The 126987-nt window shown below is 54.5% G+C and overlaps 5 protein-coding genes across 11 annotated transcripts; all 5 read right to left on the minus strand.

Moving 5' to 3' along the window:
• Positions 1 to 4096: 4096 nt before the first annotated feature.
• Positions 4097 to 19785, minus strand: ST6GALNAC6 (ST6 N-acetylgalactosaminide alpha-2,6-sialyltransferase 6). Of its 7 annotated transcripts, none has more exons than XM_030293057.1 (7): positions 19734 to 19785; positions 14455 to 14511; positions 12721 to 12811; positions 10712 to 10891; positions 7887 to 8293; positions 4985 to 5092; positions 4097 to 4415 (listed from the first exon to the last, which is right to left on the minus strand). In XM_030293057.1, the coding sequence occupies exons 2-7, from the start codon at positions 14478 to 14480 to the stop codon at positions 4226 to 4228; spliced, it is 1002 nt and encodes a 333-aa protein (XP_030148917.1). In that variant the 5' UTR covers positions 14481 to 14511; positions 19734 to 19785; the 3' UTR covers positions 4097 to 4225. The 7 variants fall into 7 exon arrangements, with proteins under 7 accessions (XP_030148917.1, XP_030148916.1, XP_032451393.1 ...); XM_030293056.1 differs by lacking the exon at positions 19734 to 19785 and adding an exon at positions 15671 to 15743; XM_032595502.1 differs by lacking the exon at positions 19734 to 19785 and adding an exon at positions 15671 to 15704 and having other exon boundaries at positions 14344 to 14511.
• A 2416-nt stretch (positions 19786 to 22201) lies between these two features.
• Positions 22202 to 31629, minus strand: ST6GALNAC4 (ST6 N-acetylgalactosaminide alpha-2,6-sialyltransferase 4). Its single transcript, XM_030293063.1, has 6 exons — positions 31496 to 31629; positions 30978 to 31064; positions 29301 to 29486; positions 25619 to 26031; positions 23746 to 23853; positions 22202 to 22887 (listed from the first exon to the last, which is right to left on the minus strand). Exons 2-6 carry the CDS (start codon positions 30987 to 30989, stop codon positions 22698 to 22700), a joined length of 909 nt encoding a protein of 302 aa, XP_030148923.1. The 5' UTR covers positions 30990 to 31064; positions 31496 to 31629; the 3' UTR covers positions 22202 to 22697.
• A 3450-nt stretch (positions 31630 to 35079) lies between these two features.
• PIP5KL1 (phosphatidylinositol-4-phosphate 5-kinase like 1) lies at positions 35080 to 39636 on the minus strand. The gene is made up of 4 exons (XM_032595671.1): positions 39481 to 39636; positions 38369 to 38481; positions 37910 to 38063; positions 35080 to 35872 (listed from the first exon to the last, which is right to left on the minus strand). The coding sequence occupies exons 1-4, from the start codon at positions 39519 to 39521 to the stop codon at positions 35605 to 35607; spliced, it is 576 nt and encodes a 191-aa protein (XP_032451562.1). The 5' UTR covers positions 39522 to 39636; the 3' UTR covers positions 35080 to 35604.
• A 6267-nt stretch (positions 39637 to 45903) lies between these two features.
• Positions 45904 to 49510, minus strand: DPM2 (dolichyl-phosphate mannosyltransferase subunit 2, regulatory). Its single transcript, XM_030292858.1, has 5 exons — positions 49496 to 49510; positions 48683 to 48958; positions 48303 to 48392; positions 47410 to 47512; positions 45904 to 46594 (listed from the first exon to the last, which is right to left on the minus strand). Exons 1-5 carry the CDS (start codon positions 49508 to 49510, stop codon positions 46536 to 46538), a joined length of 543 nt encoding a protein of 180 aa, XP_030148718.1. The 3' UTR covers positions 45904 to 46535.
• Positions 49511 to 50632: 1122 nt separating this feature from the next.
• FAM102A (family with sequence similarity 102 member A) lies at positions 50633 to 86181 on the minus strand. The gene is made up of 11 exons (XM_030293156.1): positions 85643 to 86181; positions 62634 to 62754; positions 62342 to 62371; positions 60260 to 60376; positions 58254 to 58300; positions 57972 to 58126; positions 55830 to 55934; positions 55551 to 55746; positions 54977 to 55098; positions 54801 to 54870; positions 50633 to 53402 (listed from the first exon to the last, which is right to left on the minus strand). Exons 1-11 carry the CDS (start codon positions 85786 to 85788, stop codon positions 53357 to 53359), a joined length of 1155 nt encoding a protein of 384 aa, XP_030149016.1. The 5' UTR covers positions 85789 to 86181; the 3' UTR covers positions 50633 to 53356.
• Positions 86182 to 126987: the final 40806 nt, after the last annotated feature.

Consider the following 126987-nt stretch of genomic DNA (forward strand, 5'->3'; position numbering starts at 1 on the left):
GATGTTTTACGACAACGTAAATGTACCTAACACTACCCAAACGGATAAGTGGTAAATCTTCTGTGGTTTTTGCCACAATGAAAAAAATTCCATAATCTTAAAAATTGGGGAAAGAAATCCAATTTTAAGTACCTGTTTTCTTCTGCATTCAAGTCTAAGCCATATTTAAGTCTATGTGAAAACACAAGTTTGCCTTTTGTGGAAGTTCAACGAGCTCTCCAACCTACCGAATTTCCGTATTTGAGTACCTGTTTTAATTATTCATTCGTGTGTGATCTGTGGATTTTTCACCAATGCTGGGATATTAAAGTGTTGGGATTTCTTCCCCCAGCTAGAACTTAAAGAAAGAAAAATGGAGGCAGAAAGGAAGAGAGGGAGGAAGGAGGAAAGGGGGCGGGGGGGGGGGCAGGCAAAAATTGCATAAGGGAAAAATCTGGAAGATTGTTAACAGGATATGGGACCAGGAGATGCTATCTTGTACATTTGTATGGCTTATGTTACTTTGTAGCATGAAGAAAAAAACAAAAACAAAAAACATATGAAATGAAACCAGTTTTTATTTGTTTAAAAATATTTTTTTTAATGTTTATTTACTTTTGAGAGAGAGACAGAGAGAGAGAGAGTGCAAGCGGGGTAGGGGCAGAGAGAGAGGGAGACACAGAATCCGAAACTGGCTCCAGGCTCTGAGCTGTCAGCACAGAGCCCCGACACGGGGCTTGAACCTACGGACCCTGAGATCATGACCGGAGCTGAAGTCAGACGCTTAACTGACTGAGCCTCCCAGGCATCCCCATGAAAACCAGTTTTTAAAATATTTAAAAAATATTTTGGTTAAAGAAAGAATTCCAAGGCTGAAAGACAAGCCTGCTGGGGTGGGGCGGGGCGGGGCAGGGGGTGGAGTAGAGGAGGACTCTGGGGCGGCTTCCCTCAGAGGCTCACGGATGGAACCACGCATAGCCCAGCTGCCCCAGGTGGGCCTGGCTGTCCCCACTGGCCGAACACGGCAGGAAACGGCTGGAGTGGCTACTTCAGGAAGCACATGTCAGGTCTACAGCTGGTAAGAGATGGCCCCACGCCCAAGGAGGGGTGAGAGTTTGGGGCCTCAGTGGGGTAACTGGGAAAGAAGAAGAATGGAGGTCGGAGGGCCCTGAACCCCAAAGGAAGAGGTAGGTTTGGTCCTGGCACAGTGGGGAGCCGGTGAAGCTTCCAGAGCAAAGAGGACCGTAATGAGGTGGCTTTAGGAAGTTGGTTCTGGCAACGAGTGTGGACCAGTCTCTGCTGGGTCCCATCTCGGGGGGTGAGTTTGTGGAGTTGAGAGCCCCACGCCTCCTGCCCTCCGCATCCTCCGAGTCCTACCTTCTGATGCGAAGCTGAATGGTCCCAGGGTCCACCCCCAACAACTCACCCCCTCCTGATGCTTTCCTACTGCACCTCCCTTCATGCCCACCAGTGGGCAGACAAAAGGGCCTCAGTGTTCTGGGAGAAAGTCTACCTAGAAACCTCTGCCCGGACCCAGATCCCCAGCAGCCTTTGCGTGGGCTTGGAAGTGGGTGGTATTCCCATCTCCCCATTCTCATGCGGGGCCTTAGGCTCCCCACATAAGGACTTTGCAAGGGGTCACCATCCCTCTGACAGGCCAATCACCACCATTACTGTACCTGGTCGGTCCCAGCCTCCTGCCCATCCTGCTGCTGCCACACGACTGTGGCTTTGCCCCCCTCTCACGGGCACTCGTGGCCTTTTCCCAGCCAGCCCCGGGCAGTCTCATCTCCCACCGCTCCTTCCTTCTGTGGACTCACTGTCTACTGAGGCAGGCTGTGGGTCGCCCCCACCAGGCTGTCGTCCGGCCGTTCTTCCCACCTGACATCCCCTCCCTCGCCAATGGCACCTAACACAGCACGCGGCTACCCGTTGCGGGAGCGTGTCCGTGAGCGAGCTCTCGCCTCCCAGCTCTGGGGCCCACCATCCCAGCTGGCCCTGTGCCCGGGGAGCACTCTCTCCCGTCCCAGCAGGCCGCCCGCCCTTGTCTTACACAGTCACCCTTTGTTAGGCCTCCGCTCCCAAGGGCATCTTATCTGCCTAAACAGGTTGTAATCTGCCAGAGTCACCGACCCCCGTCCTCCTGCCAACCTGGAGTCAACAAACCCTTTTGCCGAGAAGGCGGCGGCTGCCTCGTGCGGTCCAGGACTCACCAGGCCCCTCCCAGGGCTGCAGCCCTGCGGCCTTCTTCCCACTGGGCCCCGCGGGAAATTTCCACTCCCTGCCCTCAGTGTCCCCAGGCCCTAGAGTCAACCTCTGAGCCCCGTCTGTCCTCTCCCCTTCAATGTGCTCTCTCTCTCCAGTGCCCCCCAGCTGCTCTCTGTGACAGATGTCATTCTCCAACCCCCCCAACTCCTCCCTGCTAGAAGCACCTCCCCCAAACTTCCGCAGGTCTCTTCCTCCTCCTTCAGGCCTCAAAGGGAAGGGAAGGGAAGGGAAGGGAAGCACGTCACCTCTTCAGAGTGCCCTGTGTCATTGTCTCGTAGTCCTTACCACCCTCCGCGTCCTGTCTGGGACAGAACTGCCACACGGCCCCTCCCCTCCCTAGAACCTCAAGAGCAGTGTCTGGACCTGTCGCACCCATGAGGGAGCCAGGGCTCTGAGAGGGGAAGTGATGTGCCTGAGGTCACACAGGAAGGGAGAGGAGGAACTGGAAAAGCCAGGTGGGCTTGGCTCCAGGAACGCCACACACCTCCGGGGCTGCCAGGTCTCCACCCAAGCTGCAAAACGCATGACTCACTGGCCGGTTGAAGGAGCTGGCCATCCTGTGTATGAACTTCCAGGCTGGCTGGAGGGTGTGGGCACTGTCCTGAGGAAGCCCACAGCCAGGCCAGAGGGAGTCAAGCTGGATCTGGGAGACACAGGAAACGGAACCAGAGCTTAGGTGCATTTATTCTGTACAAATCGTTACAAAACCGAGTCTGGGGTAGTTGCCGGTCCCCAGCCCCCACCCCAATGTGCAAAGGCTTGCTGCTGGCCTCTTCCTTCTCCCCCTGACCCCTCCCACTCCACAGCCTCCTCCAGGAAGCCCTCCAGTCTTCCCTTCCAGGCTCTGGAAGAGCAGGGGCGAACCCACCCCACTGAGGTCCAGCAATAAAGTGCCTGATGTAGAGTGAGGGGACAGAACCCAGGCAACACAGCTCCTGGCCCCCTAGAGCCCTCCCAGGCCCAGCGGAGGGAAGGCCCTCGGACAACTACAGCAGCTGCAAAGGGGCTATGAGAAACCCCAGTTTGGCTGGGATTCCCCCCTTCTCAGCCCCAAAGTCTCCTCCAATAGGTAGAAATCCTCACTGCTGGATGGCAGAAAAGGGAGCCTGGCTCTTTAAGAGCCAAACTAATGGCAGCTGAGTGGAGGGACTAAGAAAACAGCTGAAGGTTTATCCCTTTCCTGTTAGATTCCCCCCAAACTCTGTGGGAGTTTGCGCAAAAATACCCTTAAGTTTCCAGAAGGAGGTGAGGAAGGGAACCCCAGTCCCCCAGGGAGCTGAGCCCCCCAGCCAAAAGTGGTGGCTGGAGGGGTCCAGTCTCAGGGAGGACAGACCCAAGGAGGTCAATGGGGAAAGTGGGAGGGGGTCTCAGACTCCACGTTAGAACCTGACACGGGCAGAAGGGCGACCAGAGAGGGGGCAAGGGTTTTGTCCAAAGCCACTCAGGGCAGAGCCAAGACCCGGATGCTGGCTCCCACCTCTAGGATCCCCCACAACCCCCCAAATGGTCTGGCCTGCCCTCCAGACAGCCCCACTCCCATGCAGCTTCTCTTTCTGGCTCTGGGAAGTGAGGGAGCAACACAAAGTTCCCAGCTCCTCAGGACAGGACCTCACCGTCCCAGCCACAGGGAGTGACTGGAGGTCCATCCTGGGGCTCTGGACCAAGGACTCATGGGAAAGCACATGTCCTTAGCCTCAGATAACTTCAGAAATACCCTGATTGACTATGCTCAGACCCTGACTGGACGAGAAATACCCCCAACACCCCTGATTAACCACATAGAAGCTCAAATCCCTGATTGGTCAAGAGATACCCCCGGGCCTTGGCTGGCCAGAGGATACTACCCCCGACAAGGCCCTGATTGGCCAGAAGACGCTCCGACCAGCCTTGATTGGCCAGGAGACGGCCCTTGGTTGAGTGGCTGGCAGGAGAGAGGCCTCTCCTGTGTCCCTTAGGAGGGGTCCACAGGCAGGGCGGCCTAGGTCCACGAGGGGTGGGAGAAAGTGATTCCATACAGCTGGGCCCAGGATGAGAAGACCCTCTTCTCCGTGATGAAGCGGTGGTGGTTGCCCTTGCGGCTGTGCTCATTCTGGATGTAGGTGACACACTCATCCGGTCCCTTGGGCTCATAGTAGTGGTAGGGCATGCGTTGCAGACGAGGCCGCTGGCTGGGGCAGAGCAGAGAGGGGCTGTAAGGGCAGGGCAGGCACCGGCACAGCCCTCGCCCTTTCCAGCCCCTGACTTGCTATAGGATTTCGGCGGGGGGGGGGGGGGGGGGTTAAATATGATCCAAACGTTTCCTTTCCTGAAGAGGGAGGCAGTGTAGGGTAGTGGTAAGAAGTATGGGCTCCGGAGCCTGGCCCCACTGCTTCCTGTTTGTGGGGCCTTAGGCCACTCACAAAACATCTTCCTCAGTTTTTCTCATCTATGAAACAGAAAGAGTAATGCAACTATCCATGTGGGTCACCGTGAGGAGTACATGAGATAATGAATGAAGCCACGCTTGGTACATGGGCTTTTCATGTGGTCATCTCAATAATAGTGACTATTAATATACAAAATCTGGACTATGGTTGAGCTGGGGAGAGGCCCCTGAGGCAGCTAGCCCCAAGGAGCTTAGATCTCTGCAGAGCAGTCTGAATATCCTAAGACAGAGGCTTCAAAGGCACCCCCAGCCAATGTTTCTGGGTTCCAAGCTGCAGCTAGTGACTGGGCGTTGTTTGGGGTGGGGGCTCACCTGCAGTAGTCAGGGGGGACCATGCCATAGACGTGCACGTGGTCACACAACTCCACTGCAATCACCATGGTGAACCATCCGGTGCTCAACCACGAATGGGACTTTTCCCTGCGGGCAGAGAGGGGGCATGATGAGGGGTCAGGCAGGCAGGGAGGAACGGTCAACCCACCTGGGGTTTCCCAGAACTCCTCCCGCCATCAGGGCCCTCCCCCAACTTCAGTGACCACCCCACCCCCCGCCCCGCAGCCCAGTCCTACTGTGGGAACACGTGCATGCTGGCAGAGGACTTGTCTGGGCAGAGATGAGGGGTGTGGAGAGAGCGCCTTTGAAGGAACAGGGCACGCTGGGAATAGACTCCCGGGGAGACTGGTCACAGTAGGGCAGGTTGCAAGTGACCATGAGCTCACTAGACTCATGGCCTTGCTTGATGGAACTTGCTAGGAACAGCTGTGCCCATGCTAGGAGCAAACGCCTAAAGGGAGACTAATCAGAGAAGGTCATGCTGAGAGTGACCACGGGTTCACAGCAAGGCATGGGAGGTAGCCAAGGACCTGGAGCCTTCGCTGTCCACTACGGCAGCCAGTAGCCACATGTGGGCACACGATGTGTGGTTGAAATGTGCTGTCGGTATAAAATATGCCTGGGATTTTTTTAGTATGAGAGAAAGAACACAGAAAATGTCACTGGTAGTTTTTGATACTGATCATATGTTGAACCGAAAATAGTTTGGATATATTTGATTGAAGGTGGTTCTTTGGAAAGTTTGGAAAGAAAATAAACCTCTCACAAGACTGACCAAGAAAAAGCAAAGATACAAGCTACCAGTATCAAGAATAAAACAGAGGACATCATCGCAGATCCTGTAGACATGAGGACAATAAGAAAACCACAAACAAGCACATACGTAAATTTCACAACTTCAATGAAATGGACCAATTCCTTGAAAATCAGAAACTACTGAAACACAGCCAAGATGAAACAGATTAACCTAAGTGTCTGTGACTATTAAGAAATTGAATTCATTGTTCAAAACCTTCTGAAAAAGAACTCTCCAGACCCAGAGGGTTTGGCAAATTCTACGAAATATTTAAAGAAGAAATAACACCGGGGTGCCTGGGTGGCTCAGTCGGTTGAGTGTCCGACTTTGGCTCAGGTCATGATCTCGCAGTCTGAGGGTTCGAGCCCTGCATCAGGCTCTGTGCTGACAGCTCAGAGCCTGGAGCTGCTTCAGATTCTGTGTCTCCCTCTCTCTCTGCCCTTCCCCTGCTTGTGTTGTCTGTCTGTCTATCTCTCTCTCTCTCTCTCTCTCAAAAATAAACATTAAAAAAATTTTTTTAATAAAATAAAATAAAGAAGAAATAACACCAATTCTATACATTTTCAGAGGCCAGCATTACTCATACTACCAAAACCATACAAAAACAGTACAAAAACCAAACTACAGATCAAGATCTCTCATGAATACAGACACAAAAATCTGAACAAGATATTAGCAAGTCATATTCAGCAGTATATAAAAAAGAATAATACACCACAGCCAAGTGGAGTTTATTCCAGAAATGCAAGTCTGATTCAATATTCAAAAATCAATTGGTATAATCCACCATAGTAATAGTCTTAAGAAAAACCACATGATCATATTAATTGATGCATAAAAACACTTGATAAAACTCAATATCCAATAATGATAAAAACTCTTAGCAAATTAGTTAGAAAAGAGAAATTTTTCAACCTGATAAAGAGCAGCTAAAAACTCTATAGCTAACATCATATTCAATGATGGACTGAATGCTTTCCCACCAAGACCAGGACCAAGGCAAGATGTCTACTCTCACCACTTCCAATACAATTTGACCTTGTATTGTCAGTCCTAGCCAGTGCAATAAGGCAAGAAAAAGAAATAAGATGCATACATATTGGAAATTGTCCTTACAACAGGATCACGTATATGGAAAATCCCAAAGAACCTAGAAAAATTTCCCAGAACCAATAAGGAAATTTAGCAGGATTACAGGATATAAGGTCAACCCACAAAAACCAATTGTATTTCTATCCACTAGCAATGAACAGTTGGGAACCCCCCAAAATTTTAAATACAATTTACAATAGCACCCTCAAATTTTAAATATTTAGGGATAAATCAGGGGCCGCCTGGGTGGCTCAGTCGGCTGAACTTCTGACTTCGGCTCAGGTCATGATCTCACGGTCCGTGAGTTCGAGCCCCGCGTCGGGCTCTGTGCTGACGGCTCAGAGCCTGGAGCCTGCTTTGGATTCTGTGTCTCCCTCTCTCTCTGCCCCTCCCCTGCTCACGCTCTGTCTTTCCCTCTCTCTCAAAAATAAATAAACGTAAAAAAAATAAAAATAAATATTTAGAGATAAGTCAAACAAAATAACCACAGGGTCTATATGTTGGATGTATTGGGTTAATTGGGCTACTACAAAAATATAAATTACACATACAGCTTGCGTTATATTTCTACTGGATAGCATCGGCCTAGCTTCTCTGGGGAGATTAGCCAGAGAAGGACATGCTGGGAAAGATGTATCCTTAGGATAGAGTATGCTGGGAGCAACCGTGTGCCTAAAGCAAGACATGCTGGGTACAGTCAATACCTTCCAGAGGCAGACTACGGGGAGCAGAGCATGTTAGCAGCCCTGTTCCCTCAGAGCAATGCAGGCTGGGAAGCCTTCCTGGGGAGACGAGACCACGCAGAGCACGTTGGAAGTGACCCATGCTAAGGGCTGGACACAATGAAAATCCCCTAGGAAAACCTGAGCAGAGAGCAGCAGGAAGTGACCACACCCTCAGAGTAGAGCATGCCGGGAACAACAGGCCCTCTGGGCAGAGAATGCTGATGGGGAGCACAGGGCCGGCCGGAGGGGGCAGGCAGGAGGCTGGTACCTGTCCTTGCCCGTCTCACCCCGGAAGAGGTCGTCAAATTGGCGCATGCGGCCGGGAGAGACGGCATAGGCCTCCATGTTGGGGAACACCAGGCCTGCCCGCTGGATGACACGCACAAGGCTGCCCTGGGGCTTCTGCATCTTGTTTGGGGGGCCCCAAAAGATGAACGCAGTTTCGGGGGTCCGGTTGACGAATTCCTGAGGCCTCCGCAGCACACGGAATACGCTGGAATGGGCTACCACACGGAATGTGGTCTTGTTGCCTACGTCGGCTGAGTAGCCTGTGGTGGGCGCGTCGTTCATGCGGATTGTGCACTCGGCTCGCTCGATCTCAGGGCCCAGCTTGGTTCCCAGCAGGTGGCTAGAGCTGGTGACAATCACACACTGGTGGCACCGGGAGGGCAGCGTCTGGGGGGGAGGCAGCAAGGAAAGTCAACACTATCACGACCATTCGGTGCCAGGCCCTAGGCTCTGTACATCCAGGCCTCCAGGAGGCAGGAATTATTTCGCCCATTTTAAAAACAGGGAAGCTGAAGGCTGTTCGCTCGACATTCAACAAACACTTCCAGCAAGCTGGCTAATGGCTAAATACCAGGGACAGAGCTATGAGGAAAAGAGCCCCGTCCTGCCTTCAAGAGGCACAGTTAGGCAGAGAACAAGGAAAAGATAAAATGATGCCAGGTGGTGAGCAAAACGTACCACGAAGACAATACAACAGAGGCAAGGGATCAGGAGGGACAGGAGCGGGGGCTCCTCTAGAAAGATCATCCAGTGGGGGCCTGTCGGAGCCGAGACCAGGAGGATGAAGAGGAACCACATAGGAAAATAACTGAGGTGGGGGAACAGCAAGACCAGAGGTGCCGAAGTGGGAATGGCCACCGTGTGTTGAGAAGCCAAAGGCGGCCACTTGTCCGGAGCCGAGTGAAGGAACAGGAGGACAGGACAGTTATGCAGGGATGTCCCCAAAGTCACCCAGCAGAGGAGTGCATCGCTGGGGTATGAACCCAGGTCGATATGGCCACAGAGCCCCGGGCTTGGTCCAGTTCTCCTAAGAGGGCAACCTCCCCAGGGAAACCTCCCATGACATCTCCACACCATCCACACGTAAGACACCACCTGTCGAAAAGGAAAGAGTGTGGAAGCCCGTCTGGGCCTCTGTTTCCCCCACCGGTGAATGAGTTGGAACCACGTGTTCTCCGGGGCCTGTTTTCTGCCCATGGAATTCCTGTTCGCCCTCTAAGTGTGAGCTCAGGCGCCACCTCCTCCAGGCAGTCTGCTCTGAGCCCTCGCTCCAAGATCTAACAACAGCTCCCATGGACCTCAACGGATGGCTTTTCCAGCTTTCCCGAGCTCTACTGGCTTCCCCTGTCAGGCTGGTGTCACCCACACTCAGGCTGTTCCACTTTCTCCCTGGTCCCATTATTTGTGTTTCTCTTTCAAGGATTCTTAGGGTCTCAGTTAGGTGTTAATCTGTCTCTGAACACCTGCCAATGGGCCCTTTCCCAGCAAGGGTGCATTCAGAGCCCCTGGTTCAGGCTCTACACACACGACGTGTGCAAAGACCCTGAGGGATTTAGGGGGGGTCGTTGTTGTTTTTAATTTTTTTTTAATGTTTATTTTTGAGAGGGGGGGATGGGGAGGGGCAGAGAGACATGGGGACAGAAAATCCAAACCCAGCTCCGTATTGACAGCAGAGAGCCCGATGTGGGGCTCGAACTCAGGAACTGTGACAGAGCCCAAGTTAGCCACTTAACCAACTGAGCTGCCTAGGTACCCCTGGGGGGGTGGGGTTTGAGGGAGGGGAAGGAGGCAGGCAGGGATTGGGAGACCACCTTCTCCTGGGAGGCGGAGTTCATATTCCAGGCCAATGATTATCTACTTGGCCTCCCAGAAAACATCTAGGGCTCAGAGGATTATGGGGTGAACCCCAGAAATACAACCTGTGTTTCTCGGCTACCCAAGGCAAACAGAAGCCCCAGGAATGATTTCTGGCTGCTCTCTACAGCTACAACTCCCCAGAGGTTGGGGCAAAAAATACCCTGGCTCCTCCCCTCCCTTGCTGTGTGGACTTGGACAAGTGACTTTGCCTCCCTGAGTCTTGGTTTCCCCATCTCTTCAAGGCGAATAACAATGCTGACCTTACAGGGTTGGTATGCTCATTACTGCTAATCACAGTGCCCGGCACACAGCGGGGAACTGACAAAGGGCAGCCATTATTAGGACTGTTTTTGTGTTGTCAAATACTTGAGCCTTCTGCTCTCAAACCCTGTGTGGACTACCCAGCAGAGACGGAGATCCGTGAAAACCAGAGACATCTCTCCTTAGGAATTCTGACTCAGGAGGCAGTAGGATATCAGCACTAAAAATGGAACCCTGAAGACAACTGAGGCCCAGAGAGAGACAGGGCACTTGTGCAACATCACACAGCGAACAAGGGGCCGAATGGGGCACCTGGGTGTCTCAGTCGGTTACACGTCTGACTTCAGCTCAGGTCACGATCTCGCGGTTCGTGAGCTCGAGCCCCGCATCGGGCTCTGTGCTGATTGCTCAGAGCCTGGAGCCTGCTTCCGATTCTGTGTCTCCCTCTCTCTCTGCCCCTCCCCCCACTGAAATAAATAAACATTTAGAAAAAAATAAAAAACAAACAAACAAGGGGCTGAAGGCACTGGAAGCTATGGCCTTGACTCCTGGGGTCCCCCCTTTCCTTTAGAAGGAATGGAGGCAGCAGAGGGAGGAGGAGGAGGAGGAGGGAACAGTGACGGCGGGCAATGGGAAAGACCAGCCGCCAGCCCGGTCTCAGGGAGCGCCCCGAGGTGGTCATGCTACCTTGTTGCCAAGAATTGGGACGTAGCCATCTCCAATGCTCCATTTCTTGAGGTTGACAGGCCTGCGGGTGCGGCCTCGCAGGGAGCCATAATGGAAGACCTCATTGGCACTGTTGGAGCTGTAGAGGATGAGGATGGTGATGAGGGCAAAGAGGATCACGAACACTGCTGACCGCTGCTCCTGGAGAGGGGAGAGGCTGGTGAGCGCCCAGCCGCCCGGCAGGCCCCCGCCTCATCCTTGCCACCCACCACGCCTGGCTCACTCCCGCTCTTCGTTCCAGACCAGCTCAGATACCACCTCGTCTGGCCCCCGAGTACCCCCTATCACAGCGCCGGTCACACTGTTCAAACTGCAGTCCCCCCAGTGAGGCCATGAGCTCCACGGGCTGGGACCGAGATGGCCTCGATGGCCACCGTATCCCAGCTCCCAGAGCACAGAAGCACGGAAGGTTCTCAAAGAAGGCTTGCTGGATCGGACTGGATGTGGGTGTCAGAAGGACCCCTCCAGCTACAGCTGGAAGGATGCCTGGAGACAGGTGGGACATTCAAAGGAGGGGAGCCAGGTCTTCCCCAAACAGTAATCCAATGTCATGTTTATCATTCATTAAAGCTGGAGGGGACGGATCTGGTCAGGAAGTGGGATGCATGGGACAAAGTGGGATGCATTGTCACTGCCAGGGCTGGAAAGCGATATCCAAAGTGTCCCTTGGGATTCATCTGTCCAGGGTCGGCACAGCTAGGCAAGGCCTGGAAATCCTGGCTCCTTGCGCTAACCGCCCCTCTGTGCTGGTTATTCATGTATCGCTTCTCAGCTCCAAGTTCACCCTTTTTGCCTGTCTGTGCAAATGGACCTGGGCCCTTAGATGCACGTCCTTGGCAGCTAAACGCAGATGAAGCTTTGTCAGGAAAGGACGCTGGAGAGGCAGTGCAGGAGAAAAGGAGTTGGCTTCCTGCGTCTGGTGGCTTTGACGCCTGGTCCCGGTGCCTTTGCTCCCCCAGAGCACATGATTTCCACAGCACATGTGGCCAGCAGCTTCCTCCTGTACGTGCCTTCAGGCACTTTGGGAGCAGAGTGTCTCTGGCCCCTTCTATGATCACAGCCTCTCTAGAGCTTAGCGGGTGTAATACACTCAACCACACACAACACCCAGAGACAATGAGCTTCCCCGGAGCAGTTTTGTATGAGCTCCAAGTGCCTCCTGGGAGTCGTCTTCTGTGAGCAGCCTTCCCCGTAGCCCAGGGAGTGGTTTCGTGACGACTTCCACCAGCAGACCGCCACAGTGAGTTCTCTGCCACCTGGTGGGCCAGAGCTGTGCCCTCTCCAGCAAGGCCTGGGTCTCGGCCCTGCCGGTGGTGGCTGTTCCTTGTACTGGCTATTCCTGTATTTCTCAGAATGCCCATCCCTCGTGACTCCAATGCCCGGCTGTAGCTAATGATTCTTTATGTTAAACTTTCCCTGTTCAAATTACTGTGTGCTTTCTCTCTCTCAGTTGGACCCACACTGGTACGTCCACACCACACCACCCCCAACCCTCAGGCTCTTTCTTCCAAAGCTTCGCTGCAGTGGATCCCAGGAAAGGCGTGTGCAGGGCCAGGCGCATAGTAGGTGCTCAGGAAAGCAGGAACGAATCGATCACTCTGACAGCCTCAGAGCGAGGCAAACAACATTTTGTCATCTTTGACTCTGACCACTGCTCAGAGCAGTACCCTCCGTCCAGCACATCCCAGTGCTGTGTCCATCACATGGGCCAATCCTTTACCACAGATGGACCAGTCAAACCTAGGAAGACACAGGTGGATATGGGCCCAGAGAGAGGTAGGAGCTTGCCCAAAGCCACAGAGATCAGTGGCCACGGCAGAGCTCCAGCCAGGGCCTCCGGGGCATCAGGCACTTCCTGGCCGGGAAGAGGCACTGGTGGTTGTCTGGGTCTGGGGCACAGATCCAAAGGAGCCCATTTCACTGGGTAAATAAAAGGCCGAGATCGGGACGAGAAATGAAGGGGGACTTACTTTGCTGCTACTCATCTCTCTCCGGCGTCTGCTGAGGGGCAGGGGCCGGCGTCCTGCAGGTGGCCCAGGGGGCAGGGATGTGGGGTCACACCTGCAAGCCACAGAAAGGGTTATGGCCACAGCTGGTCAAAGGCTACACCCTCCCCACCCCGCCAGCTCTCCTACCCACCCATGACTTCAAGGCTCAGGGTCATATGCATTTTGCAGAGAGAGACACTGAGGCCTGGAACGGGCAGGAACCTGCCTTCAGGTCACACAGCCCGGTGGTGCAGAGCCTGACCTCTCTCCTTGCTCTCTCTTTCTCTCTCCCACTCTGCTTCCTGAGCAGGGACCTTCCCACTCATTAGCTCTCCTAGGCAGCTGGAGGGCCTAAAGCTGGCTCCCAAGCTGGGGGGCTTGCCCCCCACGCAGCAAGCGCCCCACTGTATATTCCTACTCTGACTTAGGTCCCTGTGGGCTTGGAATAAAGCACTATTCCTTATAGGTCCCCAAACTCCTCTGCACAGGCAGCCCTCCAGAAGTTGCATCAACTGTCCCTCTGTCTAGAATACCCTGCCCTCTTGGACCCTGCTCATGCCCTCTCAGCGTCCAAGCCTAGGGTAGACCAGGAACTTCCTCCGTGTCCCCTCACGCTAGGCTGAGAGCTCTCCGAGCGTGTAGCCGGCACACATCCTCACTCACATTCTCCTCTGTGCCTCCAAAGGTGTGGAGGTGGGTGCAGGAGGTTCGCTGAATGACTTAGTTAATTAACAACAAGCCCTTAGGAGTTAAGGGCACAGACTGGACAATCCGCTATAACCACAGCCGCACCCTCAGAGGGTAGGTGGGGAGCCTCAAGTAACAGCCCTTCCTTCCTGCCCCAGTCGGCCCTTAGCAGCTGCAGCTGCGAGGGGACCTCCTCACAGGCCCTAGCTCGTTTCCGACCTCAATTTCCCCACCTGTCAAAAGGGAGTAAGTACTTGCATCCAGCCACCTCCAGCAGATTCAAGGCCAAAAGGCACTAAGGGAGGGAGAGTGTGCAGGAGAGAAACGGAGGCCCAGGGCTCCCCAGCTCGGTCCTCCCCTCCAGGGGCCTCCCGGCCCCGCCACTATCCCCACCCCTTGACCTGGCGGCTGTTTACTCCTACACAGCCACCAGGAATAGCCACGGCACGACAGGCCAAAGGAGGCTCCCCCCACATGCCGCTCCTGATTGGTTGGACCATGACTCCGCCCACTGCCCAACCCCACCCCCTTCTCCGCGGAAGCCCCCCTCCTCCCAAGCCGGGTTTCAGATTTCAGATTTCCCCCAGGCCGGAGGGCCAGTCAGGGCGCACTGGGGACTCTCACTGGGTACAGTGCCTGCCACACAGATCAGGAAACTGAGGCTCATTAGAAGAGAAAAGCAGCTTGTCCTAGGCCTTACAGCCCTTTGGAGAGCAAGACGGGTGTCCAGAATCCCAGGGTCGCGCTTATGAGCACCGACCCTCTGGCTGACAGTCCAGGCCATCTCGGTCCAGCCTCCCCTCTTGCTACCCTTTCCTTCGGATGCCCCAAGCTCCAGACACAGGTTCAGTGTCCAGTTCCCAGCGCTCCAGTTCCCAGGCCGACCCAATACTTTCCCACCTTTGCCCGAGCAGTGACCTCAGCCAGGACCACCGACCCCCTGGTCAGCCCCGTCACACTCCTGCTCTGGGAAGGTCCTGGTCATACAGCATCTCAGGTGCCAGTGCGAATCCCGGTTCCACCACTTACTGGCTGAGGGGCCTCGGGCAAGCCATGTGACCTCTCTGAGCCTCAGTTTCCTCATCTCTGAAATGGGAATAATAAGAGTAGGTGACTTACGGGGTTGTTGAAAGGATTCAAGCAGCCGCGGCAAGGGAAGCAAGGAGCTTGCAAGTGCTGGGTCAGTGCCTGACAGTAGCTGTGAGTCTTGTGGGTATTCATTGTTGAAGGCCTGCCTCACCTTCGGCTTAAATGCTGCCCCTTGTTGGACACCTGGCTTAGCCACTTCCCTCTAATATCGAGGAAGGCGTGCAGGGAGCCACACTATGCATCACGCACTCACCCTATCCTCCTGGCCACGCTGCAAAGGAAGGGCTCTTACTTCCCATTTCACAGATAAGGAGAGTGAGGTTCAGAGAGGCCAAGCTCCTTGCACAGCTGCCCAGAGTCTGCTGGGGAGCCTTGTTTACAGCTTGTTTGCAGGGAGCAGCCCAGGGCTGAGCCTGCCAGGATCTCCTTCCAGGATCTCCTCGCGCTGGAAGGGGCCAGAGGCCACCAAGTGTGTGCCCAGCACCTGGCCCAGCACCAGGGAGCAGGCCTGCTGGGGAGCAACTTGCTAAGGCTGGGGAGGCGGCAGCCCAGAGCACCGGGCCAGGAGCGTGGCCTCAGCCCCGAGGCTGGTCGTTCAGGAAGAGGGCTCAGTCGTGGGCTAAGGGTGGGGGCCACACCCTGCCCTCTGTTCGGGGGCTTTGCCTCTCTCGGCCGGGGGGCTGGGGGAGGTGGGGTCCTCCTGCAGGGTCGAGAAGCCCCCACAAGCCGCTCGGGAGGAGGGCTCCGGGGAGGAGGGGGAGGGGGCTCCTAACGTCTAGATGGGGGAGGGCGCTGAGCCCGTGGGTCCACCAGTGGGGGACGACTCACTCTCTGCGCCCCCTCTTGCGCTAAGCCCCCCGATTTCCGCACTCTGGGGGGTCCGGAGCCCTAGCGCCAGCTGGGACGAGGAGGGAGGCAGGACGGCGGCAGGTCCCCGAGCTCTAATGGGGTAGTCAGTGGCGGGGGCCCCGCGAACCCCGCGGCAGCCCTAGGGCGCGAGGACCGGTACCTCCAGGCGCCACCGCCGAGAGCGAGCGGGTCTGGAGGGGCCCCGAGGCCCCGCATCTTCCCCATCCCTGGCGACTCCCTGCCCCCGCCCCGGGGCGCAGGCAGAGCCCCCCCTCCCGCTGCCCGCCTCTGCGCGGCGCCCGCTCACCTCCCCCGGGGAGCGCCCGGCCCCCCGCGGCCCCCGAGCCCCCTCACATGGCGCCGGGAGCCGAGAGCCGGGGTCCGCGCTGCTCCGGCCGCCCAGGCCCCGCCGCAGCCCACGCCCGCCGGGTCCTAGCGCCGCCGCCGCCGCCGCTCTGGCCCAGGCCGGGGAGGCGGGCGGAGCCTGGAGGGGCCGCGGGTGGCTCCGCCCCCCGGGCGGTGCCGGCGGGGAAGGGCGAGGGGCGGGCGACCCCGGGACCCGGCCGCGCTGGCGCGTCGCTCGCCCCTCTGGGCAGCCGGTAGGGGCAATGAAAACCGCAACAGCCTTCTGGAAACCTTCAGTGTGGGTCGGGCCCGTTTACTGCCGCCACGACCCGGATGGGGAAACTGAGTCCCGGAGCACGCTGAGCTTGGAACCAGTTGAGTTCCTCTCTGGGCCCCCTTCCCCAGGACCTCCAGAGCCCTGCATCCAGGAGTCACCGTGGGTGAACTCACCGGTCCTCCTGTGGATTCAAGTCCAGCTGTGTGCCACCCCACCAGATGTTGGGCCGTGGCACATTACTTACCTTTCCTCTGCCTCTGGAAAACAGGAAGAACGACCTCATAGGGTGTTTTAAGGATTCAAAATGTTATGTTACTTATAGGTACTGGGGTATACATGACATCATTTCATGTGATAACGAAACATAACAATGTAAGTAGCCATTCTAGGAGCCTGGTTAAATAAAGGCACAGCCCCGCTAAAATTGGATGATGCAGGGTCCATATGCTGACAGGAAGGCATGTCCAGGATATTTACAGGCTATTTAAGTGAAGAAAGCAACTTAAAGAAGTTAATCATTCTAGAAAAGGAAATTGTAAAACTTTGCTTTCCCCTCCTGCATGTGTGTAGTCTGGAGAAATTCTCTCACGTGTACACAACAAAATCCCGAGTGGCAGTCCTTGAAATAACACCAAACTGGAAACAGCCTATATATCCATCAACAGGAGACTGGATTTGTTTCCTTTGCAATACGCGGCGGTGAAATATTATATAGCAGGGAAAACGAACAAGCTACAATGACATGGATGGGTTTTAGAGACACGAGCGGTGAAAAAGACAAGTCCCAGAAGACAAAACTACACACTATATTAAGCATACAGCTGGCAGCAGGCTACTTCTCCCAGCCAGGGAGGGGGTAAGCTTTTGCCTATCCGAATGATTAAAGTTTTACAAGCAAGAACACAGTTGTCTCTGTGGGGTAGGCAGGGATGCAGGAAAGGGGAGGGAGGAAACAGAGGCGGGCATTTCTAGTGCCACTCTGGTCTTTAAGTGGGACGTGGGTTTTGAGAGGTTCACTATATTGTTATGTTTTATAATTTACAAGAATGATCTATGCCACCATTTGTATGTATCACAGTAATTTTTTTTTAATGTGTATTTATTTTTGAGACAGAGAGAGACAGAGCATGAACGGGGGAGGGTCAGAGAGAGAGGGAGACACAGAATCCAAAACAGGCTCCAGGCTCCGAGCTGTCAGCACAGAGCCCGACGAGACGCGGGGCTCGAACTCACGGACCGTGAGATCATGACCTGAGCTGAAGTCGGACGCTTAACTGACGGAGCCACCCAGGTGCCCCATGTAGCACAGTAATTAAAAGGTGAAAGAAAGAGGGACGCCTGGGTGGCTCCGTCGGTTCAGTGTTCGACTCGTGATTTTGGTTCAGGTCATGATCTCATAATTCGTGAGACTGAGCCCCAAGTCGGACTCTGTGCTGAGCCTGCTTGGGATTTTGTCTCTCTCTCCCTCTGCCTCTTCCCTGCTCGTGCATGCAAGCGCACCCTCTCTCTCTCTCTCTCTCAAAAATAATAAACTTTTTTTAAAAAGCACTAAAAAAAGTGAAAAAAGGACAGAGATAATCAAATTAAAATAAGGAGATACTTTTTTGCCTATCAGTGATTAAAGTGTTAAGAGTGGTTATTTCTGCAATGATGAGATTATGGGCTGCTTTTTTTTTTTTTTTTTTTTGGCTTAACTGTATTTTCCAGAAATTTTAAGATTAACAGCCACAATGTTTTTATATTTAAAAACTGAGTTTTTAACTTATAAAAAAATGAACTGCATCTATAGCATGATTCCTTAAAAAAAAAAGACAACTATCAGGGCGGGGGGGGTTGCCTGAGTGACTCAGTCGGTTAAGCATCTGACTTTGGCTCAGGTCATGATCTTGTGGTTTGTGGGTTCAAGCCCCGTGTCGGGCTCTGTGCTGACAGCTCGGAGCCTGGAGCCTGCTTTGGATTCTGTGTCTCCCTCTCTCTCTGCCCCTCCCCTGCTCGCAATCTGTCTCTCTCAAAAATAGACATTAAAAAAATTTTTTTTAAAGTATATAACTATCTATGCCTATATATTTGTAAACGTACACAAAAAGTCTGGAAGAATCCACACTGGACCACTGGCAGTAGTTTCCCCCTGGAGAATGGATGTGGGGCAGGAAGGGTGGGTGCTACCTTTATTTTCTGCTTCACAAAGTTCCAGGCTGTTTACATTGGACTCATTTGTTAATACCACTTTGTTTTAAATTAAAACCAAAGGGGGGGGGGCGTGCCCAAGGTCCTTCCTCCAGGTTGTGTAGACACTGCCCACCAGGCAGTGGGGCTCAGTGGGGAGGGCCAAAGGTGGATTCGAGGCTTCTTGCCCCTCTGGTGTCCACCTCCATCCGCTTCCTGAGCCGCACCCCACTTCATCCCCAGACCTCTCACCCTGCCAGCAGGAGGACACAAAACCACAGGGCAGGGAGCAGGGCAGCCGGGTGGGAAGCTTGGTTATGGGGGTTCAGAGAACAGGAGCCCCTTGCCCAAAGTCACCCCTCAGGTTAGAGCCTCTACCAGGAGTGGGGGTGTCCTGTCCCCAGCTCTTCTTCCTGCCCCAGGCCAATGACAGGGACTAGGGAGATCAGAGTGTTGCAGAACCAGTTCCTGGACCAAACCCGGACCTGGAGCTCCCCCCTCAGGCCTGCCGGGCCAAGGCTTATTCCAGGAAGCTCTGCTGTAGGGCTGACTTCCCTTTTCCTGGGCCCCCCCAAAAGAACCACTTCAGTAATAACAAGGATAAGAAAAACAGCTCCAGTGTGTCGCATGCCAGGTGCTTTCTCCTGTGCTAAGCACTTTGCAGATACACCTCACTGAATCCTTAAAATAACCTATGCGATGGGTACTACTACCCTCCAGAGGGAGAAAGTGCCACTTGGGGTGCGCACAGGTGCCCAGGCTGGGATTCCCCCAGGCCTATCTGCTGAATAACCACAAGTCATTCTGCCCCAAAGCCCAAGGCCTGCCCCACACCCACAGCAGGGCTTTCATGGACAGGTGGCCGTGGCCAATTCTGGTGCTGTTCTCCAACTCTGCCCGGAGCTGGTCCTCCCCACAGAGCTGCCCATCCATGGTGTGGGGGAGATGGCCTCTGCTTCAGGCCTTCTTGTCCCAGGGTGGGGGTCCTGAGTGTGACCACCTTCCCTTCTTATCCCTTAGCAATCTTTGCACTGTTGGGATTTTTCCCTTCCGCGGGGCCCTAGAAGGAGCCCTCAGAGACTCCCTCACCTGCCACCCTAGCTCCCAATTTACACAGACCCAAACCAAGGCCCCGAGAGGGGTCAAGACTTGCCCAGGTCTCTCCCTCCTGGGTCCTGGGCACAGCCAGTGTGGGAGTCAAGCCTCGGAACTCCAGGCTCTTTTCCTCTGGACAGAAAAGAAGAGGCCAGTGAGCGTCTCTGGCAGGTGTGGGCCTGCACACAGGACCTGCTCCCAAGCGCATGTTCCCAAGGACCTGGGCAGTGGGTCTGGAACCAGGAAGTAGCTGGCCCCAAGTTCCTTCTGAGAAGAGGCCCCTTAAGACACCGCCAGGCTGTGAGGCTCACCTGGTTTCCCCTCTGACCTCAGGAGGAAGTAGATGAGTCCTCAGCAGGCCTGCTGAGGGGACAAAGGAGCAGGGGTGTGGACAGGAAAACAGATCCCCGAAGGAGGGGCTGCACACACGGTGCCCCACCCGGCCACACTCCTCAGAGCTGGGAGGGAGGTCCCGCCCCCAACTCACCTCCTGGAAGCTGCTGGAACTGCAGTGGCAGAGAAGAGGCTTCCTCGGAGAGCCTTCAGCAGGCCCAGAACCAGTCACCAGAGCAGCCAGGGGTCATTGTCTTTGGCCCGGAGGAAGAAACTGGTGGACCGTGCCTGCCAGGTCACCATCCCAGAAAGACACATTATTTAGGCCAACCCAGCAATAAACATCCCACCCAGGGGCAGGACCAGGACAGAGGCTCCTCTGTGCACTGGGCCCAGGGGCTGAGCCAGCATCTCCTGGGGGACGGAGGAGGAGGAGGCAACCTCTTGGAAGGGGTGTGAGTTCAAATCTCCCCAGAAACAGCAGACTCTGTCCTTGGAGACCCAGGACAAGACTGTGAGCAGGGAGGCAGCTGGTCAGGGCCAAGGAGGGCAGGGCCGATGCTGAGCAAGGGAGATCCCATTGAAAATGATAGTCCCACACATCAAGTGCCATCCCTGGGGCCACCTCGGTGAATTCATACAATCCCATGAGGTAGGGACTACTTTTTTTTTTTTTAAAGTAGACTCCATGCCTACATGGGGCTTGAACTTACAACCCCAAAGTCAAGAGTCGCATGCTCTACCAAGCCAGCTGGGCGCCCCAGTGAGGACTACTTTAATATCTTTCACAGATGAGGAAACTGAGGCCAGGAGGAAGGCACTAATCTGCCAGGATCCCACGGCAGGAGCCTGAGGGAGGCCAGGTCTCACTCCAGAGCCCTCCCTCCGAGCCTGGAAGTTCCCCCACCAACCGTCTGCCTGCCAGGTTACATCCCACCCTTACCTCTGCCCAATACCTGCTCAGAGACACTGGCCACTGCCAGGCCAGCAGCTGGCGTTCGGCTGCCAGCCTGCTCCTACTTCCCCAGCTCAGGGCTCTCCCCGCTCCTCCCACGCTTGCAGAGCCTTCTGGGCCTGCCTGGCACCGGGGCGGGGGAGGCCGGGCGCATAAAGCAGTGCCGTGGGCCAGGGACCAGGTCCCCAGGCTCTCCTGAGAAGGCTGGGGGCAGCAGGGGGGAGTGTGCTCCCTGGCACCCAGGCTCCGTGGCACAACTGGCCACATAGTTTGCGGGGTGCAGCGCAAAATGAAAGTGTGCAGCCCCTTATGACAAAGCACTGTTAAGAATTTCAGGTTGACAAATAAGATCCTAAACAACTGCGCAAGTCACATGCCCGTGAGGTGGGCCCCAAGCCCTGGAGCTGGGGGAGCTAGGACCCCAGGGCTCCTCCTTCGCAGCTGACAGCCTGAGGTCCTGGGGTCCTGGTTTTTCATTAGTTTCCTGGTCTCCAGATTAAGGAAGGAGGCAAGGAGAGAGGGAGCGGGGGAAGGGAAGGGAGGGGAGGGGAGGGGAGGGGAGGGGAGGGGAGGGGGGAGGGAGGGGAGGGAAGGGAAAAGGAAGGAAGGAGGGTAGGTCCGGGGAATATGGAAGGGAATTTACGGTCCGGTCCGTGCTTCACCCTGTAGGTCCGTTCACGTTCCGGCCCCCTTTCTTTCCTGTACCTGTCGCTTCCATCCGCCTTCTTCCTTTCGTCCTTCCTTCCAGGAAAGGAAAAGGCCCCCTGACCTTCCTTCCGCCCCCGGTCTTTCCTTCGCCCTTCTTTCCGTCCCCCGATTTGCCTTTCCCGGGGAAGGGAAGGAAAGGGAAGGGAAGGGAAGGGAAGGGAAGGGAAGGGAAGGGAAGGGAAGGGAAGGGAAGGGAAGGGAAGGGAAGGGAAGGAAAAAGGGAGGGAAGGGAAGGAAAGGAAAAAGGGAGGGAAGGGAAGGAAAGGAAAAAGGGAGGGAGGGGTAGTTAAGTACTTTCACGGGCTCTCCCCAACCCTCTGGTGCAGGGCCCAGGCACTCAGACCCCTTGCTCTCCTGGCTCAGCCAAGTGGCTTCTCCTTATCTGTAAAATGTGCTAACTCTGTCCTGCTCCCCAAGGTGGCCACAGACCCTTGTTCACCGGCCCTTGCTGTTTACTGGTGAGTCTGTTTTTCCCACCCTACAGGTGAGGAAACTGAAGCTCTGCCTGCCTTTCTTGCAGTGTGACCAACTTCAGAGTTAACAGGGGATTTAACTGGCAAGATCCTTGGAATTTAACCCACGGAGCAGGGAGGTGACACGGGGTGGGGCACTTTCCTTCCCACCCTGAGTCATTTCCTCCCAAGCTCTGGCCTCTCCTCCCGCTGGTACAGGACAAGGGGTACCCTGGAAGCTGCTGAAGTGGGGCATTCCCCGTGCCAAGTGCAGCCAGGGAGCCAGACTTCCCGGCCTGGTGAGGAAGAGGCTTCCTGACTTGGCGGGGAAGCAGGTAGGCTCCTGGGGAAGAAACACGTGGGCAGGTTAAATGCCAGAAGTCCAGACGGCTGAGGGCCCGGGGAGGGGCCCAAGGACCCAGCCTGCCCTCGAGTCAACAGGTTATGGGATTGTGGCAGGGAGAGGAGCCCCAATCCCCACCCCCAGACACATGACCACACTTCAGACAGGCTTCCAGAAAACACGTTTACCCGTACACTCCAGAGGCGGCCCTGGCAGTCACAGTTCAAAGGCCCCTTCGCTCAACGAACCCCAAGCTCCAGCCTGGGAAATGTGGCACCAAAGGCAGGTGGAGGGGGGACAGTGAAGAAGGACCAGGGCTGTTGAAAGATCGAAGATCACAATGCTGGTGAGTTGAGGGGCCATCAGCCCCGGGGGCAAAGGCCACTGGACAGACCCAGAGGGGGGGTGAACCCCAAAATGAAGATTGGATTACTCAGAAAGTGGGGTGCAGGGAAGGGCTGCAAAGGTCACCACAGTCCTCCTCTTCTCCCCCTCAAGTCGGGAGGCCTAAGATGGCTCCAAGTGTCCCCAGGGTAGGGCCAGAAGGGACCTTAGGTCCACTAGGCATGTGGCAGGAGACAGGATCCATAAATTAAATGTTTCCGGTGGAGTGTGGAACAGAGGCCCGGTGAGGGCCTTGTGGCTGGCTAGGCGATGGGGCTACTGGGTCCTCCACGATGGGTGGGCAAACACAATGGGCCTCTTCTTGGCCCAGCGGGAGAACACGGCCTTCTCAGTGATGAAGCGGTGGGCGCTGCGGGGCGCCCGCTCGTGGGCCAGGTACATCTGACATTCGTCCAGCCGGCCCTTCTCAAAGTAGTGGTAAGGCACCGAGGGGTGGCTCTCCTCCCTGCGGGTGGGGAAGAGGGACAGGCGTGGGACACCTAAGCTCGCCTGCCTCCCGCCACACCCTGCCACCTACCACGACCAGCCCCTCACCAGGGACTCCCCGCCGGAGCACCCCCATGCCTGGTCCCGGGGAAGGTCAGGACAGACAGGGGAGGCACAGGGCAGCCCACGGATCCCATGGGCCAGGGTTTGACCCTGGCTCTGGCTCTTGCAAGCTGGCCGCTTCTAGGCTGGAGACGTACTCTGTGAGCATAAATAACCCGTCTGTAAAACGCAGACGGTCACCTGAGACCACGGGTCAAAAAGATGTAAGATTGCAAAGTGCCTTGCGGGTTCTGGGCTTCCGGTGAGCGTCCCGTCAGTCCCCGCGGCTGCACCCCCACCCGCTCATCAGCACCGTGCACACTGGCCGTCTGGCCCGGGGCCATGGCAGAGGGCGCACATGGGCTGTCATCTGGCCCACGTGCTCACCAAGCAAGCTCCAAGAGAACAGAAAACAAAGACCCGGGGCTCGTCCTGTCCCTTGTGCACATGTTCCTTACAATAATACTGAACTATTGTGATATCAACGGCAACAGCTTCGACGCAGCTGGTGCCTGACGATGCCCTTCTGAGCACCTCGGTAGATTTATTCTCTCTCTAAACGTCTCTACAACCTTCTGGGGAAGGTGTGATCGCTCTCTCTTTTACATATGAGGAAAGGGAGGCCCTGGGCCCCAGGGGTGTCTAAGCCTCAGCCGCCCACGGGGAAGCCCACACACCCCGTGCCCCAAGCTCCCCCAGGGTGAGGCCAGGACAGGGGGCCCACGGTCCTCCCCGCCCCGGCCTTTCCTCCCGCCCAGGACCCAGCTGGCCTGACCTGCAGTAGCTGTCGCTGACCATTCCGTAGACCACGATCTCCTCGCACAGCTCCAGGGCGAGGATCATGGTGAACCAGCCGGTGCTGAGGAAGGAGCCGGACTGTCTCCTGGCGGGAAGGGGCACAGTCAGCGCAGCCGCGTCCCTCCCCAACGCGGGTCTGAGCAAGGAAGGGGCTGTGCGACGGGCCCAGCCTCAGCTGTCTCCAGGCACAGCGCTGGTCACCCTCCCAGCCAAGGGCCCTCCCCTTGACCCCCTACAGAGGGGGCCCTGGGGAAGGCTGGGGAGGGGACAGAGCCAGCCCGAGATCCGCAGCAGGAAAGGGGTGCAGCTGGACGCCAACCCAGGCTCGTTCAGCCCCTCACCACCCACACGGGGCTTGAGCAAACCCCCAGACGATCGTGTAAGGCTACCAAGCACAGCGGGTGAGAGTGGGGAAGACCCCTGTCTGAATTCAAGTTGGTCTTCAATTCAAACCCTACATCTGCCCTAGGGTATCAGCTTTGCTCACAAACCTCTCTGAGCCTCGCTGACCCATCTGTGGAATGGGGAGAATTATATAGGTAGTTATGGGGAGGGAACACCGTCAGCTCAGCACCTCCCCTGGTCCCCACACCCAACTGGGAGAGAGGGACTGTGTGGGCAGCCCAGGGCTCAACTCTCTCAATGCACCAGCACTGGTTACCCTCCCAGACAAGGGCTACTCACATCCACCTTGACAGAAGGGTTATGGGGTGGCTCACTCTTTCAAACTGGGTGGCCAGGAACCTGCCACGGCCAGTGCTAACATTCTCAAGGGAGGGCCAGGAATGCTGAGACAAAAAGGGGACAAAGAATGTCAGGCAGGGAAGGGCACCTTCAGACGGGGTGGTCATGGAGGGCTTCTCTGATGAGGTGACATCCCATCCAGACCCGAATAGCAAGAAGGAGTCAGTCACAGGGAGGCAGAGAGGAGAACATTCTAGACGGAGGGAAAACATGTATGAGCCCTGCAGGTGAGAGCCAGTGTAGAGATGTGAGGAGGCCCAGAGGACGGGCAGGTTGAGAGAAGGGAGATGACGAGATCACGGAGGTGGGCCTCGTAGGAGGCTTACAGGCCAGGGGAGGGGAGGGACGAGAGCCTGGACTTTATTCTCCACGTGAAGGGAAGCCTCCGTCAGGCTGCAGGCGGTTGGCGCTCAGACTGCAAGGGGGCAAGAGTGGCGGCAGCAAGGGGCTGCTACAAGCGCAGTGGAGGCTGGGGCGTGATGGCGGCTTGGGTCCAGGTGGCACCTGTGGGCACAGGAGAGTCAAGAGGCCACCATGTGCCGCAGGTGATGGAATGAAAGGAGGCGGGTACAAAGCCCAGGTTTCTGGCTGGGAAACTGGAGGCTGGCAGCCGGATTTCCAGAGCTGTGGTGGGGGGTGGGAGGAGCCAGCATGTGGAGGAGGAGGCTGGGAGGAGTCTGAGTGTGAGATGAAAGGAGATCCTCAACCCAGAGGGCTTAAGGCCGTGCCTGGTGCAGGAAGAGGGCCGTTTCTACCGTCAATGTTACTTCTGTCATCTGGCAGGGACTTCAGAGGCCAATTCAGATCTCAGGGAGTATCCCCTCCCGAGGCCAGAGCTCCCGACACCGCTCCCCGCGGCAGTGCTCCCCTAGCCTGCGCTCGTAAGGCCGGCCACTGTAGGGGCTTTTTGATCTATGTGCTAACTCGACGAACGACAGTCTCTCTGATTCTGTCCCCCATCAGAGGCAGGAGCACGTCTGCCTCCCTCACTGCTGAACCCCAGCGCCCGGTGGAGCAGACCCGTGATGGACAAGAAGCGGCTTGAGAAGGCAGGTCCCCAGCCAGCAGGGAGACCCCCCCCCCCCGCAGGCCGGCCCCAGGCTCACCGGTTCTTGCCCGTCTCGTCCTGGAAGACCTGGTCGCAGTAGGCCATCATGCGCTCCGTGAAGGTGTAGACCTGCAGGCCCGGGTACATCTTCGTGAGCTGTAGCAGTGTGCGGTAGGTACGGCCGCCCAGCGCCCGGTCCATGTGCCTGCCCTGGCCCCACACCACGTAGAGCGTGTCACGGGCGTGCTGGAAGTAGTGGGAGTAGTTGCGCAGCAGCAGGGGCACACTCGTGTGCGAGACCACGCGCAGGGTGCTGCGCCGGCCCACGTCCGCCTCAAAGCCCACGGTGGGTGCCTGGTTCATGCGCAGCACGCACTCGGCACTGTCGATCTCCGCGCCCAGGCCCGAGCCCAGCATCTGGCCGGAGCTGGACACCACGGCACAGCTACGGCATGGTTCTCGGACCAGCGGCTGCAGGGAGAGGCAGAGAGGAAGAGAAAGGCATGAGCACACAGCTCCCACATCCCCGTCCCTCCACCCAGTAACAGCCACCGCCTTCACGTGGCCCCTGTATCAGCTGCAAGCGTGGCGTCAACCCATTTTGCAGGTAAGGAAATTGAGGCTGGGCTGGGGGAGTGACTTTCCTACGGTCACATGGATAGCAAGTGGCAGGGCTGAGACTCTGTGTTCAGAGCCCCATGCTTCCTCATCGGCCACCTTCATGTCCCTTTTCCCTATTGCTGAGGCCCTAATACGCCCTCCATCGTGGGTTTTGTTTTTTTTTTTTAATTTTTTTAACGTTTATTTATTTTGGAGACAGAGAAAGACAGAGCATGAACGGGGGAGGGGCAGAGAGAGAGGGAGACACAGAATCAGAAGCAGGCTCCAGGCTCTGAGCCATCGGCCCAGAGCCTGACGCAGGGCTCGAACTCACGGACCGCGAGATCGTGACCTGAGCTGAAGTCGGACGCCCAACCGACTGAGCCACCCAGGCGCCCCATCGTGGGTTCTTTATTACGGTTACGTGAGCAAACACTTATAAAGCACTTGAAGCGGTACTTAGCACACACTGGTACCAGGGGTCATATATGTGCTTGTTAAGTAAACATGAACCTCGGCTCTTCACAATGACTCTTAGGCCACTCCCTCCTCTGCCTGAGCCCCACTCATGTTGTGCCCGGTTTGTAAGTAAAAGAAGGGTCTTTAGTCTTTAGGGTTTCACAACATTGAGAACGTCTGGCTCGGAGCCTGAATCCTGGTTCTGCCACTTCCTCTGTCTCTCTGAGCCTCAGTTTCCTCATCTGTCAAATGGGGATGAAAATAGCATTTACTTGACCAGGTTGTGAGAGGACTCAATTAAAAATGCCTGGAGGGGTGCCTGGGTGGCTCAGTCGGTTGAGCCTCTGACTCTTGATTTCGGCTCAGGCCCTGATTCCAGGGTTGTGGGATCGGGCCCCCGAGTGGGGCTTTGCACTGAGCGTGGGATCTGCTTGAGATTCTGCCTCTCTCTCCCTGCCCCTCTCCCCCACTCACGTGCATGCTCTATCTCTCTCTCTCTCTCTCATAAAAACATAATAATTAGGGGCGCCTGGGTGGCTCAGTCAGTTGAGTGTCTGACTTCGGCTCAGGTCATGATCTCAGGGTTCGTGAGTTTGAGCCCCATTGGGCTCTGTGCTGACAGCTCGGAGCTCGGAGCCTGCTTCGGGTTCTGTGTCTCCCTCTCTCTCTGCCCCTCCCCCACTCATGCTCGGTCTCTCTCAAAAATAAATAAACATTAAAACAATTTTTTTAAATAGTAATTAAAATAAAATAAAACTGCCTGGGGAATGATTAGCCCAGACCCAGAGGACAGTGAGGGCCCAACCATCTCATTATCCCCCGAGAAGCTGAAGCTGAGCCAACATGTCTACAAATGTTCACTGGCGGTCAGGGGTCAGGGGTCCCAGAAAAAGACTTGCTCCCCACCCCATGTCTCCATGCCCTCCCGAGAGGACACGGGTTTACGATGGTCCTGTATTCCTCTCTGAGATATTTTATATCAGACCTAATGTTGATTTAGGGACTCACAGGCCCATTTTCCATGCCTCCAAAAGACAGCACGATTCCTTTATTCTGCCCACAGTTTGAGCCTATCCTGCCCACTGTGGTCTATTCAGATCTGAGGTCACTGCTAGCTCCAGGAGATATTCAGCTTGTCCCACGCAAGGGCTTTAAACTATTTAACTGCGATCAGATTTTTTTCCGGATATCCAAAACCTGGATTTCTGGCTTCTCTTAAGAAACCCAGAGGATCTGGCCACCTCGAGCCCATATCTGAATGAGCTCGAGTGTCTGAAATAAACGCTGGCCACCACCACGGAAGATGGGACAGCATCTACCCGGCCCACCCCACCTCTTGTCCCATGTGGCCAAACCCCCAGTGGTTTTACATCTTGATCAAATATTTACATGGCACCTGTTGGGAACACTGGCCACGGATCACCCAGTTAGATCAGCAGAGCAACTCTACAGAGGTAGAAACCAGAAGATTCTTGATTCATCGGTAGAAGTTACCGATGAGGAGGCAACCAAGACTCAGAGAAATGAAGGCCCAAAATACGTCTCCTCCGAGCCGGGGTCCCCGAACATGCCTCCCTCTGACCTTTGTGCTCAGAGAGCCATCAGACTCAGAGCCGGGAGCTTTCTGTGCTGGGTGTCAGTATGGGATGCCTTTGAGAAAGCTACCATGGGGGGCCACTGAAATCAGGGTGAGGGGTATAACGTACTCCAATCTGCACCTGGCAGGGCAAGCATGGGGAGGGGGGCGTCACGGGGCATCACCCCTGAGCTCCAGCGTCCACGAGAGGACGAAAGGTCTGGGGCTGACATGACTTTTCTCTATCATCTCCATCCCCAGCAGCGATCATCAGCACAAGACAGGGCGCATCCAAGGCACCAAATACACACTTGCCGAATGAATGGCTTATGTGCAAACATAGTTACATCTAAAGACAGGAGCACCTGGGTGGCTCAGGCGCTTAAGCGTCACGATCTCACAGTTCGTGGGTTCAAGCCCCGCGTCAGGCTCCGTGCTGACAGCTCGGAGCCTGGAGCTGCTTCGGGTTCTGTGTCTCCCTCCCTCTCTGCCCCTCTCCTGCTCATACTCTGTCTCCGCCTCTCTCTCAAAAACAAACATTAAAAAAAAAAATACATACACAGAATGATACACAGATCACCATGATGTGAAGGTGTCTGTCTCCCCCACCAGACTGGGAGCTCCAGGGGTGAGCACCCTGGCCGACTCACCAGACAATATTTACTCAATTAAAAAACAAAAACAAAAACATTTCTAGAGCGCCTGGGTGGCTTAGTTGGTTGAGCATCCGACTCTCGATTTTGGCTCAGGTCATGATCCCAGGATGATGGAATTGAGCCCCCACACTGGGGTCCACACTAAGTGTGGAACCTGCTTAAGATTCTTTCTCCCTCTTCTTCTGTCCCTCCCCCCTGCTTGTGCTCACTCTCTCTCTCTCTCTGGAAAAAAAAAAAAAATTACAAAATAAAAAAAAAAATAAATCCACTTCCTCTTAGAACTTGGGACTCACAGAGGTGTAGTGACTGCTCAATGTCACACAGCTGGTGAGCAGAGGGGCCAAGCCTGGGGTCCAGGCTGGCCTGGCACGCGCCTGGTTCTCACTTATGCCCAGAGAGTAGGGGGCACCCTGGCCGGCCTGTCTCGACACGTTGTCCGGCCAGCTCACCTTCCCATCTGGCACGCTGCTATATCCGCTGAAGTGCAGGGGCCCTGGCACAGTGGGCCTGGAGTTGGTGGACGGGTGGGGGTCCAGGCAGGGGGCCAGGCAGAAGGACAGGCAGGCCCAGCAGCACAGCAGGATGTAGGCAGCTGAGAAGCCCGAGGAGCACAGGATGACAAGCAGGAGCCGACCCTGGGGGAGACAAACAGTCATGGGGTGTGTGCGGGGGGTGTCCCTGGGGCTCCTAGAAGCTTATGCTGGGGTGCCATGCTCCAGCCTCATGGGTCCAAACCCCAGCTCGGTAGCTTCCAGAACATCAGCAGAGCCCAGAGTTAACCAGGGCTTCCTCTGGGCTGCTCAGGCCCTGGAGACAAGCCCTTTTATTCCTCCCATGTTCTAGATAAGGGATCCGGGATGAAAACCCGAGGCCATACAGCATGGAAACAGGATGGGCCCTTCAATCCAGGCTGCAGAGCCCACACTCTTAACCAGAAGCCTAGGTGCACTCTGTAGCCCTGGGTGCAACTCTCCACCCCTCTGGACCTGCTTCCTCTTCTAAAAACTCAGGGCCCGTAGCACCTGTGAGCTCACCGTGAGGCCAGCGGTAACAGCGCTGTGTAGACTATAATGTGCACAAGGAGACGCAAGAGTGGCCCCTCAGGAGGGCAAACCCTCCTCCTTCAGACCTTGGACTGAGGCCGCCAGGGTGCCCATCCCCTGTCCCCTCCCCCAGCTGACTTGGTGCCAGATATGGCAGAGAGGGAAGTGTCACTCAAGAAATGGTTTCAGTAATTGACAGCTGCTGGTTCAGAGGCTCCCACCTCCAGAAAACATGCGCCAAAGGCCACGTGAAGCAGGACGCCCTCCGGGGGCCCGCTGGCCCTCTTAGGGAGTGCCCCCACCAAGCCTTTCAACGAGGAGCCCCCTGATAGGGGGCACGACCTGCGGCTGCCGTCATGTGCTGGGCCACCCTGGTCACCATCTGTGTCTCTCTGGGCTCTGATATTCTCCCAGCCCGCCCAAGGCAGAGGTCCCTCAGCTGGCCCGCAGAACCCACCCAGCAGCTGGCTGGTACTCTGAAAATCGGAGGTGGGAAAAGCAGCTCCCCGCCCCCGCCCCCCTCCCAGGGCATATCCTGCCGGAGGCCCACCCTTCTCTGCCCACAAGCCACATCAGCTTCTAAAAATAAATCTGTCTGTGGCCGGCTGTGCGGGGGAGGGGGTTCAGCCCCTGAGGCCTCAGGCTCTGCCCGGCATCTGGTCCCCTGCCCACAAGGGGCCCAGAGACCCGGATTCAGGCAGTGGTGGTGGACTCCCCACAACATCCAGGGTCCTCTCCCACAACCAGCAGCTCCTAAATAAAGTTGAGGGCAGCTAAACTGAACTTTCGCACCATATCCCCCTCCCAGGTGGGTGCCTCACCTGGGTGACCTAGGGGATACCCACAAGCGGTAGTACTGTTATCTCCTCATTACAGGGGAGGCGCACAGGGCACTGAGACCAGAGAGGGAACACCACTTGTCTGAAGGCACACAGCCTGCCAGATCAGGCAGGGCTTTGAGGCCAGTCTCCCCTTCTCAGCTCAGGAGCAGTGGGTCAAAAGTGAGTCAGTGCTGGGGTGGGAGAGGCTATGAGGCTGCTGGGCCGGAAGTTCCCCAAGAGCCTTCCTCCTTCCACCACTTACCGGAGCCTTCATGCTGTTGCCGCTGCTCAGCAGCCTGGGGGCTGCTGTCTCCAGGGCTCAGGCTGGGAAGGGGTGGCAGCCAGGCACCTGCCAAGATCCAGAAACTCAGAGCTAGGTCCCAGGCCCCTGAGGAACCTGCCCAGGGAAACTGAGGCAGGGAAGGGTATGGGGCCAGGGTCAAGGCAAATGGCTTTCGGGAGTCAAACGCCTTAAAGTCCCCAAACACCAGACAGCGCTGTCCGCATCCTAAAAGAGCTGGTGACCTCCGGGAAACCTCACACCAACCCAATCCCCATTGTGCAGATGGAGAAAGAGAGGCAGGGAGGGGGAGCCCTCGGCTCAAGGTCACCCATCGAGTCTGGGTCAGTTAGAACCAGCAGCCTGGAGCCCCGACTGCCTCCCCATCCTTCCTACCTCCCTACGGGCGGGAGAAACGGAGAGGCCTGAGGCGGGATAGGACGAGAGATTTCCACCCCTCTCCCAGATTCCACCGCCCCTTCCCCCGGCCGGGAGCTAACCAGACGGGTAGGCTGGGGCGCTCCGGCTGTTCTCGATCCACTGCTCGGAGCTCCATGGCCCGCAAACCGGGCGGGCCGGGCTGGAAGCCTGAGCCCCGGGGCGGAGGCGGCACCGCGGCCGCGGCTTCTGGAGACTGGAAACCGAACGTGCGCCGCCGGCAGCGGGGGCGGGGTCTGCGAGGACGGGGAGGAGACGGGCGCGCTGGGGGCGGAGCCCGGGAGGAGGGAGGCGGGACCTACGAGCACCGCCTGCGCGGCTGGGGAGGGAAGTGCGTGGCTGGCGGCGGGGCCTCCGGGATGGGGGCGGGGCCTGCAGGCCGTGGGCGGAGTCGGAGCTCCCGCATCTCCCCTTTTCTGCCCAACCACGTTTCTCCCAAGCTCCTGCCGGGGATCCGAGAGAAAAGGCTTAGCGGGGGTGGGAACCAGGGCGCCTCCGTGGCTGCCTAGCCTTCCGGACTTGGGTTTCTCCATTTCTGAAATTTGGGGGGGGGTGGGTAGGAAAATTAAGCAGGGGCTTGGGGTCAAGCAGCCCTGGGTTTCAAGCGGGTAGGGTTGCCAGATTTAGCAAGTAAAATACAGGACACTCAGTTATATTGGAATTTCAGATAAACAGTGTATAATTGTATTAAAAATCTGACGTTCCGGTGTAACGGGGCGTCTTATATTTTCTCTGTCGACCCTAGCTGGACTGTCTCTGGTGGTGTGACCTACGCCTGAGCCTCAGTTTTTCTCCTCTATGAAGTGGGGATAATAACACCACCTACCTGTCAGTGGTACAGTGCAGAGCAGCTGTGACACTGTTAGGATTCGAACCCCAGGCAGTCTCACTGCCACGTAGTGGCCACCTATTTTCACCTCCCAAACACCCCCTCCCAAAGTGTCCTCCAGACCCCAACCAACTCGGTGTTGCACCCCCACAGAGGCTGCAATGTGTCCCATTTGAAGGCCCAAATGGGGTCCCTTGGGGATTTCAAACTCTAGCACGGTCAGGAGCCACAAAGGGTCGAAAGAGCAGATATGGGGCAATAGGGAATAGTGGGCCTGTGGTGGAGTAGAGGGCACATTTTCCATCTGAAGCATTTTATATATATATATATATATAATGCTTTATGGGCCAGCATAAAGGTCTTACCTATGGAGGTCTTACCACCTCCACCACACCCACCTCCCTCTATGGGGCCTTCCCCTGGGATCCAGGCTAGGTTCCTGCTCAGACCCCATTTCAAACTCCATTCACCTTTTTCTCAAAGGCTCTGACGTGGGCACGATGCCAAGGTATCCACGTTCTGATCCACACCCAGATCAGCAACTTCCCAAGGCTACCTGCTCAGGTGCAAAACCAAGTCGGCCATGACTCTCCCCATCCTACTGCGGGGAGGGCACGCTGAGGCAAGCCCTGTCCCTGGGCCTCCTTTGAGCATGGGCCTACTTTGTCCCTGCACCCTAGCCTGGGCATAGCTCAAGGGTGGTGGCCCAAGTTCAAACTCTCTCTGTGGTCTCCCATTCACACAAGGCCAGGCACACAAAGCCTGAGTCCTTCTGCCCCTGACCCCCAGTCTTCATCCTTCACGTTTCTCTTCCTCATAGACTCAACCCTAAGGGGACAGTTGTGAGAAATTCCCTACAGATCCATTCATTACCCACGATGGCCGGTGACCTGATGTGAGGATTCTTTCTCTAAAGAGGCAACACCCTCCTGGCCACATGGAAACAAGGATGTGCCCAAATGTCCTGGGCTCCCAGAGCAGATGAGAATCATAAATCCACAGTAGAACTGACACCGGGAAGTCCTGCAGGCTCAGATAAAGCTCTTCAATTTGGTTTTTGCAAAAGTCCACTCTTTATCCTGACCTACCAGGCCCTGTACAGTCTGAACTCCTGCTTTCTTCTTAATCGCCATCTGCTCACCCTGGTCACCCTTCCGACCCCCAATCGCACTGAGCTCATTCCTACCTCAGGACCTTTGCACTTGCTGTATCCGCTACCTGGACTGCTCTATTCACATAGCCAGCTCCTTCCGGCCATTCAGCTCAACTGTCACCTCTTCAGAAAGGCCCTGGCCAACTACTCTATGTGACACTGCATGCCCATCCCTCTAAGTTTCACCTTGACTGGTCTTTTTCGTAGTAATCATCCAGCACGATGTGCTAGATCATGTCTGTTGAATGAGCAATTTAGGACAACCAGGAGTCCCGGGCCCTGTGAGATCTCGGATAAGTCATGTCCCTCTCCAGCCCCAGGCTCTGGCTCAGCCCATTGTGAGAGACCCCAGCTGGGTGAGGGGCTGAGTCATGCTTATCTATGAGTGCAGGACTCTCAGGCTCCAGTCCTGTCAGACCCAGACCCTGGGGAAATGTAGGGCCAAACCTTCTGTGCTGCCCCACAGCCACAGTTTCCTCAACCCACCCACCTCCTGAGTGATGACCTTAAGGCCTCCATGTCTCAACTTCCTGCTGAGCCCAAACAAGAAATTCTCTGTGGCTTGTGCCAGTTCAGAGAGGTTGAATATCACCCAAGGTCACCCAGACAACTAGGGGTGAGGACAATCGTACACGCATTCCAGAAGCCCACACTCCAGGGCGGTGGCATTCAACTTCCCTTCCCTCTCCCTTCCCTCCCCACCATTTTTCTTCATTTCCTCTAAAGGCTAGTGGAATGGCAATGTTTGGTATCGGCTGAAGGGCTTTCCCAAGGTCAAGTCCCAGTCCTGGGGGGTCAGCTCCTGGCCCACAAAATCCCACCACCAACACACTGTCCCTCCCACAGTGAGATGTTTCTCTCTCTCAAGTGTCAGGCGCTCTCTCTCACCCCAGACCTTTGCCATGACCTTGGCCTGACTCCCAGGGCTGCATCGGACTCTTCTGGTCTCAGTTAAAACGTTAGAGTCAAGTTGTTAGGTGGAGGCCCCTTCCCTCAGCACCATGGCCCCATGCTCCCTCATGAGGCTCTGTCACACTGGGCCGCTTTTGTCACAATCTCTCCCTAGACTGTGAGTTCTGTGAGGGAGAGAATTGTGGAATCTGTGGAATCTGTGGATCTTGCTCCCCAGGTCCCCACCACCCAGTAGAGGGCCTGCCACATAGTAGGTGCTCAATAAATATTTAATGAGTTAACGAAGTCCACTTTCATCCTTTCCATTTTACAGATTTGACCACTGAAGCACAGAGAGGTTTAGCACCTTGCCCTGGTCACACAGCCAGGCCCCAGAGCAGCTCTAGAGGAGAGGCCCACTTGGGTATGGTTGGATTGGGCCAGGGTCAGAGGCCAGGCTGGAGGTTCCTGGAGGAAGGAGAAGGGATGATCAGGGGCTGTGCACGCACTGTGCTTCTTTGCTGCTGGTATTGTCTGTGCGGCCAGGCCCTTGGTCTGACCACCAACCCCTGTCCCCCTTTCGCAGATGAGAAGAGCGACTTCCAGAGGAAGGAAGAACTTACTCAAGATCAATGGTGGGTCCTAACATAGTGTCTTCCAGAGATGCAGCCGCCCCCAAAACCTCCCCTTCTCCTGCCTGCATCCCTAGAGAAGCAGGAGCCACAGGAACCACCCCAAAAGGCCAGTGGACAGGAGGTAAGGAGACCTGGGATCTTGGGCTGGCCTTTCCACTTACCCATGGGTAAGCCCATTAAAGTCTCTGGGCCTCAGTTTCCCCATCTGGACGACAAAGGGGCTTGGCTGGAGCCTTCAGCCTACACCATTCCCCAGAGCATGAAGACAGGGCTAAGGGAGCTGCTGGGTAAGAATACAGGCTCCTGAGTCCAAAAGGCATAGTCGAGTCCTGGTTCCAGCATTTATTGCTGAATGATCTTGCTCAGTACCTTCACCCCCTGAGCCTCCAATTCATGGTCTGTAAAAAGAGAATAATAGCATTTTTTTTTTTTTTTTGAAGATTAATGGAGCTAATGTTGGGGAGTCCCTGGCACAACGCCGAACCGGTCATCACCACCAAATGAGGCTGTGTTGTCATGGTATTAGTTAGGGGATGCTGCCCTCTGGAGGCCAAAGGGAGGAACAGCAGGTGAAGGGAGGCCGACCCGCCGCCGGGGCCAGACTGGAACCCTGGTTCCCGGCGTGTGCCCATTGTCCAGATGCGAGAGAGCGACGGGCGCGGGTCACTCGGTATGAGCCTCCACCCACTGGCAGAGGCGACGGGCGTAGCGAGCGGGGCTGACGGTGGAGAAGGTCCGACCTGGGTAGCGCAGCGTCTTCCATAAATGCTCCAGCCGCTTGCGGAGCCCGTAGACCGTAGAGAGATCCACGAGACCCAGGAAATAGCGTTGCTCCGGCCCGTCCAGGATGTGTAAGGCGTTGGGGGAGTCGGGCAGCAGCCGGCGGTTCTGGGATCCCGGCTCCTCCGGGCTCTGTACCCCTCGCACAGACCTGGCGGCCGACAGGTGGGTGAGGCTACTGTCTCCTCCAGGGGGGCCCCAAGCCAAAGGGTTCCCGCAAGCCTAGCCCCGGCGCGCCCGCGGTGATTCTGCGCTGACCCTGCGCTTCCTCCGCTCATTCCCACAACTCCTGTGTGCCAGGCCTATGACGTCAGACGAACTGGGAGGCCGAGTAAAGTGTGGATGATGGTCTAGAGTCGCACTGTCCAATACGTAGCCACTAGCCATATGTGGCCGTTGAGCATTAAACTGCGGCCAGTCCCAACTGGGATACGCTCTAAGAGTAAAATACAGACTGAATTTCCAAGACAGTATGAGAAAAAGGATGTAAAATACCTCATAAATGTTTATATTGATTAGATGATGAAACGATAAAATTTGGGGTGTATTGAGTAACAAATATATTCTTACAATTAGTTTTACCTGTTTCTTTTTACTTCTCTAAAAGAGGCTGCTAGACAATTTAAAACCACATGTGTGATTCGCGTTACATTTCTGTTGTCTAGAGCATTTGGGTCACGCAGACCCTGGCTCTGCATTTTATCCGCCGGGTCACTTTGGGCAAGTCTGGTGTTGGGGTATTTCCCAAACTTCTGTTTGGGGTCGTCCGTCTCTGGAGGTTTCGGGGTGGCAGAGCTGAAAGAAACCTTGTGAACAAAGTCCAATTCCGGTTTATAGATGATGTGTGTGTTGGGGGATGGGATGCCTTCCAAATGTATTCCAAATCCGAAGATGCCTTTGGCTGGGTCCCAGTCCCAGCCCAAAGCAGGTTCAATTCCCTATTTCGTCCTCTTGGAGGTGGAGGGAAGTTGGGGAAGTGTCGCGGAGGGAAATAAGCCAATGAAAGACAGGCCCTGCCCAGGCATCGACCAATCAGAACCCAGTGGTGTGGGAGACTGGGCAAACCGCTAGTGTCCTTTGCATTGCGGTGCGGTGCGGTGCTGGGAGGGGGCGGGGCGGGGTCTTTTTCTGAATGGGGGGCTGGGAACTGGTAGATGTGGGGCTGGAACAGTGGCAACTTACCAGCTAGCAAATTTCAATATGACAACAACCACTATATGCACACTAGGGTTTACCGGTTGAATGACAGCTGTAATCTAAGCCCCAGATGGGGGCAGAGGGCAAGGCAGAAGCTGACCTAGTTTGGATGGGCAGACTTGGCTGGGGGCCCGTCTGTGCCCCATGGCAGGAATTTCACCCTCTGGTCAGGATGTGGTCAGCCCAGCCACAGGACTGTGGGGAGCCGTTAATCTGGGCTCTGCCCAAGCCTCACCCATCCCAAGGTCTTCCTCCAAAGGGTGGGTTCGGAGGCCAGATGAGAGGACATCATCTTTCACTTTTCTTTTCCACCCACCAGATGGTTGGGCTTCTTTCCTTAATGTGCCTTCCTTAACCCCTACTTAATCCTGTTCAGTCACAAAGGTGGGCCTTGGAGGACTGAAATCAAAGCAACCAACCAAGGACTAACATGAATCATCAGAAGTCATTCTACAACCTCGCTTCCCGTCTCTGAACCTCACTTATCACATCTCTAAAATGGGAAGGAGCCCACCTTAATGAGGCTCGTGGCCAGCATGCAAAGAACAGTTGCTACTACAAGGCAGGGGGACACCATGATGATGGTGCCCATGGTGATGACCCCAGGGTCCTAGAAGTAGAATTACTGGGTTAAAGGGCAAGGGCTCCTTCTAAAGTAAAAATTAAATAGGTCTGAAAACTGTTCTGAAATCTTCCATGGCTCCACACCCCTTCAGGAAAGTGGGCAGATTCTTTAAATCAGCACCGAAGTCCTTGTCCAGCTGGATCTCCCCTGTTCTGTCCTCTGCTGCTGTCCGCATGTGTCCCCCCACCCTGCCAGCCAGGCTTCTCCAGCCCTTCACCCTACACGTGGACACACGCACACACGGACACACAAACGCTGCACTTTCCAGTCTCTGAGCCTTTGTCTGTACTGTCTTCCCACCTCACCACCCATCGCTCTCAGGATCCCGTCACCTCATTCTTGCCCTTGCCCTGTAGGGGGGCCCACCTGGCTGTGCGAAAGATGAGGCTGCTGCCCGGGCCCCTCTCATCCTCGTGGAGGTGCTGGAAGGCCATCAGAAGGCTGTAATCCAGCACGTTGAGCTCCCGGAGGAAGGCGGTGTCCAGTTCCATCTGGTGGAGGAGCCAGCTCCGCTGGGGCCCTGCCAGAGCATCAGTGCCCCGCTTGAGTGCTCATCGTGTGCCAGGCAAGGTGCTGAGGGCTCCACACATATCTGCCCCAAGAGGGCAGGTGTCATTACTGCCCCACGTCACAGATGAGGAAACTCATCTGTAATTTGCCCTGGTCACCTAGTTAGTAAGTCGTGGAGCTAGGATTTGAACTCTGCTCTGCCTGACTCTAGACCCCGGGCTCTTAATGACTCAGGCAGAGGGCAGTGCCAGGGACACCCTTCTGACTTCACCCGGAATGGAGAAAGAGCAGCCACTGACTGTCCCCATGGCTCACCCAGGTCGATGGTCTTGCCTTGAAAGTTGAGGTCCTTCAGCACGAGGACAAGAGGGCTACCCTCAGGGGCTGGCTCCACCCATCGGCTCACCTCACAGCCCTTTATATCATACCTGTGAGGGGGTATGACAGAAAGGGGATGACAGAATTCAGGTTGGCACAGACTGACACACACAGGGAACCAAGAAACAAGAGCTTCCACTGGGTGGATGTTCAAATCCTCAGCACAACCCATTCCATTATTGTCCCCATGTCACAGATGAAGAAAAAGGCCCAGAGTTTTCTTTGACTTGCCCACACAGTAAGTAAAGAATAGAGCGGGGGTGGGGGTGGGGCACCTGGGTGGCTCAGTCGGTTAAACATCTGACTTCAGCTCAGGTCATGATCTCGAGGCTTGGGGGTTCAAGCTCTGCATCACATTGGAGCCTGAAGCCTGCTTCAGGTTCTGTGTCTCCCTCTCTCTCTGCCCCTCCCCGCTGTCACTCTTTCTCTCTCAAAAATAAATAAAATATTTTTAAAAATTAATAAATAAATAAACTAAGGGAAAAAAAGAAGGCAGAGCAGGAATTTGAACTCAGGCCTTTGGAAGCCCAGTTCAGGCTTTACCCCTGCTTGTGCCTGCCTCTTAGCACCCTGTCATCCCTGGAGGTGTTCCAGACACAGGCATCCAACCCTAGACAGCAGCACCAGGAGGGCTTGAAGGAAGTCCGTGGCCCCAGGGGAGCACTAATGGAGACCCTGCAGGCAGAGTCGGGGTTAGGAGGCACAGAGGCCATGTGAAGTAAGAGGCTGGGTTCGAATCCCTGTTCCTCGCAGAGTAGCTGGCCCTCCTTGTCCTCAGCTTCTCATCTATAAAATGGGCATGATAACCACACCTGCCCCTCAGAACCGTTCTGGGAATAAAGAAGGCAATGAATGCGAAGACTCGAGTGCCCAGTGCATCCTGAGTGCTCAAGAGACGCTGGTCGTGCCTAGCACTGTCTCTGATCCATTAGGAGACCTTGGGGATGCCCCTTCTCCTCCCTGGGCTCCAGTTTCGCATCTATCTAGGGGGGGATGGGTGCTGCAGGTGCACGTCCCGCGTGGGGCCAGGGCCCTGTGAGGCGACTCACCTCTCAGAGATGCGGCCGGCGGGATAGAAGACGCTCTGCATGATGATGAAGAATTTCTGGGGACGGGGGTAGGGAGTGAGGGAGGACAGGATCTCACCCTCCAGCCGCCCCCTCTGACCCGGCCCCCTCGCCTCGGCCTCACCCACCTTCTTTCCCCGAGCCACCCGCAGACTGTGCACTCCTGGAAGGGGAGAGGGCGCCAGGTGAGGGGCCCCAAACTCGACACCCCTGGGCCCATCCCGCCCTAGGCCCGGCGCCAGGCCTCGCCTCCTTCTCGAGGTCCACCGCCTCCCGAGCCCGCCCCTCCAGGCCGCGCCCCCAGACCTCTCCCGCGGCTTGGGTAGAGGTCCCGACTGGGCCCGGCTCTAGGCAGCCCCAGAGATGCGCGGTCCTCAGGCGTGACTCCACCCACATACCCTCCCCACAAGGGACTGTCAATCGACACCGCCCCCTTTAGGCCCCGCCCATCCAAACACCACCTTTCCCCTACAGGAACATCTAGGACACGCCCCCCACGGAACTATCCGCGGCCGGCGGATCGGTTCCCTCCGCCCCGCTCGGGCTCAGATCCCCTACACCCCCCCCTCCCCCCGGGAACCGCCCCACTCCCTACCCTCCTCCTCTGCTCTCTCTTCCCTCCCCCAGCCCCGCAGTCCCGGGTTCCTGGCCGGTCGTACCCAGCAACCGCGCAAGCAGCGAGTGCGGGTGCCGCTGCAGGTGCTGCACGTAGCGGGGCAGGTGGGCGAGCAGCGCCCGCACCTCCCGGCGGCGCTGGGTCTTCAGGAAGAAGCGTTGATCGTGGCTGGGGTGGAGGGAGAGGTCACTGGTCAGGCAGGGCTGGAGCGGCCCCCATCAGGCCCTCTGCCCGAATGTGTATCTGTCTCCCCAGGCCCAGGTTGAAGGTCTCCCCACCTCCACCCTTGTCACCTCCCGTCCTCCCTCTCCTCCTCCGTCTGATCCCTACCTGCCCCTGGCCCTCCCCGACCTTGCCATCCTGTTTCTCTTCTCCACCTCCCCCCCACCCCTTCACCCAAGAACAACACTCCCACCCCTTCCCCACCCCTGCTGCCAGCTCACGACAGGAAGAAGCTGGCCTTGCTCTTGGAGGTGCTGAGGAACTGCAGGTAGGGGCCACCTGGGCCTAATGCCGCCTGATAGTCTCCCTCAGCCAGGCCTAGGGAGTGGCGTAGCCAGGCGAAGGCCGGGCCGGCCAGGGTGCCCAGCTCGAAGCCCTGCAGGGGAGGAAAAGCAGGCCCAAGAGTGTCCACGGGGGCCAGGTGTGTGCAGTTGGCCCTAGCGTGGGAGGGTCAGGGTAATCACATCCTTCCCACAAGGCCCTGAGGCAAGTCAGCACTCCCACTGCACGAAGGGGGAGACCGAGGACAGAGAAGGAACACCAGTACACGCCCCTCCCATGCAGCAGTCTTGGGCTTCCTACCTCATGAACCTGGGTCAGGACCTCGGAGAAATCCTCCTCGGTGGGTGGTCCCTACAGGGAGGGGTGGAGGGGTTCAGGGCAAGTCTCAGCCCCAGGATCTCCAAGAGCCCTGCCTCTGGCCTCACCCCCTTTCCACAGTCTGATTGCTCCAGCCAACCAGCACCAGAACTCAGAGCCTGGTCCATTCACCCAGATGCACGTGTTGGCCAAGTGAAGCCGGAGGCCATCCCAGTGAAAGGGGATGGCCTTAAAGCCAAGGGACCTGCCTGACTCAGTGTGAGAGAGGCAGGATCAGGGAAGGCTTCCTGGGGGAGGTGACCTCTAAGCTGAAATCTGAAAGGTGGTGGAGAGGACGTGCCTGGTGCTCACAGCAGGGGGAACAGCACTGGTGGCCACCGGGAAGAGCAAGAGGGCCCAAGTGGTTGCAGTAGGTAAAGGAAGGATGGGGTATGAATGCAGCTGGACAGCTGGCTCTTGGCCTTGAGCCAGCAAGGTCCTGAGGCCATGCTGAGTACTGGGGAGCCATGTTCGATTGGCAGCAGGTGATGAGAGTTAGAGGACCTCTTGTCGGGCTCCGACACTCTTCCTGGACCTCTAGGTCCATGTGCCAGGACTTGGCCTACGGGCTGTGGTCACACTGTGCACATGTGTGCACACACACAAACAACACGCGTGCTTGCTCGGGCTCCGTCCAGCTGCTGAGCTTGCAGTTGGGCGACCCTTTCTGCTGAGCCAGCCTGGCCCCAGCCTGAGCTCCGGGGAGGATGGGCCAGGCTGGCAGGGTGGGGGTGGGGTCCTTTCTCAGCCATGCACCCTAGCAGAGCTAGGAGGGCCTCAGAGACCCGGGAATACAGTCCCCCCTACCCATTATACAGATGGGGACTCTGAGGCCCAAAGAAGAAGAGGCCCAACTAGATCCCACGCCAACGACCTGGGTTAAGGGGGCCTTCACCTCCCCAACACACACTGGGCTGTGTGGCTTCCTGGCCTCAGCCCCCACCCCAGCATGTCCCTCCCTGCACCCCAAGCCCCCGATTTCCTCCTCTTACAGCCCTCTCATCCCCAGTCCTGCAGTATTAACAAGACAGGGCATCGGCGCAGTCTTGCCCTTGGTACTGTTGAGGTGCATGGCACAGATCAGCCACTCACTGTGGGTGGGTGGTCCATGGAGACCTGAGTGGCAGCCCACAGCCCTGCCTGCATCATACATGTCAGCTGGTGCAGCTCATGCCCCGGGCCGATCTCAAACAGGCCAAGGCGAGCCTGCTTGTCTCGTAGACGCCAGAGGAGGCCACGGCGGCCAGAGGTCGAGGTGGCTGGTCTGCATCCAGCCTCTGGGGAGGGGGCCAGGACCTGGTGGCAGGAAACACAAGAAGCAGTGAGCCCACAGAAGCATTCCAGAGGGGAAAGACCTGGGTTTGCGTCCCACCTCTGGTACTCGTGAGCCCTCCTGTTATCACTCTCTGCCTCTGTTTCCTCGGTTGCAAAATAGGGAGAATGCTGGTACCCACCTCACTGGGTGTTGTGATGGGCCGCCCAGTGCCTGGCATGCAGTCAGCACCCAGAATAGAACGATGGTTATTATTATCAGTAGGTAGAGAATGTTTTCCGCAGACAAACCTGTCTCTCACCAGCTGTGTGATCTTAGGTAAGTCACCTAACCTTTCTGCATCTCGTTTTCTCCTCTGTAAAATGAGAACTATAATAACTCCCTCGCGGCAGTTTGAGCTCCATGCCCAGGAACCCTTGATAGTAGGAGCTGTGAAGCCAGGGACGGGGGCATCTATTCGACTGGAGTTCCTCCAGGCCGAGCGGAGGGTCAGCATGAAGCTGAGCTCGCAGCAGCTGACCCATTAGTAGTGGGCACCCACCATGTGCCCAGCACTGGCTGAGAGTCTGACTTCCTGACAGCCCTATGAAGGAGGAGCTTTTACAATCACCTCCATTTTCGCGATGAGAAAACTGAGGAAGTTCTCTGGGGATAACCGCCAGACTTCCCCTGCATACCTGCGGCCCCCTGTGGGGCGTGTCCTGGTCCCCGCCCAGGGCAGGACCCCTCCGGGACTTGGATTGGGGGTCTGTGTCCGCGCTACCCTGGGAGGGGAGGCCTGGACCCTGACTCCCAACCCTTTCCTCTCCTGTCCTCTTTTGGGTCCGCACCTACCTCGCGGGGCCCCGGGCTCGGCGCGGCCATCACCCCCGCAGCAGCTTCCCGGGCTCTGGCCGTGTCCCCGCCGCCGCGCTGCAGGAGCGGGTCCCCGCCCCTGCTTCTGGACCGGCCAATAGCGCGGCGCCGGTCACCGCTGCACCCAATCCGCACGGGAGGCGCCGGGGATCGCCTGCGGGTCCCGCCCCCGGGGCTGCAGCATCCTTCAGACCTCGGTCCAGGCCGGGGCGGGGCCGCCGCGCATTGCTTCAGGTCGCCAGGAGGGAAGATCCCCCCCCCCCCCACTTCAGTCCGTCTCCTGAAGTGGGGGATTCGGGTCTCGGGGCCGCATGGGAAGGCGGGAAACCTAAATCCACTCCGGCCCACCCACTCTGGCGTGAAATCCCCACCGACTGCCTGCCTCTCGGGTGAGAAAACTAAGGTCCGGAGAGAGAAGTGAGTATCTCCAGGTCACACAGGAAGTCCGGGGCACGCATTCATTCAGGGCATATTTTGAACACTCCCTTTGGGCCAGGGCTAGTGCAGGCCCTGGGGATTCAGTGGTGAGAGGGAGGAACACAGCTGCCAGCGTGATCTTTTAAAAGCATAAATCGGATGATGTCACTCTCATGCTTAAAACCTCCAGTGGCTTCCCCCTGCGCTGGAACAAAATCCACACCCCTCGCCCCGGCCATGGCCCCAGGCCCATCTCAAACCACTCTCCCTACACCCACCACACAGCCACACGCCCCCCCACCCCCACCCCGCTGGTCCTTAGGAATAAAATTCTTCCACACCTGGGGCTTTTGCAGGTGCTATTCCCATTGCTTGAAATCCTTTCCCCTAGGCTCTCATTTGCCCTATTCTTTCTTGTGACCTTGACTGACTCGAAGTGTCCCCAACTCTCATGCTTTTCACATCACCTAGTTTTAATTTTCTTCATCACACTCAACACTGTAGGAAATTGACTTGTGCATTTATTTCTTATATCTCTCCCCCCCCCCCACCCCCACCCCCAGAATGGGACCACCAGGAGGGCAGGAACCAGGCTGGGTCCATTTCTTGGCTTGGTACCTGGCACAAACCAGTGTTTCACAAGTATATGTTGAACCAATGTGAGTAGGATGTGCAAAGGGCCTCTGAGTGCAAAGGGCCAGTGAGTCCCAGCCAGGGTAGCTGGAATGAGAAGGAATCGAACAAGCGACCATGCAGGCTCTCTTAGGCCATCTTAGGGAGGGGAGTGGAGAACCCAGACAAGCATTCTAAATGTGTATGAGAAAGATGCTCAGATGTTCTAGAAAGGCCATGGTTGTCATGCATAGTCACATTGGAGGGAGCCAGAGTGGGTGGGTGGGCTGGGGGGGGTGGGGGGAGCGGGTGAGGAATCTTTTGGTGACTTAGGGGAGAGGATGGTGGCTTTGCATCAGGAAGGTGACTGGGGTGGGGGAGGGAGAGAAGGGCAGAATTGCCAAGATTTGAGGTCATGTGGATGGGGGCTTGGAGAAGGAAGGGCAGTGATGTCTGCCAGGCTTCTGGCTGGGGTTAGGGTCACAGGATGATGCCAGTCACGGAAGGGGGCGAGGCACGAGGGGAGGTCCAGATTGCTGAGGGGGCGTCTGAGAGCTCAGATCATGACAGGCTTCATCTGAGGTGCCACTACGACATCCGGTGGCAGTTAGCTGGTGCATATGCAATACACCGGGGCTTGGGAGGCGAGCCTGGATGAGGACGAGGCCACCCAGGATATGTGGGGAGAAGGCTCGCGACCAAGTCCCAAAGGGCCCAATGTTGTCTCATGGCAGAAGTGGAGCATGAGGCAGGAGTATGAGAATGGGTCATCACAGACACTGAGAGCATCTGAGGGTGCGTCCAGGGGGATGTCACAGACTAACATGGGGTCACTGGTGGTTGGAGTGGACCTAGCCCTCCAGGAAGGATGCCGAGCACAGTGAAGGGGAGGAAATCCAGGCAGCAGATGTGGACCCCCTTTTCGGAATTTGGCTACGAAGGGGAGAGACCTGGAGGAAATTACTCGGTTGATGGACAGTCCTTTATATGGAGGCCTGGGGATGCTCATGAAACCGAGGGAGGACCCCAGTGAGAGGCAGTGGCTGTTCCAATGAGAGGGGGACCATCAGAGACACGATACTCCTGTCAGAGCAGGGGGAGAGGACAGAACCCGAAGCCCAGGTCGTAGCTCTGCCTGGACTGGAGGACAGGGGGAAGATGGGCCAGGGGAGGGAAGGGGAGGTGTGCCCACAGTCGGCCTCTGTTCTCAGATGAGGGAGCCGCCTCTGCTGACTAGAGTGAACATCCAAGGTGTGACAGAGCCTTAAACTAGGAACTGTGGACGGGAGCCTTGGCTGCGCGGGGGGCGGGGTTGATTACCAGGAGACAGGGCTGGGCCTGCGCCAGATCAGTCAACCTGACCACAGCCAGCCCTGCTCTGGTTCCTCCAGCTCTCACTGCCCAGAGCCATGCTAGGTTGGGCTGCTGGGTATAAGAGATGGACAATGGACTCGGCCTTTTAGGGGACTGGCCTGAGGGTCCCTAAAATACTAGTGCGCGCTAGCTGGGCTGGCACAGGGGAGGCTCAGTACAGGCTGATGTGGTTGGCATCTGGCACATTGCCATGCCTCCACCGAGCTCCCATCTGTGGGCTGCACCTGTCTGGATCCACATGTTTCAGTCCCCACTTGATCCTGTGTCCAGCACAGGGACAGTCTGGGAGGCGCCTGAGGCACCCTCATTGCACAAACCAGGGTCTCCCGACCCGAGACCAGCCCCTCTCCAGTTCCTGAGCAGCCCGGCTTCCCTGGTCAGGGATAGCACAGAGACAGACACATCATCAGTGTTTATTGTTCAGCTCTCCCCAGTAGGCTAGCGCTAGGGCTGGGGGACTGGGCCTCTGTGAGGAGCAGTTGGTCTGGGGGCCCCCTGTGGCCACCCTAATGTGCCCCGAGGCCTGGTGGTAACCCTAGGGCCTGTCAGTCCTCCCCTTAGGCTTTCCAGGTCCAGAAGTCCTTATGGGGCCTGGGGCTGTGTCAGACCTGGGAAAGCTGCCTCTGATGAGGAGCAGGACGTGTGGGGAAAGGTCACATGATGCCTCAGAACCTGCCAAGTCCAACATCAGCAGGTGACAAGAGAGACAGTGAATCAAGAGGGTGGGACCCTGAGGAAAAGGTGACGGGGAGCCCGAAGGTGAGGTGGGGACAACCAGCATCTTTCAGGCCCTGAGCCAGAAAGGGGTGAGAGGGAGGCTTCCAAGCAATCCTCCCTCCTGGCTTCCGGAAGGTTGAGCAGGGGAGGAGCAGGCCTGTGTGGTCAGTCCTAAACAGCTCCATCCCACCGGGATGTGTTCAGGGCAGCCAGGCTTGAGGGGGGGGCCGCGGTGCCTGGATGCGTCCTATGTGCCCCCACCTTTGGAGGGGAGGCAGAGGAAGGGCCGGCAGCCTCAGCCCCACTGGGCCTTCACTGAGCCTTTTTGGTCACTTTCTGGTTCTTCAGCATCACGTAGGTGATGAACACTCCTGGAATACACAGACCAGAAAGGCCGCGTGAGATCTGGGCTCGGGGCTGCTGGGAGGCCAGAGCAGGGCCCAGCATGGTGGAAGTGACCCGCACGCGGGGCCAAGCACCCGCCAGGCCAGAATCACCTCCCTGGTCCTTCAGCAAGCCACACGTCTACCCACATGTGTTCAACAAACACCACCAGAGCACCTACCCCGGGCAATTTGCCACGTTTAGTGTTTTTGATTCTGCAGGGAACAAACCCACCCAATGATCCGTCTACTCACCCAATCAACCACCTGTCCGCCCACCCACCTGCCTAACCCACATCCACCTCCCACCCCACCATCCAGTCATCCAGGTGACTCATGCAAACTGCTTTCTTGAGCACCAGCTCAGGGCCACAGCCTGTTCCAGGAGCTGAGGACATAATAATGATGTTGAAGACACACACTAAACCCCGGGGGACACAGAGAGGGGCAGGAATCATGAGCCAGTGGGTGACGAGGGGGTAAGAGGCGATCGAGGTGTGCACGGAGTGATGATGGTGGTGGTGGAGGGAGCGGGGGTGGGAAAGGGAGACACCCCACTGGGGCCATCCCATTTGAGACCAATGAGCCTGAGGCATAGGGAAGGCCAGAGGGGCTACTGACTAGACAGTCTTGAAGGATGAACAGGAAAATCCCAGGGGATAACTGGGGGAGGGGGGCGCAGCAAGGAGCCTCAAGCAGGTGGACAGCAACTGGCAAAATGGGGAAGCATGTTCAGGGATGGGAGAGGGTTGTGGGAGCTCCCAGCAGACGCCCTGCTCAGCGTTGAGGGAGTGATAACTTACCCACAAACAGGAGCAGAAGGAGGCCAGCGGCCAGTGGGATGGCGACAGCGTAGGCCCGGGGCAGGAAGTACTTGTGGACGACATGTTGGCTGTCAATGAACGGCTGGTATCGAGGGCAGAGCTCTGGTGAGCATTCCTTGTCTTGCCCAGGCCTTCAAGCCCAAATACCACCACCCCCTCCATCTCCGGGGCTGACCCCAGTCGGTGCACTGGTATAGAACCTGCTTTGCTTTAAGATGATGGTATTTGGGGAGTTCGGGTTTGTTTCCTTCATTCACTTACTGAACAGTTGTTCCGTCGGCACTTGCCTGGTGCCTGCCCTAAGTTGGTGCCGGCAATGAACAGAAGAGGAGGGACTTGCCCTAAGCCACTCACAGCCCAACACCGGGCAAAGGCACGTGAGGAGTTCTCAAGTGGGCTCCAGGTTTTCTTTACTAACATTTCCCTCCAAAGTTCTGCAAGATTTTGCCTTCCAACCACACTGCGCTTCTTAAGCAGTAACCAGCCAATTTTCCAACAAGAAAAAGAAACAAAAACAAAAACCTAAAGGCCCTCACTAAATCCGCTGGCATTCATCATGCCCAGGGGCGAGCAAGATAACCGGAGGGACTAGAACTCCAATCAAAGGCAAAAGCAAATCAGTAACAGGGCCGTACAGTGTAGTGGTTAAGGGCCTTAAGGGTAGCGGTTCTCGCCGAGCCTTAGCTCCCTCAACTATACACTGGGACACCTCTAGCATCGTCCTCATAGCGCTGTTCTGGAGATTTCACGAGACGAAGCAGGTAAAGCGCCTAGCACCGTGCCCGGCACACAGCAGCTTAAATGGGTGCTAGGGGTCGGCTTCAAGATCCGGGGGTGGAAGGTAAGACGAAGGGCGGGGGCAGCACACATACCAAGAGAATCACCCAGGCGGTGTAGTAGGTGAAGATGATCAGGCTAATGGCGACGAGGCCGAGTCCCACCACCTGGTCTGTCCCTGTGGCCTGGAGGAAAGGAGGGCTCAGCTGACGAAGTAACTCCCCCTTCAGGTGCACTACTGGCGGGGTGGCGTCGCAGCCTGCTTACGCTAAGCTTCCCATTCACTCAACAGCCGCAGACAGGTCTGACGAGTATCACTTTGCGGGCTGGGCGAATGCCGGGCCGCGGGATTTTCACTCCTTCACTGGGCCGGCGGGAGAGCGAGCCATCCCGGCTCCGAGTGCCCAAGCCCCCGCTCCGCGCCAGACCCCACTCCCAGCCGCCTCCCGCCCCCCGCACTCGGTCCGGTGCTCACCATCTCCCCGGCGATCCCTCCCCGGAGCCAAAGCCACAGCGCGATTCGGGTCCGGGCCTTTCTGGCCTTGGGCCGCGGGGCACGCTGGGAGTCGTAGTCTTTAAGTGGGCCCGGGACTACGTATCCCAAGACAGGAGGGTGCCGCCCCTCCCCCCCCTTCGCATGTCGGGAAATGTAGTTTCCGAGGGCATTATGGGACACGCTGTTCCCAGACGCTTTCCAGTGAATGGAAACGAGTGGGAGGATCCAGACTGGCTGGCACTCATGCCATCCGTCCTGTCGAACACGCCCCAGAAGAAAAACTCCATCTCTAAATATCCCAGGACCCCAAACCCAGAGCGGGCATGGCGTGGGAGGTCAGAAGTCCCATTTTGCAGATGGGGAAAATGAGGCTCAGAAGACTTGCAGATCACAACTCGAATCAGTGGTGAGGCCGAGACCGGCACCCATTTCCTAGTCCCGAGGCCCTAATTGTCGACAGGGGTGCAGAGGGTGTTCATTGCCCCCACCTGGGGTGGGAGGAGGAGGGAGGGTGGGTAAGCCCGCGTCCCCAGGGATGAGGAGGATTCTCACTGGCTGTGAGGGGAGTGCCCCCTTCCGGTCGCCTGGCTTCCCAGGAGACCCTTTCTGGTGTCTTCTCTTCACTGCGGGGATGAGGTCAGGGTGATCCTCCGTTTCCTCACCATTTGCCTGTTGGGCTCTGCGTGTCCCTGCAGCCCGGGCAGCAGCACAGACAGGTCTTGGACTGAGCCCCCACGCAGGTCCTTCCCCAGTCTGGAACACTGTCTTGCCACAGCTCGAGGGGCTGGCTACCTGCTCCTCACCCATCAGGTCTCAGTGGGATGCCACACGTCCTAGGGAAGCCCCTTGACAGCCGGGCAGGGTTCCCTCCCCTGTGCTCCACAGCCCCCCTGTGTGTCTCCGAGCTAACGCTTGTCACTGAGTTTTCGTTCGCTCATGTACTTGTTGAACTGGCCTGTGGGCTCCCTGGGGATGGGGTCTGTGGTCACTGCTGTATCCCTAGTGCCCAGAACGAGGGGCGGGAGGATGGGCAGACAGACTTGCAGAGATGTGTCTGAACCTGGCGTGATTTGCTCCTGCTGGCGGCGTGACTCCTTGGGTCACCTGAGCCGGTCCCTGTGGGGGCTGCACTCTTCGAAGATGATAGGAGCAACTCTTCTTGGCCTACAGCCCAGGGACTTCCCTCTCCATCTCAGGACAGACCTTGGCCTCAGCCAGGGGCCGACTCTTCCCTCCCCAGGTGTGCCGTGCAGAACAGAAGAAGAGACTCAAAATCAGCCTCCAGGGTTTAAAGGGGCCATGAGTGGGTGTCAGCCCAGAGAAGGGGTGCAGACGAGGTCATGATGCAGCGGGGAGGAGGCCTGGTGGTCTGGTCCCTTCTGGCCTGTCCACGGCCGCGGAGGCTTCCTGCCACTTCTGAGCTAATTAAAGGCCAGGGTGCCTTGCCCTTCTCAGAGCTTGGCCAAGCTGCTGGCTCCTGTGTAACTTGAGTGTGGGGGACAGGAAGTGAGGGGCCTGGGCCTGGAGACAGTTGTGGCCTGGGGCTCGAGAGGAGTTGGGAACAAACTCAGTACCTCCGTGTCAGGCTGTACACCCATTTTCATCCGCCAGCCCATTTACAGCTGAGGAAACTGAGGCACAGACAGTTATCTGTCCCTCAGGCTGACTGCTGGGGAAGTCCAGTGGTTAGAACTTGTGCCCTGAGATCAGAGCTGCCACTTAGTAGGTGTGAGACTGGCAAGAAACTGCCTTCCTGGGCCTCAGTTTCCTCCCCAGGAATCTGGAGTAATAAAGGTGGTAATAATTTTGATGGCAGCCAGGACAGGGAGAACCCAGGCCACCTACACCTTCCCCCATTCCCGGATGTCCACCTGCACATCTGGCTTTCTTCTGATGCTGACCACGTGGTGAAACAAACAAAACCCAACATGCCATAACAAACAAAAATTGCGACATTTAATTTTTTTCCCCCAACCAAGACACTGACACTAGGCTGATTTCCCCTTACAATGTGATTTTCTACAACAGAAGCCGGGAGACAGAGATACAAACACAGCCTTCTGAATAAGGGGCGGTGGTGGCGGCAACATTCTGTTAGAAAGGAGGGGATTAAAAAAAAAAAAAAAAAAAAAGACCAAAAGAAAAAAAAAGATACCCCCTCCCACCCCCCCATTTCCCAGCTCAACCCTCTGAGAGAGAGGAGAACACAGAAGATCTCCATCCCAGCAGACCACACCATGTGGTCAGTTTGGGGTGACCACAAAAAAAGTAACCTAAAAATATTGTAGACTTTTATTTTCTTTAAATCTCCTAGTAAAAACGTTAAACTGTCTTTCAAGAAGATTCCAAACTGGCATTGCATAGACTGATTCCTTTCCAAAAATATCTTTAATATAGTCTTTCTCTATATATAGCATTTTACGTCCAGGAGCTGTGGGTGCCTGGTGGGAATTCACCGAGCTTGACAAGACCAGAGATTGAAGAAAGGGCTCCAGGCCTCTGGCTCCAGCTAGTGTTAATTTGGATGTGGCCGAATTCTCAGTCCAATTACCCTGGCCCAGAGACTGGCATGGAAGAATGTGGCAGGCTCTGTCTGCTTCTGGGGTGTCTGTCAATCCCAGACCTTGACTTGGGTGGGGCTGGGGTTTGGGGGAGTCCCAACAGCACCAGAACTGGCTGTTTTATGCCTGAAGCCCGGAACTTTGAGCCAGACCCCAAATACACCCTGAATGCGCTTCCCCATTGGGCAGAGGTCACGCAGACACAGAAGGGAAGGAGAGGGCTCTCCCGTTTTCTGGGGGTCACTTCACCTGGAGACTGCACAGCCAGCTTCCTTGTAAAGCGCCAGGTGCCTGCAGGCAGGAAGGGACCCGCAGGGCTAACCAGAGCCCTCTCCAGCCACAGCAAGTACTCTGTCCTGTCTTAGCAAGAGCCTCCTCACATTCAGTTTCTAAGAGTTAGGGGATTAAAAACAATGACAACGAATCCTAGAAATGCTCTCCTCCCAAGGCCAGGAGGTTCCAAGACAAAGGCTCCAATTCTTGCCAGCTGGAGCATAAGAGCAAGGAGCCCTCCCAGCCTGGGGAGGACACCCCACCGGCACCTGCACCCCACCAGGGAGAGAACCAGTATCCTGCCCCCCCTCCCCCCATCTAGATCCCTAGTCCTGCTGGGACCCAGCCAGCAGGTAGGGCAGAGAACAGAACCACCTCCCCTCACCGGGGGGAGGAGAAAATACCAAACTGTGAACTCAAAAAAAAAAAAAAAAAAAAAAAAAAAGGAAAGAGAAAGAAAGAAAAAGAAAAGAGGAAATGAAATGTTAAAAAGAAAAAAGGTATAGGAGTACGTAAACACCAGCCTGCTGGGTTCACACAAAATAAGTGAAATTTCAGGGTGGCAGGGAAGTCTGTCCAGGGACTGGCTGGCAGTCAGAACCCATTTTCAAGCAAGTAAGGAAGACGGGAGGGGTGGGGTGCAGACAGCAGAGGCTTTAGCGAGGGGTGGGGGCAGGGCCAGACTGCTCCCCACCTCGCCTTCGCCCAGAGAGGGATGCTTCCAGAGGAGGGCTGAGGCTTTTCTGGCCAGGAAGCCAGCTCCGGGCCAGTCCGGTCACAGCCCACCTGCCTCTCAGCATCGGCCCCAGCCTGGGCTAGCTGACCCTGCGGGGAGGGAGAGGGGGCTTTGCTTGCCAAGCCCAGCCCAGCCAGACTCTCAACCTCTAAGGGTTTGGGAGGCACCTTCCCTGGCTTCCTACAGGAAACCAGCTGCTCAGGATCCAGCCCCGAGCAGAGGTGAGCCACCATCGATGCTCAGACCTTTCTCGACATGGGCTCAGGCCTGAGCTGGAGCTAAACAGGGGGAGAGGCGGTGCCACGTTCCAGCCGGACCGCTAGAGGCAGGCGCTGGCTGCACAGCAGGCAGTGCCAGGGAATCCTTGCGAAGGGCTCAAGGGAAAGGCAGGCAAGGGCCAGGGGGGCTGTGCTGGAGACGAGCATGTGCAAAGTGCAGGCTGCCGGGGCAGCAGGAGAACATTCGTTGGGGGAGGGGGTTTCAATGTGGAGCGTGGGTGGTCTTGGTTCCCAGGAGAAGGCCGCCAGCGGGTCCCCCAGGACACAGGGAAGGGACAGCTGAAGCACTAAGCAGTCAGGGAGCCATGGTGGCGGGATTCTGGGGGTGGACCGGCCCTCCCAAGGGCAAGGGGGTGGTGGAGCAAGGCCCTGCCAGGGCACGGCTGAGCCAATGCTCCTGGGGTGGGCAGGGACAAGGGGCAAGAGGCCCTTCAGCCACAGGCATCCCTGCGCGGAGATGCCGCTGCATGTCCCCACTGAGGGGCCCAATTGGTCTCCAGCGGGGCAGTCCCGGCCATCTTGGTCTTGTCCACCTGCTTCGTGGGCCTGCATGGCCTGCCCCCCTAGTGGTTCAGAGGAGAATATTCACAGTGGTGCCCGGGGCCTGGCAGGCCAGGAGGGTCCCGGCATGGATGGGAGGACAGTGGAATGATGCTTTGGGGCAGGAGCGGGGCTGGAGTGCACGGAGGAGGCACAGATGAGATGTGGCGCGGAAGGTGATCCGAAGCGGAAGGTCCCTCGTGGAATGCTGCGGGCCTGGATGCCCGCGAAGGCAGGGCCCTTCCCCAGGCTGGACGCCCGCTCCTCAATGGCTTTCAATTACGACAGGCTCATAGACCCCAGAGGAGACCCTGCAGGGGAGGGGAGGGGAGGGGAGAAACAGGTCAGCTTATCCTCCTAGACGCTCTTCCGGGGCAGGCCCTTGTAAGCACCCCACGAGTTGGCACTGTAACTAACTGGCCCTGTTTCACAGAGGGGTAAACCGAAGCTCAGGGAAGTTGAGTCACCTGCCTAGGGCAACACAGATGGTAAGTATCGGAGTCTGTGGGATCTCAGAGCTGCTACGGGCCGCGCCTGAGCCCTTCCTGAGCACGTGGCTTACACTCAGGGGTGTGCTGCACCCATCCTCATAGCAGCCCTGGCAGGGAAAGACTTCACTCCACCCCACTTGACAGATGAAGGCACTGAGGAGCAGAGGGATCATGAGGCTTACCAAGAAGACAGCAGAAGGTCAGGGAGCCTGGTTGGCTCTTTTTTTCCCCCCCACGGAAGCCAGGCCCACCCAGCCACAGGGTCGTGGACATTCAGGGCTTGGGGTGCAGCTCTGCTGAGACCTTGCTCCTGATTAAATTGTTTTCTCCCATCCCCCGTATCCTCACTGTCATAGGGGGTTAGGGGGTGGTGTTTACAAACCTCCAAGGAGGCATCCTGTTTTCCTCTCGCCCACCTTACCCGGGACAGCCCAGGAAGCCACCAGGAAAGGCAGCTGCAATTTCAAGCCTCAGCCAGCAGGTGTCAGCATAGCAGCACCAGAGGGAAGGTGCCGGGTGCCTGGGCAGCTCAGCCAGGCACCTAGATGTTAGATGTGCACTTTCCCATCCGGCCCACAGGAACAGGGCGGAAAGGCCTCAGGACGACCCTGCACATGGGAAGCTCCTCTGCTCATTCATTCAGTGAGCCAGTAAACATGCTACAAATAAATAAATGATCACAAGAAGGCCCTCTATAAACTGCAGACCTGAAGCCCAAGTTTGGTCCTACCACCCCCTCATATGTAAACATTAGGCAGGCACAGATCTGTGCTGCTCACTGTTGCATCCCCACGACCTAGCTCAGTGTTTGGTGCATAGCTGGTGCTCAATAAATATTTGTCCAATAAATAAAATGAGTCAGCAACATCATTTTTAGGGGTTCTCAGATCCAGAAGGAAGGGAAAAGCAGAGGGCAAAATAGAGACGGATAAAGCCCCTGCTGTGTGCCAAGCCCTGTGCTAGGCACTGTCCAAGGCTATCCTTGCAACCCTCAGTCAGAACCAACCCCTGCATGTCCCAGGTTTCTAGGTGGAGACGGTATGGTCCACACCATTTGACGGATAAGGAAACTGAGGTTCAGAGAAGTGACTGGTCCAAGGTCACAACGTGGTGATAAGAACTGGCATTCAAAGCCAGGTCAGTGTCTGCAGAGACCTTGCTCTCACCCCTGTTCCCCATGGCCACCCTAGTGACCCATCCCCAAACTGTCACCCTTACCTGTTGGCCAGCTGGATGCCACTCAGCGTGGTAGAGCCATCACGGCTCACAAACAGCCGGAGGTTGCTGTCTGTGGGGACACAGGGGAGGATGGAGGCTGAGTGGGGCAGGGGCAGCCAGGGGACCCCCGGAACAGCTGGCATCGTCCCCCGGTCCTCCCCGTGCGGGCAGCTCACCCTCAGTGTTGCTGCCGTCCGTAAAGTCTTGGCTTTGCATGATCTTCTCCACGATGTCATCTGCGTCGATCCGAGTGTCATCCACCCAGGTCGGGTGACTCTCCACGGAGTCCTTCTTCCGCCTGGGGTGGAGCAAAGCAGGGCAGAGTCACAGCAGTCCGGCCAGTGACAGGCACAAGGAGGACACCGGAGCACCTGCAGCACTGAGGCTGCTCTGAGTGCACGTGAGGATGTATTCCCAACTGTGTTCCCTCAGCCCTCACCTCGGCCCGCAGGGCAGGTGCCATGACCTGGTTTTATGGATGCCGACCCGGAGGCTCTGAGAGGTTACCTAACCTCGTAGCCTCCGAGAGGCTGCACGGCGTGTAGACCAGGGACCTAGGTACACCAAGGCACACACAACGGCACATGCATGCCAGGCCCAGGCCATGCCTTTCATGTACGTCCACTGGCTGAATCATCACCATCCAACCCTCTGGGGTGGGGGACCCTGCTGTCCCCGTGTCACAGGCAAAGAAGCAGAGGTTCAGGGTGCCCCTGAGACGGGTCTGTTCTCCAGGAGTGCTGTGCTCACCGAAATGAACGGTCAGACAGATGCGGGGGCCAAGGCGGCCGCGGCGGCTTCTCGGGGGGCCGGTGCTCCCGCTCCCCGCCCTCGGGGCCCTCCACAGTCATGCTGAGGCCGCCCGAGGCGCTGCTGCTCGTCGACGTGTTGCGGCGGTGCGTCAAGTCCGAGAGGCTGGAGGAGCGCGAGTGTTCTGTGCTGTAGCCTGGTGGGCATTTGGGGAGGCTCGTTACAGGGGCCGGCCAAGGAGGTGGAGGGCCAGGGGCACGGAGCCAGGCGGGCACTCACCAGAGATCCTGGACTGCTGGCTGGCGTAGCTGGAGTTGCGGGAGTGACCGGAGTGGAACACCTCCTCGGGGCTGGACAGGTTCTGCTCGGCCTCCTCTGGCACCCCTGGAAGGCGGGGAGACAGGCTTACCAGCGGTGCCGGCCCCTGCCCTTCACACGCGTCCTCTCACTGGGTCAGGGTTGGGGGTGGGGGGCACACTGAGTGTTTCCCATTTAACAGACTGAAAAGCTGAGTTCTACCGCCGCCACAGTTCACCGCTGGAGCCCAGGTCTGTCCATTCCACAAACATCCGTGGGGACCTCCTCTGCACAGGGTTCTCTACCGGGGGCCGTAGACGGGAGATGGTGTCACAAGGCCAGTGGGAAGAGAATGTTGAATAATGACCCACAATTAACCACAACTGAGGTGCGTGTTACAGAACAGGGAGCAGTGTGTACGGGGCTCTGACCCAGTCTGGGATCAGGGAAGGCTCCTCTGAGGAGAGGGCCTTAATGGGAGGCCTTCAGGAGGCATGGGAGGGAACGAGCCACATAAAGCATCAGGGAAAGAACCTTCCACACAGAGGAACAGCAGAAGCAAAGGCCCTGAGGCTTTAATGAGCCTAGGTCAGTAGAGCCAGAGTGGAAGGAATAAGGGGAATGGGGAGTGGCTGACAGTCCTGTCACAAGTCACCCATAAGCCCAACTTCGGAAACAAACTTGCCGGCACTCGCCAGCAGGAGGCACAAGGGGCCCAGGCGGGATCCACTCAGGGCTCCACGAGTGCCTGCCCACCAGTTCTGGTCACAGGAAGGAAGGACTCATCTCGTCCATCTCCTCCTCAGAGAACAGCACACCAGGCCACAGGCTGGACCCCAGTCCTGCCTGTGTCCCCACCCAAAGCCACGGGGCTTCTCAAAACAGGTGCTCTGCAGATGGGGTGGGGGTCGCAGGAGGAGATGGGTAGAAAACCAGTGAAGAGGCGCGTGGGGGCTCAAATCCCCGCCCTGCCTGGGAGAGGCACCTCTTCTACTTGGTACAACAGGCACCGTCTACACTGGGGTGGCCCGGTCCAGAAGCTGGAGAGAGCGATGGCGCAGGGAAGCCCTTAATCTTGTGAGCAGTTTCCAGCCCGAGGCGGGCTTTCAGTTCTAGGGCTTACCTGACTGAGTCTACAGAAAAAATGGGAGCGGAAGAAAGCTGGCCCTTGAGGTCAGGGCCCTCTCTGCTCCCAGCCGCCCTGGGGGTAGAATCACTCAGCAAACATCCGCTGAGCTGCTGGAGGCCCAGCACCCTCTCTCATAGCTCTCATGGTTCACATGAGGGCGGCAGGTGCTGCCCTGCTCACTAATCGGCTTAGTCTGCCTCCCAGCTCCGGGCTCACCCCCAGGGACCGGGTCCTTGTACAAGGCTGGTACTCAGGGGCCCCGCTTCACCATGCACAGCACTAGACACGGGGTGGCAGGGGAGGCTGGAGCCTCCTCTCCCGTAGCCCTTCCTTATCCTAACGGCCAGGCTGTCTCCTCTGGGGATTCAGGCATCTGCACTTTTTATGACATTAGTAATAACGGTAATTTAATAGAAAGCCAGTGCTGGGAAATATATAGAGTGCCTACTGTGTGCCAGGCAAGGCTAATCTCCAAAGCAACCCAGGATGTAGTTACTATGGCTGATCCCATTAGTCAGGGGAGGATGCTGAGACTGGAGAGGCAAAATGGCCAGTCCTGGTCAGGCAGCAAGCGGGAGAGAAGCGCTCACGGCACATCCCTCTGCCAGGAACATTGCCCCGCACCCCACACCTCGGATTCGGCTCAAATGCCACCTCTTCAGGGAGGCTTCCATGATTGTTCCCAGGCAGATGCTTCCAGTGCCCGTCACAGCTCTTGTCACACCTGAAGGTGACATGGACTTATTTACCGCCGGACTGACTTCTGTCTCTCCTGAAAGACGGGGCCTCGAGGTCAGGACACTGCTGTGATCCTGAGGCCCAGCACAGCGCCCAGCATGCAGGAGGGGCTGAGACTTCGGCCCACTGGAAGCATGGACCGGTGTAAACGCCATCCCAACACCTCTGTCTTCTCAGCAAGCATCCCCCTTGGGACCTGGGGAGACTGAACTGAGCCTTGGGCCACAGGGAGGAGCAGGGCAGGTGGAGAGTGGCACCTGAGCTGAGGATGGTGGGCCTCGCCTTGGGGGGCCGGGATCCCGTCAGGGAGTTGGTGCCACTGCCGCCGCTGCCGGTCCCACCGCCCTTGCGCGTCAGCTGCAGGGAGGAGTCCTGGCCCGGGACGGAGATGGACTTGGCGGTGGACGGCGGCCTGGGGAGGAAAGATGGCTGTGACTGGGGTGCCCCATGTTCGGGGTCAGACAAAGACAGGGGAGCCCAAGAGCCCCGAGGTGGGAACAGTCCCTGTGTGGCCCCCCACAGCCTGTGCCCACGCTCACGTCTTAAAGCAGGGGTCTCCGGAGAGCAGGAGCATTCCGATGGTGACCTGCACAGAGGGAGAGATCAGCCACACCACGGCCACTCCCCGGCCCAGGGGCCTCCCTGCGGTCCACCTGCTCTGGCTTCAGATGGGCTGGCCTCTGATCCCGTCTCTGCCCCTCGCTGGCCCCGGCGAAGCCACCGAACCGCACCGAGCCCCTGTTTCCGTGGGTGGAGGACAGGAGCGCTCCTGACACCTGTCTCCTGAGACAGTGGAGAGGACTCGGGGAGATGAGGCTTGGCATGCTTTGGCGCCAGGCACACAGTGAGGGCAAGCAGAAAAAGTTAGCTACTGTGACCTTAACACTGTGACGAGGAGGGGGCTACAGTCCCTCTCCAGCCTCAGGGCCTGCTCATGGCCTCAGTGTGGGCAAGGGTATGCGAGCTCCACACGGCAGGCAGGCAGGCAGGCATGAGGGAGGCTCACGAAGCCCACCTGGTAGGGAGGGGGTTCACCAGGCACAACATGGTGGGTGGGAGTGGGAGATGGGGTGCCCACAGGGCCCAACACGGAGGGCAGGGGCCTGGTGAAGGCGTGTTGAGTAAAGGAAAGCAAGAAGCCATCAGAAGTTCGACATCATGCACCTGGGCAGAGATCAATGGACCAAACAAGGCAAGGCTGGGTCCCCAAGTCTGGGCTGAGATAGAGCAACAGGAAGAGGGAGATGGGGTAAGAAATGGGTGCTCGTAAGCCAGTGCCAACACTGACAAAAATGGAAATCGTTGGGCTGAGACTTTTTTGTTGTTTTAAGTAAGCTCTACACCCAATGTGGGGCTCGAATTCATGACCCAGAGATCAAGTGTCACATGCTCTAAGACTGAGCCAGCCAGGCACCCCCTGAGACTGTTTTTCTTTTTTTTTTTTTTTTAATGAATTATTTCATCTGGCTGTGATAGTGCCCACAAAGTAGGTGATGGCCCCAGGCTGTAGGAGAGGGAAGCAGGACCCAGACACAGACTCAAGGGAAGTAAGGGCCCAAAGCCCTGCAGACAGGATGTGAGGCAGCCGGCTTTGCAGCCACCTGCACCCCCCCCCCCTTAGGCCCCCTGGTTTGCCTAAGGGTGCACAGGGCCAGTGGGGTGAGACTGAAAGGTCCCGGCTCCCATCACAACTAGCCTGGACCTTTTTGGGTACTTCTGGTTGTCTCTGCAAAGGGCCTAGGGGCTGCAGCACCCCAGGCCACCACCTCTGCCTGGCTCTGCTTTAAGCACAACACGTTCCCGCTGGGTCAGCTCGCAGAGGTGTGGTTAGGACAAGACTGTTTTCTCAATCGGGTGGAAGGGTGTGGGGACGAGGAAGAGAGGTGTGCTGGCCGTGGCAGATGCCCAGATAGCTCTGTCCTGAGAGGCCAGAGAGCCAGCTGCCTGGAGGGAGGGAGCTGCCCCGGCCGCCGGAAACCTGCCTGTGGCTGGGCTCTCGGAGGAAATCCCTCGGTCTGCCCGGCTCAAGGGATGGCAGGTTCTTCCACACTGACCCTCCACTGCGAGCTCAGGCAGTCTGGTGTCACATGGGGCAATGGTTGGGAGCTGGACCGTGGAGTCAAACAGCTGGGGGCCAAGCATCAGTTCTGCCTGTGACCCCAGGCAAATGATCTGACCTCTGTGCCCTGACCCCCTCCTACGCAAAACTGGGACCAAACCACACACCACACCCGATGGGGCTGTTGTCAGGTGTCATGAGATGCGAGGTGGCAAACACCTGGGGATGCGCATCTCACCAAAAGTGCTCATCAAACCCTTAACGAGACTGCTGGGGTCCCCCCCACCGACCCCCCAATTAAAGATGGGGAAACTGAGTCCAGTGGCAGAGCCAGGCTTCTGAGGGTGGTTTCCTGACCCTGGGACCACATCTTCCTAGTGTCTAGGCTAGGAATCCGTATTTTTCACAACCCCTCAGAGGATGGGGGCAGGTCTGCCGGGCTCCTTTAGTAAAAGGGGCAGAAGAGGTGGTGGGGGACCCTGGTACCTTGAGGATGGAGTTGTCCTGACGGGTGTTCTTCGTGTCATATCCCTCCAGCAGGCAGCAGCGCACTGTGGAGCCTGAGCCTGCGAATTCGGCCAGGTTCAAGTCGGCGAAGCCCAGCTGGGAGGGACAGAGGAGAGTGTGGGAAGCTGCAGGGGGTGTGGGCGCACAGCGGGCAGCACAAGGGTTAACTTGTCAAGGTTGGGGGGGGGGCAGGCAGATCCCCTGGGCCCGCCCCACAGCCCAGACTGAGTGTTGCATAATGGCACCCAAGGACAGAGGCTGGTCTGGGGCTCACATCCCTGAGCCGCACAAAGCGCCCTTTGTGCCACATCCCAGCGTGCACTAGGGCAGCGCCTGAGATGAAAGGACATTGTTGTCTGTGACACAGAGGCATTGTTCCCTGGGAAACAAGGCTGTGCTGTGGGAGCCGCCAGGCCAGCACGCAGGGGGGAGGAAAGGCCCGTGGGAACTTGGTATGGCGTGGGGGGGGGGGGGAGGTGGGAGGGCAGGAGTCCCTCATGGAGGTTGGAGTGGGGGGCTGGTGGGAACACCTGGCTGTTCTGGGACGCAGAGAGAGGCACCAGAGACACAGAGGGAGGTGGGAGAACGTTTGAGAACAAAGTGTAGGAGTTAAGAAAGCCTTCGATAGAAGCCAGGTCTCCAGACCTGTAGGCAGGAAACTGAGTTAAGGCAGGGGGTGCTGGGATTAGGGACTCGGGGGGCAACCAAAGCAACAAGTGGCATTTATTGACCACCTGCTGCATGCAAGTCTCCACGGCAGAGTTTAGGGGCACACATGCTAGAATTAGAGGTTTAGGGGGTTCACATCCTAGCCCTGCCATCAAGTCACAGGGACCCCCATTTGGCAGAGAAGGAAACTAAGGTTCTGGATAAAGTGACTTCCCCAGGGCCCCACACCGCCTAACCCGCAGAGCCAGGCCCAAGACCAGGCCCTCCCAGCACCAAGTCCAGCTGCCCCTCTGGGCCCCGGCTTCCTTCCCTGGAGAACAGGAGCAAGGCCTGGCGAGGGCGTTTGACTACAGGACAGAGGGGAAGGGCCTGCAGGTCTGACACGCGCCAGGCACCTGCTAAGCGTCTGCCAGTAGTAGTTCCTTCTGGGCAGCTGTCCCTGCCCATGTGAATTAGTGGCAGGAGAAATTTCCACTCTGGTGGCACCTTCCACAGCTCAGTTCTAGCCACCCTGCCCAGGGCAGAGTGCACAGCCCAGAATGCTGAGCTTCCTGAGCTCTGGTCAGTGGGAAGGGACACGCCTTCCATGCAGGGCGAGGTGAGGCAAAGGCATTTCCCCTCTGGACTGAGCCCATCCCCTGCTACCAGACCGCCTCCCAGGGGCCACAGAGGGTGGGCTGTGAGTCCCCACCACGAAGGGGGTCGAGGGCAAAGCAGGCTTATTCAAAGCCAGAGGTGACCCTTCCGGAGCCACCTTTTCTCACTTTTCCCAGGGGGTGCCATGCAAATGGCAACGACACAGACGTGCGACAGCGGGGGCTGGCGGAGTACCCAGCACCCAGCCGTACAAGGGGATGCTGCCTCTGTTAGATGGCAAAAGGAATTTGTGAGGATGTGAAAACATGCCCACGGTGTACCAGCAAGCGGAAACCACGCTGTCGAATCTGTTTAGAACAAGTCCCTTTTGTGTATTTAAAGATCCCACTGTCTGCGTGCACATAGGTACACGTACGGGGAGCTCATTCTCTACTCCTCTGACCCACACGCGCTTATGTTTTATTCGCTGCTCTGTGTATTTCCTAACGTTATTTTCCTTAAACGGTCTGGAGAGACCTTAACGAATCCAAGGATGGGATCTGGGGAGGAAGCCTACAGGGGAAGGGGGTGGAAACTTCCCTTTTCACTCTGAACTTCTGTGCCATTTGTGTTGTGACAAGCACATGGGACCTTTATATTAAGTGCAAAGACAATCTATAAAGACATTTCCAAAAAACAATACATCTCATGCAGAGCTGAGTGTCTCCTGTTTGGGGCAGAGAAGGGACTGGAAGTTCTTCTGGGAGCTTCTCTCATGCCTGTTCCACCCCACTATCCCTTCACAGCCCCACTCACCTTGGAATAAGCCTTCCCGCCTTTCAGCTCCTGCACAGAGAGACAGAGACACAAACAGCAGTGTAACTGGGGAATCCAAGTGATCTCGGGCATCTCCCCAGGTGCCTCCCACCCCACACCAAATCTGACTGCTGGGGGGGAAGACAAGCCAAGGGACAGAGCGACTCATTCCATGCTCTCTCAAGGGGACAGGTCAGGGGATGGGCCTAAAGCCACTGGACCAGCGGCCTCACACCCGCCGCCTTGGCCTTGGGCCTGCAGCCCCCCGCCCCAGCCCGGAGCCCAGCCTCACCTTGCGCACCGACACACGGAAGATGCAGGGGTCCAGCAGGCCGGTGGCCGGGTTGGCGCTCATCTTACACACGAAGGTGAACCTCTTCCGCCACCGCACGCAGTTTTCCCGCACCTCCTCCCTGCAGGGCAGACAGACAGGTGAGCACAAGCAGGCAGGTCAGCACAGGTATCAGGGACAGGGCTGGCCTTTAGGGAGTAGAGGGAGGAGGGGAGCTCTGGCTTTTTACTTTGTATCAGAGAGTGACTGTGTTTTCCTAACAAGAACATGCTTGTGTAAGTGTTGCAAAAACAAAAATAGTAAGTGATAAAAAGTGAAAAAACACAAGGTAGGGGTGAGGTCAGGCTGGAGGCAGCTACTCCTTGTCCCTGCTCCCAGCACTGCCCCCTCCCCTTGTCCTGTGGCTCCTTCCTCTGCCATTACCTCCCACTGGCCCCTGACCATTCTGTTCGGCCGACCCTCACAACAGTCTTCCCCAGCAGACGAGAAGCGAGGTAAGCTGCCCAGTGTCGCCCAAACAGGAAACAGTTGGCCTTCGGAGACCATTTCTTTGCCACTAACAACAACGATAGTAATAATAGCCATGTCTAGCACTCGGATCACACTTCACACGTGCTGGGCAGCTCTCACGGCACTTTAGTGGGGCTGCTCCCAGGGTCAGAGACCCACGATCATGCCCGCCCTTCCAGCAGCTGTCTGGGACGGCTACTACCCTTAGCCCAATCCCACATTCACAGACGCCGGAGCTCAGGGGGCTAGCATGCTGGCCCGAGGCCCACTGCAGGCACAGCAGAACAGGGACTTGACCTTGAGCAGTAGGCCCCAGGGGCTGCATGCGTCACTCTCACCATACCGGCCTGAGACACCACCTTGGGGTCCTCGGCTTCCCTGACACTAACTGGGGGTCTGGCCTTCCGGCCCGCACTCCTGCTGCACCTGGGAAGTATCACCACACCGAAAACCGCAACACACCCTTAATAGGGAAATGCTTCGTGCCCTGGGAGCCAGAGCAATGCCAGGAGCTCCCCCAGCCTCTCCCAGCTGCCCGGCAGCACCTGGGGTGGCACTGGTGAGTCTGCATCCCTGCACAGCTCCCTGGCCCCCCGCAGCCCGCCTGGCAGAGCCCGTGCTCAGGAAGGGGTGGCCACGGAAGGGAAGGGACGGCATGAGAGACATTATCTCCTGCTTCATCATCCCATCTAACAGGAACAGCCACGTGGACAGATGAGGGAGTGACCGCCCTACACCCCGGGGGACCCGAGGATCACAGGTTAATTGTCAGACTGGGGCCTGAGGTTGGAGGGTCAGCGCAAGCAGAGCATCATCGGAACGGGGGCGTGTTTGCTTCTCGCACGACCTCAGACAGTAGGCTCTATGCCACCCCCTTCTACCGCTGAGGGCACTGGGACCCCAAGAGACTGCCCCAGATCACATCCCCAGTGACTGACAGTGCAGGATTTGAACCAAGGACTGTCTGACTGCAGTCAAAGCATTTGGCCATCACCTTGGTTCACAGGCCCCAGAGCCGGGGAAGGCCTGGCAGGTGGAACCCACCAGGGTTCTGGGGCCAGCAGTGCCCTGCGATGTACCTGAGACCCCACCAGTGTCTCTGACTGACAAGTATGAGTCAGGCACTGAGCCTGTGGTGGACTTTATTCACAGACCGACAGTGACAGTTACCCCGGTGATGACTCAGTGTCACCAGGAGGGGGTGGAGGGAAGGGTGAGTCAGGGTAGATGACTGACTTGCAGGGGGGTGACATTCAAGCTCAGGCAGGAATGAAGAGAGGGGAGTAGCCAGTGGGGGAGACAGTTCCAGGCAGAGGAAACAGCATGAGTGAGGAACAAATATACTTTGGTTTCCTTGGCTATGAAAACCCCTGCTCCAAGCCTCTCTGAGGAGCCCCCTCCGGACTCTACAAGGCTTCTCCTACATCCTGTCGGGGCCGTGACGAGGGACGACGGGACTTGGGTCAGGCAGACCTGGGCTCACGGCCCTCAGATCACTGAGTGACTCAGCGAGAGCTCGACCCCTCCACCCTCATGGGCAAAACAGGCACGCCACCCGCTGACTTGTGGGCACCAGGAGGCATCAGTAGGTCCCTCAAAGGCCCCAGCCTGGGGAGGTCCGTGAGACGTGTCTTGCGTGATGAAGACACTGGGGGTCCAGAGGGACTGTCCCCAACGTGCTCTGACCTTGTTAGGAAGGGGAGCCCCAGCGACTCCCTGCAGCCCCAGTACTGGCACAAACAGAAAAGGTTGGGGCTAGAGACGAGGGGGAGGGAGAAGAGTGCCCAACCCCCAGCAGACGTGGCAGGGACCTTCAAGAAGCGGGTGCCACAGGGGGAGCAGGGGCCCTGGGCTGGGGAGCAGCCCCTGCCGCAACCATGCTGGTTCCACCCATTCATTCAAATATGTGCCAGTCCCTGTCCTACACACTGGGACCACCGCAGTGACCGGCTTACATTGTGGTGGGACAAAAACGAGGTCAAGCAAACTAGAAAAAGAAATGGTAGTGGGCGGAAAGAACTAGAATTACCTTTATTGGCAGATAATTTGAGCTTGTATGTAGAAAATCACAAAGAATCCACTAAAAACTATCAGAATACAAGAGTTTAGCAAGGTTTCAGGATACAAGATCAGTAAACAAAAATCCATTATTTCTATATACTGGTGAACATCCACAATGAAATGAAGGAAATAATTCCATTTACAGAAAAGCCAAAAAGAACACAATAAATAGAATCAAATTTAACGAAAGAAGTACAAAATATATTCTCTGAAAACTACCAAACATTATTGAAAGAAATTCAAGAAGATCTAAATAAATGGAAACACATCCTACAGTCATGTTTCAAAAGATCTAATCTTGGTGTGACAATACTAGCAAATTGATCTAAAAATTTAACACAATCTCAGCTGGCTTCTTTGTAGAAATTTGACACATTGGCCCTAAGCCTTCGAAATTTAAGGAACCAGGATAGTCAAAGCATCTAGAAAAAGTGGAACAGAGCATAATCAAAGGATTCAATGTCTCTGGCTGCAAAACTTCTACAAAGCCACCATAATCAAGAAAAGATGGTTCTGGCCTAAGGATGGACACATAGATCATCGGAATGGAATTAAGAGCTCAGAAATAAACCTTCACGTTTATGGTCAATTGGTTTTCAGCAAGGGTGCCTGCCAGTAGGGGAAGAGGACAGTCTTTAACAAAAGTTGCCGGGACAATGAGATATTCCTGTGCGAGTGAATGATGTAGGACTCGTGTCTCACACCACATACAGTAACTAACTCAATATGAATCAAAGACCTAAATTTAAGAGCTCAAACCCTTAACCGCCTGGGTGGTTCCAGATGGTTAAGCATCTGACTGACGGGCTCAGGTCATGATTTCATCGTTTGTGAGTTTGAGCCCTGCATTGTGCTCGGGACTGACAGTGTGGAGCCTGCCTGGGATTCTCTCTCCTTCTCTCTTCCCCTCCCCAGCTTGTGTACCCGCTCTCTCTCTCTCAAAATAAATAAATAAAAACTTTTTTTTAAATGCCCAAATTATGAAATTCTTCAAAAAAATATAGGATAAATCTTTGTGATCTGGAATTAGGCAAGGGTTTCTCAGATAGGACACCAAAAGAACAGGCAACAAAAGACAGAAATACTGGATTTCAGGGGTGCCTGGGTGGCTCAGTCGGTTGAGCATCCGACTTCAGCTCAGGTCATGATCTCGTGGTTCGTGAGTTCAAGCCCCGTGTCAGGCTCTGTGCTGACAGCTCAGAACCTGCAGCCTGCTTCAGATTCTGTGTCTCCCTATCTCTCTGCCCCTCCCTTGCTGACACACACTCTCTCTCTCAAAAATAAATAAATAAATAAATAAATAAATAAAAATTAAAAAAAGAAACAGCTTTCTCAATATTGAAGACACATTTAAAAAAATGTATAGACACATAAAAAAAAGAAATACTGGGGCGCCTGGGTGGCGCAGTCGGTTAAGCGTCCGACTTCAGCCAGGTCACGATCTCGCGGTCCGGGAGTTCGAGCCCCGCGTCGGGCTCTGGGCTGATGGCTCAGAGCCTGGAGCCTGTTTCCGATTCTGTGTCTCCCTCTCTCTCTGCCCCTCCCCCGTTCATGCTCTGTCTCTCTCTGTCCCCAAAATAAATAAACGTTGAAAAAAAAAAAATTAAAAAAAAAAAAAAAAAAAGAAATACTGGATTTCATCAAAATTAGCCTTTTTTGGGGCGCCTGGGTGGCGCAGTCGGTTAAGCGTCCGACTTCAGCCAGGTCACGATCTCGCGGTCCGTGAGTTCGAGCCCCGCGTCAGGCTCTGGGCTGATGGCTCGGAGCCTGGAGCCTGTTTCCGATTCTGTGTCTCCCTCTCTCTCTGCCCCTCCCCCGTTCATGCTCTGTCTCTCTCTGTCCCAAAAATAAATAAACGTTGAAAAAAAAAATTTTTTTTAAATTAGCCTTTTTTGTGACTCAAAGGGCACCATGAAGAAAGTGAGACAGTGGCTCAGTCAGTTAAGCATCTGACTTCAGCTCAGGTCATGATCTTGTGGTTCATGGGTTCAAGCCCTGTGTCGGGCTCTGTGCTGACAGCTCAGAGCCTGGAGCCTTGCTTTGGATTCTGTGTCTCCCTCTCTCTCTGCCCTGCCCCCACTTGTGTGCGCGTGCTCTCTGTCAAAAATAAACAAACATTAGGGGTGTTTGGGTGGCTATCAGTTAAGCGTCCAACTTTGGCTCAGGTCATGATCTCACAGTTCATGAGTTCAAGCCCTGCATTGGGCTCCGTGCTGACAGCTCAGAGCCTGAAGCCTGCTTTGGATTCTGTCTCTCTGCCCCTCTCTGCCCCTCCCCTGCTCTCTCTCCCTCTCTCAAAAATAAACATTAAAAATAATTAAAAATAAATCAATAGTGAGAAGGCAACCCACAGATGCAGGAAACTATCTGCAGACCAGATACATCACAAGGGAATTGTCGCCAACCAATATGTAAAGGGCACTTACAACTTAACAGTGAAAAACAACCCAATTTAAAAATGGGCAGATGATCTGAACACACATTTCTCCAAAGAAGATACGCAAATGGCCAACAAGCACATGAGCAGCTGCTCAACATCATTCGCCATCAGGGACACACAAATCAAAACTATAACGAGTTACCACTTCATACGCACTGGGAAGGCTATAATCAAGACCGATAATAACAAGTGATGGCGAGGGGGTGGAGACACTGGAACCCTCCTACACAGCTGGTGGGAATGTAAACCGGTGCACCCCCTTTGGAAAACAATCTGGCAGGTCCTCAAAACATTCAACTCAGAGTTACCTTATGACTCAGCAATGCTACTCCTAGGTGTATATCCAACAGAAATGAAACACATGTCCACAAAAAACAGATTGTGCATGAATGTATACAGCGATATTCGTAACAGCTCAAAAGCGAAAGCTGCCCAAATATCCATCAACCGGTGAATGAATCCATAAAACGTGGTCTATCCATTCAGTGGAATTATTGCTCAGCAATCAGAAGAAATTAAGCACTTAACACCTGTTACCCCGTGGCTCAACCTTGTGATATGCTAAATGAAAGAAGCCGGTCACAAAAAACTGCATGTTGTGTGATCCCACTTACATGAGACGTCCAGAATGGGCAAATCACTAAGAGATAGAAAGACTGGTTGGTGATTGCCAGGGGCTAGGGGATTCGGGAGAAAATAGCGAGGGACTGCCAATGGGTATGACGTTTCCGTTTGGGGGTGATGAAAATGTTCTAAAATTGACTGTGCTGATGGCTGCACAACACTGTCAAGAGACTAAAAGCCACTGAAATGTGTGCTTTAAACAGGTGAAAAACCAAAAAACACGGTAGGTCGGATAAAGAGAGAAAAATGGAGAAAACAGAGGGGGTGTGGTTGGTGAGGGAGCAGGGGGTTAGGTGTCATGAGGGGCCTCAAGGGCCCGGGTGAGGTCTTTGAATCTTATTCTGACGGTGCCTCTGTCTTGCCACGATGGCTTTAGGCACAGGCAGAGAGCAACCCTGGAGTAGGTGGGTGGAAGGGTGGAAAGCAGCCAGAGGCCCAAGCCTGAAATGGGAAGCCGGGGGCCGGCCATGGCTTCCACGTGGACCCTCAGATCTCCACTCGCCCCCCCTCCACTCAACTCAGCCCAGGCGACGGAAGCAGCTGCTGGAGACCTGAGGAGAACGCTCACAGTGTCGGGCATGTTGAAACACCCCAAGGAATTAGGATTAGTGTCTGGGAACAAAAGCCGATATCGGATTGTAGGCTCTCTCCCTGCCCCTTTGTGAGTCTGCCCTGGGAACGAGCGGCCAGGAAGCCTGAGGCCCTCTCCGGGTTCCTGTGGGCCTGCCAGGCCGAACCAGAGAAAGCCACGTGGTGCCCTCCCAGGCTCAGGTAACAGGCGCCTTCCTCTCCCTCCGCAGGAAGATGGGCCAGGACAGGGCTCACCGGAATCAGTGCTGGGCCACCCCCTTGTTTCCACAGGGCTCTAAATACACACTATTAAATGCCACCACTCCCACGGGAGAGGCTCACACCTCCGCCCTGGCCCACCCCAGGAGGGCACAGGGAGGGTAAAATAAACACCCAGCAGCGGCCATTTCCCGAGGGCCTGCCATGTGCTACCTGGAGCCCTTCGACACTGAAAGTTGCGTGCTGTCGTGGCCACTCCTCGCTGAGTGAGGCTCAGAAAGGTTGAGTCACCCACCCATAGTCGCAGAGCTGTGAGGAGCACGTCTGTGTCCAGAGCCCATGTCACAGAGCCAGAGATGGCCCAGCCAGGGCTCGGCCCTACGGCCACCTCTGGAGAGAGGGACTCGGGCACCCCTAGTCGGGTGGAAGGGAGTCACAGGTTCAGGAGAGGGATGATGGAGGGAGATGAACACAGGCTCAGGGGCAGGGGAGGGCTGTTCATAAAAAAGGCAGGAATGAGGATGTCAAGCAAGTCAGTTGCCATGAGCCCCAGGGGGGAGCTGGCAGGGCTTGTGGAAGTCTCAGGGACTTGATTCGCTCATAAACCTTTTATTAAGCACTTGGTAGCTGCCAGGTAGAGCTGAAGGCCCTGGGGATACGAACATCGAACGAAACAGAAATTCCTGCCCTCCAGGGACTTACAGTCTGGCAGTGGGTAGTAGGAGACCGACAAAATGGGGCAGACACATATCAGATGGTGGCATAAGTGCTATGGAGGAAAAAGGGGACCAGGTGGGGAAGCAGGCAGTGCCCAGGCGGAGAGAGCATGAGAGAAAGGTGACCAGGGAAGGTGACATCTGAGCAAAGCGCTGAAGGAGGTGAGAGTGACCCAGGCACTGGGGACAAGCCGTCCAGGCAGGAGGAAGAGCTTAAGTGCAGAGACCCTGAGGTGAGAGTGTGCCTGACATGTTTAAGAGACTTTTTAAAAATGCTTATTTATTTATTTTGAGAGAGAGGGAGGGAGAGAGCACGAGCAGGGGAGGGGCAGAGAGAGAGGGAGGGAGAGAGAATCCCAAGCAGGCTCTGTACTGCCAGCGCAGAGCCCGATGTGGGGCTCGAACTCACAAACCGTGAGCTCGTGACCTGAGCCGAAATCAAGAGTTGGAGCCACCCAGGTGCCCCTTGACGTGTTTAACAAAGCCAAGGAGGCCAGTGTGGCTGGAGCAGAGTAAGCAAGGGGGCCGGTGGGGGCGAAACTGGAGAGGGGGTCATGGCCCCAAGCTTCCAAGCCGTGGAGAGGTGCCATCGATCATGGACGTCCACGTGTGCACAGGTGGGTAGGGAAGGACAAAGAGACGACATGAGGGGAAGGGCAACTGTGTCCTTTTCTTTCCGAACTGGAACTATCAAGGTGGCTTTTTTTTTTAAAAGCACAACTAGGGGGAAATGAACTCGTCTGGGAGTTCTCAGCATTGCAGTGACGTCTGAGGCCACAAAGCCACCGTGGCAAACGAGCCCCGGCAACAGCAGAGGCCCCACGCGAGACCCCTGATGGGTGGCTAGGACCCTGACAGGTGAGTGCCACGTGACACTGCTATGACCTCGATGGACTGTGGGCCCCGGGGACAGGGACCGGGCCTGGCTAGGCACCCTTGGCCTCCGCGTACATGGGCAGTGACAGGAGGCACAGTGAGCGCCTGTCTCGGAAAGATGGGGAGTGTGAAAGAATTAAAACCAACGAACATCTAGGGAGAAAAGTCATAAATAAGATGTTCGTTAAGAAAACAGGACTGGGGGGGCGCCTGGGTGGCGCAGTCGGTTAAGCGTCCGACTTCAGCCAGGTCACGATCTCGCGGTCCGTGAGTTCGAGCCCCGCGTCAGGCTCTGGGCTGATGGCTCAGAGCCTGGAGCCTGTTTCCAATTCTGTGTCTCCCTCTCTCTCTGCCCCTCCCCCGTTCATGCTCTGTCTCTCTCTGTCTCAAAAATAAAATGTTGAAAAAAAAAATTAAAAAAAAAAAAGAAAACAGGACTGGGGCGCCAACTCTTGATTTCCGCTCAGGTCGTGATCTCAAGGTTGCAAGCGCCGCATCGGACTCTATGCTGACAGTGCAGGGTCTGCTTGGGATGGTCTCTCTCCACCCCTCCCCCCCCAAAATAAATAAATAAACTTAAAAGAAAATAAAAACCATACAGGGCTGTGCGTCCCCTCTGCTTGTCCTGCTGACGTGGCTCAGGATAGGTGGGAAAATGGAACTAAAAAGACGATGAAGCCTAGAGAGGAGACTATCCAGAAGCCTGGACTCCGGGCTCCCGGGCAAGGGGCTCATTCTCATTCATCTGTGTGCTGGCATGAGGGGACAGGTCGAAGGAAGGAGAGAGCTCATAGCAGGTCTGGCTGGGGTGGGATGAGGGACCAAGACCGTTTTCATTTCTGTCCAAGAATCATTTCTACAATCGAAATGTAAACCGAGAAATGCAAAAAGGGCGTGAGATCGGAAGGGGTGGTCAAAAGCAAAATCATCTCCCTGATTCAAGGTCTGGGCCCACACTCGCCCTCCTTCAGGACCAGGCGCCCCTCACCCCCCAAGCCTAGGGTTTCAGGCATGAGTACCCAGAGCCATGCTGCCAGGGATAGGTAATTACAGAGACTGGGTTTTCAGGGGAGTTTTGTTTTTAGCTTTAAGATATACAATTAGACGTCCAAATCCCAGGAGGCAGGGTGAGCCCTCCACCCACCGCAGCCCACTGTGGCCATCCCAGTGGCAGAATTCTGTTATTTCTGGGTTGTCCTGAAATAGGACAGAGCACCACACCAGGCTGCTGTCATCAGGCCAGCAGAACTCCCTTGGAGCCCCCCTGACCCCAAATCCCAGGGCCTCTATTACGTATCCACAAAGACTTACTGTGGGTGCTGGCTTGGCATGAGGCCCCGGGTGGGTGTGGGGACACTACGGGAGCAGTCCTCCTGAGGGAGTCCCCAGTTGAGTGGGGGAGACAGACACTACACAAGTGACCGATAACTGCCACCAGCCTCCGAGAGTGCAGACAGGGGCCTGACCCGGTCTGGGGCAGTGACACCAGAGCTGGGACCTCAAGGTGAGGTTGGCCAGGTAAAGATTAGATGAGATGTCCTAGGTCATGGAAACGGCCCAGGAAGACCCAGAGGGAAAGGGGTGGCTTCCAGGAAGAGATAGGACAAGGCCAGGGAGGGGCGGGATCAGGTTGGTGAGTGACCCCAGGAGGTCTGTCTCAGGGAGCCCGGGCTTCTTCATCTGCAGAAGGGTGACACTGCCCACCGCCTGAGGCTGTCACAGGGTGACTCCGCGGTGCCGTGTCCAGCTCCTTCCTCCTGATCAGCTGGACGGGGAACACAGAGAATTCTGTCAACACGGTGCGGGTGGCTGCGTCTTCCTAGTATCTGCCTTGCCGTGTGTCAGAGACCAAGGCAGCTGGCCACCACTGGGGCCTCACGCAGATGATGATGGCATTTCATCTGTCACCACTATCTCCCCAGAGCCCAGAACAGAGCTGAGCAGAGTGCGACTTTCACTCTAGACCACATTCCCCCGCACCCCTCCAGGCTCATCTTTAATTTAATCAATAGTAAAATCAGATCCTGTTCATTGAGCTTGTTCTACAGGAAGAGTGTTTCTTTTTTTTTTTTTTTAATTTTTTAAAAATGTTTTTATTTATTTTTGAGACAGAGAGAGACAGAGCATGAGCAGGGGAGGGGCAGAGAGAGAGGGAGACACAGAATCTGAAGCAGGCTCCGGGTTCTGAGCTGTCGGCACAGAGCCCGACGCGGGGCTTGAACCACGAACTGTGAGATCATGAGCTGAGCCGAAATCGGACGCTCAACCGATTGAGCCACCCAGGCGCCCCTACAGGAGAGTGTTTCATATACGTGACCAACCGAATTTTACCACAATCCCATGAGGCGTGTGCCATTATCATTGCCAATTTACAGATGAAGAAACTGAGGTCCAGAGAAGGGCAGGATAGGTCCCAACTCACAGAACAACAGGGTGGGATGCTAGTCTGAGGCGGCCCGACATCACGGCACAGATTCACTTCTTCCCCGTGTCCGTTCCCCTCAAGAGCAGGAAGTGGACCTGGGAGGCGGGAAGTGCTTCTTCCCGGGCCCCAGCCACTTGAAGGCTGTGAGGAGTGGCGGGCCAGGTTGAAGTGAGCCCCCATCCTCGGCCCCTCAGAGAAGTTCGGGACTCCCAGCAGGAGACACCTCAGAGGCCAGGCTCCACGGTTCCCCAAAGTCGGCTCACTGCCGCGTCCCCGGCACCCGGCCCAGACCAGCATTATCACGACCCAGGAAGCGCAGCAAGATCCCAGAGCCTTAGCAGCCCCGGCGTCCCCGTCACTCAGGTGACGAGGGATCGGTGCGGTGGGAGCCACCTCCTGGCCACAGGCTGTCCATGGCCCCCAGGGTCCTTGCAGATGGGAACCGGTTAGGCCCTCCGGTGCCTCCCCCTGGAGCTGGAGCAAGGATGCGGCACGGCCAGCAGTCACCAGAGGAGCAGAGAGTCGGGAGAAGGGAACCCGGGATATCAGTGGGGCGGCCCGTGGAACAGCCTCCGGTGTGACCCCACGCCCAGCCTCAGCACCTCGCCCTCCCAGCCGCCTGGCCTCGTCTGCACCTCCGGCTCGTGACCACCGCCGCCCGCCAGCACGGAACCCCAGTCTGGCAGGGAGTGGCTCAGTCGTGGCCACAGGCAAGGCCCCATAGGACAGGGCTTCTCGGACTTGAGTGAACACCGCAAAGTCCTTGGCTCGTCACGCAGATTCCCAGGCCCTGCCAGAGCTACAGACTGCAGGGTGTCTGGACCTCAGCACCACTGCCATCCCGAGATGGAAATTCTGGGTTGTGGGGGCGGGGGTGGGGGGGGGTCTCCTGTGCATCGTCGGGTATTCAGCAGCACCCTGCCGGGAGTACAGCGCCAGCTGGGACCACCAAAACTGTCTTCAGACATCGCCAGCTGTCTCCCCAGGGACAAAGTCACCCCGTGAAGAACACTGCTGCAGGCCTCGGGCCAAACTTTTGGAACACGCCCTCCTGTGATTCCGAGGCAGGAGCCGGGCCCCCACCTAAGAGAGGGCACATCCGCAAGGACTGAGTGGGACCCCAGGGACCCCCTCAGCCCCAGCTGTGCTCCTGGGTTCCTGAGAACGCTGGCCCCTGGATTCTTCCCATCTAGCCCCTACAATGACAGGTAAGCAGAGCGAGGCTGCACCCCCTAAGTCCCTCCCAGCTGGTCCAGCAGCCCCGGGGAAGGGGGTGCTGTCACGGTGCCCAGCCTGCTCCTCCTCAGCCACACCCACTCCATCATCTCCAGCCCTTGGCTGGGTTCCTGGAAGAACGAGCGGTCGGTCGCAGTGATGCAACCCAGGTTCCTGGCTGATGAAACCCAGCCCAGGCCGGGAGAGGCGAGAGTCTAATAAGGAAACAATTTAAATCCACAACATCTGCCTGCGCTTCCCCGAAGAGAAGAGAGCACAGCCGCCCGGGGAGGGGCCCACCCCAGGGAGCAGCCAAGGCGTCCATCCAGGGGCTGTGAGGCACTCGAGCTCCCATCCCAGCAACGTGGCCAACGTGGCAGCCCAGCGGCATCGGGCTCCTGCCAGGAATTCAGGGCCGCGTGCAGGGAAGCAGCTTGCTGTGGCTCTGACACTGCCAGTGACAGGGTGAGGCGGCAGCCAGTTCCTAGAAGCCAGTCACTCTGTGCTGACACCGGAGTGCTGGGCGGGGGCAGGGGCGGGGGCGGGCGGGTGGAGGGAGGGGGCCCCGGGCCGCCCCGAGACCTCTTCTCTGCTCCCCTGCCAATAGGAGTCCTGCTGCTGGCCCAGGAGCAAAGGCTGGCATCAGCAAGTGACCCATGGAAGTACAGAATGGACAGCCCCCTGGGGGCTTCAGAAACTCCACACCGGAAAAGGGGTAGGGGGTCAGCCAAACCACTCAGGCTTAGTGGGGAAGCTTCAGGGTTAGGAGTAGGATTCTGGAGTCACATGCACCTGAGTTTGAATCCTGCCATTCATCAGCCCCACAACCCTGAGCTGGATCAAAACCCCAAAAGCGGGCAGGTGCCAGCTTCCCCATTTTGCAGACACAGGCACATAGCCTCTCTGCCCCAGCCTTCTGCACCCAGTCAGGCCATGTAGGTGGCCTCCCCACCACGCAGGCGAGGGCCTATGGACGCTCTTCTCAACTGACAACGGTGGGCCATTCCCTCTTGTTCTTAGAGCCCAAGAGGAGAGCGGGCCATTGAAGGGGTCCAAAGGAGACTGCTAGCTTTGACCAAGTGCTGATCCAATCCCACGCACCCCACCACCCAGTGTGACCCAGCCTGGCTCCTGTTTCCTAGGTATCCAGGCACACGTGCCAGGTGCTACTCAAGCATTAACTCTCTGCAGACATGACCGCCACCTACTTCACAGATGAGCAAACTCTCAAGAAGTCCTCTGCTCACACAGGAGGTGCTTATCTGGCCCACCAAGCCTGACCTCACGAGCCCACCCCCAGAGGGCACTCACGTGGAATGGGGGATGTGGCTGCAACCGTCGGAAGCAGGAAGCCAGGCTCCTAACTGAGCCTCCCCTTGCCCACCCCAGGACCATATATCTAGATATTTCCCCAGGCCTTGAACCCGGCAGGTGGCCCAGGCTGCTCTTGGCTGACTCACATCTGGGTGGCGTTTGAATCATCCAAGGAAGACAAACAGGGGGGAGGGAATCCCATCCCCAGAGTCCTGTTCCTTGAATGGCTGGACATAAGTGAGTCACGGGTGTGTCCCTGTCCTCTGAGCCCCTATCCAACCCCGCTAGGCCTTCCAGGTAAGCACCCTTCCCCCAACTACTGTAGCTGGACAAATCACTTCCTCTTCTGGGTCTGGGTCTTAGGTGAAAACAAAACAAGGCTCCTGTGTCTCAGAGCGTGGGACTCCTGGACGCAGGGCCTTTGTCTCACTCACTGCTGCTTCTGAGTCCTGGGATGACACCTGGCACATAGTAGGTACTCAGTAAGTATCCAATGACTAAATCAGTGACCTTCACAGCCCTGCTCTCAACAAGGGCTGCCATGGGCCTTCGTGCAATGCTCTTTCCGTCTCCAGGAAGAGGGCCTCTCAGCTGTGGCTGGGCCATGTCCTCTGGCTCTCCACAGAGTCCAAGGCGTCGAGAGTTATTGCTACCTCTGGATCAGTCCCCAGCTGTTCCCACTGCCCCGCACATGGCTCCCTGGTCTTCTGAAGTGACCGAGGAATACTCAGAGACCACTCAGACTCAGAGTCATGTCTCCTCACAGACTCAGACCTGTTTTACCAGCCATCTTCAGCATTTCTCCGAGATTCCAACCACAGGACAGAAAGCTCAGGGTCAGGTGGGACCATGAGGCCATCACTCACCATTCTCTACCTCCTCCTTGACACCTGATTCTCCTACAGACTCATGCTCTGACCCTGGGCCAATCACTGCCTCTGTCATTCACTTATGCCATATACATTAACTGAGCATTAGCTACACTGAGCTGGGCCTGAGGGGGACGCTGAAGATACCCCCCGAATAAGCCTGGGCATCAGTCTTGTCTGCATCCAAACCGGGCATGGCCATTCTCACTCATGTCCATGTGATTCCTCTTCAGCCAACTCAAAATCTTCAGAAGGGGCTGGAGCCTTCTCTTGGCATTCACAGAGAGTACCCAGTCAGTCAAAGGGCCATTCCCAAAAAATGGGGCAGGGCCAGAGCAGGAGGGAGAAGCCAATGCCTCCCCTCCCCCTCGGTGCTCAGTACTTCTCTGAGCATGGTTGCGACTAATGGTCTCCCCCGGCTCATGGGCCCCCAGGTCAGGGGCCATGGCTGTCTTGGCCACTGCTGGGCCCAGTGCCCAGTGCAGGGTCAGGGCAGTAGCCTGGCTCGAATCACAAATGTTTGCTGACTGGGTGAAAAACAGGAAGAGAGAAGAGAAACAGTTAAAAGGAGAAATGGAGGAACGTGGATTTTTCCTTTCTGTCCCACCCGTGGATCCCCTCCAATAACTGCCCTGGATTAACAGCAATCACTGCCAGCCTTCGCTGAGCACGTACTCTGTGCCAGGGGCTATGCTGGGTACACAACAGGTGTTAATCTACTTAATCCCACACCAAATAGCTTATCACCCCATTTCACAGACTAGGAAAGCAAGGCTTAGCGAGATCCCGTGGTCTGGCAGCCTCAAGAGCCACTCCTCCCTCTGAACTGCCAAGCCCTGCTGTCCAGAAGCCCCTGCTGGGGTTTGCGAGCAGCAGAAGGAAAATCTGCAGCCGGAGACGACCGCTGGCAGCTGCCAAGATGAGTTATGGCCTCGTAAACAGGAGCGATGCTTATCAGGTCAGGACGGTTCAGACCGCCCTTCCAGCAAGACTGAGGACCTCCTCCAGGCTTCCGGCACCCAAGAAGGAGCTTCAGTTTTGTCTAGAGGCGCCCAGCACTCCCGAAGGCGTGGGAGGTCTCACGGCTGTTGCTGACACACATGTGTGCACACACATCCTCAGTGTTCAGCTCCCAGAGTCTCAGCACAGCCCTGTAACCAGCCCCCAAGGAAGAGGACAGGCCTCAGAAGTCCCTCCCAGGCATGACAGCCACCCGGCAAAGATAACCTCATCCTGACCTGTATCAGGTGGGTTTTGAATCAGATTGTTTTTGAACTTTATATAAACAACATCACACAACGTGCTCCTGTCTGCTTCCTTCCCTCAATGTCGTTTGTGACGCCCGTCCTAGTTGTGAGGAGCAGCGGTGGAGGCTCGAGCCTTGTTTTTGAACCATTCCATGATGACCGAGGTGGGAAGCTGCCCTCTCAGCTGAAAGCCACCTCCCCTTCTGCAAACTGGAGCCCCAGGCGGTCAACACCATGGCTGCCCCTGGTCCTAAGCGATCTGACTCCTCCACCGGCTCTCCCCGCCTGGGAAAGGTCCAACCCCCTCCTCCCATGGCCTCCTGCCACTCCAAGCCCCCAGGCCACTGGCTCCTCCCTGCTCAGCACTCTTGCCCTCGCCCTCCCTCCACCCCAGGGTGCTCTTCTCCCCACCACCTGCCCACTCCTCACTGGGACCAAACCCAGCATCGCTTCCTGTGTGTGGTGGGGGAGGGCTGTGATTGTAGGACTTTGCCCCCAGGAGCCACCACGGGCCCTACTCATAGAAGGTGTTCAGGAAATTATCCCTGAGGGACTGAGGGCCACAGGTGTGCTGCCCCCACGTGTCTGCTTGCAGAGAGGAAGCAATGGGAGGAGAAGATGCCGGGCCTGCGAACAGGACCCAGACTTCTGCCTTCCTTCCCAGAGCCCTCCCGAGCCCTGGGCTGTATGCACCTTCTCCCCTCTCAGAAAGTTTCGTCTGTGTTTGGCTGCCAGGTACGTGGCCCTGTGCTGAACAGGTAGCCCCCCGCCCCCATATGAGCACCCCCACACCATGGAGGAAGAAACCAAGGCTGAGAGGACAAGGCCTCTGGCCACAGTCACAGAGCCAGCGAGCAGCTGCCAAGGTCCAACAGCAGAGCCCGGGGCGGGCCCCAACCCCCTTGTCCTCCGCATCCCACCAGGAGCATCCCCACCTCCCACAACCCATCAGTGCCCCCAGCTGCCTCTCCATCACACCCTCTGAGCCCATGGTGGTGCCCAGCTGCCCGCTATGCGGGTGAGGGCTGCTCCTGACACGGACTGATACCTCTGGCCCCGGGGTGGGGAGGGGCTGGACCCAAGCAGCTGGCAGTGGCCGGCACACGATCCGGCACACGATCCAGCACCATCAGTGCCCACGCTGGTTTGGTGCCAAGAGAGAAAAGTCCCAGCCCCGTGCCAGCCAACGACCAACAGCAGCAAGTCCCAGGACTAAGATGCAATGGAGGCCGCTCCTGCCCAGTCCGGGGAAGAAGCGAAGAGACAGGGACACAGCCTATAGTGTCCCAAGATAAGGGCCCATAGTGGGTGTACAGGGCAAAAGAATCCAGGGGGGGCTTCCCAGAGGAGGTGGCTCTTGGGCTGAGCAGGAGTTTAGCTGAGTGAAGCAGTGGGGGAAGGGAGCCTGAGGTCAAAGTAACTGCAGAAACAAATAGCTAGAAGAGTGAGGTCCGGTGGGAGCCAAGGGAGCGCCAGGGGCCTCGCACCCACTGAGGGGCCCCTGGCTTCCTCACCCGCTCCCGCCTCCACAGAGTCTGACACCGGGGACCTCCACCTCGAGTGGGGGGGCTATCTTCAGCCTATCAGAGTGGGTTCCAAAGGTGGCTGTGGAGAGGGTCCCTTCCCGCAGGCAGGAGCCCACCCCACCCCAGCCCAGGCCCTCCTGGGGAGAGTGCCCCAGCTCTCTCTGGCTCAGAGCCAAGCACCCCAAGGTTCTAACCAATGGGGGCAAAAAAGCACGGAGACCCACTGGGGCGCCTGGGTGGCTCAGTCAGTTAAGTGTCCAGTCTTGATCTCGGCTCAGGTCATGATCTCGCAGTGCTTCTGGGTTCGAGCTGCACATTAGGCTTGGTGCCGACAGCAAGAAGCCTGCTTGGGATTCTCTCTCTGCCCCTCCTCTGCCCTCTCTCTCTCTCTCTCTTAAAAAATAAATAAACTAAAAAAAAAGAAAAGGCACGGTCACGGAGACCCACCGAGACCCTGTGCTCCAGCATGCTAGCACGCCCCTTAGACACTAAATGTGCTCCTCGCCCACTCCCCCACTTCTGGAAGGCAGAGAGCCCCCTGGGGAAAGTGCGCTCTCTCCACAGCACTCCGGTCAGTCCTGGCCCACAAACAAGTGCCAGCTGCCACAGGACCAGTGGGCAAAGGGGGTGGGAACTGAGGTGTGCACCCAGCCCACCGCTGTGACCCAGTCCAGGGACGGGAGGATGGACTGCAGTGTGCACTGTGCTTCTAGCATGTGCCAGAAGCCAAGCTGGACGCTTGACAGGCATTATCTCACTGCGTCCTCCCAAGAACACTGCGAGGCAGGCACAACCAGCCCCACTTGGTAGGGTCTAAAGGACTAAGTCCCTTGCCCAAGGTCACACAGGCAGCAAGAGGCAGGACAGGAACGTCCTTCCCAGTCCTACAGCAGGGGCAAGGCACCAGCCTGACCGAACACGCAAAGTCCTCCATCAGAGCTGCTTCCTCCCGACCGCTGAACCAAGTTGGCTGAGGGGGCTGCTGGCTGGCCACTCTCAGTTGACATCTGGGTAGGGACGGGGGGATGGCAACTCCAAGCCTGCACGTGGGCGCCTTTCCAAGCCCAAGGTGCCAAAAATGGCTCAGAGCGGAGACCACAGGTTTGCAACCACAGCCCTAAGCAGACACCATTGCCAGGCACAGACTGGGCAGTTTAAGGCCTCACCAAGGCCACCAACGGCATGGTGTGACCTCACGGAGAGCGAGAAGGCCCAGGAGATGACAGACGTCGGGTCACAGGGCACATCTGAAGCCCTAGGAGCTGGTCTGGTGCCTCTACAGCTAGAAGCACTGGCCAGGCAAGATGGATAATGAAGAGAGACGCCCCCGCTGCCCCCACCTCATGTTAAGTTACAGGTCACTTTCTAAGCAAATCCGATGTCTGTCGCCTGCTCAAACCTTGCCGTGGCTGTCTGTCAGGATGAAGATAAACGCATACTGGCTGCCACGGTGTTGTACTGCCCATCCCCGGCAACAGGCAAGTGACCGCACGGTCGCCCCATGGCAGTCACCAGACTCCATACGCTGAGTCCTCAGGTTCCTGAGGCACGTGAGCAGACAAGCCAGTGGCCGTCACAAGGCTCAGTAAAGGCTTCCCAAATGCAAGTCAGGACTTCCAGGTACCGAACAAGCCGAGTTCAAGGGCACTCAGGGCCCTCAGACACACGATGTCATCGCTGCTAAGAACCCCTGGCCAGAGTGGCTACCAGGACAGAGCCTGAAGTGAGGAACAGGCCTCAGGGAATAGCCTTGGCTCCAGAGACTCAGATCGCCTCAGGTCAGGGCTCTGCCACTGCCAGGCTGGGAGACAGGCGGCAGGGCTGCCAGGGTGGCACCTGCCAAAGGTGTGGCCAGCTGGCAGCAAAGGCCAGGTCCAAGGAGCAGACACCAAGGCCAGGCACAGGCTGGACAGGTTCAGGCTTCACCAGGGGCACCAGCAGCACGGTCTGACCCTGCAGGGACCCAGCGGCTGGCCTGGTGCCACAGCCCGGCTGCCTGGGGTGGCCTTTATGGCTCGCCAGGCAGGACCTCTCTCCGCAAGTGTCTGCCTCCTCATGCCCCCCAGCCCGCACAACGAAGGCCTCCTGCAGAGGCCCCGGGGACCAGGCAGGACCTAGTAAAGTGAGGGAGACAGACTATGGCAGAAGTCCAAGGGTGTACAGTGGGGTCAGGAGCCTAGAGCAGGCAGCCCGTGGAGAAGGCAGTCGCAAAGCCCCTTGGGCCAAATGCTGCCACGCGGCACTGTTGCCAGATACCCAACTTAAAAGAAACCGAAAGTCTGGATTTTTACTCTGTCAAAAACTATCAGAGTACAGTACGGGGCAGCCAAACCCCAGCGATATTTGGCCACTGTGCACCCTCTGAACTTCCATCTTCTAGCAGCCACTAAGCAATAGTGGTGCCAGTCACTTCAGGACCAGGAAACCCACCTGCCCACTCTGCCTGCCAACCTTCTCTCCAGTCTGCCCACTCTTCTCTCTCTCTCCCTGCCGCCACGCAGCCGGGCCAGCAAAACCCGCTCAGCCAATTCCAACTGGCCCTTACAGGGTGCTGGTCAGGCCCCCTTGTGTCTTCTCCACTCAGCAGCCAAGAGCCATCATCCTAATGGGCAAACCAGGCCGCACTGCTCCCCTGCCCCTCGGCTGGACCCTCAAGGCCAGGAGCAGTCAGGCCCGGCAACTCCTCCTCCTCATTTGCACCAGCCCCCCAACCCTTCGGCTAAGGAGGTGCTCTCCTCCTGAGAGGACTTGCTATAAGGTAAATCAGCGCCTCCCTCTCCCTCCCTCCCCTGGCACCGCCAGCACGTGCATGGGCCGGGCCACAGGACCCGTGCCAACCGGGCACAGAGCCCTCTCGGGATGTTTGGGATTCTTCTTGCCTGAAGGATAGATTGGCTCAAGGCTGGAAGCCTGCACCCTGCCCTGGAGAGACCACGGCCCAGCCTGCTGCCTCCCAACTCACCAGACTTGGCTGGGACCTCGGCATCCCTCCCAGGACCCCGGGAAAGCCTTCCAGATGCCATTTGGATGCATCTGCCTGGAAGGCCTCCAGGCAGGGACCTTGGCAAATGCCTACTCTGCCCCAGTGCCAGCCCATGCCTGGCCCCAAATCCACAGCAGCGATTTTAGCTTCACCCCCACCTGTGGCCCTAGGGCCCCTTTTCCTCAGATGTCACAGGACCTAGCTTGGTGCCTAGGAAGTATCCAAATCTGGACTTTCCCAATCTGGACCCAGCCCAATAAAAAGAACCTTCTTCAAAAGTCTGAGGATATCACATGGGCTGTAGCTGCTTCCAGCCCTCTGCTACCAAGGCAAGGCAGGACTTCGGAGCTGGGCCTGCCCGATTTAAATCACAGCCCTGCCACTCCCTAGCTGAGTGACACGGGCCCATCACTTCAGGTGTCCTGACCCCAGTTTCCTCATCAGCTCATGGAGCGGTTCCAGGGCTCAACTGATCACACATCCAAGGTGCTCGGCAGGTCCCTGGCACACGGTAAGTACACATCAAAGGCAGTTTAAACCCTAATGATAAAAAGGTTATCTTCCCAACTGCATTACCAGATGGGTGACTGGCACGTGACTTCACCTCTCCGGCCTTGGTGCCCCTCCGGGTGACCAAGAGGATTAGCGGACATACCGCTTGCAGAACACTGAGCACGGCACCGGGCACGTAGCGCCGGCCCTCGGAATATGGTAGCTGTGAGCGTCACTGTTCGTAAGGAGGCCTCAGAAAGCTGAGGCTGGGGAACAGCACGACATACCACCTGTTCTACCTGCTCAAATTGGGTCAGGCTGGAGCTGTGTACCCAGCTGTTGCCATGGTACCCAACATAAGGAAACACTCCGGCTAGGAAGGCGGGTGCTGCAGGGGTGGGGCCTCAGGCCTGCCTCACTCACACAACCCCCATGCCGCCACCAGCAGTCTCTGGGCCATCCCAGGGGTCCCTGGGGTTGGGAAGCGTATGCTGTTGGATCTGGGCCCAGGATCTGAGCAGGTCTCATCACCTCTGACCCGATTCGAACTCCAAAACAATGGGGCCTTGGCCATCTGGAAGGGTGGGCTGTGAGGCGGGGCTCCCAGACTGCAGAACAGGATGGGTGGGATGGGAGTGGAGGTGAAAGGAGCCCAGGAACCCCTATCTCCTGGGCAGAAGCCAAAGCAGCTCTAAAGCAGCCTCAGGTCCCAACATCACTGTCTGCTCTCTTCAGCCACACCTGCCCAGCAGCAGACAGGTACCCAGAGCTCACTAAGCGTCCAGCCTTGGGGGCTCAACGTCAGCTCCTCCCTCCACAACCCTCTCAGGTTTCATCCAGGATGAGGGCTGGGAAAAGCTGTTTGGGCTCGGCTGGGTTCAGGGAATCCATGGCTCCTTGCCAGGAGGGAAGAAGGGGAGGCAGAGGGTGAAATCCACACGCTGTGGGCCAAAACCTAGAACTTTCTAGAGCTTCCTAGATGAGGAGGCAGCTTTATGGCAATGGAAAGGCTGACGGGCCAGGTGGGGTGACGGTGGCCCCAGTGCCTGGGAGGAGACCTCAGTCTGGGGCTGAATACCGGTTCCTCAACGGGATCCAATACCCTGCTCACATATAAACCCTCTGCTGACTCCAGCTGGTCCCTCCAAGACACAGGACGGCTGGGGCCTGGGGCCTGGACCCCTCCCTCTGCCACAGTAACTACAACTGCTGCAACAACAGGCACAGACATTACCCATGATCCTCACAACTCTAGGGACAGATGTGACTTCTCCCACTTCACAGACAAGGCAACAAAGGCTCAAAGGTAGAAGAGGGTAGTGGTTAAAAGCACACCCCAACTCTGAATCTGGGCTCTGCTGTATTTGCTCAGGCAAATCACTCCTTCCCTGAGCCTCAGTTTTCACCTCTGTAAAATGGGGATAAAAATCCTACAGCGCCCCCTCCCTCCCCACCTGGACCCGGCTCCATGGCATAGTCAAGGAATTAAGGAAGAAGTGCTAATAAAACAGTCAGCACAGCACCAACAAATGCTGGTTCTTGGAATCCAAGAGGTTAGGTAACTCGCCCAAGGTCACCCGGCCGTGAGTGGCCGACCCTAGGCCCTAGCTCTGAACACAACCCCATCCCCGAAACCTTGTGCTGCTATGTGGGTGGCCACGGGATCACAGGCTTCCCAGGCAGCAGAGGACCGCCACCAGCCCCCACAGCAAAGGGCAGCCCTTCTCTGAATTCCTCAGATAAGCAATTCCTGGCAGACTGGGGAGCCTCCGGGCCTAAGTGGGCCCAAGTGCAGAGAAAAGGCACCCCACCCTGTCCACACCGGAGATTCCTAAATCTGGGTTAGGCTGTATGCCCACCCACCCCCTACCCCACGCCCCGCACCCGTCCTCCCAGATCACCAGATTCATCCAACAGGTCTCCAAATAGGCCAAGTTGACAACTACCTCCTGTGAGGTCCCTGGAAAGCCCTTACTTCCTCTTTCTGGGCCTCAGTTTCTCCATTGCAGAACCACGAAGCAGCTCCAGCCAACTGGGCCCACAAGGAGGTCTGAGGAGCAAAGGGACAGACCAGGGAAGGGAACCAGCATGTCCTAGGCACATGTCCCAGGCCCTGGTACTGCATTCTATCTACTGAAACTTCTCCACAACTCTTACAGAGACCTGCACTGGGCCCAGAAAGTGACAGATCCAGGACTCAAACCCCCATCTGTCAGACTCAGAGACACTCTCCCCACCACAGGCCCAAACTATGTAATCCCAGGTGGGCCCATTCAGTGGGGGCAGCTTGGGAACTCAGTCACCCTCAGCAATGAGCTGGACAGCTGGACCTGCAGGATGGGGAAGAACACAAAACCAAACTGGATTGGGCCTCTTTCTGAGAGAGTGGCAGCCTCCTTAACAAGGGCATTTGCAATGCAAAACAACCCAGCCCCAGCCAAAAGAGGACAGTCACTCAGAGAGGGCTGGGCAGGCCAAAACCTAGCCACCTCCCTCCATCCAGACCAGGAGTGCCTGGGAACCTGTGGCTGGCCCAGTCTCTAAATCATATGACAGCCCAAGCGGCCAGCTGGGTGCAAGGTGGCCTGGAATACTCCTGATTGCCTCAGCCCTTCCAGGCACAAACCCTGGTGGGCTCTTTGTGCAAGTCTGAGGAATGGGCCGGCATGCAGGGCCCCAAGACGGGCTGAAAGAATGAACCCCCACCTAACCAGCTGGTCACCTGCAGACGGGTGCCCGGCACCCTGCCAGCTTCTCAGGCCCAGACCTCCCAGATCACTCAGCCCTGCCTTGTGCAAACCTGCCCCAGACACACATAATCCCCAGAACTCCCTGGGCCCACAAGGGCGCTTCCACGTGCCAAGTGACTAGATCTGGCTCATCATCCCCCTCCCCTGCAGGCGCGACTGCCCCAGCTCCTACCTTGACGACAAGCTGACAAAATCCCCGCCATCCAGCAGCCGGACTTTGCAGAAGAGGACTCCGTTCACGAAGGGGACCGCAGTCAGCTCCTCCAGGGTGAAAGTGGTTTGAAATTTGAATTTCTTCTTCTTCATCAAGAAAGCCATGAGCGAGTTCCCTGAGTCTGAAGCCCCGAAGGCCAAAAAAGGGGGGAAGCCAGAAATCCCCAGGATTCCTTTCCCTACACCACACCCCCTCCTCAAAACATCAGAGCCGGATCCCGCCCAGATGGTGGCGAAGGCGGCCGAGCGGGCGGAGATCTGAGTCCGGAGGGCCCAGGTCTGAGCGACCAGTCCAGTTCGCGGGCCGGCTGGCTTCACCGTCTGGGAGCCGGGGCTCGGAGGGGCTCGGAGTGGCCGGGGGCTTCACCGGCATGTAAACAGCGGGGCATGGCCCAGGAGGCAGGGGTAGGGGTGGCGGGCGGCGAGAGACCGGCCGCGCTGGAGGGCAGCATCCCGCACCGCGGTCCCCGGGGAGCTCTCAGCCGCGCTACCGGGCGCGGCTGGCGGACCGGGGAGGCCGAGGGCGGCGGGCGGCCCCGCCCCCGCCCCGCTGGCGGCCGGGGGAGGCGCCCTCGCCGCGCACACGCCCCCGCACCTGGGAGCGGGGCGGCCCTAGCAGGTGAGTCCGGGGCTGCTGAGGGCACCCCCAGGGGGCGACCGGGAGCTCTGGGGGCCTCTCCGGGAGGCGCGCCGGGGACACTCCCGGCCGGGAACGGCCGGCCGCGGCCCCCTCCGGGCGGGCACCAGGCCCGGGCAGCCGGGGCGCCGCCTCCTCTTCGGTCCTGGGTCCCGCGCCGCGGGCCCCGGCGGAGCTGAGGCGCCTTTCCGGCCGGCCGGTGGCACCCGCCTCGCTCGCCAACTCTGCCCAGCACCCCGCGAGCAGCAGCGCCGCCGCCTGCGCTCCGGACGCGGCAGCCCGGGCCCGACGCTGTGCGGCGCCACTCGGAGAATGCTGAGGCCCAGCGCGGCCGCCCGCGGAGCCGCCGCCGAGCGCGGGAGGGGCGGGGCACCGGCGGCCCAGGCTGCCCGCGATTGGGCGACCCCGCGGGGCGGGCGCGGAGCGCGATTGGGGGACGGCAGCGTGGGGCGGGACTTGCGGGAGGCAGAGGCGGCCCAAGACGCTTGGATTGGTGCGCCGCGCGGCTGGACCCGCCTCCTCGGGCTAGGCTGGGAGAAGGGAAGGGGAGAGGGCCCCCGAGAAGGCGGTGGGAGGTCGCGGGGCGGGAAGCCCAGGCTGGTCCGGTGAGGAGGAGGGCGCGAGCGGAAGAAAAGAAGAAACAATGAAAAGAAACTATACGAACACTATGGCTGTAATGGCCCTCCAGCGTCCCCCCTCCCCCCCCCAGACTTGAACTCGTTAGACACTAAATCGAGCCCAGAGGTAGTGAATCCATTTTTCAGAAAAAACACCCAGAGAGGTGGCCAGGACTAGACCAAGCAGGTTCTTCGCCTGGGAATCTAGTTCCGAACACTGAGAAGGAAGTGTCCGCAAAGGCTTAGCCGAAGGAATGACTTGGAGCAGTTCATCACGCAACCCGTGCTAGACCCAGCTTCTCCCCCAACCTGCTTTCCAAGCCTTTTGTTGTCGGCTAGCTTCTTAGATAGTTATGGCTGGTCTCTCTGACTACATTAACTCCCCTGGATGCAGAGACCGCTTCTAGAGCCTCGGACCTCCCAGACTCTGAACACATTGTAGTTCATTCATTCAGCCCCGAAATGTTAAGGGGCAATCTGCTCTCAGCTGTGTGAGTGGTGGCCCTCTCCTCCGAGCCTCTCTAAGCCAAGGATCAGGTGAAGAAGCAGCCTGGGACACAGGCAGCAACAAATCTGGTAGATGAGAACTGTGATAGTGGATGTACAGGGGCCTGGAGGAGCTGCGTGGATGCAGGGACGAGGGCGAAACCATGAGGCTTCTCACACAAAGTTATCCAAGCCATAGCGGGATGCGTGCCCCGAGTTAGGCAGGGCCCATGCAGAGGGAGCCTCTAGAGGCCAGGAAGACAGAGAGTGAGGTGCCCACAGAAGCCCTGACTACTTCATCTGGCTGCATTGAGATCTGGGGGAGGCAGAGGGCAAGAGATACAGCTGGAAGGCCTGTGGTGGCTGGATCTTGCAGAGTCTTGTAGGCCAGAGTAAGGAGGGGAGCCACTCACACATTTTGAACGGGAGAGTGACCCAGACTTGTTTTTTGTTGTAAGAAGCTTGCTCTCACGGTAGGTAGTGTGGAGGAGAGCATATGGGAAACAGGGGTGAGGAGGCTTGTGTTGATCCAGGCAAGAAATGATGAAGGCAGAACCTCAGAGCTGAGAGAAAACGAGAGGATGGGTTTGAGAGGCATTTGGAGACAGAAACTGAATGGACTTGGGGCTGAGTTGGGTCCAGACATGTAACTGAGGGCTCAAATTTCTGATTTCTTTCTGCTTCCCAGCCATAAAATGGGTAGCAACCCATGCTTCTCTCCAGTTTGTCCCATCATTTAGAAAACAGTTCAGCCAGATAGGTGAAAAATTATGATTGCAGCTCTCACTGCTCTCACATAGCCCCATTTATAGCCAGGGTAGTTGAGGCCTGGGAAGTTTAGATCATTTGACTACAGTCTTGACCCTGGAGCACAGGCGCTAGAGGGCCAAGCTGTGCTGCCCACACTGTGGGGTGTGTCCCCCTTGCTGATCCTAGCTGGGTCTGCTCCACAGGGGAAGATCCTGTGCCTACCTGACCCCAGGAGGGGATTTCAGAGGAGAGGACCAGCCAAGGAGTTCTCAAGGCCTGGCTGGCTCCTCAGCTGTGACCATGAGTAACCTCAGGCTGCTCTAACAGGAAGCAGGGTGGGCCTGGCTGCCAGACTTAGCTCGGATGGGGTATTTCTCTCTCTGTAGCCTCAGGGCTCGGAGCCCAGGAAGTTTCCCTTTCCTCATTTCCCAGATGGCGCCTGAGGAAGGGAGAGAGCCTGGTGCCAGTTCAGGATGCTCCATTTAGGGTGAGAGAAACTCGTTTTAGAATCCTGGCTCTGCTGCACAGTGGCAGTATAGCCTTAGTTTGGGACACTGAGGTTTGGGGACTCCAAAGAGCGAGCGGGTTCACTATGATATGGCTAGAACTACTTGCTCGGAAGCCATCAGGGCAGGGTTCAAAACCTGGCTTACATAACACTGACCACCTGCGTCGCACAAACTTTGGTTGGAGTTTTGCATGGATAGAAAGGAATCTTGAGGGATACAGCCTAAACTTTTTTTTTTTCTTTTTAAATCTCTGAGCCATCGTTTTTCACCTGTAAAAGGGGAATAAGAATACCAACCTAGGGTGCCTGACTGGCTGAGTCGGTAGACTCAAAAATTTTTAAAAATTAAAAAAAAAAAAAAAAAAGAATATCAACCTTTTCAGAAAGTTGTGAGGACTTCAAATGGGCTACACCTGCAAATGGCTTAGGCCCGAAGAGACATGGAGGTCCGAGCGAGGGGTCAGAAGGGGGCCCAGGCCAGCACTTCTACGGTTCTCCAGCACCCCCCAAATTCCCAAGCATAACCTGTCCTACCTACTCGAGGGCCTGAGCAGACATATAAGGAAAGCAGTAACTAACAAGATAATTCAGACAAGTGGTCTGGGGAGGGAAATCCAGGGAAATGTGAGAGAGGATGATTGGATCGGGGTTCCTGGCCTGCGTGAGGTATTATCTCAGCCCAGACCTTTACAATAAGGAGGGCCCAAGTGCAGGAAACTCCAGGGGCAGAGACAGGGACTGGTGTGTTTGGGGGGCTGTGTGTGACTGCAGGGGAATAGAGGGAGGCATGGGGTCAGAACCTGCTGACATGGGCTCTGTGAGCCTGGAAGGAGTTCAGATTTTATTCTAAGCCCAAAGGGACGTCACTGGAGGATGCTAGCAGGTTAATGACAAGATCCAAAATGCCTCTCTCAAAGTTCTTTCTGGCTACGTGGAGAATGGGCTGATTGCCTGCCGGCAGGCAAGAACAAGAACAGGCAGATAGGGGAGGAAGCTATGATGGCCACACAGGAGACTGGTAGCTCAGACCAGGGTGGAGCCAGCGTGCTGTGAGGAGAAAGGGGACACATTGCAGAGGAAGCGCTCAGCATTTCCTGAGCAACAGTAATAGTTACTCAAATAGAACTTCTTGAATATTCCCAGGGTTTTGAACTTGACTGAATGCCACAGGGTTCTTTTTTTTTTTTTTTAATGTTTATTTATTAATTTTGGTGGGGAGAAGGGGCAGAGAGAGAGGGAGAGAATTCTCAGCAGGCTCGGTGCAGTCAGCACAGAGCCCCACGCAGGGCTCGAACTCACGAACCATGAAATCATGACCTGAGCCCAAATCAAGCGTTGGACGCGTAACCAACAGAGCCACCCAGGCGCCCCTCCACCGGGTTCTTGAAGTCAGGATGTGAGTGAGCATAAGCACTGGAATAGGTATGAGGAAGGAATAGGGGGAACAGAGGAATTTTGTGGGACCACAGCCTCTGGAACAGAATCACGGCTGCAGAAAGTGGGAGGCCTTAGAGAATCCTTACCCTTGTCTGGCCTTGGACAGTCTCCTGTGATACTGTTTACTTCTCTCTCCCCCCCCCCATTCCAGCATGAGCTTCACAGGGTCAGACACCTCATCCATGGTGTCTGTATGTCAATTTCAGGGCCTGCCACATGGTAGATATTCCATAAATGACTGTCAAAGCAATGGATGCCCAGATGCATTCACGATGTACGTGTGCATGTGTGTGCATATGCATGGATGATGGGTAAATGGATAGAAGGGTGGATGGATGATTAACCAAATCACCTCCTACTCTAAAACTCCTCAGTGTTGCCGATAACTACCAAAATTCAATGTGCACAGTACCTTGGAAAGTATGTTCCCAGGGGTGCCTGGGTGGCTCAGTTGGAAGAGCGTGCAGCTCTTGATCTCAGGGTCGTGAGTTCAAGCCCCACGTTGGGGGTAGAGATTACTGAAATACATTTAAAAAAAAACTTTTTAAAATTCTATAAAGAAAGCAAGTTACCCAATAGCAGTACTCACTCATGCATGCAGAGCTACATATGCAAGACTGTTCCTGCACCCTTGTATGTTACACAAAAATATTGAAGCAACCCTGATGTCTGGCAATAGGAAGAAGGAAGCCTTGAGGGCAAGAACTGTGTTTTGTTCTCTGCTGCATCCTCGGCACCCAGAATGGTGCCTGGTACACGACAGAGCTCAATCGATATTTGTCATATGAAGGGGAGTGTCATCGATGAGATGTTACGCAGCTGCGACAAGGATGTGGGAGATGTGTGTGTGTGGCCGAGATGGAAAATGTCTACCCTGCCGTGGCAAAGCAAGTCACAGAATAGTATGTGAAGGGCGAGCTTATTTTTGTCAAGAAGCACTGGTATATTTATGTGTGCATAGAGAAGAATCTGGAAGGATACACCCTAAACTGCTACCAGAAGCTTCCACCTGGGGAGAGAGTTTACAGGGAAATTTTTACCCTATTTTAATGAATTGGGGAGGGGGTATTGTTTGTGTTTTATAATATGATGAATTTATTTTGTAATTTAATAACAGATAAGGATATTCAAGCAAAAATATATAAGGATATTATTTCCATGCTTCCCCATCACCCTCTGGATAAAATCAAAGGTTCTTAGCCTGGCATTCAAGACCCTCTTGAGGGTGAGCCTCTCACTACCTGCCTCCCCCAGGCCCCTGTAGCCCCACCCAAAGGTTCTGGCCTTGTCCTCTGCCCACCTGGTGACACCTACCGAGCACGAAGCTTCAGCTCAAGCATCTTCTCCCACCCCATGCCCCCACGTCAGACACCACACTCACTCCCTGATCTGTGCCCCCCAAGTTACCAACCATCTGTGTACAGAGAAAATAAGAGCTCGCCGTCTGTTTGCTGTCACAATAAGTGATGCATATTTGGCAACTCATTGGAAGGTGGGGGGAGAGAGAGGGAGGAAAGAAGAGAGGAAACAAGGAAAGAAAGGGAAAGAAAGGGGGAAAGAGGAAACTGAGGCAGGGTGGAGAATGTCACTTGCCCAAATCACCCTCAGGGCAGCTACCCAGCTGGTCTGCTCTCTGTCACCTGACACCCAGCACAGAGCGCCACGCCAAGCCGCCTTCCCAACCTTGCTTGCCAAGGGCGGCCGGTGCTGATTCACCGGTGACTGGGCTCCAATTATTTGCAGAACTGGAATGGCAGCTGAGCCACCACAGCAGCTGACCAAGCGTGTATTGATTGGTGCTGGGCCCCTTGCTAATATCTGAGCCAGTCACACAAGAAGATAAAGGGCGCCAAAGAACTCGCCCACGGGGATCCGTCCTGCTTAAACCTCCCACAGCCAAGTCCACAAGTATCCCCGTCGACCCGCTGACTCTGCCCTTTCCAGCCTAAGCCTGACCATCACTCATGGAGAGTAGTCATGGTTCAGAACACAAGATCTGGAGTCAGATGGCCTTGGGTTCCAGCCTAGGGATTACTGATTCAAAGAGTATTTACATACTTAGTGTTGAAAAAATGTGGCCACACTGCCTTCCAAAAAGGTTGGACCCATTTATACTCCCACCAGGAGTATAAGATAGCACCCATTCCCACATTTTCTCCATCTTTACCAGTCTGTTTGACCAAGACAATAAAAATAAAAAAGCTATAGTACTGTACATTTCTTTCACTAGAATCTTTTTCAATTTTCTTTTTTTTTTTTTTCTGTAAATTGCCTGGCTTCTCCTCGTCTATTTTTTCCAATTGAAGTAGTCATCTTTTTTTGTTGTTGTTATTTATTTGTAGTAGCTTATTACATATTATGGATATCAACCTCTGTTATATTTCAACATTAAAGGATTACTTCTACTTAAGCAATTGTCTTAGGACTTTGTGGTATCTTTTTGCCTCACAGAAGCCCCTTACAAAGCTCCAGCTAAGAGATAGAAGTCCATGGAGACGGCTGGGTTGGGAGTCAGGAGCCGAGATTTTGAGTTCCACCCCTATCACTGACTCACTGTGTAACTTTGAACCAGTCCCTGATCTATCTTTGTCTGTTAAATAAGAGCATTGAATTAAATGGTCTCCGAGGACCTGTCCACCTTCACAGTCTAGACTAGCAGTATTGATAGAACTTTCTGCAGTGATGGAAATGTTCTATATCTGAACTATCCAATATGGTGACCACTAGCCACATGTGGCTATAGAGCATAAAACGTGGCTAGTGTGGTGCCTGGGTGGCTCAGTTGATTGGGCTCCCGACTGCGGCTCAGGTCACGATCTCTCCATTCATGAGTTCGAGCCCCACCTTGGGCTCTGTGCTGACATCCTGGAGCCTGCTTTGGATTCTGTGTCTCCCTCTCTCTCTGCCCCTCCCCTGCTCCTGCTCTGTCTGTCTCTCTTTATCTCTCTCAAAAAATAAACATTAAAAAATAAAATGTGGTTAGTGGGACTGAGGAACTGAATTTTATTTTATTATTTTTATGTTACTTTATCTTTTTTTAGGAACTGAATTTTAAGCTCCATTTAATTTAAATTTAAAATTTAAATAGCTACAGGGGGCTAATGAATGACCATATTGGACAGTGCGGGTCTAGATGGCCTGGATCCCCCGAACTTCTGAGCGAACTGCAGTAACTTATAACTAAGGCAGGGATAGGGAGTCCCTGTGTGACTTGGGGCAGGTCACTCCACCTCTCTGAACCTCAGCTTCCCCATCTTGTCCAGTGGGGTCCACAGCAGTCCCTGCCTCCTGGGGTTGTTGGGGAGATTCGATCATCGAGTGTGTAAAGGCCGAGGCCCAACGCCTGACCCGACACTGTGCAGAATCAGGCCGGATTCCGAGGCTAAAACATGACAGTGTGTCTACCCCATTCCCACTGTGTCCAGAGACCTGCGGGTGGCTTTCCCCAGAGCCACCCACCTTCCCCTGTGGCTTTGAGGGAAGCCTTACTTTCCTAAACCCTGGCTTTGGCTCCAGCATGCCTTAAGCCCAGGACTCCAAATCACTAACCCAACAAAGTGCAAAGTCCAAATCCTGGGCTCTGAGTGCTGGCCCTGCCCTTCCTTCTAGTACTATCTTAGCACAAGCTGCAGATCAGCCCAGCAGCCTCCCCAGCCTTGCCGTCTGTCTGCGTCCGAGGTCTCCGGCCTGCCAAGGTCTGCCAAGCACTTCATTCCTCCATTTTCATTCACAGGTGTTTATCACACCATCTGCCCTGGGACTGGGGCTGCGGTGGGGGACACGCAGGTGTGGCCCTAGCGATGAGAGCTGTGGTACACCCGGGGGTCAAGGGGAGTTCGGGAAGGGGTGAGAACGCCGAGTGGGCCTGACCTGGTGTGTGTGGCCAGGGAAGGCTTTCCTGAGAAAGCAGCACGAAGGCAAACCCTGACGAATGGGTGGAAGTCAGCCAGGAGACAGCAGTTGGTAGAAAGTCTCAACTGTGAAAATGCAGGAGCCTCGAATCCGTGAGAGGTGAGGGCAAGGCTAGAAAAGTAGGCAGGCCCCTTCCCACAAGGGACGGTCTTGCAGGCTGTGATAATGATGTGCTTTATCCTAAAGGTAATGGGGAGCCATGGAAGGTGTTAGAGAGAGGATGGTGTGATTATCCCAGGCCAGTTCCCTGCATGACCTTTGCCTCCCTGTAAGATTCAGGAATGTATTCCCTGTAACTTTCCTTTCTCTGCCTGTCACCTGGGTCTCAAGATATTCCATGAGCACACAGTTCCCAGGGCCTTCCTTCTGCCTAAAGTGACCTGGGTTCAAATGCCAGCCCCGCCACTCCCTGGCCCTATTGCTTCAAGCGAGTTATTGCCCTCTTTCACCTTCAGTGTCCTCAACCCATAAAAATGGAGATAATGACACCTTTGCACAGTTACATAAAGTAGGAGGGAAAAGTGTATGGCACAGAGCCCCTTAGGAAATGGAGTCCAGTTGAATTCCTTCTGGACAAAGTCAAACTAAAGCCTTGGAGGGGGCCTGAGGGGGCATCCGAAAGAGCAGACAAAGTCCTACTTCTGGGAAGTGTCCCTGTGACCCTGCTGGGCCTGAGCAGGTGGAGGGGTTGGCTGAGGCCTTGTTTGGGCAGCCTGTGTGCAAGGCGAGCTCAAATGAGACACCGACCCCACCCCACTGCCGAGCTAGACTTCTGGACCTTCTCAGACCCCCACCCAGTGGGCCAGGAGTTGGCAGGTGAACACAGAGCTTACATAACTGGTCAGGAGTCCGACACCTCTGGCCCAGTGATCAGGGCCATGTTTACCCAGAAGAGGTGTTTCTAGGTTACCACCCTGTCCTCTTAGGCACACGCACAGCCCCTTAGCCCTTGCTGAGCTCTGCTTATTTTCTGAATTCTTAGTCACAGTCCCCGATGTACTGTCAGCAACAGCTCTTACTTTTAAATGTGAAAATCATCAGTGGTGCCATTTAATGGCGAGGCACTGGGGGAGCAGTGGGGGACAAGGGCTACAACAGGCACCGGCAAGCACACCAGGGTATGAGCCCTAGACTCCTCCCCCTTCGCTCAATGACCTGGAGCCAATCCCTTGGAGGCTCTTAGCCTCAGTTTTAACAGCTGTAAAATGGTTTCAGTGGTCATACTTACCTCATGAAATTCTTTGGAGGATTCAACGAGGGCGTAAGGCATACAAAGGACTTTGCAAATTACCTGGCAGCCGGGAAGGGCTCATCGAGTGTCAGCCTACGAACTCGCACAGTATTTTGTAACCTGTCCTTTCTACTCAACTCATTAGGAACCTCTCCCCATCAACAGGAGGGAATTAACACTTGAGATTTCTGGGCACATCCCGAACTCCTGACTGCCTAGGATCACAGGGCTGTAAACTGGGAATCCCAAATGTTAATCTCCTATTTGGCCTTGGGGTCCCACCCTCTCAGACCTTTGTCCCCACCTCCCACTTGTGGAACAATGGGGGAAGAGGGTGGAGACAGGTGTTCGCTAAAAGCCCTGCTCTCTGATTCTGCATTTCAGAACTATAGACCCCAGAGCCTGCACCTCACCTCTCCTTCCTTCCTTCAGCAAACATCGCCCAGGGTTCAAATTCCAACGCTGCCACTTCTTGGCTGTGTGATCTTGGAAAGTTATGAAATCTCTCTGAGCCTCAGCTTCCTGATCTCTAAAATGAGAACATATTACCCATTTCCCAGGGGTGTTAGAGTAGAGAATGATATTTGTAAAGTGCTTATAATAGTTCTTGTTTGACTAGAACAAAAACTGTCCCAGGCACTGAGGTAAGCACTGGGACATAGGTGTGGACAACAGACAAGAGTTTTTACCTCAGTGAGGATTTTTTTTTTGGGGGGGGGGGGGGGGGGGGCTAGAAATCAACACCGATGATGAGCCCCAAGGCAGGTTTGACCATTCTCCTACAAGGGGGCTTTCAAAAGGGCCTTGATGGGGGTGTCTGGCTGACTCAGTTGGTAGAGCATGCGACTTTTCATCTCAGGGTCATGAGTTCAAGCCCCATAAACCTTTCTTTAAAAATAGATCGGGGCGCTTGGGTAGCTCAGTTGGTTAAATATCCGACTTTGCCTCAGGTCATGATCTCACAGGTCATGGGTCTGAGCCCCGCATCGGGCTCTGTGCTGACAGCTCAGAGCCTGGAGCCCGCTTCAGATTCTGTGTCTCCCTCTCTCTCTCTGCCCCTCCCCTGCTTGCTCTCTGCCTCTCAAAAGTAAATGTTAAAAAAAAAAAAAAAAGATGGATAGATAGAGTGGGTGCCTGGGTGGCTCAGTTGGTTAAGTGTCTGACTCTTGGTTTCAGCTCAGGTCATGATCTCCAGTTTTTGTGAATCCGAGCCCTGCATCGGTCTCCATGCTGACAGCACTGAGCCTGCTTGGGATTCTCTCTCTCCCTTTCTCTCTGCCCCTCCCCCACTTACACTGTCTCTGTCTCTCTCAAAATAAATGAATAAACTTAAAAAAAATAAAAATAGATATATAGATAGAAAGGCCTTGATGCTGGCACTTCTCTCTCTAAACAACAGCTTCCTTTTTTTTAAAGCTTTATTTTTTTATTTTTGAGAGAGACAATGCAAGTAGGGGATGGGCAGAGAGAGAGAGAGACAGAGAATCTAAAGCAGGCTCTGTGCCGAGAGCAGACAGTTAGATGCGGGGCTTGAACTCAAGAACCCTGAGATCATGACCTGAGCCAAAGTCAGTTGCTTAACCAACGGAGCCACCCAGGTGCTCCTCTAAACAACAGCTTCTGTGTGTTTATTGACCTCACTCTGGGGGCCCCTGCCCTGGGCGAAGCACTGTGTTCCTAAGATCTCCTCAAATGCCAACAGCCTGCAGCAGGTGGTTCCATCATTGCTATAGACAGAATGTGTCCCCCCCAAATTCATATATTGATATCCTAACCTCCAAGATGATGATATTAGGGAGTAGGGTCTTTCAGAGGTGGTTAGGTCATGAGGGCATAGCCTTCATGAATGGGAACGGTGCCCTAATGAAGGGGACCCCAGGAGTTCCCTCCCACCTTGCACCACATGAGGACGAACGGCTGTCTGCGAACCGGAGAGCAGGCTCTTGCCAAACAGCAAATCTATCGGCGCCTTGACCTTGGACTTGCAGCCTCCAGAACTGTGAGAAATAAATTTCTGTTTATAAACCATCCTGTCTGGGGTAATAGCAGCCCAAGCAGACTAGCATAATCATATTCCCATTTCACAGAAGAGTTTATGTCTATCCTCTCCCCACCCCCACCGGTCCCAGGGTAGCACATGGGGGAGGGGGACAGTGAGTAAGTGCTGAATATCAGAAGGAGGGAACAAATGAACAAGAGGAAAGACTGACAGCACCCTTTCATGGGGTCAGGTGTCAAGGGTTCTTTGGTCCTGGAGGGCAGGTAGCACAATCCTACATGCTTGTGGCCGCTACCCTGGGCTCAGTGGAGACATCCCCAGACTTTAAGTTGCCCATGTCCTGACCTCCTCTTCCATCACCAAGCTGACATTTCACTGAATGCTTACTGTGTGCGCCAGGCACTGATCTGAGGTTTTCTTCATGTGAACTCTTTTAATCCTCCCAAGATCCCATAAGGTATGTCCCATTTCACAGGTGGGAAAGCTGAGGCACAGAGTGATGACATCACACCCAGTGTCACCCGGGGGGTAAATGATGGAGCTGACTTCAAATCCAGGCAGTCTGGGTCCCATGCCTGAGCTCCTACTCACCAAGCTATGGAGACCTTCTTTCCTGTTCATCACTGCTTTTCTGACTTCAAACATAGCACGTGTCCTGCGATGGGAAGAAACTAGAAATCAACGGCAGAAGGAAAACTGGAAAATTCACAAGAATGTGGAAATGAACAAGCACGCTCTTAAGCAACCAGTGAGTCAAGGAAGAAATCGCAGGGGAAATTAGCAAATATCTTGAGAACAAGAACACAACATACACAAAATCTCTGGGATGCAGCACACACAGGGCTAAGAGGGAAGTTTATAGCAATAAATGCTTACGTGAAGAAAGAAAGATCTGAAAGCAAAAGTAACACATGCTCATCATTTAAAAACTCAAGCATTGCACAATTTATGCCATAGAAAGCAAAAGTTTAACAAACGAAAGTCCCCAGTATGCCCGTCCCCAGAGATAACCTGTGTTTAACAGTGTAGTATAGATGCTTCAGATCATTTTTTTCAAAGCTTGTAGTAATACTTTCTTTAAAAAACAAAAACAGGGGCACCTGGGTGGCTCAGTCGGTTAAGCGTCTGGCTTTTTGGCTCAAGTCGTGATCTCACGGTTTGTGAGTTCAAGCCCCGCGTCGGGCTCTGTGCTGACAGCCTGGAGCCGGCTATGGATTCTGTGTCTCCCTCTCTCTCTGCCCCTCCCCTGCTCATACTCTCTCTCTCTCTCAAAAGTAAATAAACATTAAAAAATAAAATAAAATAAAAAACAAAAACGGAATAACACAATACACACTGTTTTGTCACTTGTATGGTTTTTTGTTTCGTTTTGCTTTGTTTTACCTAACAGTGACTCTTAGAGGCTGCTCCTTGCTGGAACATTCTCTTGAGGGGCTGCAGTTGTCTGGCATGAGGACATCCGCACTAGACTTAGCCAATTCCATTGGGATATGTCTGGGGGTGTTTGCAGTTTTTAACTATTTGAAGCCACTTTGCAGTGAGCATCCTCGTCAATGCCCCCTGTGTGCTGGTGGGAGGGTCTTGGGGAACAATTTCCAGAACTAGAACTACTGGGTCAAAGGTCAAGGATATTTTTAATGTTCCCTCCTGGAAGGCAAAACCAGCTTCGCCCAGAGAGTAGGAAAGAGTCGTTTCCCCCACCCACACAGTCCTTGCCGTCTGTCATCTCTGCCTTGCTGGCCAGCAGGAGCCCCAATTGTTGTCTTGCCTTGCTAAGCCTAACCCCGTTGTGATGACAGCCCCGTCGCTGCCATTAGGGTCCAGAAATTGACCATTCTTGTCAAGAATATCCATCAGATGTGGGGCGCCTGGGTGGCGCAGTCGGTTAAGCGTCCGACTTCAGCCAGGTCACGATCTCGCGGTCCGTGAGTTCGAGCCCCGCGTCAGGCTCTGGGCTGATGGCTCAGAGCCTGGAGCCTGTCTCCGATTCTGTGTCTCCCTCTCTCTCTGCACCTCCCCCGTTCATGCTCTGTCTCTCTCTGTCCCAAAAATAAGTAAACGTTGGAAAAAAAAAAAATTTAAAAAAAAAAAGAATATCCATCAGATGGCCGAGATTGGAGCACTTCTCAAAAACCCCGGAGTTTGCTTTTTAACACACTTAGGAAGGCCAGCAGTGTCCAAAACAGGCCCTTGGAGAAAGGCCAGGGCTGCTGTGCACAAACTGCCAGAGCCCCACTTTCGAGGTGAGTGGTGCCTGGGCTGGCCTCTGATAAGCATCTCCACACATGGGCAGCTGGGCTGGCTGAATTCCCTCCAGAACCCAGCTAGTGGTTTTTTTCCCTGAATCATCATGACTCCCACAACCCGAGCACTAAAGAGATCAGCGTCCTTCCGGGCCACTCGGTAGCAAACATTTACCCTGAAAATATTCATGGGTTTGTCCCTCCTGCCACCTCACAGAGCTGCAGACATTCAACTGTGATTGCCAGCGGGGAGGTGGGGCAGAGTCACAGAGAGAGTGGCCAGTCACCTGGAGGCCAGTGCAGGGTCCCTATCCTGCCCTGTAACCTTTGCCTGAGACACCCTTCCACAAAGTGCTTACCTAATGTGGGCACACTGCACATGCCGTTCCTTCCCACCTGGACCCCTTCCTGCTATACAATCTGCCCTCGCCGCTTTGCCTGCCCACTCCTTGTCACTCCGTAGACCTCAACATTGGTGTCACTTCTGCAGGGAAGCCCTCTCTGACCCCTCCAGGCAAGGACAGTCCCTTTCTAGATACTCTTAGAGTTCCAAGTTTCATAGCACTTAAAACAACAGTGACCACTCACTCATTATGTGGGTCATTGCTATTTATGTCTCTCCCCGAGGCAGCGAGGCTCACGGAGTAGGGTTTGTGGCTTGTTCTGTATCCCAGTGCCTGGAACAGTGTCAGGTACATGCCAGTGCGTAGGGAGCAGTGATTACTGGCATGACGTCAGAGCCAAGCTGCCCAGGTTGGAATCTTGCCTCTGCGAACTAGGGCAAGTGACTGAACCTCTTTGTGCCTTACTTTTCCAATCTGTAAAATGGGGATAATAGTATCTACCTCTTGGAGTGGTTAGGAGGGTTACATGAGTGGATATAAGTGAGGTGCTTGGAATGGGTGCCTGGTCTGTAGAACGTGCTAGATCAGTGCTAATGTTAGCATTAAACACTAGTGGTTAGACAGGGTTCTCCAGGGTTCTCTTTGTAGCAAGCACTACCCAGCAACCTCCTGCATGAACATGGCTTAGCATGGCACAAGCATGCCTTTTATTGTGCCTTTCGTTGTGGTAGTTGTGTCAGTGTTGCAGCCATATGACTGTAGCTCTGGTGACAGTGATAAAAAGCCCCCTCGGAATCACCGTTAGCCTGCTTCCTCTGCTCGCTCTGTGTGTCTCTCTCCGTCCCTGCTACTCCTGACAAAGCCTGACCTTCCTCCGCATAACCTAGTTTAGATTCCTCAAAGGACTTTTGCCACGACCTTGTTGGGGCAGAGCTTTGCTGCCCTGGGGCCGGGGTCTGAGCAGCTGTCACCAGGGACGGCGCTACGGTAGAGACCTGCGTGGGGAACCATTCCACGGGAGGGGGCTTGAACCAGGCTGGTTGTCTAGTGCTTGGGCCCCTGAGGACAGCTGCACCGTAGGGAGGCACCGTACTGTCCGGGGACTGCACCACGAAGTCAGGCTTTCTCTGCTTGCAGAACATCGCACACAGCCTTCAGGCAGCGGCCCACACCTGCCTGCCCCTCCTCTGAGAAGCCCTTGAAAACCCCTTGGAAAGCGGCTTAGTATACGGGCCCCCACCCCATTGGCTAATCGGGTGCCACGTGACCTGAGACGGGCCAATCAGATTCCAGCTTGGCAAATTGGTTCAGAACCAGACTTCGTTGGCCTGAGAACTACCTGCCCAGGCACAGCCACGTGCCCAGAGAAGCAGGGAATGAAACAGGTGGCCCTTGGCACGAAGAACTCAGGAGTGTCCTGCTGGTTTTTCAGGCCTCCGTTCCGGTCCCTGGCTGGCGGAGCTGCGCCGCTTCCCCTCTCTCCATGCACTAAATTCCTTATCCCCTTGCAGCCAAGCCAGGGTGGGCGCTCGTTCCCTCACCCGCCCCAGCTTGCACGTCTCCGCAACGCTGGCCCTGCCCCTGCGGAGGAAACCCTTCGGCCCCTTCCGCGGGTGATTTACTGGTCTAGCCCAGGATGACCCCCAGGCCTTCCGGGAAGCATCTGCAGGGCCGCTCTCGTCACTGCCCTGGGGGCCGCCGGCCGGCCGTGCGTGGGGACCAGCTCACAGGAAGCGCTGGAGTCTGGGTCAACTCATGCCTCCGCTCCGGCTGGAGAGGACCGGGCAGGGGGAGGAGCGAGGCTCTGCTTAGGGCACTTGTTCGGCTTTCCTTTGGGAAAATGGAAATTGTTTTATTTATATAAATATAAAAAATTTTTTCTAATGTTTATTTTTGAGAGAGAGAGAGAGAGGGAGAGACAGAGTGTGAGTGGGGGAGGGGCAGAGAGAGAGAGACACAAATCCGAAGCAGGCTCCAGGCTCTGAGCTGACAGCTCAGAACTACACCGGGCTCGAACTCAGGGACTGCAAGATCGTGATCTGAGCTGAAGTCAGTGGCTTAACCCACTGAGCCACCCAGGTGCCCCTATTTATTATAAATTAAAATGTGTGGTTTTATGCAAACGCAGAAGAGTTTTTTTTTTTTTTCAACGTTTTTTATTTATATTTGGGACAGAGAGAGACAGAGCATGAACGGGGGAGGGGCAGAGAGAGAGGGAGACACAGAATCGGAAACAGGCTCCAGGCTCTGAGCCATCAGCCCAGAGCCCGATGCGGGGCTCGAACTCACGGACCGCGAGATCGTGACCTGGCTGAAGTCGGACGCTTAACCGACTGCGCCACCCAGGCGCCCCAAACACAGAAGAGTTTAAAGACAAAAGGCCACTTCACTTCCGATCCATCACCCAGAAAATGTAACACAGAGGCTTTTTCCCCCCTGAAAAGGAAATCAGACTGTATGTACAGTTGGAAACGGTTTTTTTTTAGAGGGAATATTTTCTAAAATATGGATTTATTGAGGTATGATTGACATGCAATAAACTGTACATATTTCACGTGTGTGGGTTTTGGGAGGCCTGGGTGGCCCAGTCGGTTAAGTGTCTGGACTTGGGCTCAGGTCATCATCTCGTGGTTGGTGAGTTCCAGCCCCCAGTAGGGCTCTGCCCTGACAGTTCAGAGCCTGCTTCAGATTCTCTGTTTCCCTCTGTCTCTGCCCCAGCCCTGTGTGCACTCTCTCTCTTAAAAATAGACATTTAAAAAAATAAAGTGTTTGAGTTTCAATGTGTACACCCATGAGCCCATCACCACATTCACAACGTCGAGTTTATCTATCATCCCCAAAAGTTTCTTTAAACTTTTTGCATCCCTCCTGTCACCTCCTCCCCCAAATGCACACACTCTAGGAACCACTGATCCTTTTTTGTCCTATAGATTAGTTTGTATTTCCTAGAATTTCATATAAATGGAGTCATGCACTCTGTTTGGTTTTGGTTTTTGTTTTTTGGGTCTGGCTCCTTTTATTTAACCTCACTACTTTGGGATTCGTCCATGTTGTGTTGATTGAGAGTTCCTTTTTTTTTTTTTTTTTAAATTGGTAAATAGTATTACATTGTGCAGATATACCGGTTTATTTATCCATTCACCAGGTGATGATGGGCCTTCGGGTTGTTTCCAGGTTGGGGCTGATAGACGTAAAGCTGCTGTAAACGTTTATATACCAGTTTTTGTGTGGACCTGAGTTCTTACTTCTCTTGGCGCGAGATCGTGACCTGAGCCGAAGTCAGATGCTTAACTGACTGAGCCACCCAGGAGCCCCTCAACACAAATTTTTTTACCTTACAGTTCTGGAGGTTAGAAGTCTGAATCCGGTCTCACTCGGCTAGAGTCAAGGTGTCCACAGCGCTATGTTCCTTCTGGAGGCCCTAGGAGAGAATCCATTTCCTTATTTTTTCCAGCTTCTAGAAGCTTCCTGCACTCCTTGCTTCATGGCCCCTTCCTCCATCTTCAAAGCCAACGACACAGTCCTTCCCACGCTGCCATCTCTGTTCTACCTTTAGTCTCTTTCCCACTGAGGAACCCTTGTGATTACATTGAGCCCCCCTAGATAATCCTGGATAATCTCTTTATTTTAAGGTCAGTTGATTAGCAATCTTAATTCCATCAGCTACCTTAATCCCCTTTGCCATGTAACCTAACGTATTCACAATAATCCCCCCGATGTGGCTGTGGACACCTTTATTCTGACAACCACTTCTCTTCCCTCCCTCACCAGGTCCTGCCCCTCCTCCCAGGCAGCTGCCCTTCAGGTAGGAACCCAGGAGGAAGTATGTGCTGCCTACATTTCCGGAGAGGAAACAAAAGCTCCTCATAACACACCTTTGTGGAATGTTTTTGAATTTGTAAAGGGCTTTCACATGCTTGGGGGTTACTATCGTTTATTCTACTCCACATCTGAGAAAACTGTGGTTAAGAAAGGTCAAGTGACTGTCCCGAGATCACAGGTCAGGACTGAATATTGCTGGGCTCACATCCAGGCTTGACTCCACCTCTTCCCCTCCTTCCCAGATCCTCCCAGAACAGCCGCCCCTCCCCGGGAACCATCATAATGATTTGCCAAGGGCACGCCAAGGGAGTCCTGTGGCCAATCTGCCCTTATTTCTGGCTTCTGGCCAGAAGTCATGGGGTCATACTTGAAAGACTTCCTCAAACCCTGCAAGTCATTGCTCTGGAGGCTTCTGCTGGAATTAGAAGCAGGGACTGTTTCCTCCATGCTGCCAGTGGGGCTGTAATGGGTGCAGGTTTCCAGGGCAGCAATTTGTCAATGTGTTTCAAAAGCCCTAAAAGGGGGCGCCTGGGTGGCGCAGTCGGTTAAGCGTCCGACTTCAGCCAGGTCACGATCTCGCGGTCCGGGAGTTCGAGCCCCGCGTCAGGCTCTGGGCTGATGGCTCAGAGCCTGGAGCCTGTTTCCGATTCTGTGTCTCCCTCTCTCTCTGCCCCTCCCCCGGTTCATGCTCTGTCTCTCTCTGTCCCAAAAATAAAATAAACGTAGAAAAAAAAAAATTAAAAAAAAAAAAAAAAGCCCTAAAAGGGTGCATTCCTTTTCCCCGTCAATACCGCGTGATGGAAATAGACAAGTAGGCAGAATGCGCATACCTGGTTGTATACCGCTGTATTAGGTAGACCAGCCAAATATCAAAGCCAACCAAGATGTTCACCAATAGGGTCTTGATGAAATAAAAAGATGGATCCAATGTTGTAGTACTACCCAGTCATTAAGAATAATGTAAACTGGGGCACCTGGGTGGCTCAGTCAGTTGGGCTTCTGACTTCGGCTCAGGTCATGATCTCCCAGTTCATGAGTTCGAGCCCTGCATCGGGCTCTCTGCTGTCACCTCGGAGCCCACTTCCAGATCCTGTCTCCCTCTCTCTCTGCCCCTCCCCTGCACTTTCTCTCTCTCTGAAATAAAATAAACAAACATTAAAAGGAAAGAATAATGTAAATCTCCATTTAGTGACATACAAGGACAGCCTCAAATAAGCACAAGAAATATGTTCCGCTCCATAGTCACCAGGGATGCACAAAATAAAGCTATCATGAGATGCCACTACATACCTATTAGAAGAGCTGAAATTAAAGAGATTGACCATGCCAAATATTGGCAAAGATGTAGAGTCATTGGAAATCCCTATATACTGCTTGTAGGACCATAAAGTGGTATAATGATTTTAAACAACAGTTTGGTAGTTTCTTAAAATGTTAAACATACTGGGGCGCCTGGGTGGCTCGGTCAGTTAAACATCTGACTGCAGCTCAGGTCATGATCTCATGGTTCGTGGGTTTGAGGGAGTCAGTGTCTCCCTCTCTCTCTCTGCCCCTCCCCTGCTCTCTCTCTCTCTCTCTAAAATAAACATTAAAAAAAAATTGTGTTGTTTTAAGCTACTAAGTGTGTGGTAAGTTGTTACAGCAGCCAGAAGAAATGAATCCAGGAGGACAGGTGGGCTCCATGGGGAGCAGAATGACTAGAGAAGGGATTGGAGTGCCCCCACTCCCCGAATTCGTGGGGGGAATGGCACCAGCAAATGGGTAGTGGCAGGCTTCCTTGTGGCCTCTGGGGAATATCGAACAATACTTTTTGCGTTGGTGTGGGTTAATGGCAGGAGACAGAGAGAGGTAACCCTGAACAGGGGCCCTTGAAGTCCAGGCTGTTGGTATTCTGGAGGCAGTGTGGAGCCATTGAGGGTTTCAAGCAGGGCAAGCAGGTGGTGAGAGCTTGCTTTTAGCAGTAGGGATGGGGTGAAAGAGAACTAGGCTTGAAGTCAGAGAGCTGGGTTCAAATTCCAGCATTGCCTCCCTAGGTGACCTTGGGGCAAGTTACTAATGATCTCTAGATGTGGATACCATTTCCTAAAAACACTGGGGCTAATTCTGGAGTCTTTCCCAGTCAAGGAACACAGCTGGTCCAGACTAGTCAGGGCCTCTTGGGATCAAAGGGAATTCTCTGGCCAGAGGGTAGAGAAAGTTTAAAATCATCATCATCATCATCATCATCATCATCATCACATAATAATAATAAAGCAATGTGCATTGAGCATTAACCACAGGTTAAGAGCTTTGCATAATGAATCCCATTTAATAGTCTTACCATCCTGTCAATGACTCCCCAGTGCTCTTAGGTTAAAAGTCACCACTGTGACCCACAAGGCCCTGCATGTGTGGTCCTGCTGACCCCCGGGGCCTCATCAGGAATCTCTTTCCTTCGCTGTGCCCTCAGTTTCTTTCTGTCCCCGAAAGGAATGGGACAGGCCCCTTGTACCTCAGGGCCTTTGTACAAGCCACTCCACGCACCAGGAATCCAGCTTCCCTGGTCTCTACCCATTTGGCCCCTACATCCTCCCATCTCAAGATGGTGTTCTAATTGCCTCACCCGTGTACACAGGTCCCTGTGTACTTGCACTTGATTTCAGAAGACACAGCCCCATATACAAGTACATAAAAATACATACCTGTGTAGCTACCTGTGCCTCCCCCTGCATCATGGGGGCCACGAGGCCAGAATGATAAATGTTTGCAGAAGGCATGAACAAACAAACGACTAAATAAGTGTTGGTTTAAAGAATGAATGCATGAATGAGTAAAGGAATAACCACTTCCTGAAAGAATAAATAAATAAATTACCATTTGCTGAAGGAGTAAACAACGGAGCCCAAAAGGTCAGCATGGTTATCACCCGCAGCCAGACAAGATCAAGAGTTGGGGTGCCTGGGTGGCCCAGCTGGTTAAGTGTCCGACCTCTGCTCAGGTCATGATCTCCTGCTTCGTGGGTTCGAGCCCCGTGTCGGGCTCTGTGCTGACAGCCCAGAGTCTGGAGCCTGCTTCGGATTCTGTGTCTCCCTTTCTCTCTGCCCCTTCCCCGCCCACTCTCTGTCTTTCTCTCTCTCAAAAAATAAACATTAAAAAAAAAAAAAAGAGCAGGACAAAACAGAAGAGACTCATAAATATGGAGAACAAACTGAGGGTTACTGGAGGGGTCATGGGAGGCGGGATGGGCTAAATGGGTCAGAGGCACTAAAGAATCTACTCCTGAAATCATTGTTGCACTATATGCCTACTAATTTGGATGTAAATTTAAAAAATAATTAAAAATAAATTTAAATAATTAAATTTAAAAAAAAAGAGAAGATCAAGGGTTTATCCAAAGTCAAAAGGTGAACCTGGAAGGCTCCTCTCTTTGCAGGAGGCGGGGCTGGGGCCGGGGCCCACTGGAGACAAAGAGTCACTGGGAGTAGGGGTCAAGGCTGGAGGAACTTGGGCCTATCCATGAGGCAGGTCTGCTGGGGAAGCGCCTTCAAGGGCAGCGCTGAAAGAGGATGTGCTGAGCACAGCTGCCTTGACAGAAGAGGAAGGAACTGGTGGGAGGAGGGGGGGCGGGGGTGCGGGCTGGGGCCCCAGACTCTGCTCCCTGCAGCCGTAGCGACCATTTTGGAGGGTGACTTTAGCAACATCTGTGAAAACTTTTAATTAAAAAAATTTTTTTTTAAGTTTATTTATCCTGAGACAGAGAGAGAGAGAAAGAGACAGAGTGAGAGGGGGAGGGGCAGACAGAGGGAGAGAGAGAATCCCAAGCAGTCTCTGTGCCGTTGGCGTGGAGCCTGAGGTGGAGCTTGAACCCACGAACCGTGAGATCACGATCTGAGCCGAAACCAAGAGCTGGACACTTAACCAACTGAGCCACCCAGGTATCCCAGCAATATCTGTGAAAACTTTAAATTGTTTTTAATGTTTTATTTTATTTTTGAGAGAGAAAGACAGAATGTGAGCAGGGGAGGGGCAGAGAGAGGGAGACAGAATCTGAAGCAGGCTCCAGGCTCTGAGCTGTCAGCACAGAGCCGCACGCGGGGCTGGAACTCATGAACCGTGAGATCACGACCTGAGCCAAAGCTGGACGCTCAACCGACTGAGCCACCCTGAAACTTTTAAAATGCATACCCTTTGACCCAGCAATTCCACTTCTGGGAATTTATCTTAAAAGCACGCTAATGTCAGTTACCAACGATATTCACACAAGGAGGTAGCACTATTTGTCAGGGCAAAGAACGTCCATCCATAGGAGAAGGGAAAGAAAATGATGCTTCATTGACCCCATGGAAAATTACGCAGGCATTAGAAAAAACGAGCTCATCCACATGAACTGACATAGGAGGACGTTCATGATAGATGTATGTATTGTTAAGATTCTTTTATTTATTTATTTATTTAGTTAGTTTTTTTTAATGTTTATTTATTTTTGAGAGAGAGAGAGAGAGGCAGAGCATGAGCAGGGGAGGGGCAGAGAGAGGGAGACACAGAACAAGAAGCAGGCTCCAGGCTTTGAGCCCTCAGCACACAGCCCGACGCAGGGCTCGAACTCACGGACCGCGAGATCATGACCTGAGCCGAAGCCGGACGCTCAACTGACTGAGCCACCCAGGCGCCCCATGTATTGTTAAGATTCTTTTAAAGTTGCAGAACCATCTATTATCAATTGCTGAGTAACAAACCATCCAGAAACTGGCCATTCTTCAGTTCCACAAGGGGTCAGCAAGACTCACTCATATGGTTGTGCTCAACTGGCCTGTGGCTGGGCTGGAGCTTCCAAGATGGCCTCCCACCTACCAGGGCCTGCCCCGGGTGCCCTTGATCCTTCTGCAATCTACTCTGAGCTTCTGTACGGCGGCTGGATCCCGGGGGTATTTCAAGAGGCCAAGCTTCCAAGTGCAAGGGCTTACCAAGCCTCAGCTTTCATCATGCTTGCTCATGTCCCCTTGTCTAAGGCAAGTCATATGGTCAGGTCCAAAGTCGGTGTGAGAGGGGCCCACATCCTGGGCATGGATGCTGGGAGACAAGATGCGGTGGGGGCCACCCCAGTAACAACCTAGCACAATACATGTAGTTAGGTAATATTTTGTTAAGAGACTGTGCATATCTGGAACGCCTGGGAGGCTCAGTCGGTTAAGCGTCGACTTCAGCTCCGGTCATGATCTCACGGGGTTGGTGAGTTCGAGCCCTGCGTCAGGCTCTGTGCTGACAGCTCAGAGCCTGGAGCCTGCTCCGGATTCTGTGTCTCATTCTCTCCCTGCCCATCCCCCGCTTGTGCTCTGTCTCTGTCTCTCAAAAATACATAAAATAAATGTAAAAAAAAAAAAAAAAAGAAACTGCACACCTTTACTAAAATATCATCTCACGTGTATGTTGGATAATACACACATGTATGTTTATATGTTTGTATATACATTGATGCGAATCTGAAAGACCGTTCAAGAAACTGCTGATGGTGCTTAACTTTCAGGAATAGAAATGGGCTGGGGTGCCTGGTGGCTCAGTCAGTCAAGCATCCAACTCTTGGTTTCAGCTAATGTCACGATCTCACAATTCGTGAGTCCAAGCCTTGCATCAGGCTCTGCGCTGACAGCACGGAACCTGCTCGGGATTCTCTCTCTCTCTCTCCCCCTCTCTCTGACCCTCCTGCACTCTCCTTCTCTCAAAATAAATAAATAAACTTAAAAAAATAAAAATTAATAGAAATAGAAATGGGCTGACAAAGGGGGACCTTTTGGCTTTTACTTTATACTTTTCTTTAGGGCTTAAATATTTTCAAAGTGAGATGTCCTTTTTTTGCAATAAAAATGTTTGTGAATGGGCCATGAAGACCTTCGCACATCATCAGGAATTTGCAGCAGGATTCTGGCTAGTGTAGCGTTCATTCACCTGATGCTGGGCACTTAGGCTGCTTCCCACTGTTCTCCCTTTCCAGGCCGTGTTCTGATGAACATCTTCGGAGCCAGCTTTCTCACAAGTCCTAAATTATCTCAGGGCAAGTTCTGAGAAAAGGAACAGACGAGTGGAAGGTTAGGAACGTTTTAAGGATGTGACACCTTCTGCCAGGTTGTCCTGCTGACCGGCAGACGGTCTCTACCACCAGGCTCCAGGGGCACACTGTGGGCCCATGTGCTGCTCACCCTCATAAGATCCCAGTGCCCATTTCACAGGTGAGAGGACTGAGACCCCAAAACAGGAAGCAACTTGACGCAGCCCAGGAGCACTGGCTCGGCCAGTGGGGGGGGTCCCTGCTTTCCAGCCTCCTCAGGACAGTGAGTGACCTGGGCCCTGTTCACCTGCCCGCCCACCCCTCCCTTGCCACTTCCTGCCCTCACCCTCTGACTTCCAGCTGGATTAGCCTCTTTTCAGTTCCCCGAAGGAAGAGAAGGCTGCCTAGTCTCTGAGCCTTTGTACACGCTGTCCCCTCTGCCTAGAACACCCCCTCACCGCCACCCCCCAACACACACGCACTTCCTCCGGGAAGCCTTCCCTGATCACCTGAGGGGAAGTTCAGTAACATGGTCATATATGCTCTGCCGGAGTTTCCATTCATTCGTGCCTGCTTTGCGTTCGTTTATTCACCAAATGGTTATAGAACCCTTGTCTGTGCCAGGCGCCAGACTAGACGGCAGGGTTACCAGAGCCAACAGACCCGCCCTGCCCTGCCCAGCTCACACCTCAGCCCGGGCTGGGGGAGGAGAGGGAACTGGGGAGAGGGCAGACCATGTGAACAGGGCTGGGCTGGGCATGGGCCATATGCAGGCCAATGTTCCTCCAGCTAGAATAACATAAACGCCCATCTGAGAGGGGAAAATCTCTCAGAGCTCCAGAGGTGACACAGGCTATTTCAATTATTCTGTTTCCTAAATATGTGTGAACTTGATAACCATACCAGCTCACATTTACTGAGCCCCTGCTTTGTGCACCTGACATGTATTCACTCACTGGATCCTTACCTCCACCTATGAGGTACGGACTACTATTGTCCCCATTTTACAGGAGAGCAAACTGAGGCTCAGCGAGGTGAGTTGTTTGCCCGCAGTCACCCAGCTCGGAAACGGCCGAGCTGGGATTTAGACACACACACACGGCCAGGCTCCTGAGTCCTGTATTCTTGGCCGCTACACCGCACAGCTACAAATTAAGCACAAACCAATCTACAAGAATCACATTCGCTCTGCTGCACACACTGAACGTGATGTTGTTGTTGACAGGCGATGATGTTTTGTGGGAATGAGGTTGCCCCCAACGGTGCTGAGTTCAGCCCCTGTGTTCCCCAGGGGGCCTTGGCCTGCCTACCACTTTTCTCTTTCCAAACCACAAGGAAATCATCACCTTTTGTCCTTCACTTGGCATAACAGCACCTTTTTTTTTTTTTAACTTTTACTTTAATTTTTGGAACAGATAATACTTGCACATTGTTCCAAAATTTTAATTAATTAATTAATTAATTAATTAATTTAGAGAGCGCACATGCATGCACCGTGTGCATGGGGGAGGGGCGCAGAGGGAGAGAGAGAGAGACAGAGAGACAGAGAATCTTAAGCAGGCTCCCTGCCAGCACAGAACCTGAGGTGGGGCTCAATCCCACGACTGTGAGATCATGACCGGAGCGAAATCAAGAGTCAGTCACTTAACTGACTCAGCCACCCAGGTGCCCCTGTTCCAATTTTTTTTTTTTTGTAATTAGATAGATAGATATTAGCTAAATAGATGATAGGCAGAGATATAGGTACATTTCCTACCCTTCTTCCTTAGAAGTCAGCGTTAGGAGTTTCTAGGAGTCAGAGCGTATATTGTGTTTTCTCTCATTAAAAAGAGGAAAGTCTCACGCCACATCCGTGGCTCTGCTCCCTGCTATTTGCACTTAACAGAGGATCTTGGAGATCCTCTGTTCATAAGGACAGGGAAAGGGCTTCCCCTTTCCTGTTCACAGTTGCGCTGTGTCCCTGCCCGTCTGCTGCCAACGCACGTGAGCGTTGCTCCTGACCTTCGCAATTAACAGCGTTGGCATTAGTCACTGCAGGAAACAGCCTTGAAAATGGCCCCCAGTGATGCCCAACTCCTGGTATTCGTGCCTCGGTGTAATCCCCTCCCCCTGAGAGCGGGCTGAGTCCAGGGATCAGCTTTTGGTGTTGTTGTTTATGTTATGTTACGTTGTTGCGATGTTGTTATTTTATTTTTGAGAGAGCGAGGGAGGGGCAGAGGGCTGGTGGGGACAGAGGATCCAAAGCAGGCTCTGTGCTCACAGCAGCGAGCCCTATGTGGGGCTCGAACTCAGGAACCGTGAGATCACGACCTGAGCTGAAGTCGGATGCTCAACCCACTGAGCCACCCAGGTCCCTCCTTCAGGGATCAGCTTTTGATGAATGGACCCAGCGAAAGTCACGGGATGGCTGAGAGGGCTTAGAAGCAGTGACACCCTCCCAGCAACAACCACTAAAACCCAGGACCCAGATCTTGGTTTCTAAATACTATTCTCGGGGCGCCTGGGTGGCGCAGTCGGTTAAGCGGCCGGCTTCAGCCAGGTCACGATCTCGCGGTCCGGGAGTTCGAGCCCCGCGTCGGGCTCTGGGCTGATGGCTCGGAGCCTGGAGCCTGTTTCCGATTCTGTGTCTCCCTCTCTCTCTGCCCCTCCCCCGTTCATGCTCTGTCTCTCTCTGTCCCAAAAATAAATAAACGTTGAAAAAAAAAATCTAAATACTACTCTCCAATAACAGTAATCAGGGCTCCTTTAAAAAATGACTGAATCTAAGGTTAAGACAGGGAAAATATGAGCCTGGAGCATGTGGTAGTGCCAGAAAGCAAGGAAATGCTCAAAAAAAAACAAAAGGACAGGTCAGGTTAAAGGGACACAGGAGCCACCATGAAAGAGTTGCCAATGGTCAAAGCTTGAACAATTTAAGCAACAAAATGTACAAGACAGTATTGCATTATAACTCAAAGCATATAATAAACATGCATAAGTCCATACTGATTTAAATAAATAACTGAAGAAACATGTAAATGGGAGAGAAGGGACAAATCCTCTTTAGAGAAGAATTCCAAATAATTTAAGACACTTCTCCCAGGAGGTGGACTTTAATTCTGCACCCCTTTGAGTTTGGGCAGACTTAGTGACTTGTTTCCAAAGAATAAAGTAGGAAAAGGAAAAAAATTATAACCTTGCAGTGGAGAAACCTGTCACACACCACCTTAGTCAAGAGGTGAAAGTTAAGGGGATGGCTCAGTCGGCTAAGCATCTGACTTGATTTCAGCTCAGGTCATGATCTCACGGTGCCTGGGGTCTAGTCCCACATCTGGCTCTCCGTTGACAGCGTGGAGCCTGCTTGGGATCCTGTCTCCCTCTCTCTCTGCCCCTCCCCTACTTGGGTTCTCTCTCTCTCTCAAAATAAACAAATAAACTTAAAACAAAACAAAAAAATGTAAAGTAAAAAAAAAAATGGTGAAGGTTAATCTCATAGGTGATGTCACGTGGGTATCATGTGCTCCTAATATAATAGAACGTGGAAGGCACCTTGTCAATTCTGTGGCATCCTACCCCTAAATTCATAACCCCAACATAATCATGAGAAAAACAGAGACAAACCCAAGTTGAGGGACATTCTACAAGGTACTTGGCCAGTGCTCCTCAAAACCCAAAGTCACGAATAACAAGCAAAGACTGAGAAACTGTCAAAGACAGAAAAAATCAAGGGAACGTGACAGAATACTGTCTTGTATCCTCAGTTGGATCCTGGAAATGAGAAATGAGTGAAATGTGAATACATGTTAGAATCTAGTCAATAACTACATACCAGGGGCGCGTTGGTGGCTTAGTCGGTTGAGCATCTGACTTTAGCTCAGGTCATGATCTTGTGGTTCGTGGGTTCGAGCCCTGCATCGGGCTCGCTGCTGTTAGCCCAGAGCCTGCCTCGTATCCTCTGCCCCCACTCTGCCCCTCCCCCACTCACGCTCTCTCCCTCTCAAAAATAAAACTTAAATAATAATAATAACGTACCAGAGTTGGTTTCTCTTGACAAATGTTTCATGGTGAATTAAGATGATAACGTTAGGGAAAACTGGGTGTGTGTGGGGGGGGTCATCAGAAACTCTCTGTATTCTCTTTGCAATTTTTCTGGAAATCGTAACATTCCAAAATTTTTATTTTTATTTTTTATTTTTATTCATTTTTAATTTTTTTAATGTTTTTATTTATTTTTGAGACAGAGAGAGACAGAGCATGAGCAGGGGAGGGACAGAGAGAGAGGGAGACACGGAATCCAAAGCAGGCTCTGGGCTCTGAGCTGTCAGCACAGAGCCTGAGAGCAGGGTTTGAACCTACGGACTGTGAGATCATGACCTGAGCTGAAGTTGGACGCTTAACTGACTGAGCCACCCAGGTGCCCCTATTTTTTATTTTTTTATTTTTATTTTTTAATATATATTCTTTTTGAGAGAGAGAGAGAGAGAGAGAGAGAGAGCACGAGGGGGAGAGGGGCAGAGAGAGAGGGAGACGCAGAATCCAAAACGGGCTCCAGGCTCCGAGCTGTGAGCACAGAGCCCGATGCTGGGCTCGAACTCATGAACCGAGGGATCATGATCTGAGCTGAAGTCAGATGCCTAATAGACTGAGGCATCCAGGCGCCGCCCCCCCCCCAAACATTTTTTTTTTAAGTTTATTAAGGAAAAAGTGATGGGATATCACTTCTGAGATAAGCTTACAAAAAGACGCTGTCCTCCATATTGCTCGTCCCTTTGGCTTTCTTACTTGCTGGCTCTGATGAACCCCCCTGCCATGTGGTGAGCTGCCCTATGGCAAGGGCCATGTGGTGATGGACTGAGGGAGGCCTCTGGCCAACAGCCATCCAGGAACTGAATGCTGCCGACAATCAGGTGAGTGAGCTAAGAAGCAAGTCCTTCCCCATTTGAGCCTTCGGATGGGTCCCCAGCCCCTGCCAGAACCTTGACTGCAGTTTGGTGAGAGACTCTGAGCTGGGGATTCCTAACCCACAGAAACCATGGGATGATAAATGTTTGTTGTTTTCTGGTGCTGAGTTTTGGGGGTCAATATGTTAGACAGCAACAGATAACTAATACAGTTTCCCTCTCTTCTCTATTTATTTTTTCACTGGCCTGGGGTCCTTGACATAGTCCTACTTGGCTCGGACACAAGCAGAAATGCTAACACAGACCAGGCTCCATGTGGTCAAGAATGGAATGGGGCGCCTGGGTGGCGCAGTCGGTTAAGCGTCCGACTTCAGCCAGGTCACGATCTCGCAGTCTGTGAGTTCGAGCCCTGCGTCGGGCTCTGGGCTGATGGCTCAGAGCCTGGAGCCTGTTTCGAGTCTGTGTCTCCCTCTCTCTCTGCCCCTCCCCCGTTCATGCTCTGTCTCTCTCTGTCCCAAAAATAAATAAACATTGAAAAAAAAATTAAAAAAAAAAAAAAAAAAGAATGGAGGCTGGCGATTTTACTAGAATATTGAAATAGTTCAAAACTTAACATTCCTCAAGACCACAGTTTGGAAAATATCACTGGCTTTTTCAATCCTCCAAGGTCTTACTGCTCTTCCAGTAGAATCAAAACTCCTTACTGTGGCTTGCAAGGCCCTCAGGGTGTCCCCACTCACTCTCTGAGTTCACTCTCCATGTTCCCCTTCCCCTTGTTTTCCAGACCCCTGATCACACCAGACCCCCTGTCCTTGCCCATGCCTGCCTCGGGGCATTTGCACATGCCAGTTCTCTGCCCGTTATGTCTTTCCCCACATCGTCTCATTTTGCTGCTGACTCCATATCATTCAGGCCTCAGTTCAAATGTCATCAACTGGGAGACACTGACCCTGATTGCCTACGTAGAGGAAGGATTAGAAACACTGGCTTTGGGTGTGCCTGATTAGCTCAGTCAGTAGAACATGGGACTCCCGATCTCAGGGTCATGAGTTCAAGCTCCACATTGGGTGTAGAGCTTACTGTAAAAAAAGAGGGGTGCCTGGTGGCTCAGTTGGTTGAGTGTCCAACTTCGGCTCAGGTCATGATCTCACGGTTCATGGGTTCAAGTCCTGCATCAGGCTCTGTGCTGACAGCTCAGAGCCTGGAGCCTGCTTCTGATTCTGTGTCTCCCTCTCTGCCCCTCCCCACTCCCTCACTCACACTCTGTCTCTCTCTTAGGAAAAGAAAAAAGAAAAAAGAAACACTAGTCTCAGAGTCAGGCAGACCTGCCTACGCTGTCTTCCCAGCCTTACCCTGTAGAAGCTGTGTGACCTTGGGTAAATGATGTCACCTCTCTGAGCCTCAGTTTGCCCATCTGGGGGCTCCTCAGAGCGTAGCTTGAGGGTCTCACACACTTCCGTGGGGCAGGCCCTCAGCACAGTGTTTGGTGTAGGGCGGGGCACGGGGAACACCCGTCATCATACTTCTTGACCTTGGCAGTGCTGGCTTGCAGATTCGCACGGATGCACACAGCAGTTTGCAAACAATTCCTGGGGCTCCATGACCCTGGGTTCATCCTCAAACAGCTCCACCCTAGGTGATGGGCCCTGCCCTTGGGAGGGGGAGACGGGAGGGGCACCAGGTCGAAGGTTGTGTTCCTGACTGATGGACCACACTGGACAGGCTGAGCCACCCTCAGCAGAGTTAACACTTCCAGAATGTGCTGTATCAGCACTTCCTTCCTCTGGGTGGCCAGCAGCATCTGGAGAAGGAGGAGGCCTTGCCTTAAGATTCCTGTGGCTAAGGCTCTCAGATAGGGGGCATGCCCGGCGGGCTCAGTCAGTGGAGCGTGTGACTCTCGATCTTGGGGTTGGGAGTTGAAGCCCCACGGTGGGTGTAGTGATTAAAAATAAAACCTTGGGGGAAAAGAAGGTTCTCAGATAGAAGAACACAATGAAAGTGGACAGTCAACCTGGGTGGTGGGCAAGGGGTAGATGACCCTGAGGTCATCAAGTAGGAGCCGTGGCCAGAGGGTGATTGAATTTTGGCCAAATGGAACGTGGGCAGATGTGACTGAGCATCATTTCAGATCTGTCGCACAAAAAATCTTCTACTTCATCCTCTACCTACCCTCTCACTTCCCCCTTCTGCCAGCCGGATGTCTATCTATGCCCAGGGCCACCTAGGAAGCCACATGTGAAAACAGCAAAGTCCCCATCAGCCAGAAACCTGGAGAGCTCCATGGAGGAAAGTCCTTCCCACCCTTCCCTCCCAGCTGATGATTGAACTTTACAGGACTAAGAAATTCGGGGCTCCTGGGTGGCTTAGTTGGTTAAGCATCAGGCTCAGGTCACGATATCACGGTTTTATGAGTTCAAGCCCCATGTTGGGCTCTGTGCTGGCAGCATGGAGCCTTCTTGGGATTCTCTCTCTCCCTCTCTCTCTCTGCCCCTACCCCACTTGCGTGGTCTCTCTCTCTCTCTCTCTAAATAAACTTAAAAAAAAAAAAAGACCACAAAATTAATTCCTCATCTGTTAAAATACTGAGATTGCATGGGTTATTGGTTGTTTAAGTTGATTTGTTATGTTTTTCTACCAGGATCTTCCTAGGCAAATCTTTTAAAAGCTGTATTTTTCCACTGGTTTACCAAATTAAGACATCATAAAACGTTCAAACCTCACAGAAATGAATGAAGTCCCTCAGTGCACCCTCCCTGCTCTTCAAGGAGAAACAACTACTATTAATAGTTTAGATATTCTCCCAGATTTTTTTTTTTTTTTGCTGTGCCATAACAGCATATTTTTATACAAAAAGCATCTATTGATATATATTGTTCTGCAAGATCTCCTTAGCAGCGTACCTTGGATATCTTTCCATGTTTGGGTGCAGGGATCTATCTCATTCTTTTCCACATTGGTCTGGCATTCTGTAACACATGAATAAATATATTTTATGGGGCCCTGTATTAGTTATTTACCGCTGTATAACAAATTCTCCCAAAAGTCAGCAGCTTAGAACAACAAACATTTATTATGGGAGAGATATTGAGGGTCAGGAATCTGGCAGTCACTCAACTGGGTCGTTCTGGCTCCGGGTCTCTGGGGTTGCAGAAAGTTATTGGCTGAGGCTGCTGTCTTCTTTCCTCTTCCTCCTCCTCTCCCTCCTCCTCTCCCTCCTCCTCCTCCTCCTCCTTCTTAAGTTTATTTTTTTTTTTTTTTAATTTTTTTTTTCCAACGTTTATTTATTTTTAAGACAGAGAGAGACAGAGCATGAACGGGGGAGGGGCAGAGAGAGAGGGAGACACAGAATCAGAAACAGGCTCCAGGCTCTGAGCCATCAGCCCAGAGCCTGACGCGGGGCTCGGACTCCCGGACCATGAGATCGTGACCTGGCTGAAGTCGGACGCTTAACCGACTGCGCCACCCAGGCGCCCCAAGTTTATTTATTTTGAGAGAGAGAAAGAGAGAAAGAGAAAGCAAGAGAAAGTGGGGGAGGGGCAAAGAGAGAGAGGGAGAGAGAGAGCCCCAAGAAGACTCCACGCTGTCAGCCCAGAGCTGGACGTGGGGTTCAATCTCACAAACTGTGAGATTGTGACCTGAGCCGAAATCAAGAGTCAGATGCTCAACCGTCTGAGCCACCCAGGCTCCTGGAGGCTGCTGTCTTCTGAAGGGGCTGGAGGATCGGCTTCCAGGCTCCCTCCTTTGACTGTTACAGGCCTTCGTTCCTTGCTGCCTATAGTTGGAGACTTGAGTCCCGTGGGTCTCTCGCCACAGGCTGAGTGTCCCCATGACGTGATGGCTGCTTCCCCAGAGTAAGCAGAAAACCCAAGATAGAAGTGGCAGTCTTTCATAACCTGGTCATTTATGATGGTTCCACATTGTCACGAGGTGACATTCCACAATGGCAGGCCACTCTGCCACTGGTCTCTCAGCCCAACTCTGGTACATGTGGGAGGGGCTTCCCAAGGCCGAGAATCTCAGGCCTCGAGGAACACTGGGCTATCTGGGGTCTGCCGCCGTAGGTGCATACAGGAGAACGAGGCGATTTCCACTTCTCTCCATTGCAAATTCTGCGGCAGTGCACATCCTTGCTCACGTGTCTTGGAATCGTGTGGAAGGGAGGTCTTACTGCCGGATGATCTCCCCTGGACTATCTACGTGCATCACTCACTGACTTCTCCCCACACTGCAGTGAGGCATGTGCAGTCTTTGAGCCCGCTCTGCAGATGAAGAATCACGCGGCTCAGTCCCATGAAGATTCTTGGCCCCCTCGGGAACAGAGGAGCCTTGGTATGAACTTTCTAGCTGGACTTTTCTGATGGGAGAAGAGGGTCAGTGAAACTGAGTGGTGAAAATGACGGTGAGCTACAGTAAGGTCAGCCTCATCCGGAATCTGCCTTAGGTAAATGAAATGGGCCACAGCCCCCATCACACAGATGGGGAAAACTGAGGTGCAGAGTGGCAGGGCTTGCCTCCAGCTGCACAGCTAGTCAGTAGCAGAACCAGGGGCACATCCATGTCCTCGATTCCTAAGACTGTCCTCCCAGACCCCCACCAGGCATAATGCCAGGCACGGAACACATCTCGGCTAATCTCCAAAAACACACTATGGAGTCAGGTTCGTCCTTCCTCTCATTTGACAGAAAAGGAAAGTGAGGCTCTGAGACATGAGGTGTGGAAACGCTGCAAAAGCCACAGGCAGGCCACGGCCGTGTGCAAGTCGGGGACGGGGGAGAGAGGAAGGAAAGAGGAGGCAGGGCTTTACGTGAGAGATTAGCTCCTGATGCCCCACTATCAAGAATTCGTATCTTTGAGGCAGAACCAGAAAACAGGATGTGGGTTTGTCTTTACGGGGCTGGTGCCCCAAGTAGACACGTACCGTCAGATAGATGTAAATGCTGTGGGAGAAGCAGCGCTGCTAAGGGTCGGGAGTCACACAGGCACCTGGCTGTGTGACTGCAAATGCAGGGCTTGACCTCTCTGGGCCTCCGTTAGGGCGGCTGGTGAGACGGTCAGTAAATGGAGAGGCAAAGCCCACAGACGACTTGGCTGGCTTTATCCCCGTCCCCATTGTTATCAGAGCCAGCAACCCTGTGCCCCAGCCACCCCAAAGATACCATCGCATTAAAAGAGTGAGCTCCCCGGGCAAGCACAGCTTCCAGACAAGCCCCTGGTCTCTCCTCACAGTTTCCCTCCACACTGGTGACCTCAGGCTCCTCCTGGTGGGGGTTGTCCTGTCCTGGGGCCAGTCTTGCCCAGCTGCTGAACCAGGTGTTCACAGCTATGTTCACAGGCCACAGGGTTGCTGAGCCCCCCACCTCCCAGGCTTCTGCTTGGCCCCCTAAGTGTTGCCCGCATTTAGGAGCTCTTGGTGGTGTCCTGAGCATTGTGGTGACAGAAAGGGAGGGAGGGGCCGGGGTCAAGAGAAGGACACTGGATTGGGGCTCAAAGGCTCAGGTCGAGGCCCAACTCAGCCTTACTGTTGCTGTGTGATTTTTGAGAAATCCCTGTCACTCTCTGGACCATTCAGCCAGAGGGACCACAGATAGAGCTCTTTCGAGCTAATCAAAACAGAGGCGACGTACTCAGGAGTCAGACGGCCCCTCGGTTTTGACTTGTGTCTATCGCCTACCGGCTGGGTGACATTAAGGAAGTCACTTAACCTCTCTGAGCCCCAATTTCCTCTTCTCAAAAACTTGAACCATAAGCCAGGGTTGTTGAGAATACTAAGTAAAAGCAGGAAGCACAGTGCTTGACCCACAGTAGGAGCTCACTAAACAGTAGCTGTTCCAATTGGTTCACTTTTAAAAATAATTCTTTATAAAAAGAATGCTAGGGGCGCCGGGGTGGCTCCGTCGGTTAAGTGTCCGACTCTTGATTTCAGCTCAGGTCATGATTTCAGGGTTCATGAGATCGAGCCCCGCATCAGGCTCTGCGCTGACAGTGCTGAACCTGCTTGGGATTCTCTCTCCCTCTCTCTCTGCCCCTCTACTGCTTGCATATGCTCTCGCTCTCTCTCTCTCTCTCTCAAAAATAAATAAACTTAAAAAAAAAAAACAACAACCCACGCACACCAGTCTGGCTTAGTTGATAGAGCATGCGACTCTTGATTTGGGGGTCGTGAGTTTGAGCCCCACGTTGGGTGTAGAGTTTACCTAAAAATAAACAAACAAGGAAGATAAAACGAACGCCATACTTCAGTGAATCTAAGACCTCACCAATTGTAACATGCACCCTTACGTATGCACCATCAAGAAACGAAAAACACTGCCAATTACAGCTGTCAGGTGCACCACTGATTTTAAGAAGACAGATCTTCATTTTAAAGACGTTAAAATGTTGGGGCGCCTGGGTGGCTCAGTCGGTTGAGCGTCCGACTTCAGCTCAGGTCACGATCTCATGGACCGTGAGTTCGAGCCCTGCGTTGGGCTCTAGGCTGATGGCTCAGAGCCTGGAGCCTGCTTCCAGTTCTGTGTCTCCCTCTCTCTCTGCCCCTCCCCCGTTCATGCTCTGTCTCTGTCTCAAAAATAAAAAAACGTTAAAAAAAAATAAAATAAAAAAATAAAGACGTTAATATGTAAATAAATGGGCATCTCGGACTCGGTGAAACACAGCGTGTGCACAGAAAGCAAAATCAGCGCGTGCTGAAGGGGGATAACAAGACACAGCGGTTTCCTGTCTGCCCCTCCCTGTCCCCCCGCCCCATCTCCCCAAATGCAACCGCTGTTGCTGGTTTTTTCTAGCACTTACACCTCTCTTCTTTCCAAGTAATACTCACTTACGGCTATCTTCTGATACATTCATTTTAGCCATCATCTACTCTCTACCCTGTCTCCCTGTCTCCCCTATACTACCTGCCTAACTACCTGTTAGGACAAAGGACTTCGCGCTCCTGCATCACCCCCATTTCCACACCCCCCCCATCATCCACTGTGGAAGCAGTGTTGCAGTTTGGGGTTAAACCACTCATCACGCTTCAGATCTATGCACTTTTTTACACAACTCACTGGATAGATTTAGTTTTGGCCTGTTGTGAATAATGCTGCCATGAACACTCCGGAACAAGCATTTGGGCAGACATATGTTTTCATTCCTTTCAGGTCAATACCCAAGAGTGGGTTTCCTGGGTGTGCAGGAAGGGTAGATTTCATTTTACAAGAACTGCAAGATTGTTTTCTAAAGTGGTGTTCCCAATTTTACTTTTTTTGTTGTGTGTGTTTTTGTTTTTTTTTTTAAGAGAGAGAGTGCGAGTCGGGGAGAGGGCAGCAGGAGAAGAGAGAGAATCTTAAGCAGCCTCCGCCGCTCAGCACAGAGCCTGACGCGGGGCTCGACCCCATGACTCTGGGATCACGACCTGAGCCGAAATCAAGAGTGAACTCAACTAACTGAGCCCCCCGCCCCCTGCCCCGTTCGCATTTCTACCAGCAGGATGTGAGAGACCCAGTTGATCCACACCCACCAACACTTGGAATTATCCGTCTTTTTAAGTGTAGCCAACCCAGTGGGCAGGTGGAGGCTCTCGATGTGGTTTTAATTTGTACTTCCCTTATGACTAACGATGTTGAACGTCTTCGTATGGGCTTATTGGCCATTTGTACATCTTCTTTTGTGAAGTAACTGTTCAGATATTTTGCCCATTTTTAGGTTGCGCTGTTTGTCTTATTATTGAGTTGTAGGCATTGTTTGTATACTCTGGATACAAGTCCTCTGTCAGAGATGCGTATCGTAAATATTTTTCTCCCAGTCTGTGTCTTGCCTGCTCATTCTCTTAACGACGACTTTTGACGAGCCAGAGTTTTACATTTTGGTAGATTCTACTTTATCAAGTTTTCACAGTTTGTGCTGTCTGTGTCTTTTCTGAGAAATCAATGGCTTAAAAAAAAAATCTCTTTACTTAAGTGGCTTTAGTAGGGAGACAAATTTAGGCATGTATGATTGATCCATCATCTTGCCAAAGAACATGTCTTAGCTTCTTTCTTTGGTGGGAAGTTCACTCCTGTCTTGCCTTTTGTGTCCCCTTCCATCACAGGACGTCAGATGGTCACGGTAGAAGGAGCGAGCAGACCCAGCTTTCACTCCTGGCTCCCACCACTCACAGTTCTGTAGTCTTGGGAAAGCCACTGAATCTCTTCTCCCAATCCAGGGAGAAGGGAAGCTTTCTGACCTGAGCGGGAGGTGGCAAGGTCAAGTAGGGAGAGGGCTGTCCCAGGGCTTTGGCAGGTAAGCCAGTGGTAGCCGGTGGATGTCTTTGAGCCACTGCAGACCTTTACTGTCAGGGGTCAGGTCTGGCAGGCTCTCACACCCTCACTGCATGGGAGGGAGACTGAGGCCAGAAAGGAAAGGGGAACCAAAATCACACAGCTTGTCCAGACAAGGCAGGGCTCCCCATTTCTGTTCCTAAGCTCTCTCCACACCCCGAGCTGCCTGTGGGCTAGATGGGCTGGTAGAATTGACTATGTCCTCTCCCTGGGGTGGCAAGAGAGCCTACTCCTTGCCTGAACAGGACATTCCTGAGGCCTTCCTTCAGCCTAGAACTCTCTGGGCTATACCCAGAGCTGCGCCTGATTGCGGTTCTCTAGCGCCACCTACAGGACAGATGGATAACGACACACCGCCCGGCTTCTCGGACCCCAGATTCCTCAAACTTCGGACTCGGAAGGCGCCTGGGAACCGAGCGCCCCCTGTGGCCACCCAGGGCTCTGCGCCTTCCTCCGGTCTCTGCTGGAATTGCCCCACAGTCCCATCAAGGTAGGAGCTTGCAGTATTGAATCAAATCTAAGACGGCCTCAGTTGAAAGACGCAGCATTCGTTTTTGTGCCACTAAAAAGGAAAAAAGCACTACCAAGTAAAATATGACACAGCACTCATCACTTAGAAATGTCATTTCTATTTACTGAAGGTGCTGTTTTAGACTTTTTTTTTATCATATCACTATTGCGCATACCTATGATCAAGATAATTTAGTGAAGATATTCCTGAAACTTTTGCACATGCAGCGTCTAACTTTTCTGCTTCACTTTTTCCTTCAGGGTCACTGAGGTCTGTGTCGTTCCAGACAACACTGTCCTGTGTCATTAAGAGCGTGGGTGACACAGATTTTCTTCCGAGCATGTCATTCTTGTCTCGAGATGTCCTTCCAAGCTACAATTTTGTTCCACAGGCATTGACAAATATGTCATGGGTGCTACTGTTAACTGCACTTGTGAAATACGTTCTGATTTCAGAGATGTTTATTTTATTTTTAATTTGTTATGTTTATTTTTGAGAGAGAGACAGAGCATGAGCGGGGGAGGGGCAGAGAGAGAGGGAGACACAGAATCCCAAGCAGGCTCCAGGCTCTGAGCTGTCAGCGCCGAGCCCGACGCGGGGCTCGAACCCATGAACCATGAGATCATGACCTGAGCCGAGGTCGGATGCTCAACCGATGAGCCACCCAGGCGCCCCTCAGAGATGTTTAAATGCGGAGGGACACGCATCTTAGAATGGATGAAAAATGGTGTCAGCACTAGTTCAACAAAATTACTGGGGTGCCTGTAATTTTGCCAGGCCTGTGCAAGGGGCCCAAACAAGACTGTCCCATTTTTGTTCTCAGGGAGCTCACAATGCCCCTGGGAGACAGACATCAGACAAATAATCACGCAGAGATAACTACTTACTGGCGACAGTTGTGCTATGAGAAGGAGAAGCAGTAGGCGTGACTGAGTCTGGGGTCGGGGAGGGCTTCCCCGAGGAAGTGGCATCTGAGCTCTGATAAATGAACAGGACCTAGGTAGGGAGAGAGCCAAAGGCATGCAAGGCAGAGGCAACAGCATGTGTAAAGGCCCTGGGGTCAGGAGGCGGAGTTTAGGGGCTCCAGTGTGGCTGGAGTGTGATGAACGAGAGTGAGAGTAGCGGGAACTAGAGCTGAGAGGTGGGAAGGGACAGATCACGAGGGCCTTTTCCCAAAGCACAATGGGAAGCCATTGCAGGACTTTAAGTTGAGATGGAAACTGAGGTACAAAGGGGTTAAGCAACATGCCAAGTCACAGAAAGCACTGGAGACAGAAATGGAATTCAGGTCTGGCTGGTTCTAGCACTCACGCTTTCACTCCTCGCTGGAGGGGACAGAGGGGACTATCTCATCCACCTCCACACTGTCCAGCTGAGGAGACTGTCGCCTAGGAAAGGGAACAGGCTGGCCCTAAGTGGCACAGAACAGGGACTAATCTAGAACTCAGACCTCCAGGCCCCCAGCTCCCTTCTTGCACCCAGCTGGAGCAGTCCTGGCCCAGCCTTAGCCAAAGCCCCACCCCACCCCCCAACCCCAGGGACACTATTGACGTGTGGAGGGCAAAGGGCCATCGCTTCTTAGGCCCCGGGTAGCTGTGTCAGCCAGGTATCCCTGTTTCCCAATTTGCACTAGTGGTTGGTTAAAACCTGAATCCTGGAGCCTTCCAAGGTCACGCCAGGCTCACAAGTGGACCCAGACTCTTGAGGTAATTGAGTGAGACCTGCACTGCACTTTCCTCTGGCCACCCTGCCAGGGATGGGTCAAATTCCAGTCCCACTGACCTCCCAGTCCCCCTGAACCTTCCACCTAGGCTTGAAAGCAAAAGTGCTCCGAGCACATGGGGGCACAGTACCAAGAAATGGGGCCAACCGACCAGGCATGTCTGCAGCCCCACTTGTCAGCACAATCCCCGGACTGAAGATCCTGGGACACACAACTTACTGTTTTTGTTTGTTTATTTGTTCCGGAAGAACGTGTCTAGAACTGAACTTGCTGTGTCAAAGAAACCTGCATTTAAAGATTTTTGATGATGGGGCGCCTGGGTGGCTTGGTCGGTTAAGCGTCCGACTTCGGCTCAGGTCATGATCTCCCGGTCCGTGAGTTCGAGCCCCGCGTCGGGCTCGGTGCTGACAGCTCAGAGCCTGGAGCCTGTTTCAGATTCTGTGTCTCCCTCTCTCTCTGCCCCTCCCCTGCTCATGCTCTGTCTCTCTCTGTCTCAAAAATAAATAAACGTTAAAGATTTTTGATGAACTATCAGCAAATAGTCCTCCCAGGATTTTGCACCAATTACCACTCCTTGTAAAGGAGAATAAAGGGTGTCCCCCCCATTGTCTGTCACCAGTAATGCCCGAGAGCTCTCTTTTCGTAATTTTTGCTACTTGGATAGTCCAGCCCCTCTCGTTAATGTTTGAATTTGCACTGTTTGTCATCGAGGAGGGGTTCTCAGGCTTCATGTGTATCGAAGTAATCTACATACAGCCTTTGTCACAAAACCGAGAAGGCGTGCACACACTGGGGGAAAAATATTTGCAAAAGTAAGAGTTAGCAAAGGACTTGTATCTGATGTATAAAGAACTCTAGGGGCGCCTGGGTGGCGCAGTCGGTTAAGCGTCCGACTTCAGCCAGGTCACGATCTCGCGGTCCGCGAGTTCGAGCCCCGCGTCAGGCTCTGGGCTGATGGCTCGGAGCCTGGAGCCTGTTTCCGATTCTGTGTCTCCCTCTCTCTCTGCCCCTCCCCCGTTCATGCTCTGTCTCTCTCTGTCTTAAAAATAAACGTTGGAAAAAAAAATTAAAAAAAAAAAGAACTCTAAACGCTTATTAATAAGAAGACTATTTAAATAGAATAGACACCCCATCAAGAAAATCTACAGACGGCAAGCAACCACACCATTCGTCTTAGAGAAATACAAATTCAAACCATAGCGAGGTGCCGCTTCACACCTACTAGAATGGTCAAAATTTAAACCCCACCAAACGTTGGTAAGAATAGGGAGCCACTGGAACTGTCGTACACAGTTGGTGGGAAAAGGTAAAATAATGCATTCACTTTGAAAAACAGTTTGGCAGTTTCTTAAAATATTAAACATACACCAACCGTAGGATCCAGCCATTCCACTCCTAGGTATTTCGGTTTAAAGTTTTTTAATGTTTATTATTTGTGTGTGTGAGAGAGACAGAGCGCAAGCGGGGGGAGGGGCAGAGAGAGAGAGAGAGAGAGAGAGAGGGAGACAGAATCCAAAGCAGACTCCAGGCTCTGAGCTATCAGCACAGAGCCCGACGCGGGGCTGGAACCCACGTACCGTGAGATCACGAGCTGAAGTTGGACGTTAACCGACTGAGCCACCCAGGCGCCCCATTCCACTCCTAGGTATTTACCCCAGGGAACAAAAGCATTTGTACCTACAGAGTTGTACAGAAGGGTTCACAGCAGTTTTATTTGTGATAGTTAAATATTGGAAACTCAAGTGTCCATTAGTATATGATTAGATAAATCAATTATAGCATATCCTACTCCGCAATAAAAGAGTGAGCTATTGATAAACGCATCAACATGCACGTACACTCAAAATACTTAGGCTGAGTGAAAAAAGGCAGACAAAGGAAATGT

This window comes from Lynx canadensis, chromosome D4 (genome assembly GCF_007474595.2).
Source record: "Lynx canadensis isolate LIC74 chromosome D4, mLynCan4.pri.v2, whole genome shotgun sequence".
NCBI classification, from domain to species: domain Eukaryota; kingdom Metazoa; phylum Chordata; class Mammalia; order Carnivora; family Felidae; genus Lynx; species Lynx canadensis.

Coding starts and splice junctions, on each gene's coding strand:
- ST6GALNAC6 (XM_030293057.1), bottom strand. CDS start 14,480: ATGGCTTGCCCGAGGCCCCTCAGCCA. Junction 8,294..10,711: donor TCCCAATTCTTGGCAACAAG/GTAGCATGACCA, acceptor CCTCCCCCCCAG/ACGCTGCCCTCCCGGTGCCA. Junction 5,093..7,886: donor GGTGAGACGGGCAAGGACAG/GTACCAGCCTCC, acceptor CTCTGCCCGCAG/GGAAAAGTCCCATTCGTGGT.
- ST6GALNAC4 (XM_030293063.1), bottom strand. Junction 26,032..29,300: donor GCAGCGTGCCAGATGGGAAG/GTGAGCTGGCCG, acceptor CTCTCCCTGCAG/CCGCTGGTCCGAGAACCATG. Junction 22,888..23,745: donor GTCAGCGACAGCTACTGCAG/GTCAGGCCAGCT, acceptor CCCCACCCGCAG/GGAGGAGAGCCACCCCTCGG.
- PIP5KL1 (XM_032595671.1), bottom strand. CDS start 39,521: ATGCAGAGCGTCTTCTATCCCGCCGGCCGCATCTCTGAGAG. Junction 38,064..38,368: donor AGGCAAGACCATCGACCTGG/GTGAGCCATGGG, acceptor ATGCTCTGGCAG/GGCCCCAGCGGAGCTGGCTC. Junction 35,873..37,909: donor CTCATCTTTCGCACAGCCAG/GTGGGCCCCCCT, acceptor GTCGGCCGCCAG/GTCTGTGCGAGGGGTACAGA.
- DPM2 (XM_030292858.1), bottom strand. Junction 47,513..48,302: donor CCGCCTGGGTGATTCTCTTG/GTATGTGTGCTG, acceptor CCTCGATACCAG/CCGTTCATTGACAGCCAACA. Junction 46,595..47,409: donor CCTTCTGCTCCTGTTTGTGG/GTAAGTTATCAC, acceptor TGTGTATTCCAG/GAGTGTTCATCACCTACGTG.
- FAM102A (XM_030293156.1), bottom strand. CDS start 85,788: ATGGCTTTCTTGATGAAGAAGAAGAAATTCAAATTTCAAACCACTTTC. Junction 58,127..58,253: donor GGAGACCCCTGCTTTAAGAC/GTGAGCGTGGGC, acceptor TTTCCTCCCCAG/GCCGCCGTCCACCGCCAAGT. Junction 55,747..55,829: donor CCAGCAGTCCAGGATCTCTG/GTGAGTGCCCGC, acceptor AATGCCCACCAG/GCTACAGCACAGAACACTCG.